The 144,179-nt window shown below is 37.0% G+C and overlaps 8 protein-coding genes and 1 non-coding gene across 11 annotated transcripts in view; 5 read left to right on the forward strand and 4 right to left on the reverse strand.

The window, feature by feature from the left end:
* Positions 1–5,461: 5,461 nt before the first annotated feature.
* On the reverse strand, positions 5,462–9,382 carry LOC131953126 (ATP synthase subunit g, mitochondrial-like). Its single transcript, XM_059316153.1, has 3 exons — positions 9,231–9,382; positions 6,217–6,377; positions 5,462–5,766 (listed from the first exon to the last, which is right to left on the reverse strand). Exons 1-3 carry the CDS (start codon positions 9,268–9,270, stop codon positions 5,638–5,640), a joined length of 330 nt encoding a protein of 109 aa, XP_059172136.1. The 5' UTR covers positions 9,271–9,382; the 3' UTR covers positions 5,462–5,637.
* A 1,163-nt stretch (positions 9,383–10,545) lies between these two features.
* Positions 10,546–21,006, forward strand: LOC131953124 (lathosterol oxidase). Its single transcript, XM_059316152.1, has 6 exons — positions 10,546–10,667; positions 13,078–13,448; positions 14,772–14,904; positions 16,238–16,368; positions 16,596–16,694; positions 17,726–21,006. Exons 2-6 carry the CDS (start codon positions 13,239–13,241, stop codon positions 18,041–18,043), a joined length of 891 nt encoding a protein of 296 aa, XP_059172135.1. The 5' UTR covers positions 10,546–10,667; positions 13,078–13,238; the 3' UTR covers positions 18,044–21,006.
* Positions 21,007–21,278: 272 nt separating this feature from the next.
* On the reverse strand, positions 21,279–43,898 carry LOC131953127 (sarcospan). The gene is made up of 6 exons (XM_059316154.1): positions 43,725–43,898; positions 40,116–40,274; positions 36,652–36,750; positions 31,178–31,264; positions 27,096–27,250; positions 21,279–21,578 (listed from the first exon to the last, which is right to left on the reverse strand). Exons 1-6 carry the CDS (start codon positions 43,848–43,850, stop codon positions 21,413–21,415), a joined length of 792 nt encoding a protein of 263 aa, XP_059172137.1. The 5' UTR covers positions 43,851–43,898; the 3' UTR covers positions 21,279–21,412.
* A 3,026-nt stretch (positions 43,899–46,924) lies between these two features.
* Positions 46,925–57,735, forward strand: LOC131953130 (uncharacterized). The gene is made up of 4 exons (XM_059316161.1): positions 46,925–47,090; positions 48,537–50,937; positions 52,719–52,862; positions 57,319–57,735. Exons 2-4 carry the CDS (start codon positions 48,658–48,660, stop codon positions 57,595–57,597), a joined length of 2,703 nt encoding a protein of 900 aa, XP_059172144.1. The 5' UTR covers positions 46,925–47,090; positions 48,537–48,657; the 3' UTR covers positions 57,598–57,735.
* A 2,357-nt stretch (positions 57,736–60,092) lies between these two features.
* Positions 60,093–60,164, forward strand: Trnae-cuc (transfer RNA glutamic acid (anticodon CUC)). The gene has a single exon. It is a non-coding gene; the product is annotated as a tRNA-Glu (tRNA).
* A 570-nt stretch (positions 60,165–60,734) lies between these two features.
* Positions 60,735–69,367, reverse strand: LOC131953131 (upstream stimulatory factor 2). Of its 3 annotated transcripts, none has more exons than XM_059316163.1 (9): positions 69,198–69,366; positions 67,440–67,510; positions 66,357–66,434; positions 65,357–65,464; positions 64,912–65,006; positions 64,383–64,500; positions 64,087–64,230; positions 63,069–63,166; positions 60,735–62,765 (listed from the first exon to the last, which is right to left on the reverse strand). In XM_059316163.1, the coding sequence occupies exons 1-9, from the start codon at positions 69,227–69,229 to the stop codon at positions 62,547–62,549; spliced, it is 963 nt and encodes a 320-aa protein (XP_059172146.1). In that variant the 5' UTR covers positions 69,230–69,366; the 3' UTR covers positions 60,735–62,546. The 3 variants fall into 3 exon arrangements, with proteins under 3 accessions (XP_059172146.1, XP_059172145.1, XP_059172147.1); XM_059316162.1 differs by having other exon boundaries at positions 69,177–69,366; XM_059316164.1 differs by lacking the exon at positions 66,357–66,434 and having other exon boundaries at positions 69,177–69,367.
* A 4,386-nt stretch (positions 69,368–73,753) lies between these two features.
* LOC131953132 (uncharacterized) lies at positions 73,754–83,717 on the forward strand. Its single transcript, XM_059316165.1, has 12 exons — positions 73,754–73,990; positions 74,786–74,883; positions 75,807–75,913; positions 76,549–76,719; positions 77,123–77,234; positions 77,902–77,985; positions 78,621–78,658; positions 79,094–79,135; positions 79,681–79,819; positions 80,316–80,436; positions 80,852–80,989; positions 83,353–83,717. The coding sequence occupies exons 2-12, from the start codon at positions 74,797–74,799 to the stop codon at positions 83,514–83,516; spliced, it is 1,203 nt and encodes a 400-aa protein (XP_059172148.1). The 5' UTR covers positions 73,754–73,990; positions 74,786–74,796; the 3' UTR covers positions 83,517–83,717.
* Positions 83,718–84,559: 842 nt separating this feature from the next.
* Positions 84,560–116,340, reverse strand: LOC131953120 (histone-lysine N-methyltransferase 2A). The gene is made up of 36 exons (XM_059316148.1): positions 116,158–116,340; positions 108,040–109,546; positions 107,151–107,417; positions 106,769–106,914; positions 106,614–106,652; positions 106,183–106,450; positions 105,755–106,072; positions 105,153–105,369; positions 104,961–105,065; positions 104,761–104,808; positions 104,400–104,638; positions 103,920–104,155; positions 103,692–103,802; positions 103,347–103,457; positions 102,918–103,124; positions 102,557–102,758; positions 102,268–102,381; positions 101,787–101,974; positions 100,260–101,157; positions 99,921–100,042; positions 99,532–99,642; positions 99,008–99,081; positions 98,719–98,852; positions 98,417–98,526; positions 98,189–98,326; positions 97,751–97,909; positions 97,278–97,395; positions 96,985–97,066; positions 88,553–96,849; positions 87,898–88,122; positions 87,593–87,804; positions 87,147–87,301; positions 86,564–86,777; positions 86,269–86,364; positions 85,889–85,956; positions 84,560–85,744 (listed from the first exon to the last, which is right to left on the reverse strand). Exons 1-36 carry the CDS (start codon positions 116,323–116,325, stop codon positions 85,639–85,641), a joined length of 15,810 nt encoding a protein of 5,269 aa, XP_059172131.1. The 5' UTR covers positions 116,326–116,340; the 3' UTR covers positions 84,560–85,638.
* Positions 116,341–131,632: 15,292 nt separating this feature from the next.
* LOC131953123 (dixin) overlaps positions 131,633–144,179 on the forward strand; it is a 22,427-nt gene continuing 9,880 nt past the window's right edge. The window contains exons 1-9 of the mRNA XM_059316151.1: positions 131,633–131,754; positions 132,533–132,782; positions 139,480–139,609; positions 140,468–140,593; positions 141,049–141,173; positions 141,323–141,393; positions 141,783–142,141; positions 143,863–143,975; positions 144,079–144,156. Of these exons, the coding sequence (XP_059172134.1) occupies positions 132,681–132,782; positions 139,480–139,609; positions 140,468–140,593; positions 141,049–141,173; positions 141,323–141,393; positions 141,783–142,141; positions 143,863–143,975; positions 144,079–144,156 (1,104 nt within the window). The 5' untranslated portion in view covers positions 131,633–131,754; positions 132,533–132,680. The remainder of the gene's footprint in view (positions 131,755–132,532; positions 132,783–139,479; positions 139,610–140,467; positions 140,594–141,048; positions 141,174–141,322; positions 141,394–141,782; positions 142,142–143,862; positions 143,976–144,078; positions 144,157–144,179) is intronic.

Genomic DNA, 144,179 nt, shown 5'->3' on the forward strand with positions numbered 1-144,179 from the left:
GTCGATGACAGCACGTCATCAATTGACGAGATGAGCCGAGAGAGAAGCCATTACCTTGATGGATTAGCCAATGACAGCCGTCATGCCTGACCAAGCATCCAATCAAAACGACCGACTCATGAATGTACATTAATTCACGTTTAATTTTAGTGATTTCGTCGCAACAGGAACTGTTCGCGAACGACCTTGTCCATTCAAAGGGAACTCTTTTATTCAAAGAAAGAAGGATGGGTTGGGCATGGAGGTGGAGGGGGATAGTGGGATTTCATTTTCGCTTGGGGTTATTTGAAAATGAATTTCAATCAATTTTTTTTTCACTTTTTTTTTCAATTTGAGAATTTTTTTATGGCAATTCAGTCTATATAATGATTTGCTGGAGTGGATTATGTTAAAAAATGTATTGCCTAGTTATTTCACCTTGTGTTTGGACTGTGTGCGAGTTAAGAATAAAAGCTAAATCAGCAGATTTTGATTCAAGGGTATACTTTCTGATTGGCGGTTGTTGTTTTTTTTTGAGCAAGTAGAGTTTTATCTGTTTCTTTGACAGGGTGTATAAAAAGATTGTCATGTCTGAACTGGGCTATACACAGAGGGCTTTACTCTTGCCTGCTCGTGCCAGGTACTCATTATCACTGAGTTGACTCAAGGAAGATGAAACTTACTTCCGAGATAATTTCAATGTATGGTTAACTAGATATTAGAGTAGAAATAGCCTGCGGAAGGGTAATAGGGTCGAGGTTAACTAATAGTAGATATGTTAACAGTTGGCATAGAAAGGGTTAACTGTTGATATAGTATGGGTTCACTGTTAAGGAATGAGGGGTTAACTGTCGTAATAGGCTGGGTTCGATATTAGGACAATAGGGGCTAACTATCGGATGAGAAAGTTAAATATTAGATATGGAAGGGTTAACTCAAGCTAAGGTTTAGCTGGCTTAGTATGTCTGATGTATTTCAAACAGTGGCGTCGCTAGGTCAGGTGTCACCCGGTCGGTAACTGATGATGCTGACCCCCCCATATCAATTTAGAATTTTTAGTAAGGTGTCACCCCCTCTCTCCCTAATATGTTATTGTTTTATGATTATTCGATTAAGTATCGCCTCGAAAATGATGTAATCCTGTATGGAACACAAGTCCCACCGCCACCACCATCACACATTTTTGTGACGCTACTGATTCTGGCCCAAAATGAATCGAATAGAATTAATCAACCAATCCACGCAAATAAAAATGTGTGGACTAGAAATCTATTCTGTATGTAATGAACGGCGTTCACTCCGTCTATGTCACGTTAATTTTTAGTACTAGCCCGTAAAATCAAATCACCATCATTTGGGAATATTTTCTCTCCCCTACGCGGAGCGATTCACTTTCAATGGCAAGTTAACTAGCTAGGGTCGTCTGTGAGATGTGGTTTTCCATGCGCGAAAAAAAAAAAATTCGTCACCACTAACGGTTTGTTACTTTCGGCTCAGCGGGTTTCGATCCCAGGCCGGGAACTGTGCGAGTCAAATTAGATAATATAATGAAGATTGATGTAGGTTAATCACTAGGCGAGAGTAAACTGTCTTGTGACTTTAACGTCAATCTTGTAAGGGGTGGTGGTGGTCAGTGGTGTAGGCAGGGGGGGGGGGGGGGGTTAGGGGGGTCATAAACCCCCCAGAGACCCCTCGGTATATATATAAAGTATGAGGGGGGTGCAAATCAAAAGTCTGAGGAGAAGGGGGGGGGGTGCAAATCGAAAGCTTGTCCCCGGGTAAAAATTGGAAACCCCCCCCCCCCTTGAGACGATCCTGGCTACGCCACTGGTGGTGGTTGATTATAGACAACATTCTCCTAGATGGGGAGGAGTTTTGAATCTTGTCTAGATACATTAGGTTTACGTATAGTAGTATCTATATGTTGTAACATTTTTTAATATGATAAATAAAGATGGATTTTAATCACGTTCGTCATCATTATCATTCACGTGGACTAGAGGCGTAGCAAGGGGGAGGGGGGGTGCGAACCGCACCGGGTGACACCATTTAGGGGGTGACACCAAGGCATAAAATAGCAAAATATATAGAGAAAAACTTGAGGGGGGGCTGCAAATCGAAAATTTGAAAGTTTGTCCCCGGGAAGGGTCGCTATGCCTCTTGGGGGGGGGGGGGGGGGGGTGACACCATTAAGTGCCGCACCGGGTGACACCCGACCTCGCTACGCCACTGACGTGGACCCCTTGTGGAGCAAAGGGAAGCAACCACACCTCTCCTTCTCGGGCAATTCTTCCAAGTTAGACCCATGTCATTCCGGCTGCTTCTGATTCACTGACAGCTGACTATGTTTGTTTTGGGCTACCTACTTTCCTTGAAGGGGACTGAACATGGGGACGGAGGTAAACACTGAAGTGAATTTTATGGTCTGACGTCTAAAGCAGACGATCCCTCGGGTAATCGTCAAAGCATCATTCGATACACATTTGGATGTCGTAGCTACATTTTGTCAGTTATTTGGTAGTGTTGTGTAGTTATTTGCTCTTTTTTATTTTCTCATTTTTCATTATTTTTTTATTTATTTTTTTGGGGGGGGGGGGGGGGTACTTTTATTACATTTATGTAGTCTGAAAAGGCGTGTAGCCAATATATCTGCTTATTTATTTCTATATTTGCCAATAAAAAGAAGTTTAACTTTGAACTTGCGTGATGTTTCGTAATTAACGAACGATAAAATTCGGGGTTCATAATTTTTTTTTAAAATAGCTAAAGACTGACAAGGATTTTATTTTCAGTAAATAATGCAAGGGAGAAAACTCTGTTTAAAAAAAGAAACCGTCTATTACATTATTACTTCCCTTGAAATGTAAAATTCTTTAAAGGTATCTGAATTCAGTTTGTTTCCATATCACTGATATTGCTTTTGTTATTATTTTTACAAATGCAACGCTAATATTACTAATAAGAAAATACACACGAAAAGTTTTTCCCTGTCAATAAAAAAAATCCCGGTCCCTCTCTGCAAGCTTATTATCATGGTATCCTCGAAATCTAGAAATATATATAGAAAAGCAACTAGTCTATATACATAGAAAACTGGGATATCCCCTCGCAAACAAATTGATGTTCAATTATTACTTCTATCAATTCTACTTAGGGTGAAAGATTTAATCTGTCTTTACAACTTCATTAAATCATGCTGTCAAGGAAATCCATCATCGCCCGTATAATGTAAGACAGTTGTACAAAGGGATGCAATTATGTTCAATTTATTTAAAAGTCAATAAAAATAAATGAATTAATTGTTAAAATATAACTTTCGATTTGTTTTTATTGTATATATTTTATGATAATATAAACAAGAATATTTAGTCAACTAAAAATATTTGTTAAAAGTATTGTTTTCAATTTATTAAAAGTGCTGTAGTAAGAAAAAAACTTTAGCACCTTAATTGTATTTGTGTGCCTGCAGTTATTAATTGTAGATCGGCCTTCAGAGAATTACTGCTTCATTAGTTTTGATTTTTATTTTAAGAATCTTCTTACATTGGGTTATTCCCCTAGTTCAGGGGTCGGCAACCTGCGGCTCGCGAGCCGCATGCGGCTCTTTTGATATCAAGATGCGGCTCTCCCGCTCCTTGAACAAATACTAATACTCTTAATAAAAAAATAAAATATTTGAAATAAAGAAAATGTTAGTGGCTCTTTAAAACCAGGGAAATTTTGAAAATTGTAACTTTTGGCTCTTCCGCTTCAAAAGGTTGCCGACCCCTGCCCTAGTTGTGTACACGCTTAGAGAGAATTTCCTCAATGGCCTTAGCTTTATAGTATGGTGCTCTTCATTTTGAAATTATTCCTGGACTAGCCATTTCACTGTCTTGGTATTTTTAAGTTCAGTTAAATCTGGTGTGCCTGTATTGGAATTATTTTCATCTCTATATTTCATTTGTAAGTGCACTTATGTTAGTTGACAGGTAATTGTGTGTACATATATGTGTTATATATATATATATATATATATATATATATATATATATATATATATATATAAATATATATGTTTATAAAGACTATAAACAAAATAAAGCAGGAGTGAACTCCCATAAAATTTCTCGAATATTCTTAGATAACACTACGGGGGATGGCAACTCAGGATATAGTCATGATTTTTAATTACTTAGTCTTTTAAAAATAGAATAGAATCTCGTAGAAAAAAATAATTGCACATCAGGTGAAAGGCAAACAATCTATATATATAATTCTCTTCTGGGAGCCGCTAGAAAACAAGCTGTAAACGTGCTCCCTACCTCCCCACCCCTACATGGTCTTAATGAGCTGTGTTCACTCTAAATGTTTACAAGCAGAGCCAACGATTTTAAACGTAGGGGGGGGGTCCTTAACGGGCTACTTATAGTGTTTTAAAGAAATATTTTCAGTGGCAGCGTTGGTACTGTCGAATTCACAAATTATGAATTACTGAAAAGTAGAAAATAAAACAACTAAATAGCGGCGTATGTTATACCGCGGGCCGGCTCGTATCTGTATAATAGTAATAGTGTAGAATATTAGCACTTTATAAATTCATATTCGTTTTTTTTTTTTTGAGAAATCGGAAATGGCATTTGTGAAAATCTCTATTTCAATTTTTTGCACAATTACAATACTTCCTCTATACTTCGTATACGAGAAAGTAAAATCTACATTTATTGGACATACAGAAGAAGTATTTGTATATACAACAGAAAGATGCGGAACGGAAGCACCAACAGCAATATAAGCATCCTAGGGTTACTTAGTAGGGTGACAACCCAACTCAATTTCAGGAAGAGATAACCATGACCTCATACTGGCTCACTCCCACCATACCCAAGTTGAGATGTGGACTGACCAAGGCAATCATACATCTTGTCTGCAGTAGTGAAGAAACCATGACTATGAAATTGAAGCTCTGATCTAGGGATGGCACGGATTATTACACAGGAACTAGTCGTGATAACATTTTATTCCTGGTCGCCAGTGTCAACTTTGAGCTTTAGTTATGGAAAAAGACAACAAAACTAAAGAACACAGAAATGCATTCACCCAATAAATTTGTTCAATCATAATTAAAAATTTATGTGATTTTTCTTTTCTTAATTAATTACTGTAAATACACTTTTGAAGTTTTCTCCCTGTGTAAGGAAAAAGCCATGCACTGTTGAATATTCATTACCTCTGTTTATTTTGTGTTAACTTCTAAATTTCATTCTAATGAGCAAGCATCTTTGTCAGTATGAAACCTCTCTTTTCTACACAGAGTATTTTTTTCTTTGACAAATATTATAGATACCAATAGTCAACAACTCACTGTGAAATTAATGGAGTTGCCTCAACTTGGGCTTATGGAAACTGACACATTGTATTTTTGTTATTATGTATCTCACACATTAACTTAACAGCAAACACACTTTTTTACAATACATTAGAACAAAATAACAGAGAAAGATTCCTTAAAACAAGATATTTATTAATCAGCACACCAAAGTTGTACTAGACTGTGCCTTTAATTTTTTTTTATATTACAAGTTCAAAACTATCACGCTAGTGTTACTCTCATATTGTTACCACATTCACAAGATAAACATCCACGTCACTATTTTAAACTAAATGAAAATTATAAACTTAGAAATGAATGTCAAAGTTTACAGCTCCGGGTATATTGTAACCAATCACACTTCCTTTTCCAATACATTCACCAGCGAAAAACCAAAAAGCAATTTCTGCTCCGATAAGTGTGTTCAACCAAGCTTCCTGCAAAAAAAATAAGAATACAATTTCTTTATAAGATGATACATTTAACCTGTTGCATTGTTACAAGAATAATGATTTAGACTTTCCACTTCAGGCTACAGCAGGATAAAGCCAATATATTGATTTTCAGTTAAAACAATAACAGCATTTGGTTAATAAGATGTTAATGTATGGAAAGAAAAAAAAATGGAAAAAATCAAGCTTAATTTGGTGCTCCACCCCATTAAAATATTATAACTGACTATTCTTTATTATAACAAATCTCTTTATTTGTTAAGATTATTTAATCAACAATTTATTAATTATAATATAATATGTCTCATTGTTCTCAGATTTCTGTTATACTATAACAGCCATAGCCCAGAAACTGATATTCTCTCACAATTCTGACAGTAGAAATCATGACACTTTATATGGCCAAATAAGTCATACAACAAAAAAATGACAAACCTTGACTGTCAGCTTTTTCCACTGTTGTGTTCTAGCAGCAACTATCAATTTATTGAAGCCTGCCTGAACCTCTGGGAGATCTTTGATTGAAGGTGGACCCATTTCAGCTTTGGCATACCTCCATGCTGTTGACAGTTTGGGCTGGGCAAAGGCAACAATACCTAAAAGCAAACAGGTCACAATTAAAGATTAGATACTAGTAAGTAAAAAAAAAATATTTTCTATTTTACTGCCCACTATCTTTATATTTAAATATCAATAAACCCACTGAATTGTATTTCAAAATTTTTTTTAATATATATATATATATATATATATATATATATATATATATATATATATATATATATATATATATATATATATATATATATATATATATATATATATATATATATATATATATATATATATATATATATATATATATATATATACATATATAATTCTCTTCTGGGAGACGCTAGAAAACAAGCTGTAAGCGTGCTCCCTACCACCCCACCCCTACATGATCTGGTGAGCTGTGGTTCACGCTAAAAATGTTTACATTCGTAGAGCAGGGTTTAGTGACGGCTATTAGGGGCAGATAATTTAGTTGGAAACGATTTTAAACTTAGGGGAGGTAACTAAGAGGGGGCTGCTTTCACCGGGGGGGGGGGGGGGAGGGTAGGGGTTGGGGAAAGGAGGGAGGGGGTAGTATCATTCTTAACAACCTACTGATAGTGTTTTAAAGCAAATATTTTTAGTGGCAGCATTGGTACTGTCGAATTCACAAATTATGAATTACTGAAAAGTAGAAAATAAAACAACTAAATAGCGGCATATGATATGCCGCGGGTCGGCTCATATATATATATATATTTCACAAAGGCAAGACCATTTTTGTGACCACTGAGGTCGATGTGCTATGTCAGGAATTATCAAAGGGACAGTACATGGGGATTTCTATATCTACACATGGTGTGGACGCCATATTGTTCTTAGCAACCAGCCCCGCCTCCAGGGTAGCAAGCAATACTATAAATTATGCCTACTAGCAGTGGTGACAATGTTACTCATTTTACTGTAGTATTACTCGCTAACCTGGAGGCGTGGCCGGTTGCTAACAACAATATGGCGTACACACCGGATACATGACTTCTGGCGATTTTTCTTCTTAACACCAGTGACCTTCTTAGAATTACTGTTTAAAATGTTTACCATGCGCAAAAGGGCGGGGTTTTCACATTATAAAAACAAACCATAGGTGGCAGGGCTATATATGCCAGATAAGCACTTTAAAAATTTGGTTTTGAGAATGGAGGCTAAATTCAAAAGTTGGTTTCAGTCGAACTGGATTCTTGGTTTGCCTTTGCTTCAAACATAAGAGTGATATAACAAAAGTTGTCATGGAGAGGTGTGTCGTGTATGGCAGTGAGTGACAATAATTATTTTAGGCCTATAATAACTATTGAATTAAGTAGCCTAATTTAGTTTAAAACGAACTAAAAATTTCAAAATTAGTGCCTAATGGATTAAAAATGTATGCCTGTGATCCAGTGGTCATGTTTACATTGAAAATTGAGTAAATTTTTGATTTAGTGAGAAAATCTGTATTTTACACTGTAGGCCTATTCAAAGTGGGGAATAAATTTGAGTTTTAAGAAGAGGAACTCTTACGCCCCATGGTAGTGAAAATTCCTACAATGAGTGGTTGTCAAAGGACAGAGGGTAAAACTCCATTCTAGCTTATTTTATTCGGCGCTTCATGTTCACCTCCAGTTGAGTGTATTTTATTAATAACAACCAAAACACAAAAACGTTAGGAAAACACTAGGCCTATTTCTTTATAAATTTTTGTTTTAGTTTTTAATAATTTAATTTTGTCAAAACTTAGGAAAATCCAATTTGGAATATTAATGAATATTTAATGTGCACATTTTAGATCTAGATTAACAATCTAGATTTAACTTTTTTTCTCTTGAAAATATGTTCGTGTCAGTTAAGATTTTCATGGCAATGGGTAAAGCAGTGTAAAGTAGAAACTCATAAATTGCAAGGCGGTTAAGTTTGTATTGTTAAAAAAGTATCTAGCATGCACGATACTACAAATAAACGTATATGAACTTACAATGACCCTAAAACTGAGGCCACCACAATTCCATAGACATTGCCCAAGCTATGACGTATGTGATTATTAAACTAAAGTCAATGTGAACTCACAGTGAATCCTCGAGATTTTTATCCCGCCGACGATCACACGCTATTAATTGGTACTGTAATGTTTATTTATAAGCATTTTTCAAAGTGACTACTCAGAAAAAGATTTTTCGCCCCAACGTCTCCACTTGGTCGGCAAAAGATATTTCTGCGCATGTGCAGTGACCTATGGCTAGGATTAGGGGTAGGAGTTTGCGGCTGTAAACACATGCATGTGCAGTAGCATCGAAAACATTGCATTGAAGGCAAGTTGTAGTTTCTCTCCATTGCGCATGCTTATCTTTTTCCGGCTAACATCGGCCCTTTTTTTTACCTTTTCTAATTAAAACACACATTCATAAAAAGATTAGTTGATCTTCAGCTTATCATCTAATCTTCTTAGTGCTTTTCTATCGTTTTTTTATGTGTTTCAGTTGTTAATAATAAAATACTAAATATGATCAACTGGAGGTGAACGCAAAGCGGCGAATAAAATACGCTAAAAGCCTAAAATGGAGTTTTACCAGACAGAGTGCCATAAACATTAATTACTGAATAATAATACTGTAACTTAAGTTTATGAATGAGAATGTCAATGAGTTCATTGTGCAGTCAGGTAGCACTAGCAGTCGAATGTCGAGTCAGGTCGTCTCCAGCACTCAAGGCATAACTAAAAAATAAATATCTTAAATATGTAGATTCTAGATCTAGATGTAGGCCCCCAAAAATACTCACGATTAGAAATCAATAAGATGCTTATAGAAAAAAAAAAGTCAAATATACGTTTAACAGCTTCAGACAATAAATTCAAAAACAGTAAAGCAAAATGTACTTACTTTTCCCTCTGGCTGTAAAATAAGTAACGACCTTCGCCATCTTGTCTGTTCAGAGGAAGTAGGTAACTTTGGAGCTCTTTTAGACGAAGATCAATTTTATTTTATTTGTCTAAAAATAGAAAATTGCTTCCACTCGGTCCACTTATTTTATCCAATGAATGAGGATTTCCTAGTGCCGGCGATTATGTAAGCGGTACAGTGAACAGGCATAGCAGGTTGGCAAAATAATAGCTAAACTAGAAAATACAATCGTCGGCAGTTGATTCCGTAAATGAGTGTCTAGTTCATCATCTCAGATGGTGAAAGTTAAGGCGGTTGGTCTTTTTGCTGACCACATTATTCTTACAAATGCCGAGTTTATAGAAACGAATAGATTCTACTCCAAGTAACCCTCCCCCGAACTAAATAGAAAATAACATATTTTATATTTAAAATATATTTAAAATTCGTACTGTAACCAGTGTCCGCCCTCTCCCCTCTGGAATATTAAGAAGTGCCTCCCCCCCCCCCGGTAAAAATGTCTGAAAGAAACACTGCCTGTATCACTAGTTGGGTGGGAAAAATGGAGTACAGAAATTGAGAAAGTGTGACATCAAGTTTTTACAATTTAAAAGATTTGTTTAAAAAAAGAAATGTAAAAGTTACTTTGCATTTAAATGCACTTTATAAATGTGTATGTACAGGAGACCTAATGCTGACCCAGCTCAACTAATGTTATAGAAATTAACACTGTTTCCAAAACTAAACTTGCAACCCCACTAGATCTATTTATTATTGTGATCGAAAGCAGTATAATCTATTAAAAGACGAGAATGCCGTTACATTTAAATATCTTATTGTTAATTCTCAAAAACGTGTTGTTACTTTTATTTTGCTAGGAATTGTTGGACAATAATAACAGCTTAGTTAGCCGATATTTAATTTCATTTTTATAATACAGACTTTAGTACTCTGATAGTGGCATGTGCCATTATTATCTATTCTGTTTAATCTTATGCCTAAATGGATGGTTTTTTAATACTAAGCCATTCACAATCTTTTTCTAAGGGAACATGCATATTATTTATAGACCTAAAGTTATTTTGAACCAATATCATAGGAATAATGGTGAGCTTTAATATCGGGATTACCAATTTCAAGTATTAGTCGCTCGTCTTCTCTCTCTCTTTTCAAATATTACAGTGTACGTTTCAAACTTTAATCAACATATGAAAATCACCACTTCTTGTTAATTACATAATGAAAATCAAAAGCGTTTTAACTTCGACATATTCTTTCATTCTTTTCTCTTATTGCTTTGGCTGACATCATTTCAAGATTTTATCTGGCAGCCTCGATAACAGCTGCGGAGTTTGATTTGATGCTAGTACAGTTGCTAGTGGTGTGAGGTGATGATTTGCATACACAGAGAAACTCAAAATAAATCGCTGTTAAAATGTATGTAAACCTGCATTTTTACTTTCTTATTTGTTAAAGTTCTAGATCTACATCTAGATAAAGTCTAATAGATATGAAATAATAAAAATTCAGTGTAGTTATGCTTTTTTATGCCTAATCTGTGGAATTGAATTGAAAGTGAAAGACGAGATCAGTGTTTTTACTTTTTTGCTTGCCAAAAAAAATATTAAAACAAGTTGTTTTTTTTAGGTAGATCTAGAGTCTAGATCTAAATTAAATTCGGTAAAACTCCATTTTAGTGTATTTTATTCTCCGCTTCTTGTTTACCTCCAGTTGAGCGTATTTTATTATAATAACCAAACAAAACACACCAAAACATTAGGAAAACACGATTTATTTATTTGTATTGTATTTTTGTTTTAACAAATGAAAAAAAAAAAACAAAGAGATTGACTTTGTTTTAGATTTTTATAATTTACTTTTGTCAAAACTTGAGAAAAGTCCAAATTTAGAAAATTGAATGTGCAATGTTCGTGTGTCAGTTTGAATTTTCATGGCAATGGGTGAAGTACATAAACGTAACTCACAATTGCAAGGCGGTTAAGTTTGTATTGTTACAAGTATTTCCCAGGCAAGAGACTATAAATAAACATTTATGAACTTACAATGACCCCAAAACTGAGGCCAACACAATTTCAAACAGCCATTGCCCGAGCTATGACGTATGCTGATAATTAAAGTCAATGTGAAACCGTGACAGTAAGGATTTTTCTCCCGCTGACGATCACACGATATTTAATTGGAACAGTTCTAATGCTTTTTTATTTTTTTTTTACCTTTTCTAATTAAAAATCACATTCATAAAATAAACCGGTAGCGATCTCCCCTAAACTTTCTCGAATATTCTTATATAAAACAACAGGGGATGGTAACTGGGGATATAGTTATGATTTTTAATCCATTTTAAATAGGCCTACTGAAACTTTTAAAAATAGAATAGAATCTCAGTAAAAAACGATTGCGCACCAAGCGAACGCCTAATAAAGGTGTGTATAATAGTGCGCAATAGTATTAGTACTTTAAAAATTTACATTAGTTTTTTGAGAAATCAGAAGTAGCGTAAATTACTACTTCCGGTCAACGGAAATTACTCAAAATTTAACAGAAGGTAGAGAATTAGATCTTTTACTTACATGTGAAATGTCATTTATCTATGTGAAATAGTACTCAAGTTATAGGCTTTTGAAAAATTCAAAGTAGAAAAAGTACCACTTCCGGTTGTCGGAAATCGCTCAAAAGTTGATACGGATCTACGATTTTGATATAATACTTATATATGAAATTTCATCAACCTAGCTGTAACGGTACTCAAGTTATCGTGTTTACACACGGACACACAGACACACACACAGACACACACACACAGACATACGGACAAGATTGCAAAATTATGTTTTTCCGTATCAGTGAGGTGTAAAACGTCGAGATTTGTAAAAATCTCTATTTTATTTTTTTTTGCACGATTACAATACTTTTTCTATACTACGTATATACGAGAAAGTAAAAAGTAGATCTAGTGTTTTCCTAACGTTTTTGTGTGTTTCTGTTGTGTTTATTATAAAATACTCTCAACTGGAGGTGAACGTGAAGCGGGGAATAAAAAATGCTAAAATGGAGGTTTACCGAAAATTCTTACCTAGCTTTTCTTTTCTACTGTTTGTCACTATCACTTGGTTGTCTTCCTTGTGATACCAGACACTACATCTAGAAATCTGGATCTGTTACTATAGAATCTAGATGATAGCTAGGCTGATAGAGAGACCCTACTCAATCTAGATAAGATTCTAGATCAAGAATAGATAGATTCAAGTAACCAAATAGAATCTTCTTAAAAAAGGGGTTTAAGGTTACTGGTTGTTAACTAAGTCTAAAATACACACATGGCTTCCTAATGTCACAATGCTATTCACAATACTATCCCCAACCGCTAACCCCAACCCTAATCATAGTCCTACCCATATGCTTACCTACTTTCTAACCATATTACCATAAAAATATTCAAGATTGCTATAGGCTGTAATACTAGATCTAACTACTATTACTAACAAACCAACACACTTATTTTATCTGAAATTATCAGGCCTATGAAATGTTATAGCCTACTGTTTAGAAACTTTAGAGTAAAACCCTTTTGCTTTTTAAATTTCTTTTATAGAGCATAAACAGACCTGAGTTATGTGCAGTGTTAGAGATAGCTGAACTATTTTTGGCCTACTGATTTCTATCAGTAGATAAAGCATGGGGAAAATTCACATCTCAGAGCTTATCACATGTTTATTGTTTTGTCACCTTCTGTGATTATACTTCCCATGAGTATTCAGAAATAGAATTGTTTTGTAAAATTTGTTGTTTTTTTTTTTTTTAAAGTTTTTTTTTATACTTCTAACAGGATCCTAAGAAGTTAAAACCTTTCAGACCTGGCAGTATTTCTTTGGTGTACTTGTATTTGATTTTGAATCATCATTTGTTGAAGGATTCAGCCAAGCACCAGCTTTTAACCTACATTAGCTACAAACTACCTGGCAACTGTGGGATCTCATAAACATCACAATGGATGTTGTTCTGGAATACACTGACTATTATTTCTTCACACCCTATGTTTACCCCAACACATGGAAAGAGAATGATCCTATTCGGCAAATTTTATCCTTGTTAGTGATTGCTAATATAGGAGGGTACCTCTTGTATTTTATTGTTGCCAGTTTGAGCTATTTTCTCATATTTGACCACAGGCTGTTAAAGCATCCACTTATTTTAGAGGTAGGTACTAAATTTTAAATATTTAAAAAAATTCGTTGTTGTTAAATGAAGGGGGCTTGTGTTCTAAAATGCTGTAGCAGATTTTTTTAAAATTTTATGAAAGATTTAAAACATGCTTTATTGAGTCTATTGGCTATGCACTGCTTTCTGTTAGATCTCCTGTCAAGGACCTGATGTACAATATTAATTCTATGGCACCCTATAGTGATTTGAATGAGAATTCTTACAGTGCTTGAATGTTTGGATCTGAGACATATTTTAATGCTTTTGCTTAGGGGTATATGTATATATTAAGAATCTATTGAAGTATTGCAAGCACATAAAATTTCATGTCAAACTATTATAGGATGCATTTCCTTACATCTAATTTAGCTGTAGGCCTGTTAAGCATCTGTATATATTTAAATAATAAGTGAAGAAATGTAAAAATATTGGTCATATAAATTAATATAATTTGTATGAAATATTTTTAACAGCAATCTAATATAGGAAAACAGAGTCTTTTATGATTATGATGACTAGCGGAAATTTCCTATGGGTTGTTTATTTAAAGCATGTCCAAACAAAGTTCTTAGGGTCTCAACAGATGCAAAGTAATTATTCTACAAAGTTACTTCCCAAACAAAAGTCATCTCTATTCATGCCTGAAACTTATCTCATAGATCATATAACAAAGTATTGATTTTATTAAAAAAGATACCCTGACATAAGGATATGTTGCATTGCTAATGTAACCAAAAGATAGGGGCTAAAATTTTATGCAGGCTCTGTTCTGCATGCTGCTTTATCTTAGCCTATTTATATGGGGAGTGTATGTATGTAGTTTTGACTCAAGTAAGTTTAACAAGATAGAACAACTAAAGTAGCAACCTCAATAGTGTAAGCAAGTTAACTCTGCCCTGCTTGTTGTCTTATCAATTGTAGTTAATAGAAATGTTTAAGTGTAATGAAAGTTTGGTGAGATATTTTAGTAATTTGGAAAAACATGGACTCTGGCTTTATTTTCCTTTTTAAGGTTTTACTTTATAAGTGATAAACATAAAACAACAAAGGTTAAACATTAGGAAACCCTCCCCATATTTTTTTCAACAATGTTTTTATTGTATGAAAGTCAGTGGTGTTCAGTTTTGTCTGATTCACGTTCACAATATATATGCATCTTCATAGTTGTAGGAAATATAACTTTGAAGAGACTCTTTAATATATATATAATTATATATTGAATCTGCAGTTATACATGATCTTTCATTCAAGTTGTTAACTCAAGAGTTTAATGTTGCCACTTGAATTGATTCTATCACTTACTTTAAAATTTCTTTTCAGAACCAAGTTATGAAAGAAATAGTTTGCACTGTTGTTTCAGTGCCATTTATGAGCATACCAACCGTGGCTATGTTTTTCTTAGAGGTCAGAGGTTACAGTAAACTCTACGATAGTGTTGGGGACACAAGGCTTGGTGAGTTACTTGTATACTTTAAGATTTGTAAATCTCTGTTCGGCTTTGTATAGCACTTACTTATGGGACTATAAACAAGAGTAAAACTTGTATTCTATTCTATTTGACTTGATGCATCAACCTGCCAGTTTGGCTTGTTTTATGTTAAATCTATCATTGCCTTCTTTAATTAGCCAGTAACTGAGTAGCATCTAGCTCTCCTCTTACTGCCCAGGCTTTCCACCCTGGATAGGATTTGCCAGCCTCACTATTCAATGTTGACAAAACATTAGAAGTGGCAATTACAAATTATGAACCAGCTGTTGAAATGATGTAGGGTTTGCATTAACCGGTTATTAGCCTTCTGCTTGACTGGTATAGGGGTTCAACAGGTGGAGCTAGCTACCACCTGTCTCAAACTGGCCAAGTGCCAGTTAATTATGTGCTAAAAAAATGAAAAAGACAATGAAAACATCCTACGCCTGACATCCTAAGTTGCAACCAACGTATAGCCTTTTGAAGCTGTAGAGCCAGTGATAGTTGATAGGACAGATAAAATGTTGAGCACTGTGCCTCTACTTTCACTTACATAAGTTAGTCAACCATCAAAGCTGGGTGGACTCGAGGGTGTTTGACAGTACTGAGGCCTTGAATCAAACTGATGACCTTCTGTTTGCAGGCTGTACTGTACTGCTTGACCACACAATCCTCTTGTGTTCAAAAAAGTATTTTATAAAATAATAAGATAAATAGTATGGTTTTCATCTGTTGTATTAAGCTGAAAATTGTTTAAAGCTGAAATTTAAATGTTGGATAGAAAAGAACTTGTTCAAAAAGTGACTGTCCAATAAACTATACATAACAGGTGTCTTTCGGTTGGAAATGGATAAAAAGTTGCTGTGTATATCTATAAATTTTGTCTATAGTAAGCACAGATGTTTTACTATGGGGATGAACATAAAGATCTATTTCAACTGTTGTCATGCAGTTAATGTTGGAAATCTTTATCAGCATGTTTACACCTATCATCTCATCTTTTTCCGTGGCATATGAAGGGATAGTATGGTCAACACTATTCTCAGCCATCTTTGTTTCCCTAATATGAGTTAGGTACCCATCAGAGCTTGGTGGACTCAGGGACATTATACAAACTTTAACCCAGATTCAAACTAGAGACTTTCGGATTAGCAGTCTAGCAACCTACCTTTAGGCCATGCCGTCCCATGTTTACACCTCTGCAGTGATCTTAAGGTTGACAGACATTACAGAATAGAATACATATCTTGCCTAGTTATCACTGTAAAATGTGTTTAATTATTGTACATAAACTAAGATTCCTATTGTTGTCACACAGGTTACGCTGGTGTCTTTATCAGCATGTTCACCTTCATAGCCTTCACTGACATGTGCATCTACTGGATCCACCGCTTCCTCCACCACAAGCATGTCTACAAGCACCTACACAAGCTCCACCACAAGTGGAAGGTAGGGATTCCATCTTATTTTTGTTTGCCACATTTTTTAACTATGTAACACACACTGTGTGGTTGTAAAATGTTGTAAGGTATCAATGATGAACTTTAGGTTGACTTACAAATTCAATTTCTCTGTACATCCACCTACGTCTATAATATATTATATTATGAACATGTTTATCATATGTTAATCTTTATATTAGCTGCTTATACAAAGTTGTTTTTTTATTCTTATAGGTGCCAACACCATTTGCTAGTCATGCTTTCCACCCATTGGATGGCTTCCTTCAGAGCCTTCCCTATCATATATACCCCTTCCTGTTCCCACTACACAAGGTGAGTATCTAGCCTGAGACCCAAATGTTGATAGTCTGTTGAAGATAATAAACACACAGCTCACAGTCTTCCTTGACAGTCTTCCAAAATGAATCTGTGTTTTTTCCTGGCAACTTTAGTTTTCTGACTTATTGGTGTACCTTAAAATCAGCTCCATTGTCTAGAGCTTTTTGTTGCATTGGTCTTTTAGCATGACCCCAACACACCTTAATTATGTCACAGCTGTCTGCAGGTTTTTGTGAAGTTGTGGCACCACTCTAACTTTGTGTATGCGCTGCGAGTGAATAAATTGCAGAGTGACTAATAAGCATGAAGGATGCAAGCAGTTATGCTACACAAAGTTCTTTTTATAGGCTGTACAGTTTAATTATGCAGGTGTGCTCATTTATGGGACAGTATATATGTTAAAAAGTCACATTTTGATAATGTATACTTTGTAACCACCAATTATCATTAAAAAAAGGCCGATTCTAGCCGGAATAAGATACGCATGCGCAATGGAGAGAAACTACGACTTGCATGCGTGTGTTTACAACCGCAGAACCCTAACAGCCTAACACCAACCCTAATCCTATCCCTAATCCTACCCCTAGCCCTAATCCTAGCCCTAATCCTAACCCTATCCCTAATCCTACCCCTAACCCTCATTCTAACCCTAGCCATAGGTCACTGCGCATGCGCAGAGCTATCTTTTGCCGACTAAGTGCAGACATTGGGGAGAAAAATCTTCTTCCAACTAGTCACTTCGTTAAAAAAAAGCCAGCATTTGAATTCGAAATGACTTTTGCTTCCATTTTTGTGTATGACAAATAATGAAACAATGCTTTGGTAACTAAAAAATATTTACCAAAGCTAGGTAGATCATGGTATTTCTTATGAACATAAGCCTGGGAATAAAACTCAGCCTTTGGGATTAGATAAGTTCTACCTCTCCACCACACTAGCCCAAGAATAAAATAATAAAGCTCATTATTAGGATATCAATGTGTTCTAAAAAAAATAATTTTTTTCCAAATCTTTCAATATTTTAGGTGACGTACCTAGGTCTGTTCGTTTTTGTCAACATCTGGACAGTGTCCATCCATGACGGGGACTACAGAGTTCCGGAGACCTTGAAGCCTGTAGTCAATGGCAGCGCTCACCATATGGACCACCATCTCTTCTACAACTATAACTATGGTCAGTTTTTCACTTTATGGGATAGAATAGGTGGCTCGTACAGGAATCCAAGCTCCTTTGAGGGCACTGGACCCATGGACCAGATCCTTGAGAAAGAGAAGGAAGCCTCGCAGAGAAACGGCAAACAACAAAATGGCTTTACAAACGGCAGCACAAAGAAAGTGGATTAACTTAACCCTCGTGGATAACATCAGAAATTTTGAGTATACTGGATCCAATAAGGAAATAGAAAAATGTTGTAGTTATTTAATGTTATTTATAAAATGTATACCTTCTACACTTTAAATAAGCAAAATTAAGCACTTGAAAACTTTCTAGATTAGAAAGTTTTTCACATTTTAAACAAGCAATGTAAAATCTGGTTAGTCAAGAGTAAAGAATGATAAATATTTTCTTTTATCCTTTTATCATACTAAACATTACAAAAAATAACTAATGTACTATATTTACTTGGTACCTTGTTTCCAGTTGAGATAGTTCAAATAGTTTAATTTGTCAGAAGTTTAAAAAATATGTTTACTTTTTTTAAAAATTCATATTAACATGAAATTCTAGTAGTGCAAGCAGTATAAAAGAAAGTAATTAAAAATTATCTTTTTAAGGGTTTAGTTTCACAAAAACCTTTTTTAATGTATTCATGTCTATCTCTAACTGCAGCAATATGATGTCTCTATTTGTAGTTGTATGTAATACAAAATGTAACATCATTGTAAGATTTATTAATCTAGTTGTGCAGGATATGAAATTTAATTTCATAATCAATTTTTTTCCAAAAGCTTACCTATTTTAAATAGCTTAATTGTTATTGATTTTTTAAATCAACTCTTTGATTTATTTCTTACCCATTAAAAACACCATTTGTGTTTACCCTAAGATTTCTCTAGATTTTGTGCCATAGAATTAATAATTTGCAATATAGATGCATAAATACTGTCTAAAATGAAAACTGGCTAAATGAGAAAGTGTAGCTGTGTTGGTATATAGATTTTGTAGAGCTAAATTCAGACTGATTCAGCAAATATTTCTAGCTGGTCTCATAACATTTTTTCTGCATGTTTATAATGACCATGTTCTCCGGTTTCGCTAAAACAAAATATTATTTTTGGCTTGTCTAACTGCCCTCACATGTATTAGTGGTGTTATTCTGACAATTTGATACTGTAGTATTTTAAAAGGAAACTACATTTAAAAAAAAAAAATTTACCTTGGTCTAATTTTCTTAAGTATATCCAGAAAAAAAAGGTTGATTATCTATCTTGGGAGTATTATTTAAAATAGTGTTCTGATGCTATTGAGTTGTACTTTTTATCCTTTTTTAAATATGTAAAAAATATTGAAAATTATCAGCATTGTGTATTTTTATGAACTGGCTCAGTGTTAAATAATTTTTATAAGACGTGGAACAAATATCATTCTTGGGTTCCCCCAATACACACCCAATAACTGTTGCTCACTCAGTATTTGTTGCTAAGTTTGAATTCCAATAGTAATGATTGTGTAAAATGTTTTTAAAAGCTAGTAGTAAGAAAGGAATCAGTTAATCTATCTTTATACAATGGGCATTTACTGTACTGAAATCTTTCAAGTGAGATTTTTAAGTTTAGTTGAAAATGTTTGAATTTTTTTTTAAAGACTTTATCCTTTTGTATATCAGTTGTTTTTAATTTAAAAACCTGTATTAACTGTTAATTTATGTAACTAGGTGACCTAAATCAGCTATCTTTTTTATATTTGCTTTGAACTATTTTTTTACACTTATTTTAAGACCATTTTTATTGTGACTATTTTATCTGCACAATTTCAAATTGTCCAAATGGCTGTGATACACATTTAGTGAATCAATTAAAGACTACTATTATCTTTTTTTGGGCCTATTTTTTAAAAGAACTTCAAAACCACTCTTGTCAAAAAAAAACTACTTCTGACAGGCACTACTAGATTTAACTAAAATCCCACCAAATTAGATTACTGAATTATTTTTACGAAGTGACTACTCTGAAGATTTTTCTCCCTAACGTCTCCACTTAGTCTGCAAAAGATAGCTCTGCGCATGCGCAATGACCTAGGGTTAGGGATAGGATTAGGGTTGGTGTTAGGGTTCTGCAGTTGTAAACCCACGCATGCGCAGTACCATCGAAAACATCGCCGCGATGGCAAGTCGTAGTTTCTCTCCATTGCACATGCGTACCTTACTCCGGCTAGCATCGGCCTTATTTTTAACCACATTCTTCTGAATTTTTAAGGAGCCAAATAATGTTTTTTTTTTCTTTCCTCTGGACTTTAAAGCCAACTGCAAGCTACTTAATCAATTAAATGTAATGTATGCCAGGACTGTTTACTTTTTCTCCAAGTTTCTCAGCTCTAGAAATTTTTTTCTTTTATTCAACTTGCATTGCATGTAATGCTGACATGCTATTTGAAATTTTGTCTGCAATTCTGTTTTTTGGTGACCAGATTTTTTTTTTGAAATGTGTTGCTTTAACTTTTAAAGTCTAGATTTTTAATTGAGCCAAGCCTGTGTTGATTAGTTTTCAGAGAATCAAACTATTCTTTTTACCTACATTTAGGTAGTAATAATGTCATCACATGCTGATTTTAGAGCTATTTTAATTTCTGGATGTCTAAAGGTAGATACAATAATTTTCTTAATTATTCTAGTATATTTTTTTACTGTCCATGTAAGTCAAATTGCTTTTTTTATAATTAAATTGTCAAATATGCTAAGTAATCATTGACAGTGTGCACATCAAAAGGATTAGTTTTTCTAACCTTATCTACTCCATTATTGTTTCCTCTATGGTCCAATTTTTCATCTCAGTAATGTTTACTTTGATGTGTGTGTCTGTATAAAGTGCTCACTTTGTTCTTGTGTAATCTTACAGCTAGTTTTGTACAATAATTTATTCTATCAAGCCAAATATTATACTATTGAAATCTGACTGTTCTCATGGCCTTTCATTTCATGTTTGTTTTAATCTGAATAGAGGTTAAACATTTTGTTTATTCCTGCTATTTGTGTATGTAAATGATCAATTTGACTACCAGTGTCCAGAACATTTTTGTTTTCTATATAGAGATAGTTTGTTTACATCAAGTCAAAATAAAGTGTTTTGAAATGTTTAGCTTTTTTTTTTTTATTTGAATATATTTATAATATGGGTAATCAAAGTGCTTTGAAAGTGTATGAACCAAATTTAACATATTATGAAAAAATTAATATTTAAAGGTTATATCCAATAAACCTGATTTAATCTTTTAGTCTCTTGATTTTTAAAAATGTCTGATATAATTATCAAAATATTGTGAATTTTTTTTTTTAGGTAAGTGTACCTAAAAAAAAAAAAAAAATGTCAAAACAGTAATTTGGCAATAAAAACAATGTAGTTTGCTATTATATTTTTTTTATTTTTATGGTAAAAATATTTGAGTTACATTTTCATTGACATAATGCGGTAGAACATACACAAATTAAATAATCTGTACAGTATTTAACAGTTTATCACATCTAATTTTACCCCCTTGCCTGATCCACCCAACAGTCACACACTTGTTGTGATTGCGCTGTACCGTGACTTCCATATAGAGATAACGAAACTAAAAGCTGCTAAACTTCCGGCTGCACATAGGCTTCCGGTTACCAGCAGGAATATTTTTAGGTGGCACAAAAAACTGGAGCAGTCTTCTACTGGTGTATACAAAAAGGTCCTGTAGATTTGTAAAGAAATTAGTACAGGATTAATTCATATGCATATTGTATTCATATACATTGTATACTTATATACATACATACACACCAGGTGTATATATATATATATACAAACATGTATATATATGCATATATACATATATATATATATACATATATATATATATACATATATATATATATATATATATACATTACATCAGCCGGATTAAGTGATTTGCAAGGTGCTACCCACTCCTCACCTAGGCCCAGCCTTAGTGAATAAAACAATCGTCTTCTGTGGTTAAGTCCCATACTTCTCGCCCAAATGGCACCCCCACTGCGACCTACACCATACCACATAGTATCCACGCAGAGTTCAAAGGTCATGTTTATTTCTTTATAATTTTTTCACCTTCTTTCTCATGGAGGTAAGATCGAGAAGGGTTAAATACTTTGACATTACTCATCTCAATCTCCACCTAACTTCTTAAATTTCGATTTTATGTTATATTTAACTCCAGCCCAGGAAAAGAAAAGTATGTTGCACTTTGTGTGTAATCGTCCGTATAAATGTCTTCAAGAGCTTAAATTCCACTAAATGTAATAATAGAAATACTGCTTCAAAATGCCAAATAGCTGTAAAAATAAAATATATCAACAGCATTTATAATCAGGGTTTTAGGGAAGCATTTAAAACCTCTAGATTTTTTTTATACCAATCCGTAATATCATCAATTTAATTAAAAGCACTAAATATAAGCACTATTTAAGCATATAATCATATATTGTGTAAGTTCATCAAGAATTGCATTTTTATTAAAGTAAACGTGAAATGTTTACTTCTGTTGGGTGGAGCGGTTTTGTATTTCTCTAAACGACAGTGGTTTGAAGATGATATTTTGTACTTGGCCTATTCCCATGTCAAGTACCTGAAGTCTTTATTTGCACGGTAGATTTGTCGAGAATTGTCCGAATCTAGTGTTGAATAGATCCATTTACAAGGGTTACAGGACATTACCCCCCTGGATATTTCCCCCCCCCCCGGACATTTCCCCCCCCCCGTATTTACCCCCCCCCCCCCCCCGGAGCAATTACCCCCCTGTCAATTACTCCCCCCCCCCGGGGGATTAACCCCCCCCCCTCAAGTTAAAATCCTAACTCTAACTAGAATTTTATACCTATATTCTACTTTAATCCAAACCTTAAGAAAAAGACCAAAACCTAAGCATCCACCTTAGCCTAAAACTTCACACAAAACCAAAACCAAAGCTAGACACAACCCTAACCCTAACACTAGCTCTAACCCTAACCCTAGCCCTAACCCTAACCCTAACCCTAGCCCTAACCCTAGCCCTAACCCTAGCCCTAAACCTAACCCTAGCCCTAACCCTAGCCCTAACCCTAGCCCTAAACCTAACCCTAACCCAAGCCCTAACCCTAGCCCTAGCCCTAAACCTAAACCTAGCCCTAACCCTGTCCGGGGGGGGTAATGTCCTACTGGGCGGGGGGTAATTGACAGGGGGGAAATGCCCTGTTCCCATTTACAAGCGACCCTTTCATGAGGACTGAGTAATTCTGAGTTTCTTCCATGCACCTCTTCAGGAGCCCCCACCCCCACCCCCGAACGAAATGGAATTTATATAGAAAATATATACTTTTAACAGTGTGTGTGTCGCCCCCCCCCCCCCAGAGAAAAATGTCTGGAAGAAACACTGATTTGTGTGTGTTTAAATAGATAATCGAATTGTTTGCATCTAGCTTCGCAGTGACTGCATTCGTAGATTGCGATGTCCGTGTGTAGTTTCGCAGGATGTCCGGCTAGGTGGCTGCTTTCGAACTTGGTTTCACACACTGAGCAGGTGGCTTCTGTTCCGTGTTCTGATTGTGTTTTCTTCGTTCTTTGACGTTGATGAAAGGGAGTAGGCAGTATCCGTCCTGTCAACTGACTGTATTTTTGCGGTTATGTTATAGATGGGCTCAGAGGCGTAGCGAGGGGGGCGGGGGGTGCGGACCGCATCGAGTGACACCATTTAGGGGGGGTAACACCAAGGCAAAAAATAGCAAAATATATACAGAAAAATGATAATTTCACTTAATTAAGTGATTAATTCGAGTGTTAAGAAGTCTTTTAAGAGCAAATTTGACAAATCCTGACAAGGGTGGATTGGGGGGATGCAAATTGAAAGTTTGAGGGGGGGGTGCAAATCGAAAATTGAAAGTTTGTCCCCGGGCGCCGGGAAGGGTCGCTACGCCTCTGGGGGGGGGGGGGGGGTGACACCATTAAGTGCCGCACCGGGTGACACCCGACCTCGCTACGCCACTGACCCCACTGTTGGTGTTTGTAATACTTGCTTCTTCAAAACTTCAGTGAATAGCACTAGATCAGGGGTCGGCAACCTGCGGCTCGCGAGCCGTATGCGGCTCTTTTGATGCCCAGATGCGGCTCTCCAGCTCCTTGCACAAATATTAATAGTTATATACAGGGGCGTAGCGAGGGGGGGGGGCGGGGGGTGCGGACCGCTAAGCTGCAAGGTGGAGTGATCACGCAGTAGTTTTGAACCTGCCACGCAGTCATTTTATAAGATACGTATTTCCAGAGGCGTAGCGAGCGGGGGGGGGGTGCGGACCGCACCGGGTGACACCATTTAGGGGGTGACACCAAGGCAAAAAATAGCAAAATATATAGAGAAAAACTCGAGGGGGGGTGCAAATCGAAAGTTTGAGGGGGGTGCAAATCGAAAACTTGAGGGGGGGGGGGTGCAAATCGAAAGTTTGAGGGGGGGGGGTGCAAATCGAAAATTTGAAAGTTTGTCCCTGGGAAGGGCCTCTATGCCTCTGGGGGGGGGGTGACACCATTAAGTGCCGCACCGGGTGACACCCGACCTCGCTACGCCACTGGTTATATAAATTCATTTGTACTGGACGGTGGGGTACGACTTTATTCTGCGTTCAGTGGGATGGAAGATAAGCCTGGTGAGAACCAAAGTATAGAAGCGAACGATGCAAGTTATTCAAACCGATATCAAAGCCAGTTAGAAGGCGTTTGCCGTGTTGAGGCCTGACTGGCTAATGGGAGACACCTCCTGAGCCGGTGATATCCGTAAAGATAAAATAAAAATTAACAGCTTCTAAAGTGAATTGAGATAGTCCTAGAATAATATTATTTGATTACTAACTTTACTATTCTGGCGAAACTTGTCTATGTTTTTATATGAATAAATATTATTTCATATTTAGGCCCTAAAGATATTTATTTTAAATAACAAATCAACTTTATTTACCTAATCCTAATCAAATACCGAATATTGAACTAAAAATGTTGTGGCTCTTTAAAAACTGCTAAAGTTTGTAAATAGTAATTTTTGGCTATTGCGTATCGAAAGGTTGCCGACCCCTGCACTAGATGTTTGCTAGTAGTGAGATGTTCTATGACATTTTGCTCAGCAAAACCAACTTTAGAAATGATCGTGAAAGTATGATATTGGGTTTACGTATTACATAACTTTTAGTCGATTAAATGTCTTTTTCTTTTTTTTCTGATTGATTGAACTTATTTAAGCTTTTTTTTTTCATTTTAATTAAATTAAAAATAAAAAGAACTTTTTTTTGCACATGTGAGCATTCATCTAACTGAAATTTTACGCTTAAAAAAATAATAATTTAATAACATTAATAGTTTCTTATTTAAAAATTGAGTCAAATAATATTTCTAATTTCTTAAAACTATAAAGATTAGACACCATTTTTACACAGCGTAGAATATATGTATATATAAAATAATAAAATAAATACTTCTTCTTTTATCACTGGTGATTTTGACTGTATTTTTAACGATTCAGTGAACAACTTTACAAATGCTTTCCCTTTAAAGAATGAAATAAATATAAGGGAAATAATTGACAATCTAAATACTTTTTAACTTTGCACTGATTCTAACCAAATTGAACAATTGTGACATAATTACAAGATCCATAATGTCTATATTGAGTATTTAATAGTAAAAATTATTAATGTAACTATACTTTTAAACTAGTGATTATTTTCGTGCCATAGTTCAAGCTAAGCTCTCATGGGACATTAACATTTTACAAAAATCGTTTTTTGTGTTAACAGCTCACCCTCTTTCTTCTTCTTCTTCTTCGTTCTTAATTATTAGTGTTGAAGGGGATCGAGATTTATCTGCCAGTGGGTTTGAACTCGAGACTTTATTCGAATTTATCAACCATGAGCTTTTTGCCGACTCGACCACGCCTCCAACACAATTAAGCGTTACGTGTCAACTGGTTATGCGCCATTGAGGCCATTGACTCCGATTTCAGCCTGCTTTTCTTTTTGGATTTGCTTCCATAGCCTTTGTCCAACCAAGAACAAACTACAAGGCAGCAGTTTTTTTAAATTTTGGAGTTGTCTCTCCTAGAAGAGTGGCTGTCCCCAGCTAACGAGCCTCATCTGCCCGAGGGTTCGAACTCGAGACTTTTCGGTTTAGCAACCATGAGCTTTACCGACTCGACCACGCCGACCCCTGCTCACCCTCTGATATGCACCGAAAACAAATAATAAAATCAATCATCTGAGTGAGGGAGTGGCATTTGATTGCTTGTTTCAAAACTCCCTCTGCTTAAAGCTGCTTACTGTTGCCTCAACATGTAGTAACGGCGTCAAGGAACTTATAAAAGATATACATAATAATATAATACATCTATAATTAATATACTATATAGATCTACAAGATTTGAAACTAAAGATTTTGCACTGCTAAGAACTAGATTAAAAATCGTCTTCTTTTCCTTTTATTTTGGCTTCCTATTTACAAATTTAAGGCAATTTTACTCAATTTGTGCCTTTTGTTTCCTAAAACTCAATCCATTACAATCCAGACTCCCCCATCTCTCTTTCGACCGATCTCCTCTGACAATTTTACCCTCCCTAAATCAGCCAAAGACAGCATGTTTGGGACACTAATCGTTCACTTTTGTATTCGAACCAAGAAGTCGATAGCAATGAATGAATAGGCCGAACTATCGTTTGTAAGAGAAATCTGGGAAATCGGAGTCCCTAGACTGCTGTACTAACAGACTCTCCCACCCCTTCCCCCGCTTGAATCCGCCACCGTTGATCGTAGGCAAAGAACAAGAAATTACCTGATTCGCCTTTCCTTTCCTCCCCCCCCCCCCCCCTCCTACTTACATCGGACGACGTCCCTTGTCACAGGGATTTTCATGGCCACAGGCACTGAAACAAGAACAAAAACCTACCTCCCATCTTCCTCCACCCCTCCTCGCCCCCCCCCCTCCCCAGATCATTCTCATGCAGTGTTTCTTCCAGACTTTTTTTTCTACGGGGGGGGGGGGCACCTTAAATTTTCGGGTTGGGGGGCGGACTCTGTTAAAATATAGATTTTCTATATAAATTCCTTTCGTTCGGGGGGGGGGGGGGGGGGGGCGTCCCCCGTCCCGTCCCCCCCCCCCCCTCGTCCCCGGAAGTGATGCCTGGAAGAAATTCTGTTCTCATGGTCATTTAAAACAACAACCTACCTGCTTGCCGCGTCCGGAGTGTAGAAACACAGACAGCCGTTATCCAGAAATTGGCAGCTGTCATATATGAAGAGCTGTCCAGCATTTATCCCACAGAAGACAGCTGCTGTCACACAAACAAAGATAGAGATGGCGGCGAAAATGCTGCAGGCTGTCTGAAATATAAACCAACAGTACGTTGACTACTAGAAAAACTGTCTGAAATATAAACCAACATTACGTTGACTACTAGAAAAACTGTCTGAAAGATAAACCAACAGTACGTTGACTATTAGACGTACTGTCTAAAACATAAAACATAAGTACTTTGACAGCTAGTAAAGGTCTGAAATATAAAACGGATCTCCTGAGGTACATTACTGATTTAGACAAAGTTAAGAACATAGATAGCTACTTGGCTTTGCAGATTGATTTAACTGTTTTCTACTTCACTTATGTGAAATAAAATAAAAATAAAACTTTAAAGGGATAACGAATGGTAAAAAAGTGCTCCCAGCCTTTTTTAATTGAGAAAATAGTATGTGTGTGTGGAGGGGGGGGGGGGGAGGGGGGCATTTTCGTAAAGTGAATAACAATCAGAGACGTAGGCAGGGGGGGGGGGGGGGTCATAACCCCCCATAGACCCCTCGGTATATATATATAAAGTATGGGGGGTGCTAATCGAAAGTTTGAGGGGGTGGGGGTACAAATCGAAAGTTTGAGGGGGTGGTGCAAATCGAAAGTTTGTCCCCGGGTAAAAATTGTAACCCCCCCCCCCCCTTTAGACGATCTTGGCTACGCCACTGATAACGATATATAAATGGGTGGCGGCGCAAAATTGATAGATTTGCCCTGGAATAGGTGGCTACGCTTCTGATCCCATCCGACGATGAAACAGCGTATTATACCGTGTATGCGTAGAATTGCCGCAATAAAAAATTTTAAAATGCATTTCGGCTTTTTTGTCAAATATTTAAAAAGACATTTTATTCATGTTTTTACTTACATTAAAATTGTCAACATGCATCTACACAAGTGAGACAAATAATATACAATCGAAGTTTTATAAACTCATTTTTTTGTGGGAATTTGTTTTTTCTAGTTATTTCCCTTCACGATAATGACAGGTTGGGTAAGTGGGCCTGACGAAGATCAAGATGGCTGCAACATGCAACATGATGTCTGAGACAATGTTTACATACAGCTGAAAACATTTTTAGTAGGTTATTTCCCCTGAAGATGACGGACGGGGGGAAGTGGGTCTGACAAACAAAGATAAAAGTGGCTGCCAAAAATGCTACAATCGGTCTTAAAAAAACAAAAGCAATACAAACACAGTCTAATATTTGCTACTTGCGTGTATTGCACAAAATCTGGTAAACAAATGGCGTCTGCAACATTGAGATGAAGATAAGCTGGTGCTTTAATAAAACATATTTTTAAACTTGTATAATATCGGAGTCTGATTTTTTTTTAATTTAATGGTTTTACACCCCAGCATTATTTGGCACACATTGTCAAAAAAGCCTCTTTTTAAACGGATTTTGTTTTCTCAACATTGGATAACCTGATCAAATATAATAGCTATAATTGTTTTTGAAAATGCGATATTTTTAGTTTTTTTGTGCTAAGATTCAGTTTTTAAAAATGCAATAGTTACATCTCCCACTTCACCCCCCTCCCTTCGGCTACACTTCCCCGAGGAGTGTATTGTCATTTAAGGATGACCCCTAACACGTTTTTAAATACAAAGTTGGAAAACATTATTTTTTAGCTATTATATTATTCTAAATAGTTAGCTGTCCAAAAGATGGATAAGTACACATCATTTGAACTCAAATTGTGCGCCAGCAGTCGTGAGCTCTAGATTTTCGAGTATATGAAGAGGAGGAGCTGTGATGGCAAATTAAAAAAAAATGAGTTGCACATTTTTCTATTTGCGCATTTTTCTGTGTGCGCAAATTTCTGTTTGCGCTTTTTCCCTTTGCGCATTTTTTGCGCTTTTTTTTCGTTGCGCTTTTTCCGTTGCGCATCTTTCTGCTCACCGAGGGAAGCCTACGGTTTTTGTAAAGACGTGTTATTGTACTGTGTCTGAGTGGGTTAAAAAAAACGACTGAAATTAAAATACCTATGATGGACTACACCCTCTCCCCTCTCCCCCCCCCCCCCCTTATGTTTCTGTTTCCATATTAATTATCTTCTTCTTAAAGTTTGATAAAACGTTCCCGTTCGGCAGAGAAAAAAAATGATAGAAAACTGATTCTGGTGGGCCTGTAAACGGGTTTAGTTCGCGGCGCATGCGTAGTTCAACTGGTTGTTCAAAACGGCACATAGCCTGTCGGCTGCTATCACAACTCACTATAAATTTAATGACGCCATATTTGAAAATACACCCAACGCGTTCTAAATTATTTTTTTCTTGCCGAAGAATATCAATTACCCAAACCCTCCCATATCGCAATTATTTTGTGATATTTTTTTTTACACAACTCTCGTTTTATTTTGTTATCTTATTTATTTATTTTATTTCAACTAGATCTAACAATATTCAGGGGATGCAAACGCTTATTTTGGGAAATCTTTTTTGTCAGGTAAATCTTCCGTCATAAAAACCAAAATCTCAAATTTCATTTTTCTCTCTCTCACTCACACAAACACACACACACACAAACACACACATGCTTTCTTTCTCTCGATTAAAAAAAAAAGTTTGTCTAAGTTTATAAAACAGCCACTGTTTTCAACAGACGTCCTCTTTGTGTTTGGGAAAAACTTAGATAAACAAAAACTTTTTTTTAAAAAGAAGATTCTAATTTTTAATTAGCCAGATTTTTAAAAACAACAGCAGCTGCATTTGAATCCCAGCTGTCATAATGTTAGAATCCTTCCTGTTATGGGTAGTTGACGAGTGTAGCCTAATTACCGTAAACCCTCTAATAAGCTGACTTGTTCGTATAAGATAACCCTTTGATTCTGGGGTATGAAAAACCGGAAGGTCTATATCATCATTCAGGGTTTAAAAATTGTCTAAAAAATTATTAACTGACCCAGGGGCGTAGCGAGGGGGGGGGCGGGGGTGCGTAGCACACCGGGTGACACCATTTAGGGGGTGACACCAAGGCAAAAAATAGCAATATATATAGAGAAAAACTTGAGGGGGGGTGCAAATCGAAAGTTTGAGGGGGGGGGGGTGCAAATCGAAAACTTGAGGGGGTGCAAATCGAAAGTTTGAGGGGGGGGGGGGTGTAAATCGAAAACTTGAAAGTTTGTCCCCGGGAAGGGTCGCAACGCCTCTGAGGGGGTGACACCATTAAGTGCCGCACCGGGTGACACCCGACCTCGCTACGCCACTTAACTGACCCCCCTCCATCCCCTCCCCCATTTACTACTATCCTAACAAAAAAGTTACAATAATTAGGCCGCAGCAATTCAACTCTCAACCAACAAGCTAATAGCCATATTTGCAACCTATATCCATAGTTTTTTTTGTTCTAGTTTGTTAAATCACCAAACTTGCGGGTTTTTTAGCAAACAAAGTTTCTTTCAGGCATCTCTTTATTTGCTTCCCAACCCCTAGCACGTCCACAGCCCTTCTACCTCCTCTACACCCCCCCCCCCCCCCACCCGGAAGAAATATGAAAATGTATTTTATAAACAACAGTGCATCAGCAAAATTCTAAATAGTAGGTATTATGATCTAAAGATTTTCAGCATTTGTTTTTTAACCTTCATAATGTCAGCTTTTTAAATTTAATATCCTGGTCATTATACTGATGTGGAATGGCGTGACTGAGCGGTAGAGCTCCCGATTACTAACCCCAAAGCTAAAAAGGGGTGGTAACTCGAATGTTTGTATAATTCAAATTTCAAACAATTTAATTTTTGCGCTGGGCTATTTTATGTGGCGTATTAATTTTATACCATATAATGACTAAAACAAATAAGAATGAATAAAAAATTATATAAAAACAAAAAAAACATGTTGCTGAGTACTTGATACACCTGAGTCAGCTCATTCGTCTTGTTGGTGTTACTTCTCTGATAAAAATTCTGATACAGGAAAAAAAAACATTATTTTCTCTCAATAGTGCCGGTTGTCTTACCTTGATAACAAATAGCGTCACGGAGACGTCTTCGCTTTTTCTCTCTCGAACACAGAAGAATATTCCACTCAGGCCGGCTAGGAGAAGCTGTGGGGGGGGGGGGGGGGGGGGTGGAAAAAAAGGTTGTTACAGTTGTTTACATACACTTTATAAGTACGCACTTTCACGCTCGCGTGCATACATGTATACACACTTAAAAGCTTAAACATATAAATTAACTATACACCATAACCGTGAATAAAAATGTTTAAAAAATGTTTTCTGAATTGGCAAGTTTTTTTCAGGCGTAAATGAATACAATGTTTACAAGTTTGTTTTTTAAATCTGACTTTCTTCCCCTGTTTGGCCTTTGTTTTATGAGTCGAAACGTGCTGTCGAAATTTCGGCTACCTCTAACAGTCCGATTTTTTTTCCTAGCTTGGCCCATAGTCATAGATCCAAATTCAATGACGATGCAATGTAACATCAAATTTGACTTAATTGGATGCTTAATTATTTCTTATAAAGTACTGTTTTAAATTTAATAAGCGATTGAATTCATCGGGTTGTTTTCTTTTTAATATGTTAAAAAAAAGAGATGTTTTAGCATAATTATACAATAGTTGAAAAATAGAAAGAAAAATACTATTTTAAAAAGACATAACAAGAACGATATTTGGGCACATTTTGACATACAGCAAGGCTCCGAACGAGGGAATATAACACATATTTTGGTATATAAATAACATACGCACTTTGGTCTAATTGTGTTTCAATATCTCTTGCAAAACCTAATTTTGAATGTAGTTTTGAGAGGGGCATTTTAAAATAAAACTATGAGAACCTGTGCAAACGGCATGAGTTTGCTGTCAGGGGAAGATAAGTATCAGACAACTGACATAAAATTTGGGATAGCGCTGTGGTTGTCTCCCCTGTGAGGTAAAGGGAAGCGATTTTTAACCGCAGCAGGAAACCTGAGATGGCGACCACCTCTCGGCTAGAGTCTGGATGTTTTCTGGTACATACGTGGGCAGGGGCGTCTGAGGCAAATGTCATTTTGGTGGGGTGGGGGGGGGCACATAAAAAAGAATGAAAGTACTATTTAGTTTTTTAAAGTACTCGATTTTAAACTTATTAATTTTTTATGACCAAATTTTGAATAAAATTTGACTCGTTAACATAGCTAAAAATATTGTTGTTGTTTTTTGTATTTTTTATTTTTTTTAAATTATAAAAAAACAATGTTAGTAGAAAACGAGTTTTAGCCATTATTTCGCGTTTTAGTAAACTGTTTTAACAAATTGTAATAGGAATGGATTAACATAATCTTTGTTGACAGAGTTCATACAAGATTTTGGGAAAATATCGATGTTTTAAGAAAAATTCAACTGCAATTTGGAGGGGGGGGGGTTGTAGGCTGAGGTTTGACGTCATTTTAGCGGGGGGGGGGGGGTCTTACTTTTTGTGACAATGTGTGACGGAGGAGAGAGGGGAGGTAAAAAAAATCGTGAAAAAAAAGCGTGACGTCATTTATGGATGACCACTAAATATAGCCATTGTTTAAACCTTCTGAACTGACATAAGACTCCCAGAAAGAAGAGCTCCAGGAATTCCAAGCAGTTTGAGAAGGACTAAGGTTGCGGGTGGGGTGGATGAAGATTCACAAGCGCTAAACTGATGCAGCCAGCTGAATATGGCCGCGGGCTGTGATAAAGTGGAAACATTGTGTGGGCCTAGCTACGTGCCTTAACGGGGTGAGCCAAGTGTTCACAGACTGATGAGTGGGGGGGGGGGAGGGAGGGGTGGGAGGTGAGGGGATTTTGGAAATTACGAAGGGAAAAAAAGTATAAGCTCTCAAAAGATTAAAATATTCTTTCGTGTTGACTTTTTGTGAAAAATATACATTGTCTAAGCTACTTTTCTGATGGTGTTCGCATTTTAACATTTTAATCAAAACATTGAGCAGTTAATGTATTTCGGAGCAAAGCTGAGTATAGCTCGTTCTACGTTTAAAATCGTATCCACGTGTCATCACTTACTAATTGAAACGGCGTACGAATCATCATCATCATCTTTTCCCGTTCGTGCCCAACACACATGGGGGCAGATGAAGTAGAGTTCATCTGTTTCAGATACCTCGGCATATGATAGTGTGGTCAGCACTATGCACAGTTGCTTTGCTTTCCCTAACGTGAGTTAGCTTCCCGTCAGAGCTGGGAGTTAGGGGGGGGGGGGGGGCGGGACTCAGGGACGTTCTTATGACTAGAAACGCGGATTAAAACTCGAGACTTTCGGGTTATCAGTCTAGCTCTCTACCGCTAAGCCACCAACCGTACGAATATTACAATTTATCTATTTTTAAATTTAAGAATATTAAAACTGTTCTGAAGTATTTCTTTATGCGTAAACTGATTGTCACCACACATTTATTTTTCGCTCACTGTCTATGTTAGACTGCACCTGACTGTAAATTGTGGCTGTGGTGGGATTTTTTACCGTGCGTTATATTTAGCAAAGTTTATAACCAATACTTCACGGTGCCTGAAAAAAAGTTGATGTGTGCTATTCGAAAAATGTGTTTTATGACGGTAACTAAGTGGAAATAAACAAAGGGCCATAAACAAAAGAACGCCTCTACCTTCTCACCCACTCATACCCTTGTAGATTTAGGGGAGGTAATAATAACAAACATGAGCGGCTTCAGAGTTATCTGCCCGTACACCGATCCAAACAGTAGTTAATTCCAAGTGTTAGATCAGGACAAGGGCATAAATTACAATCTCTTATATATATATATATATATATATATATATATATATATATATATATATATATATATATATATATATATATATATATATAGGTTGTTTCCCCTCATTATTTTGAAATGAGCACCAATACTATTCAATGTTATTTAATTATTATCAACATTGATATATATATATATATATATATATATATATATATATATATATATATATATATATATATATATATATATATATGTATATATATATATATATATATATATCAGGCAAAAGGTGGATAGGCAGGTTGGCCGAATGTACAATAAATCTGCATAGGAACACTTATCAAAGGTTATTGCAGACGAAACACTAAGTTACGTACTTTACTTTGTACGGGAAGCTTGTTATCTCGAGTTCAAAGAGAACAGGTTTGAGCGTGGTGTATAGTTACGGTGGTAATAAGGAGTTTAATTGATCATAGAGATAACACTGGCTTGGGTAATTAATGGCTGGCGCGTGCTAATTATTTTTCTTGTTTTTATTATTATTATTTTTTTTACAACTTTAATGTTTTATTATACATTTATTCCGATGCTTGGTTTTGAAAAACAAATTAAAGACTCCAGGAAAACGAATGTTGTTTTGTTGAGCTATTTTTTTTTTAGATAGACTAAGTTATGATTAATTAATGATGTGCCCGGAATTTGGGTTTAAAGTTACAATAGAATTTAATATTTTCTTTCAACAGCGGTTCAACCCCCAACCCCCCCCCCCCCTCCCGCAACCTTCACCCTTCCACCTGTCGTTTCTACCTGATACATTCGTAGAAAAGGAAAATAAAATACTAGCTGTTGAGCCAACATTGCGTCAAACACTTTAAAACACTTGTCATTACTACGTCAAGCTAAAATTAATACATCCACCCCTACCAATGAATGCCAGGTACGCTTAAGCGCTGAGTGACTGCATTACTTGTCTTTGATTTATCCTATACCTAACTATTTTTATCAATTAAATCTTAATCAACATAGTTAATAGAGAATTTATTTTTTTTAAATTGCATTTTTTATGCCAAAACTTGATAATATCAATAGGCTAGGTGAGTTAGTGATTGTTGTCATTCAGAAAGTCGCCTCACGTGTCTTACGCAAATGACCATGGGCTTTACACTTCTACAGAAACAAATAAAATTCGATCGGTTGATAACTAGGGCTTGAACTAAGGACAGAGGTGTAGCGACCTAATCCGGCGCCCGGGGCGGACTATCAATTTAAAGTTCCCCCTTATTTTCTGTGAAAAAGCGCCCCCCCCCCCCCCAGTTAGAGAGGTTTGTGGCGCTTCTTACCAGTTACTATCCTATTTCGGTTTCACAAAGTTGTTAAATCAGTGTAAAGCCTTGTAGTCGTTTATTTTTCGAAGCTTTGACAGTGTATAATTCAATACTTTAGCTTAAAATGAGCTTTCAAATTAATTTCTCTACCCCTTTTGGCGCCCACTTAAGGTCGGCGCCCGGGGCGGCCGCCCCACCCGCCTTCCCCTAGCTACGCCTCTGACTAAGGACCCAATAACTTAAACGTCTCACCGCTCTCCGCCCTAGAAATCTTCCAGCCAAAGTTTGCTGAATGTTGTAGTTATAGATCCTTAGTTTAACGGTGGGGTTTAGAACTGGGCTGGAGTTGTGGAGTTGAGGTTAGAATTAATGTCTGGGTTGACAAGATTAAATATTATTTGACCATTGTCTGACAAGTGTCTGCAACTATCAAGTTAATACCCAGTTGGGGATTAATATGGAGGCTGACCTGCTCGAACCAGCGGAGAGGGACATTTTTTTAGGGAACGGGGCATTACCCCCCCCCCCCCCCCCCCAACACACACGATCATAGCTTTAAGTACAGTATGGGTTAGGGTTAGAGTTTGGGTTTGAGTTTTGGTTATGGTTACCGTTAGGGTTAGGGTTAGTTTTAGGGTCAAGGCTAGGGTTAAACGAATGTCTAGGGTTGGGATTGGGTTTAGTTTTTGGCTGAAGTGAATGCTTAGATTTAGTCTTTTTCTCTTTTTCTTAAGGTTAGGATTAAGGTAATATTTTGATCTAGAGTTTGAGTTGGAGTCAGGATTCTTGAGCATGGGAGAAGGGGGTAATCTCCCAAGGGGGTAATTGACAAGGGGGTAATTACTCAGGTGGGTAAATCAGGGGGGGGGGATGTCCGGGGATGATTGACGGCAGGGGGTAATATCCTAGACCCAATTTTGTAAGGTCTTAATCTCTGGTTAAACCCTAATGGTTAAACCGTCCTTGTAAAATCGTTAATAGTCGCAGGGGTCCCTAGTAACTTTCAGCCATGGGCCACGTTCAAACTTAGACCGTCCCATCTAACACTTAATTTTGTTTTTGCAGAATAGTTAATGCCAGAGGCGTAGCGATGGTGGGCAGGGGGGGGGGGGACATATGTCCCCGGGCGCCGACATTAGGGGGCGCCAAAATGGGTTGTAAAAACAAATTAAAATGTCAATTTAGCTGCCATTTTTGCAGTTTGAGAGGGGGGGGGTGCAAATCGAAAATTTGAGGAGGGGGTGTGAAAATCGAAAAGTTGAGAGGGGGGGGGGGGGGTTGTAAATTGAAAATTTGCTCCCGAGGGGGCGCCAAATTGAAAGTTTGTCCCCAGGCACCGGGAAGGGTCGCTACGCCTCTGGTTAATGCACAAACAAACGCGGGTATGAAGTCTAAACACAGACAAATAAAATGCTTACCGGAACTCCGGCCCAAAATGGTTTCTCCCGCATCCTGACGGCGGGCACAAAGAGATGCAGGTACGTGACCAGTGCCGTGATGGAACATCCCAAACAGATCTGAGGGGGTAATGAATGAAAGGTGGTTAGCAGACGATAAATGAGGTCGCGATTAGGTTGTATATACAAGATACAAGATGAATCGCAAATGGTAATGATTAAGTCGATTGGGAGTAGATGGTCTCGAGAAGAATAGATCTTTAGTCTTGTGTATATATATATATATATATATATATATATATATATATATATATATATATATATATATATATATATATATATATATATATGTGTGTGTGTGTATATATTAAATTGTAGCCGACGTTAGCAAACACTACTCTCTGGTCGCACGTCCAAAAAAAAAAGTCAAAAATCTAAACCCTTTAAATGATGCCAAGACTTTGACCACCATCAACTAAAAAAAAAAAACGTAGTTCACGCAGCAATGTCTAAAAATGTGATTTTTTTTTTCATTTATTTACGCGAGTGAAATTTACCTAGATAGATGTACATGAAACCACCATTACGTTACAGAGGGATTGCTACACAAGCAGAGATTATAATAAGCGAAGTACACACACACACACACACATACAAGACATGTAATTGTAACATGCAATTTAAAGCGTCAGTTTGCTTTGCCGTGTTAGCTTTAGTATTTCATTTTTTATCAGTACAGGACCAGTGCAGATCTATAATTGTATTCGTCGTTCGTACATGTACTTTCATTCATTGAACATGGTTTACTTATACATCAGTGGCTTAGCCAGGATCGTCTCAAGGGGGGGGGGGGGGAGTTCCAATTTTTACCCGGGGACAAACTTTCTATTTGCACCCCCCCCCCCTCAGACTTTTGATTTTGCACCCCCCCCCCCCCCACCTTCAAACTTTCGATTGATTTGCACCCCGTCATACTTTATATATATATATATATATATATATATATATATATATATATATATATATATACCGAGGGGTCTATGGGGGAGGTTATGACCCCCCCTAACCCCCCCCCCCCTGCCTACGCCACTGTTATACACAGTACATGCTATCTAATTTTAATTAATTAATTTATTTTTTTTATTTTTTTTTTTGTAAATATATTTTGAAGCGAAAGTAGAGGCATATAGATTCTTTGAAAATCAGAAACGTGTTTTCCGGATAAGCAATAACATTAGAGTGAGCTATTACTCAAATACAAAGTAGATATTCGATTCATGTAACAGTTTTCTATTATAATTACGGTAAATATATTAACCTTCACACTGAAAAAACAAAATCAATTTGACTATAATTCAAAACGAAATATTTCTACTTATATCTTGATAAATAACAAACAACATAATCTAATTTTTATGATTTTATCATTGAATTAACTACTCTTTAAAATTTTGAGAACACACTTATAGATTGTTTCCCTTGATTTTTTTTTCAAAAATAAAATGAAGTTCAATGATATGATGCATTAACCTTCAGTGAATGAAGTTATCTAATGGGAAAATGTGAAATGCTAATATTGGAGAGGTTTAATCGCGAACTGATTAGTAAATGTCTTCAACCAATAGAACACCTTAAAAAGGCAGGATAATTTTTAATAAAAAAAAACATAAAAAGAATCAATATACAATGGTTTTTTTTTTTTTAACTATGTAATAAAGCATCACTATTTTACACAAAATGAACACAAACTATTTGTGTTCAAAGGCACAGAAAGTTGTACTTTATATAAAAAAGTTTAGTTGATTTTTTTTAAACTAATTAAAAGCCTATGTAATTATACTAAATTTTTATTTAACAACTTTAAAAAAATATGGCAAGCGATAAAATTATAGTTACCCTTTTTTAAAAACAAAATAAAAGCCGTTATACTCATTCTCATTTTTTGTTATATTGAATAAAAGCCGTTGAAAAGCCGTTTGAATTATTTTATCAATTCAATTATTTTTTAAAAACTGACATCAACCCCCTACTTGTAATAAACCAGAGTGGCCATGGAAAGTAAACAACGAAAGTTAGGCTACAACAAATGTTTTTCATTATAAATTACACAATAGCGGTCAATAGTACTTGATTATATTAAATAATATAAAATCCCCTATCACCACAACACCCTGACTCTACTAATCCAAATTAAAAATAAAACTGTTAGCTAAATCACTATTATATATTACTAGTAATTACTTGTTTGAATATGCCTTAGTAAAACGGGAAGTCATTACGTACTTCTTTCACAAATGTCATAAAATATTCAATTTTAGTTGAAAAATATGCTTTTTGGCAACAACGATTTGGAACCACTTGGAACCCGCTTTTTTCAAGCCTATGATGTTAAATTTTCATTGTCATCGAACCTTGACATCTGTGCAAAGTTTAAAACAAATAGGTCGGGTATAAATGATCGAAATTCCGCTCGCCAGTTTCCACACATGACGGATTGATGAAGCATTACAGAGGAAGAAAGTTAACTAAAAATAAACAATTGTAGCTTCAACCTAAAAACCAACTAATAAACACCAGGAAACAAAACTTATCCAATATGAAATAAATAATATGTATTTAAATGGTTTTAAAATACGTCTACTTTTAAGCTGTGAATTTCTGTTTGAAGTGTTACATTTTGCGTGACGTTCTCCGGCTATTTTTAGCCTTCCTTATTTACAAGTTACTGTTGTCGGACTATTTACACATCTGTCCGTGTAACATCGCTCCTACCTGTGACCCCTCCCGGCACCGATAGTTTATTTGTTTGCTCATTAAGCAGTGATAGATTAAATTAGCTATCGTGCCGTCTGCCGGGAGCTCGAGGTGAACTGGCCTTTTGCCAGATATTTTTTCACGTTTGTCGCCAGATGACTAGTGTTGATGGAGCTCTGAGGTCGACAATAAAGATAGAAGGGTGATACTTTACTATCTATATCTCAAATATAAATAATGACATTAAGTTTGCCAGAATATCGGTAACTGATATATATATATATATATATATATATATATATATATATATATATATATATATATATATATATATATATATATATATATATATATATATGTGTGTGTGTGTGCGCGTGTGTGTGTGTGTGTGTATATATATATATGTGTGTGTGTATACATATATAATATATAAATATATACTATATATATATATATATATATATATATATATATATATATATATATATATATATATATATATATATATATATATATATATATACTGGATCACCAATGTGTGTTACATGTGTTTATATACAAATTACATTTTTAAAAATGGCTTCTCTATGTTACCTGTAATTTTAAATTAAATTTTACCTGTATTTTTTGCAATATAACAATAATTACATCTACTTTACCTGCTTGTACCTGTAAAATAGCAAGCTTGGCATTTGTTATGTTACCTGTCAGGTGTGTAAAAAAAAGCTCACCTGTAAAATGACAAGAATGACACGAATCCCACAGCATGGCGACATGGCAGGGCAGCAGGTGTGGCAGACAGTCTGGCACCGGCTCCGTGTTCTGGGACGATGTGTCGAGGACAGCTGTGCTGGGCGTAGGTTCTGTGGTACTGTTGTGTTCAGGTTTACCTGAGGGTGAGTAGGGCTGGTCAGCAAGATGGCCAGGGTAGGTGAGCAAGATGGCCAGGGTAGGTGAGCGAGATGGCCAGGGTAGGAGAGCAGGATGGCCAGGGTAGGTGGTTAGGATGGCCAGGGTAGGTGAGCAGGATGGCCAGGGTAGGTGAGTGAGATGGCCAGAGTAGGTGAGTGAGATGGCCAGAGTAGGTGAGTGAGATGGCCAGGGTAGGTGAGTGAGATGGCCAGGGTAGGTGAGCGAGATGGCCAGGGTAGGTGAGTGAGATGGCCAGGGTAGGTGGGCAGGATGGCCAGGGTAGGTGAGTGAGATGGCCAGGGTAGGTGGGCAGGATGGCCAGGGTAGGTGAGCAGGATTGCCAGAGTAGGTGAGCAAGATGGCCAGAGTTTGTGAGCAAGATGGCCAGAGTTTGTGAGCAAGATGGCCAGAGTTTGTGAGCAAGATGGCCAGAGTTTGTGAGCAAGATGGCCAGAGTAGGTGAGCAAGATGGCCAGAGTAGGTGAGCAAGATGGCCAGAGTAGGTGAGCAAGATGGCCAGAGTAGGTGAGCAAGATGGCCAGAGTTTGTGAGCAAGATGGCCAGAGTTTGTGAGCAAGATGGCCAGAGTTTGTGAGCAAGATGGCCAGGGTAGGTGAGCAGGATGGCCAGGATAGGTGGGCGGGATGGCCAGGGTTTGTGAGCAAGATAGCCAGGGTTTGTGAGCAAGATGGCCAGGGTTTGTGAGCAGGATGGCCAGAGTTTGTGAGCAAGAGGGCCAGGGTAGGGAAGCAAAATGAACAATATAGAACTATTCTCAAGTTAAGAATTTTAAAATCTCTCCAGTAGTGTATTTAATTTTAGAGCTGGTTTTCGTAAAGCTGTCGACGGATTTGGGAATAGGCTTAAGTTTCCGGGGGAGGGGGACGGAGACTGGTTAAAGCACATATTTTTACAAGCTTTTATTTAACTTGCTTTCTCGTGCTTTTGTTTTATGAGTCGAAACGGGCGAGAGAAATTTCGTCTATATGACAAATTCTTTTCAAATGCCACGTCTGTCAAGATCCCATGACAATGCAATTTGACTTAATTGGGTGCTCAATTAATTTTTAAAGCATTATTTATATATATTATATTTAGTTAGGGGATGGGGGAGGAGACTTGCTGTCGGGGGGGGGGAGGCTCTGCCCGAAGAAATACCTGAAAAATACTCTGGATGTAAAATAGGGTGCTAAAATCGCTAATTGTCGCATATTTTGAAAAATAATATTTGTCTAATGTGCTGTAGTCCTATTGTATTCTTTAATCTGGAGTTTTACGTGTCTTCAATTTAAATATTCGATACTTTTAAAAGTTTTTAAATTAGAGTAGAGCCAAAAAATAAATTAAAAATCTATAATATATATATCGGACGTTATTTCAAATAGAATATTTAATATTTTAAAAGTATTATTAACGAATAATCAACCTAATTTTTAAAAAAATACCATTTAATAATTTTTTTATACTCTAACAATTTTTTTAGAACATAGCCATAGGTTGTTTCCCATTTTAAAAATTTGAAATTTTAAATGGAAATGACAATAGTATTAAAATATTTAATGTCATATAATTCTATTTTTCAACATTGCAATATATTGATCATATTATATACAGGGGTGGAATGGCTGTGTCCAAGAACCCTCGTGAAAATTTACAAGGGCCCCCAAACTCTGAGTGAAAGTTTCACTATGCATTTTTTCTCTATTAAATATTGAATTTTAGGGAAAAAATGTTTAACTCTAACAGGACTATTACAGCACTTTCCTGTGACCCACATAGATTTTCCTCTATATACCGGCGGGCCATTATATATATATATATATATATATATATATATATATATATATATATATATATATATATATATATAGGCCTATATATATATATGCCTATATATATATATATATATATATATATATATATATATATATATATATATATATATATATATATATATATATATAGTCTACTTAAGTAAAATGTTCTCAACAAGGTTTTTAAATTTAAAATTTGTTTTCTTTAATATATTAAGAACCAAGCACTTTAATAGCATTTTCTTGAGAATTTTTTTTAACAAGGCCTATATGAAAATAAACGTCATAAATAAATAAGCCTATCGAATCGGTAGAACGAAGATCAGTGCTGCTGGCTATAGAATTATGGTTTAAATGGTTTTATGGCCATGGCATTTATGGCGGTTGCATAGTGTTGCAGTAGTGAGTGTAGCGATTGACCTGCGTTTTACATATGAAAACAGAGACATCTTAATATTGTGAGAATGGATATTACACTTGTAGTTTGACATAAGCATACAAGACATATATTAGACCACAGCGCTTAGCAATGAGAACAGGTTTTACAACAGAATGATAAACGTCACTAGGCCAGTAGCGTTAAATGACTTGGAGTAACCTAAAATATCAATGTTAGCGTCGAGTAGCTGATTAGCCACGCAAAAATCGTGTTTGATTTTAAGTGGCATGAAATATTATACAGTCAAATTCCACGTCCCTTCAAAACATGCAGTTTCGTCACGCCCCATTTAAAAAACAAATTGAGTAATAGGACACGCCCCCCTCCAAAACATGCAGTTACGTCACGCCCCATTTAAAAAACACATTGAGTAACAGGCCACGCCCCCCTCCAAAACATGCAGTTACGTCACGCCCCATTTAAAAACAAAAACAATAAATACGACTGACACGCCGTGAGGATATAATCCCGAAAAAGACAATTCGAGGGAAAAACAAGTTTTTTATCAAATTGTTTTAGATCAGAGTACACATGCACTAAATCAATGGCATATATATATATATATATATATATATATATATATATATATATATATATATATATATATATATATATATATATATATATAAGATAGATAGATATAGATATAGATATAAAGACTATATATACATATATTGATACGTATGTATATATATGTAGACCTATATATATATATATATATATATATATATATATATATATATATATATATATATATATATATATATATATATATATATATATATATATATATATATATATATATATATATATATATAATATTCTATATTTATGTATATGGTTCCGTGACTTAACCGCTCGAGACAAATGGATTCAAGACAAATTAGAAAACAAATAAAACATAAGTAACACGACTTCTCTCTTCACCGTATTGCGTTGTGACAAAATCAGAAACCCATCTTATAGAACTGCTCCTCTTGAGCAGAACCACACCAAATCTACGTTTGTTTGCACAGTGTACCACAACATCTGCACCTTAACTAAGCTCATCCAATTAAACGTTTCACCTGGTCTAATTAAACACATTTCGGCCACACAACACGAAGGTAACAAGCAATCATTACGAGATAACTTCACTGTATTACGGGGACATAACACACACGTACAGTACTCACCAACATAGACCTCAGCTCAGGGCTGCTCACGGATAAACCACCGGCACCGCTCCCACCTGGCACGTGAGCAGACTTGACCTGGTTGACCTTTATTGTGCATTCTGAACGAGACCGAGGTAGAGGCATTATATCCCAGACAGGCGAGCCAACACACGGGCGCTCTGTGCAACAGTTGGGGAGAACACTGCGTAAAAAAGACGGCGTTGTTTTGTTGTTATAAATTCAAGAGTTATCCAGAGTGGCGTCCCCTTCATTCGAATACTGGGTATTCATCAGATACAGCCAGACGGGGAGGTAATCTCCTGGTTAGTGATAGCGCAAGAGTGGCTGGTGTTTCTTTTTCGGAACTCGCGCGAGAAATAAGGTTTTGAAGAAAAAAAAAGAACGCGTGCGAACCTCGGAGTAGGGTAGGGGTGGGGGAGTCACTAGACCATGCTTTGATTTGACTCCAGGAGATGAAAAGGCGTGTCTAGGTTGAAACTGTTGTTGGCTACATGTGGTTTTTATTTATGGGCCAGGGACTGAGTGACTTACAGATAAGACAATAACGTAGGCAGGGGTGGAGGTAGTGAGTGAATACATATGGGGGTCTTGTGGAGGAGATTTTTTTTTAGTTTTAGAAGTCATAATTCAAATGACGTTACGTCACGTGGGGAGGAGAGCTTTGTGATGATGAAAGACGTTGAGGAGGGCTGGGGGTGTTTTTAAAATGTGATATGGGAAATTTTTTATAGTCGTTAGAAACAAAAAATAAAGGTAAAAAAAAAACGATGCTCTCTTTCGTGAGTTAGGGGTCATCCATAAATGTTTTCAAGTTTTTTTTTTTAACGTTTTACCTCCCCCTCCCCTATGTCATACATCGTCACAGAAAACCATACCCCTCTAACATGACGTCACACCTACAACCCCCCCCCCCCCACCTCGAATTGCAGTTAAATTTTGTTTTTAACATCGATTTCTTTCTTAGAAAATTAGCTTAGCGCGATCAGCATAGGGTAGTTAACCAATTTCTATTATAATGTACTAAAACAACTATCTAAAACACGAAACAACGGCTAAAATTCAGTTTCTTACCTAGCTTTTTAAAAAGTCATAAGTGTGAAAGTCACACCATCTGACTCTTCCCCCCCCCCCCCCCCCACTCTTTTCACCTCGTCACAATGTTGTTAAAAAATTATTACACCCCCTCCCCAGTAGGAGCGTGACGTCATTTCTGTACGATCCCTTAGATTTACTCTGCAGGTCAGGCTTAATTTCTGTATTGAAGAGGGAGTCATATGACGGCTAAAGTCATGTTACATTATCGATGATCGAACTCTACTAATCCCATTAAACATTTTCATTGTGTACTCTGTTTTACCTATCAGCTGTGTCATCGTATGGTAAATCAGGATTCCCATAGCTGTTGTTTTTTTTTTTAAATTGTGTCACTACCCTGTCCATAACCATAGCATTCACCTTTAACCTTTTTCCTTGTTAGGGGTCATCCATAAATGACGTCACGCTTTTTTGACGATTTTTTCCTCCCCCCCCCCCCTCCCATCCGTCACACGTCGTCATAAAAAACCAGACCCCCTCCCTAAAATGACGTCACACCTCAACCTACAACCCCCCTCAAAATTGCAGTTGAATTTTTTTTAAAACATCGACATTTTTCTAAAATCTTGTCTAAACTATTCTAATTTATTAAAACAGTTATCTAAAACGCGAAATAGCGTCTAAAATTCGTTTTCTAACATTGCTTTTTTATAATGCTAAAATGTGACGTCGCAACATCTGAACCCCCCCCCCTCCCCCTCATCACACATTGTCACAAAATTACGGACCCTTCCCCCCTACGAATGTGACGTCATTTATGGATGACCTCTTATTACCATAATCTCCAACCCTTACTCTGATCATAACAACTAGATAACTATTACAGTAGCATATTGTGCTACGTCATTTTATTTTTTTAAACTGTAAATACATGTAATCTTTCCCCAAAGTTTGATTAAAATTATTAAAAGAAACAACAAATTATTTGATTAAAACAATCAATTTCCCATAACTCTAAGAGCAATTCGTCAAATGAACGCGCCCACGCACCACTTCACACTTAAATCAAAGGGAGGTAACCATCGTAAGAAAAAAAAATTAATGAGTCCGTCCCTTATCTTTTTCGAATTTGTATCCTTTGGATAGAAAATGTTGATAAGGTCAGGATGGGTGGAGTGGGGGGGGGAAGCGAAAGTAACAAGGGAGCGGATGTGTTTATTTTCTGTGGTTCAAGCTAATGTTTACTTTAACACTACGTACCTGTGGTCTCAGTGGGGTGGGGTATGTGTTGGGGTATGGGCTCCCCACCCACACTGAAGGTCATAGGTGAGGGTGTGGTGGGCGTGGTCCACACCCCTATGGAATAACTAAATTGAGGGCTATGAAAATTTTCATTGATAGCCGTTGTATACTGCAAATTGGAAGCTAATAACTTTAAATTGAAAACTATTATACGATAAATTGAAACCATTAAAATTTTGCATTGAACCAAATCAAAAAAGTAAATTGAAACGTATCAAAATTTTACATTACACCATATTAAACTGCAAATCGAAACCAAATTAAAATTGTGCATTGAAACAAATTGAAAATATAAATTGAAAGCAATTAAAAGTGTACGCTGAACCACATTAAAATGTAAATTCAAAACAATTAAAAGTGTTCATTGAACCAAATGAAACTGTAAATAGGAACAAATTATATTGTAAATTGCGGGCAAAAAACGGGAGAGTAATATTGACTGTGAAAGAACAGTAGAAAAGAAGGTTGGAGAATGCTGAAATGTTATGGCTTTAAGTGAAGAGGAAATCATCAAACCCAGTTGCTTAACGAAAAGTAGGGTGTCTTATGCGCTAAAGCCAAAGTTGCGGAAAGAAATAATAAAGTATTCATTCTTTGTGGGAGGGAGTTTTAGCTTTGTCGGTTTGTTTGTTTTAGTTCGCTTTGTTTTTTTGTTTTTTTATTATAATTTTTTAATTAACAATAAGTCTATAATAATTTACATTAGAAAATAACATTATGTGATCTGTTGTTGTTTTTTTTTTAATCAGCACTAAGTCCATAATAATCTACATTTAAAAATAATACTTTATGATCAACATTTTCTAATGACGTCATTTTGCACATTCTTTTCCCCGGAAGTTTTGCGCACCGGAAGTTTGCAATGCGAAATGTCGTGGCTTATCAACAAGGCCAACCAAAATACTTCATCTTGCCTGTTAAAGCCTGCAGACAGTTTAACAACCATTCGATGTGATAGACTGCAAGAAGGTTACTTAAACATCCGTTCATCGTTTGTGTGAGGCCGTAAATGTACAACGTTCAGGGGTAACTCGTGTTCAATTAAACAAATCTTGATTCGGGCTGGGATTTGGATGGGTCTTTTTAAAATAAGCCCCGCCACTTATGCAAAAAGGGCACTCTCGAAAAACTAAGCCCCGCCATTTTTTGCGAGCTCTAACTTAATTCACGCACGCAACCTTGAGGATTAGTGTTAGGATTAAAGGTACCGAAATACAGATGTTTCGTGCAAATTATTAATAACATATTCCAATAAAAAAAAGTAACATTACAAGTTGCATAACCTCTTTCTTATAATCTTTTTTGTGTGACGGCAGGGGGGGGTTAACTTTTTGGTGGGAGCTTATCTGGGGAAAAAAATATCCGTTTGGATTTTGGTTAATTGGTTATATTTTGGACCAGGACTAGACATTCAGAAAAGGGTGATAGAACCTATAGGGTTAGGTTTTAAGGTATTGGCTGAGGATTTGAGGCATGAGGTTGTGTGCTGTAGACGGCGCTATAAAAATCAGGCGGTGCCTTTCACTGATGAATTGAATGACATGTTAGATATACTAAGAAATTTATGGCAGGAATGTCTTTTCTTTTAATTTTTATTCTAAACATTTTTTTTTTCACATTTGTCTAGCTCTGACCTAACACGAACATTAAGCTTGACCCTTCCCCCCTCCACCACCCCCTACCCCACCATAACCCTGAAATATTCATTAAAACTCTTTTTACTAAACATAGATTTTGGTCAGAGTTTAGCTCTAGGGTTAAAGAATTGTTATTGATAAACTAGCCTTCCTATGGTACTAGTTAATAAAATGTTATGGTAATGCTATAAATATATTGTGTGGTCAGCACTACGACTAGCAGGTAATAAAGGTAAGTTTTCGACCCTAATGGTCCATGTTGCAAGTGAAGTAGAGTCCGCCTGTTATTGTGACTCGGGATATAAAGGTATTGTGTGGTCAGCACAATGCCCAACTGTCTTTAATTCCTCTAACGTGAGTTCAGAGTTTCTTCCAAGTTTCTCCCCCCCCCCCCCGAATACACTTTTACTAGTGTCCGCCCCCCCCCCCCCCGAAAAATGTTGACCGCCCCCCCCCCCCCGAATATTTCAAGTGCCCCCCCCCCCCCCCGGAGAAAAAAGTCTGGAAGAAACACTGCGTGAGTTAGAGACCCATCAGAGCTTAGTGGACTCAGGGACGTTCTACGGACTTGACCCCCAGATTCGAACTCGAGTAGCACTTGTATGCTCTAGTATTCGACCACGCCGTTCCATAGAGCCATGTAGACGTTTTACGAAATCGGGAACCAAACTCGACACCTATCGAGTTCTATATCTCTTGACCAATCCCCAATCCATTTTTCGTGTTATTGATTGTTTTATAAATGAAGCATACTTTTAAAAATGCCATTTTCTGTTGGGCCTTAAATTAAACTAAAGGAGCTAACCCAGATGATTTATTTTCGTGTGGTCTGTAGTTTTCAGATAATCGAGACGCTTCCTCATATTATGAACAAGAGCGCATAACTTCGAGAAAATATTTTTTTTAAATCAAAAGAAAACATTTGGAAGTTGGAAAAGTGTTACAAACTTCAAAAGATGAAAGCGCGCATATCTAAAACTTTACATAGGGTCAAGCAACCGAAGATCCGGAAATGCAAGTCTGCCGTTCCTTCCAAAATAAGGAATAAACACTTTAAAAACTCTCATCAGACTTTAAACGAAACAAAAGTTGAAGAAAACACGACCGTGACAAACGGAGCTGAGGTGGAAACAAAGATGAGAGTGAACTCCCCTTCAAAAAACTTGGACGAGAATTTTATACCGGAACGAAATGATCTAACTAAAAGAGAAACAGTAACATCTTTGGATCCAAATCCATCTATAGGAGATACGCTGATTCTCTTGTCCGAAACTCCAATTCCTCAGTCTGAAACGCACGCAGTAGCTGAATCGCGACCTGACAAAATTAAAAATATCAAAACCAGTCCAAGCCAGCCTAAAACTCGAGAAACCACGCCACATCAGAAAAAAATTACTTTATCGATTTCGCCCTTGAAGATTAAAACACCTGGCCATACTTCCCCAATGCGTGAAGCCCCGCGTTTTCCTTTAGCGTCACATACCACACCGACCACAGCCAGAGCTCGGTCCTCGTACTGCACGAAAAATGAAGACGCCGTAGCTAGAAAACACAGCGATGGGAAATCCGTCAGCAAAAAGAAATCTGCCCTCAAACAAACGGAAACCAGCGCCGACGGGAACCAAGTTCACGTTCGTGTGTTGAAGTCAAATCCGGATGCGCGCGTCATAACCTTTGCTCTTCCAGTTGACCCATCTCCGAAGCGCGCCAAGATCTCGACGTCTGCTGTTGCCGGGGGAAAAGACTTCGGCAAAACGAAAGCCACGCCCCAAAGCTCAGCCAATTCCATACCGGTATCCCACGTGAATCTGTCCAAAAACGCCAATGCCTCGAGAAACCATTGTTTTGGTAAACCTAACCCTGTGCTAAACAAAAACTTTGCGTCAACCCGTTTCAACTCACAGAAAATCGATCCCAGAAAAATTGATGTTTACATTCCAAGTGCCAAGTCTCACCCAAAATTATATTCACCGAAGAGTATTATAAAAAAGAAACGCAATCAAAAACACCAGCAAGCTGACCAAAAAATAAATGTAACCAAACCCCACAAACCGGCAGATCAAAACATTAATGTTGAAAAAAATCAGCCTAACGAAGATGAGGACCTAAATATCAATAAACAGCAATTAGCCGAACAAAATTTAAATGTTAACACATCTCAATCCATAGACCAAAAGCTAAGTGTTAACAAACAGCCATCCACTGAACAGAAGTTAAATGTTAACAAATCTCAATCCACATACCAAAAGCTAAATGTCAACAAATCACAATTTGCATATCAAAAGCTAAATGTTAACAAGCAGCCATCCACTGAACAGAAGCTAAATGTTAACAAATCTCAATCCACAGACCAAAAGCTAAATGCCAACAAATCACAATCTGCATATCAAAAGCTAAATGTTAACAAATCACAATCCACAGATCTAAAGCTAACTGCTAACAAAAAACAGACGACGTCTCAAAAGCCAACGAAATCACCCCTAACCCTGCCCGTGGAGCTGCAAGTCACCACACCCACCGCGTCTGCCAAACAGGAAGTGACCCAGCCGAAACTAACCCCTAGCGCCACAAACGACGAGAAGCTACTTCACCGCAACAAACCGCAGCACATCACGTCGAAAGTAAAAAGCTCTCCGGATCTTCTCTCCAGCGGCGAAAAACGCAAAACACGCTCGACCTCAAAAAATTACCCGCGTAAGACTACAACAGTCACCAACACGGCGCTCAAACTTGACTTAACGGAGACCCATCCTCAGTTAACAAGCAAAAATTCCGGGGGCGACGGTCAAGTCAAGCTCGAAAAGGTCAAGGCCAAATCCCCAAAACAACCAATCAAAAAGAAACACGGCTTAGAGATCTCAGAAACCGTCGGGAAAAAAGTGACCAAACCAAACATGAGCGGACGACGCTTGCAAAACATGAACTCCAACAACGGCAGCAGTGTGGATTCGGAATCGTTGCCTGGGATCAACATAGAAGAAGCATCCGAAAATGACGTCAAAGAAGATCCTTCGTCTGTCTTGAACGAGGAAACTGCGCAGGCAATCGTAGACCCAGAGCCTGATGAAGTCACGGTCAAGCCGAAGAAGAAGAAGAAATTGAAGCGTCGGATCAAACCGAAGGAGGTTAAACCGAAGAGGCCCATGTTCACGGGCTGGGACTTTGATAAAGAACTACAGAAGCATTCCATGAACCGTCTCCCACGGGAGATAGAGATCACGGCGATGTTGTTGCAGGTACTGTTTAAATCGTGTAAGGAGGTGGGCGATAGGTTTTGTACAAAGATAGTATCAGGCACCCGATTGGGTAGGGCTGTGTTGGATTACTTTAAAATATTAGTAAATAACATTAGTAGAGTTACTGCTGGTGTGTTTTAAAAATCCTACATTTGGTAAAGATGTATCTTTAGTCTGTCTCTCTAACATGCCTCTCTAACCTGCCTCTCTAACCTATTTATATAACCAGCCACTCTAACTTACCTCCCTAACTTACCTCAACTTACCTCTCTAACCTGCCTCTGTAACCTCTCTAACCTGCCTCTCTAACCTCTCTAACCTCTCTAACCTCTCTAACCTCTCTAACCTCTCTAACCTCTCTAACCTGCCTCTCTAACCTGCCTCTCTAACCTCTCTAACCTCTCTAACCTCTCTAACCTCTCTAACCTCTCTAACCTGCCTCTCTAACCTCTCTAACCTCTTTAACCTCTCTAACCTGCCTCTCTAACCTGCCTCTCTAACCTCTCTAACCTCTCTAACCTCTCTAACCTCTCTAACCTCTCTAACCTCTCTAACCTACCTCTCTAACCTGCCTCTCTAACCTCTCTAACCTCTCTAACCTGCCTCTCTAACCTGCCTCTCTAACCTGCCTCTCTAACCTCTCTAACCTCTCTAACCTCTCTAACCTGCCTCTCTAACCTGCCTCTCTAACCTCTCTAACCTCTCTAACCTCTCTAACCTACCTCTCTAACCTGCCTCTCTAACCTCTCTAACCTCTCTAACCTACCTCTCTAACCTGCCTCTCTAACCTCTCTAACCTCTCTAACCTGCCTCTCTAACCTGCCTCTCTAACCTCTCTAACCTCTCTAACCTCTCTAACCTGCCTCTCTAACCTGCCTCTCTAACCTGCCTCTCTAACCTTTCTAACCTCTCTAACCTGCCTCTCTAACCTCTCTAACCTCTCTAACCTCTCTAACCTGCCTCTCTAACCTGCCTCTCTAACCTCTCTAACCTCTCTAACCTCTCTAACCTGCCTCTCTAACCTGCCTCTCTAACCTCTCTAACCTCTCTAACCTCTCTAGCCTACCTCTCTAACCTGCCTCTCTAACCTCTCTAACCTCTCTAACCTGGCTCTCTAACCTACCTCTCTAACCTCTCTAACCTACCTCTCTAACCTCTCTAACCTGCCTCTCTAACCTCTCTAACCTCTCTAACCTGCCTCTCTAACCTCTCTAACCTGCCTCTCTAACCTGCCTCTCTAACCTCTCTAACCTCTCTAACCTGCCTCTCTAACCTGCCTCTCTAACCTCTCTAACCTCTCTAACCTCTCTAACCTACCTCTCTAACCTGCCTCTCTAACCTCTCTAACCTCTCTAACCTGCCTCTCTAACCTACCTCTCTAACCTCTCTAACCTACCTCTCTAACCTCTCTAACCTGCCTCTCTAACCTCTCTAACCTCTCTAACCTGCCTCTCTAACCTCTCTAACCTCTCTAACCTCTCTAACCTGCCTCTCTAACCTCTCTAACCTGCCTCTCTAACCTGCCTCTCTAACCTCTCTAACCTCTCTAACCTCTCTAACCTGCCTCTCTAACCTGCCTCTCTAACCTCTCTAACCTCTCTAACCTACCTCTTTAACCTGCCTCTCTAACCTCTCTAACCTCTCTAACCTGCCTCTCTAACCTACCTCTCTAACCTCTCTAACCTACCTCTCTAACCTCTCTAACCTACCTCTCTAACCTCTCTAACCTGCCTCTCTAACCTCTCTAACCTGCCTCTCTAACTCACCTCTCTATTACCCAGAGAGCCAAGAAACTCAAACAGCTGAAACCTCCACGAACAATTGAAGCCAACACGTCTGGTCTGACCTACCCCTCTCAGATGCACGCCGACCGGGATGACGTCAAAATTTATCTGGCCAAACATGGGATTGCGGGGCATTTCGAGGTAAGCCATTTAGCGGACCTACAAGGAATCGTTCGGACTTCGATGTAAGCTAAAATTTGTTGTAAAGACTCTCCGTAAATAACGTCTTTCAATTGGGTTCAAATTCTGACTTTTTTGTGACCTATTTTTATTCATTTTAAACTATTTTTTATTGAAAACTGCAAAACAAAATTAGTTTCGATATATCTAATTTTGACCCGAATTCGTCAAATGTTCGTTACAGTGGCGTCACGATGTGGGCGGGGGGAAGGGGGGGGGGGGAGAGAAGGGCATACCACAGTGTGCTATTTAGGGTGTGACAACAGCAAAAAATTTAATTTAACGTCAAAATAATGTTTTATCGAGTTAAAATAGTAACGGAGAAGGGTGACATCAAACCGAAAATGCTTGATAGTTGGACATTCTGATGCAACCTATTAGCAATTTCCCTCGGCAAAATCAACCTATATACAAGTTTAAGTACTCTGTTACATTTTTCCCTGTTAACTTGGAATCGTTTCCAAAGAAGATGCGACACTAACTGTTGTGTTTTCATAATATAAATCATAAATACCATTATTTCTGCTTTTTCAAAGTGTAGGGGGGATTCCCTTGAATTTTCTATTAAAATGGGGTATGGCAAGGTTCCCCTTTCTTTTAGACCTATATCTACAGGGCTGGTAAGTAGGTCACCAGCCAGTTCTATGGCTAATGCAGATTTTATTGAACCGTAGAACTAGGGATAAGTAGGCTCAATAAAACCTGCATGAGCCATAGAACTGTTTATTGACCTACTTACCAGCCCTATAGGTTAGGTGTAGCACAGTCTGTATTGACAGCTGTTTTCCTAACGTGAGTCAAGCGCGTATTAGATCTATAGCTGGAATAGAGATCCGAACTCGAGACCTTCGGGTTAGCATTCCAGAGTTCTACCACTCGGCCATGCGGTCCCAAATGAGAGATGGTAATTTAAGAAAATCGTGTACGTTCGGGTAACGTGTTCTATGTGTATGTTACATCCGTGAAAGGTACCACATAGCTTAATAGTATCTCCAGCGATGAACGAAGTTGCAGCATAGTCTGTATTGACAGACTTTTTCCTAACGTGAGTCAAGTACTCATAAGAGCTAAGGTAGAGATCCGAACTCGAGCCCTTCGGGTTAGCAGTCCCGAGTTCTACCACTCGGCCATACCGTACCAAATGAGAGATGGTAATCTAAGCAAATGTTGTACGGTCGGGTAACGTGATCTATGCGTATGTTAGATCTGTGCAGGGTACCTCATAGCTTAATATTATCTCCAGTACTCATAAGAGCTAAGATAGAGATCCGAACTCGAGACCTTTGGGTTAGCAGTCCAGAGCTCTCATTACCGGCGCCATGTTATTTAGCGCCTTAGACTAAACTTCTTAAAACGCCCCCTTTCACACAAATTAATTATTAAAACATATGTATAAGAAAACAATTAATTAAAACTTTATTATCAATTGCATACACGTTATAAGTAGACATCAAAATCAAATTTTACTTGCCTCCTTCGTCTCAAAAGTTTGTACTAATTCCTTCAATTCCAGTTGGCAAGCGTAATCACATTTTATTGAAATTGTTGCTAAGTCCACGAGTCTACTTTGCACTTTACGATATAGCCCCCCCCCCCCCCCCCCCAATCTCCCCTTCCGCCCTTAGAAAATTTAAAGTGCTCCCCCCAAACACCACCCACCCACCCCCCATCTCCCCCTCCCCCATAGAAAATTTAAATAAATGTTACAGATTCCAGCCTAAAATTGTTATATATGAATCCATTATGAGAGGGTGAAAAATATGAATAGACAAATAATTAGGTGCTTAATTTACCAACATTAAGTTTTGCAATCTACAACGGCTGCTGATGTATTTATTTTTCAACTTAATAATGCTAAAACAAAACTACCAAACTATTTTGTTTAGAACTTAAGCTCTATATAATTGTTACTATAGCAAATAATAACTTAAAGTTGTATTTATATGCAGTGTTTCTTCCAGACTTTTTTCTCCGGGGGGGGGGGGGGCACTTGAAATTTTCGGGGGGGGGGGGCGGTAAACTTTCTTCGGGGGGGGGGGGGGGCGGACACTGTTAAAAGTATATATTTTCTATATAAATTATATAAATTTCATTTCGTTCGGGGGGGGGGGGGGGGGGGCGGTAAAAAATTTTCGGGGGGGGGGGGCTTCGCCCCCCCCCCCCCCCCGAAAAGATGCCTGAAAGAAACTCTGTTTATATGTATGCGGTCAACCGAAGGTGCAGGAATTTGAAATGAATGTAAAGTTAAGCAACGAATTATCTCCCATTTGAAAATCCAAATATCAACATTTTATTCAAGGGAAATAACTTTCACAAGAATAGCCAAATTAACTAAGTGTAACTAACACATGCTCGAAAAATACAATGAAACGCTCTAAATTTCATTACGTATTTTAATAATAGTTATCAGTTATGTAACGTTGTAAAAACAATATATTTTACCTATTCAATACTTAACTGTGGGTTTTGTTTGAAAGTCTAAAAATGGTAGCTATATTATAACATACTTCTATTCAATTTTGATTACATACAAACGATTATATTGGAAAAATATAACTGACGTTAAATTTTGGATCCCCTAAATAAAGGGACTTCTTTCAATAAAATCAAACAAGGGTAACTGTTTTAGACATTGCTCTAATTATTAATTAAATATAAAAAAATTATAATTTGAAAAAAAAAGTTTACGGTTAGATATAAATTTCAACCCATTTAATATTATATATTAATAATTTTAGAGTGGTAACATTCCTAAAAAACTAAAGATTTTTCAACTAGAGAACGCCTACCTTTCTTTGTAGTGTGTTCTGAACTGAATTGAAATCATCTTACGTACGATAAACTCGACTACACGTACACGATATACTCTACTACATTCACAACACATATCAAGCTTCGATACTTAAACATAACTGGACTCGATGCTCCAGAGCTACGACACCAACTCGTTTAACTTCACCAAGCTCTACAAACGGTACTCCCAACAACGATTTCACTGGACCTACTACTACACTTTAACAGTTAATATAATTCGATACCTTAATACCACAAGAATCAATACTCCCGAACTCCAGAACTACGATACTTCATCATATTATATGCATTCTCATTTCTCTATTACCAATCAGATTTCACTAGACCTTCAACTACAAAACAGCCGAATAAAAATTATGACACTTTAACAATTCGATACTTTATACCCACGAAACCATATCAGCAACAGCCTTCCGCCGTTGCTCCCAAATCTAAACGATTCATCAAAACTCACCAAACAAGTACAATACTTTGAACACCCCCGTCATTACAAAACTCTATAGGCTACATCAGGTCAGATTTCTAATTCAAAGTCAGAGAAAACGAGACTTACAAACCCTATTAAAATTAGATAACCGTTTGAAATGTTCGAAATTTAAATTACGAACGTATTTAATCGTTTTCTACATCAATTTTGTGACACCAAATTAAAAAGGAAAAGTGACTGGTAAAAAGCGCCCCGACCTTTCCAAATTAGGGAGGTGGGGTTGCATTTTAACCATAGCGAATAATTATAGACCTAATTTTGGGATGGGGTGTAGAATTTATAGTTCGTCCTGGGTGCCGAAATAGATCGCTACTCCTTTGTAAAAGTTATTAATTATTAGGTTTAAAGCTATTATTAGATTAAACCTTTTGCGCCCCCTAGGGATGGCGCCCTAGGCGACCGCCTAGTTAGACCTATATGTAGCGCCGGCCCTGAGAGCTCTACCACTCGATCACGCCGTCCCATATGAGAGATGACGATCTAAACAATGTTGTATGGGGTAAGGTCGGCAGTAGCGTAGCGAGGGGGGGCGGGGGGGGGGACATATGTCCCCGGGCGCCGACCTTAGGGGGCGCCAAAATGGGTTGGAAAAATAAATTGAAAGTTTGTGGGGGGTGCAAATCGAAAGTTTGAGGGGGGCTGGGGTGCAAATCGAAATCTTGAGGGGGGGGGTGCAAATCGAAAGTTTGAGGGGGGAGTGGTGGTGCAAATCGAAAGATTGATTTGAGGGGGGGGGGGTGCAAAATCGAAATCTTGAGGGGGGGGGGGGGGAGTGCGCAAATCGAAGTTTGTCTCCGGGCGCCGGGAAGGGTCGCTACGCCTCTGAAGGTCGGGTATCGTGTTCTATGTGTGTGTTAGATCTGTGCACGGTACCTTAAGGCAGGGGTCGGCAACCTTTTGAAGCGGAAGAGCCAAAAGTTACAATTTTCAAAATTTCCCTGGTTTTAAAGAGCCACTAACATATTTTTTTTTATTTCAAATATTTTATTTTATTATTAAGATTATTAGTATTTGTTCAAGGAGCTGGAGAGCCGTATCTTGATATCAAAAGAGCCGCATGCGGCTCGCGAGCCGCAGGTTGCCGACCCCTGCCTTAAGGTTTAATCTTCTCTCCAGCGCTTGACGTCGACCCTTCTGCCACCGGGCTACGGGCCCATCAACTCTCTGATCCAACGGGAGAGAACTCTGGCCAACTTGAACCAACTTGAAGACGAGGGCAACGCCTTTCTGACGGCGGTCACGACAAAAGTGGCGGGAAAACCTGTCTCTTTTCCAACGGTCTCAAAATCCAGCAGCGTCACTGCCGTCCTTGCTTCGGGGAACATCGGCAAACGGCCATCAACGACAGCTACCGTGGTCTCGGAAAACGGAACATTCAAGTCTTTTGATATGTGAATTTTTTTTTCATATAATCAATTATTTATACGGAAATTAAAAGAAAACGAAATAAGCTACCTAACAGTTGTATACTTAGTTCATTATTAAACACCGTTTGCCAGTTTAAATAAAGTAGTTTTATAAAAACTAAATAAAGTTGGAAACATCGTAATGTGTGGCTTGTTTATAGTTGTTACTTTAATGCTTAAGTACAAAAAAAAAAAAAAAAAGAATAAAGGCGAGCATCTGTTAAGTCTGTCGTTCCAGAAAAAATGGGCGAGCGGAAAAATGCGAAACGGCAAAAGCGCGAACAGAAAACATATGCAAATGCGAACTATACTAATACACTTTAATTTATTTTGTTCATATTCGTGGAAATTTATTTATTTTATATGCTACAATGTACATGTAGGTATTCTTTGCTAACGTCTAAAAATTATCGATTTAAAGAAAACAAATTACTTAGCGGACATTATTGTTCGTAGTTTCCCATTGCGCATTTTTCCGTTTGCAGATCTTTCCGGTCGCCTTCAACACAGTGGGTGGGGGAGGGGGGTCAAAGGGAACCAAATGGGTAGTGATGTTGGAGTCAATGATAGGAGGGGCACTCATCTTTTCCCGTCCGTACCTAAGCCACAAGGGGCTAGTGAATAGAGTTCAGTGACCTCGCCACACAAGGGGATAGTGAGGTCACCTTTATGCCCAACTGCCTTAGTTTCCCTGACGTGTGTCAGCTAACCATCAAAGCTGGTTGGACTCTGGATCATCCTATATATTCGAGCTCGGGATTAGAACTGAACCCAAGGCTTTCGAGCTAGCAGTCGTAAACTTTACCATTCAACCACCTCGTCCCTAGTGTTGTGTTAGAGACAATTTTCCCCTCTAAGCTGCAAGGTGGAGCGACCACGCAGTAGTTTTGAACCTGCCACGCAGTCATTTTATAAGATACGTCTATCCAGAGGCGTAGCGAGGGGGGGGAAAGGGGGCGGGGGTGCGGACCGCACCGGGTGACACCATTTAGGGGGTGACACCAAGGCAAAAAATAGTAAAATATATAGAGAAAAATTTGAGGGGGGGGTGCAAATCGAAAGTTAGAGGGGGAGGGGTGCAAATTGAAAAATTGAAAGTTTGTCCCCGGGAAGGGTCGCTACGCCTCTGGGGGTTGACACCATTAAGTGCCGCACTGGGTGACACCCGACCTCGACGCCACTGCGTATATCCTTACATGACAATGAGAGCACCACCCACACAAAAGAAGATAATTACGTTGTCCTTGACAATGGGAGAGTCATGCAAGGGTGGACTGAGTTTCTTCCAGGCAATGTTTAACCCCCCCCCCCCCCCGAACGAAATATAATTTACATAGAAAATATATACTTTTAACAGTGTCCGCATCCCCTCCCCCGGATATTTTATTTAGTTCGCCGCCCCCTACCACCCACACGAATGTTTGAAGTGTCTACTACCACTCATAGAAAAAATTATGCAAGAAATACTGGTTGTAAACAATACGTCTACGTCTTATAGTGGAAGGGGTGTGGTTGAATAATTTCAAGAGAAACTAATTGAAGGTAACATTAATAATATGTCGGTTATGCTACTAATTGGACTGGCAACATGCAAAGAAACTGCAACGGGTTTACAAAATGGGGTCATACCCGATCGAATGTCTTGTGTTAAGGATGTGTTTTAAATTACGTTTTAATAGTTACCAACCAAAAGTGCTTTAATTAGCCTATTTCAACAGATTAATTTTATTTACATTGTTTCAGTGGAGGGTCGTTCTAGCCCCATAACCCTTTGAAATAAAAATTAAAAATAAGCTACATTTCCATCAGTAGCTAACAATAATTAAAGTAAAAATTCTTAGGCTCTTATTCAAATTCAGTACGCTTTTCTACCAGTCATTTAAATAGTGTTGTATTATTCATTTAAAGTAAAGTAAAAAATTTTATTTTCTTCTTTATAGATCTAGTGCAAATTTTAGGCCTTCAAAAGAATGACTATAATCGGCCATGGCGTTTGTTTTAATTATTTTATATTTGAAGCTGCCTATTCCTTCTTTTAAATAATGGAATTAGTCTAACGTTCAGTGAAAGAAATTGAAATATAGGCCTATTAATATTGATAAATAAGGTTAGACCTAGTGTAATTGGGACGATAGGTTAAATATAGATAATATAGGCCCTAGATTTCTAAAATTATAGCTCCAGTCCAGATCTAGGACTACCTGCGATCTATCGAGCGTCCAACCTTGACTCTTTTTGCGCTTAATTCTAAAAATAGAACGCTTTTTTCTATGCGTTAGTTGCTGGCTTCCTGTTCTATAGAATTTTTAAAAGTATCAGATAAGGACGTAATGTTAAGCAGGCGGGATAAAATTTACTTAAAGTTATTTAAAGTTAAAATTTATTCATTTATCGCAATGAATATTTTCATTCTTAAAATTAAAAAAAAAAAGGGTTTAATTTTGCATTTTTATTATATACTAATATTTTCTCTAACAACCATGATCCCAAGTGGTCTAGTGGTTAGGATTCCGCGCTCTCACCGCGGCGGCCGGGGTTCGATTCCCCGCTTGGGAAATTCTTTTTTCTTTTTCATTGGTTCTTCTTAGTGTTAAGCATACTATAGTTTTGTAGGGTGATTGAAAACATACCCGGGTTTAAACGACGGAACTTAAAATCTGGGCTTTTAATCCACAATACAAATATACTGATATGTTTTGGCTGAGTTCGGTTGAATTGCATTTTTTCTATTGTACCATGCATGCAGTTAAGTAGGTGTATGTCTTGGGGGTGGAATGGTGTGGATGAATGACAGAGCATTGGGCTGCTTAAATCCTAATTTGGACTTGTGACTATACATACCAGAGTCCACCGAGCTATTAACGTTACCTGATTACATTTAGTAAAGGCAGCTGTGCATAGTACTGACCACACCATCCTTTCATATGCAGATGTCAAAAAACACTACATCTGCACAAAGCATTGCTAGGTCTTAAGAAGATTTTTTTTATTGTGTCTTGGTGATTGTCTCAAATTTGGTTGAAAACATATTGGGACTTGATTAAATCCCAAAGCTAAAGTTAAACCTAGGTTTGAAATCCCCAACACACAAACTCCAATTAAGTAAAGCAAGGCGGAAGAAATGAATCATAAACAGGGCTGTATTTTAATTTCATGAAACAATGTCTATATACACAATAAATATTTACACAAAAAACCATGTCAGCTGTCAGTGAAACTATGTACAGCATGTTCATTCAAATACTTTCTACACATTCAATCTGACACATGTATTCTTAATGTGTTGGCACTGGTACAAAATGCTTTCCCCTGATAAAAAGCAACTGGCTTATTTGTCTTATAATATAACAACTTTAAGCAACATGTGTAGCTTATTCTGTGACTACTTTTTTCTTGGAGGCTTGACACATTTCATACTGCTAATACTATCATGTGGAGCATAGTTCAAGAGAATATATATATATATATAAAAATAAAGATGAGCTAGAAAGATACTTTTCCCTTAAACCAGAATATTATACTTAACAAAATTCCCCAAAAAATGTCAAACCTACAAAATTTATGAACATGTTATAACCATTAATGGGCATAACTTGTATTAAATTAATCCCAACATAAACATCTATTGAAATTAAATAAAATTTGTTATATAAATTAATCAAGCATACTTCTTTCCTCATCCCTAGCAAGTAGCTATTAGTGTATTTCAAACTCATCTAATCCTTGTGATCTCAAGAACTACCTAACTGCCTAGTAGTTAGTCTAGCCTACAACGCAAGGTACTGTAACAACAAGCATAAGAACAGCCATACTAGCATAGTATATTAATAATTATAGATAAACACGTTTGAGACTTGATCTACACTAAAATTGTATATGAAATAGATATTCTGTTCAGATTCTAGACAATCCTTATGAACTGCCATTGAAATATAACATTGAAATGATCAGATCCATTTTTTTGGAATCAATGACTTAATTGAATGCTGGTGATCAAACTTTTGACTGTAAAATAAATTACCACACATAAATAAAACATTCTGCATACACACCACACTGTAAGTGTTAAGAATCATAAAAATCACTCTTACAACCTAATTGGTTTAAATTTGCCACCTCAATCAAATTATCCAATCATAAACACACTAAAACGTGCTAATATAGGAATACATAGCTTACAAACTACCAGTAAAAAGTATTTATAAACATACCAATCATTCATCCAAACACAGGTTACATGAACCAGTCATTCAGCCAATTCATTCAGCAATACACAGCTAACGTAACCTAATCATACAGCCATGCTAGCAAACATGGGCATACAAATTGGTTTTTTTAAGCTGGACAAATGGAATTCTCAGTCTTAAAAAAAAATCTGTTTTTAGAAAGACATCTTGTTTACATTATATATATATATATATAACTATTTATTTATACAAGTGAATCTATCATAACTTCAACAACAGTGCAGGTGATACAAATATAAAAAAATCTTTCTTCCACATTGAATTTATCAAACAATCACCAAACTTACCCTTATTAAAACAATTTAATGACATTGTTGACAAATTATCCAATGAGAGATCTCTTTTTATGATATAAACATCCCGTCGCTATGTACAACTGTATATACAAATATTTGTTGACAGTTTTTATAAAACGCATTTTGTTTAGTCAGAACAAGAGATGGGAGTCACACGTGGAAATATTTTGTGAAGTGATCTCACACTACATCACATTTTTGCTTACATTAAAAAAAAAAAAACCACATCTGAGAATACAACAATTTTAAATGTAGTCCACCATCAGCTGTACACTGTCACTCAAGCAATCGATCACAATGTCAGAATTTAAACGGCTTTTTGTTGTGTTTTTTTTTAAAAACTCCTAGTTATTCACAGAATAAAAACAGTTGGAAAAATAAACCGCAGGTAAACATTATGAGGGCCCTGAGCCGAGGTCTAGGACAATGCCGTGTTGTTGAAGATGTGATCGGAGCAAGGCGTTCTCCTGCTTGAGTTCCTCACACTGCTGCCTCAGTAGCTCATTGTCTACATTGTACCGTTCAGTGTCTTTTAGGGTCTCGGCTAGACGGTTGTTGGTTGTTCGAAGTTCTTGAATGTATTCACAAGCTTTAGATAAAATACCACCTTTACTCTGAAAAAGGTTTACAACATGTTTAGAAATATAGTTCAAAAGAAACAGAAAATTGATCAACCTGCAGTGTACACTATTTAATTTGAATGAAAAAGGTATAGTACATGTTAAACCCTGGAAATAGATTAAATTAAATTCAGGACTCTTGTAAAGTAGGAAAACTTTTTTGATGGTATGTTTAGCCCAGATTAGCTTATTTTAAAAAGCCTTGTTACCATATAACTTGACAGCATTTTAAAGGAGTGTTTACTGTCTCTAATAGAGTGATTACTATCACTAATATTAACCTGATCATTGACTTACCGCTTGTGTCTGTTTTATTGGCTCCTGTGCACAGTCTGGAACTAGCTTTGACAGCTGGACTATCCAGTTATTGATTTTGTCTCTTCTTCTACGTTCAACTGGAGATTTTAAGGAATGTTGAAAATGTTAATATTGTTATCACATTAGAAAGAAATTAACATCTGAAATTGAAGAGCTATGAGTTGAAACTAACATGTGACCTCCCCCCACTCCCAGATCTTTTGAGCAAAAGCTAAAAAAAGAGGAGGGTGTCTGGGGAATGCATTTCAGGATTTTAACAATTTTTATAAATTAATTTACACAAGAACATTTTTGTGGTGCAAAAATTTAAAAATGCAACTTTAAAGAATTTAATTTCTTTTTAAAGTAACATTTTTTGTGGTATTATTAATCTTGGAGAAGCACAGAGTGGAGAATGACGCTTTGCCAATCAACACCTTTGAGACAGATTTTTTAACTCAAACCACCCTTATCTTTATTTCAAACAACATTTCGGAATACATATGTCAAAAGGTAACTGCGAAATTTTTCTGAATTAGATTTTGAATGAGTAAAACTAACATAACTCCGTGACTAGGTGCTAAAAAATTATGGAAAATCTTTGAAACTATCTATTCTAATTCCTAAAATATTATTTTTGGGAACAGAGTGGCACTTACAAGTTATATTTGAGTAAATTTTATCAATTAAAATGCTAATTAATACAGAAGGTTACATAATGCATATTTTAAATATAAAGATGGATGATACTAGTCAACTAAAATCATAAAACAATCAACGTCAGTAGAATATAGAAAATTACTTTTAAAAATTTCAAAAAATTCCTTAAAGAACATCATATGACTACCCTCTTGTAAACACATTACAATAAATTTAAGTTGGTGTAACATAAAAAAACTGAACTGTCACATTTAACACCACTTGAAACACTCAAGCATCTTGATAACATCTACTCATCTGTAGGGAAACTTATGAGAACTACTTCCGTTGAACATAAGCATAGCTATGTACACCCTACCTTCATTATGTGTAGCTCGCCTTCTGTCATCCCTAGCAGTCCTTATCCCGCCCCCTTCAAGTTTAGGTGAAAAAGAAGTCCGGGGAGCAATTTGTCTCTGACCTTGAAGAACATCTTGGGGTGACATCATAACATAAAACTGACCTGTTTTTTTTTAAATATAAAAAAAACACCATATTATTTTTTATACAGGACAGGTTTTATAACTTTAATGGCTGAGAGCGCCATTAAAGTTATAACATGTTTCCTTACTCCCCCTTTACCTAAAGACGCTCCCGAATCTATAGTTTCCCCACCTTGTGATGCAACAACAGTTCCATCTGTAGCGGCTGGAGCCGGGAAATAAGCAAATCTGGCATCAGCGCCCTCACCTGTAGGACTGCCTCCATTGCTGAAGGGGCTCTGGATCACCGCCTGCAGACACAACAAATTAGGCTGAATTCCCAGGCCAAAATGTTTGGGCAATTTAAAGTATTACCACAATTAAAGAGGTACAATGAAATTTACTTCTATGCTTTGAATACTCTTCACTGAAGAGAATATCTGTAAATACGGCAATGTGGTATCTTGTCCTATGCTTCATAGCAATTGAAAAGTAATAATAAGAACTTTACACTTGTAGAGTTTATCTTTACTTTCTTAAAATTACTCATTAACTTTACATAATTTAGCCATCTTTACTCCTGGTGGAGCATAGGGTTTTATCCATTATCTTCTACTTTGTCAGATGCCTTACAATTGACCCATACAGCAACTACCGCTTAATTAATTTTAATTAATGACAACTTTGTAAGACTAACCATGCCCAGATACGCAGTTTCCTACCTGTTGAGCAGCATAGCCTCCAGCACCTCCCACTAACTGTGATGCTGTTTCTGTCCCATCGTGAGCGACTTGAACCACTCTATAGGTCACCTGACCTGTAATTTCAAGTCAGATCTGATTTTTTAAAAATATTACTCTAATCTCTTTTAACTTATTAATTAAACTCAATGAAGGGCTAAACTCTTTAAATTTATTAATTAAACTCCATAAATGGAATAAACTTCATGAACTGCTAATCTTTTTAAATTTATTCATTAAACCCATTAAGTGATTAATACTATCACTTCCAAATTGATTTATTTTTTTTCCAGAATTCACTTTTCACTGTGTCAATACTATAATTATTAGACTGAATTAGCATTCAAGACAACAAATTTCCTGTTGTTTGTTTATTCTGGGAGATATTTTTAGAAAATGAAATGGTAAAGTAGGGGAGACAACTGACCTGCACTGTTATCAGCTCTGATCTGATACTGAAGAGTTGAATCAAGAGTGATGGTACCTTGCTGTTGCTGAACACTGGCTATAGCTGCTGCTTGTTCATCAGCGTGGTCTACAGAGGGAAAAGAACAAACAGTAATAAAATTCTGAATGAAGTTTAAACTGAGTAGCTCTGGTATTGCTGTTGAAATGTATACTAACACACAAAAACGTTGATGTGTTTTTAAAGCCAGTGGTTAAAGCCTGCCATGCTGTATTTTTCCTCAGTCAAAGTGGTGGTATTAATTGACAATCAGTTAAATTGCTTGATGTTATAAGTAAATAAGGAAGTATTGAAAAGGGAAGACAATTTTTGCCAACAAAATTGTTTCATATGAAAACCAAATTAAAATATTAATTCAGAAAATGCCAACTTGATTAAATTTTCCTGAAGGTAACTTATACTTAAGGTTAAACGATAACTCATTTGAATTTTAGTAACACAACTTAATTGTTAATATATATATTTTTTTAAGTTTTTAAAAGTAATCATAAACAAGCATTAAGCACAACATCAATAAATGTAAGCCCTGTTTAATCAGAACACCCAAATCTTCCAAGATCAGATAACCCAAGCTATAATCTATGATTTTATTTCCCTTCTAGAAGACATGTGGGATTAGTAAATGATCTGATTAAAATATCTGACCTAATATCTGAGAGAACTCATGTTTATCTTATCATGTTCTTAGCTGGCATTGTTACTGCTAATGTTAAATTAAAAAACAAGGATACCTCAAAACCAAATATACTTAGTGATCTAATTTCTGTTCCTGTAAGTCTTCAATAGTATTACCATAATACCCAACTAAAAAACCATCACACGGCTATTTGATTACATGAAAGTATATCTGTTATAAATGGTTAAGGGTGGAAGCAGAGAAAGAAAACAAAGAAATTTAAACGACAGGGGGGAAAAATAATAAAGCACATACACACAAATCCTGGGTAAGAAAAAGCATTACCTAAATCTGCCTCAACTGTCCCTGATAATTCCATACTAGAACTCTCCAACTGATTGAGCTCCTGTTTTACCTTGCAGACTGAAAGAGTAAATGGGTCTTCATCCAATGTAAAAAAATAAAATAAAAAAGACTCATGCTGCAACTGTCAGTGAGAGTGAATTCAAAAGGGGACCACTCTTATAATTGTCATCTTTGGCATGGGGTAGCAATATAAAAAAAAACCACTGGTATGTTTGTATCAGTGTAGTAACAAAAACAAACAAAAAAAAACATTCTAGCCTTGCTGAAGAAAGCGGGTATTTGCAATTATACTTAACATTTTTTTAATGATTGTAGATCAAAATACTATTTTTTAAAGTAAAATGAATATAGTTTTTTTTAGTAATTTAATATACTGAAGCGTACAGCATCTTTTATAACCAAGCAAGCATCAGTTAAGCTCTGTATACTTTAGTACTCAAAGTAACTGGTTACAGTGTTGTAGAGGTTATTCTAGTTATATTGTTCAATGTTCATAATATTTTTAACTATGTAGACAAGTTATGATTCATTCGATAGTGTTATTTACAGAGAATAAGCAACATTACCTAATCTTTGAATATATATGAATAAATGGCAATACTTTTTGTAAAAGTTTTAAAACTGGTGGTGGCAGTTAATTGTGTACTTCAGTTCAGCCCAATAAATAGATTGTGTAGTAAAATTGTAGGCACTCGTAAAAAAAAAAAAAAAATCTTAATTCATTCACATTAGGTATCTATTGCTAAAATCTCTCACAAATTCATAAAATAAACGTGATGTATAGATATAGCTATAACATTTGTTAATCTTGTTTAGCTAATAGTGGGTGGTACTTTTCATGGTACAGAAAGACAATAAAGATGTAACAATTTCTGGAGAGGGTAGGTTTTCTAGGATAAACTGGTGAAATTTAAGCAACATCTGATAGCTGATTGGAAAAATCTTCAACTCGGTTTAAAAACATTTTCCCTCAAATTTTTAATTACATGAAAAATAATTGGAGGAAATATAGGGAGTGTTGGATTTTGGATAATTATGTCACTGGAATAACATAAAACTTACCTAAATCTGTATCCACATTTGTAGAGAGGCGTATATCATCCGGATCAGCTGAGTCGTTGCTCTTGTCCTGGCTGTAAAAAGAAGGAAATGAATGTAACCACACAGTTAAAAAGCAGTTATTTAATACATTTTAATCGATAGCATTATAATGGAAAAACAACTGTCATAATCTTCGCATGTTACTGATTATTAAGACATTCAGAAAATCAGGATCACATTTTGAATGAAAAAATATATATTATTTTTTTTATTAAAAGTTTATTTAAAATTGTATGCTATGTAGGTAAAAACCATAAAGGCTTCTTATGAATAAATGTGTTACTTCAAAGATCTTATTTCCTTGAGAAGCAACATAGAAATAGCTTTGGCTAAAAAAAGTATAGTTTTCTAATTCCTTAAATGTCACTTATTGGTTCAAGAATAAAACGCATGGGTAGCCATTACTCCAGTCGTAGCCACTAGTTGGTCTATTTATTTGTTTCATTATTGTAAAAACCAATCCAAAATTCAAATAAGAAAAGTTAACTTCTCACCTAACCAGACTTTCCCTGCTTTAAAACAACAAGATCCCCTTGAAATTGATACCCCTCAAATCATTTAAGACTCAACTAGTGATTAGACTTGGGAAAAGTAAGACAAATTTTCAACACTAAAGCTAATTTAAAAAAAAACGGTAGGATACAATGGTAGGGCAAAAGTGCGGAGAGAAATCAGTTATGAAGTGGCTTTTACTTTCCCTAACAAGAGTTAGGTACTCATCAGAGCTGGGTGGACTCAGGGACGTTCTACTGACTTCAACCCGGATTTGAACTCAAGTCTTTTGAGTTAGCAGTCTAACTCTCAGGCATTAATGAAAAAATTTATATTTTCATGAGGGGGTTGGGGCAAACTAAAAAGCTCAGACCCAGTGTTAGATGTAGACATTCTAGACTATAGAACTATGCTATATTATTACTATTAACTTTTTAAAGTTAAACTTTGATGCATTATTACAGATTACAAGGTAGGTAAATGTAGACATCCATGAATTGTTCTAGAAGTAGACTATATAAAAAATCTCTAGAAGTCTAGGCCTAATGAAAATTTAACTATCTATTAGGCCCTAAGCCTTTAAATTTCAATTAAAAGCATTCATGATAATTTACTTAAATTACTAGGGGTATGCCTTTGACCTTAAAATTTGTTCCTGAAACTGTTGACCTACTTAAGAGCTTATGAACCTTTAGTGAAGAATACAACACAAACATAGCATATTAAAATTAATAACTTGCGTAAATGTGGATTGTTGTGACGATTAATTGAATTATCTAAGTCTTCTGTTGAATACATGGAGAAAATGTGCACAACAATAGCAGTAAATAAAGTTTTGTAGGCTAGTGTTCACTGTTTTTAAGCCCACCAGACTCTGATTCAGAGTTTGAACATTCGAATCAACAAGCCTGGCTATAGCGACGGTTTGTAGTCTAGTAGTGGCTGGTGGAGTGTAATGTATGTGTAAAGACAAACAACAACATTGACTGAATAGCAATCAGAAAAAAATAAGTTCTCAAATAACATAAAGGGTCAAAATGTATTTGGGTAGACTAAGTGTAATCAGGGATCTGGACATTCTAAATTTAGATTTTCGCCACGTGCGAAAAGAGAACGGATGCTCGATAGACCTTGGCGTCAGCAAAACTTCTGAGGACGAGGAATTTGATGCAAGCTTTACAGTAATGGCAAATGCAATCTAAATACCTTTCGAATGCGTTTTGATACCTGGAATCGAGAGCTTGCTCTAACATTTCCATGATATTTTATCCAGGAATGAGTTTGAATTTGCCTGGTGACAGTAGAGCTTGATCACGGGGCCAAACAAGAGGTCATGTGAGATGGAAAAGTGAACATGTGACAAAAATGGCGTCTTTCGCTGTCTAAATATGCGGAAGAACTCTTGAAGTAGAGAGACACTGAAGTAAAATGTGAAGTCTAAAAAAAAGAATGTGAAAACAAGTCAATATAAATTGTATTTAGCTATTTAAGTATGTAGTAAATACAATTAAAATTTACTTAAAGATGGGTTTTCGCCAAAAGTATTTAATTAGGGATTATTTTTTTGTACGTATGTACATGTTTGGGAAATCCGTTTATTCCATTCTCACGTGAAATGTCATAATATATTTACCCTATTTGCTGCAATAAATGTCCATTTTTTAAAATCAGCACGTGCATGAACATGTTCTTCATAAAGTCACGTTTCACGGGTTGTAGAAAAAATAGAAATAAGAATTGACAGCATTTCATTTATCTGACATTCGATTCTGTTATACTGTTGTTGAGAAACGAAAATACTACAACATAAAAGCGTATGTGTTATAGTCATATAATCATTACAACATTTGTGTAGTTCTTTTTTTTTAATTTAAAGCAAAAACTTCGGATTTTTTTTGTTTTTGTTTTTTTTTTAATATTACACAGAATAGGTCTAGATCTATAGAGGAAATATTGTAATCATGTAAAAATCGAAATGTGATTTTGTCAGCTCTCGTCTTTTTACGCTGCCATGTTTTCTCGTATGCGGTGTAAAGAGCGACATTGTAATCGTACAGGACATCCAAATCGACATTTTGATATATCTTGACGTTTTACACCTCCACGAGTCGGAAAAAACGTAGATTTACGCTTATGTCTGTGTTTTTATTTATATTTCTGTAAACATGATAACTTAAATGTGATTTTATTTAGGTTACGAAAAGCCTTTAAAATTATTAAAATATTTAATACATCAAATCAGTAGTTTTCTAACAACTTTTAAGCAATTTTCAGTAACCGGAAGTGGTACTTACTTAAAAGCCCATAGCTTGAGTACCGTTTCAGCTGGATGAACGACGAAATTTCTCAAAAAAAATATAACAGAGTGTATGCACAGGTATTTATCAATTTTATTACAATTTCCGGTATCCGGAAGTGGTACTTTACTCTATTTCTGTGGGAACACGATAATTTGAGTACTGTTCCAGATAGGTAGAAAAAAAATCATATTTAAGTAGAACAATATAAATAAGAATACAACGCACAAATTCTCTATCTTTTGAAATTCTACGATATGTCTCCCGTGAAAATAGAATATTTCTTCTTTTTTTCCTTGTGATTCATAATTTATGAAGTCGACACGACTAAAAATATTTGCTTTAAATTACCATCAGTAGTTCGCACGAAACAGATAACACCGTGAAAAGCAACCGCCCTTTGCCACAATTTAACAGACAACAGCAAGCTGATAAAGCTAAGAGAAGTTCTTAATCTTGCTACCTCCCTTTAGTTTCAAATCAATTAAAAACTATATTATCTGCCCCTAATAGCCTTCACTAGATCGACCGGCTCTACGATTGTAAATATTCTCGTCAACCAGAGCTCACCAGACTGTTAGGGTGATATCTCCCCTTCTGTTATTGAATATAGTAATCTTACTCTTGGTTTCGAAACCGTTTAATTATTTTTTATGGCTAATTAAAGATCTAATTTTAAAAAAAATTAAAGATAGACTTGTATTGTCATCGTAGTGGAACTACGTATCTTTAAAGTTTGAACAAAATCGCTGCATTAGAAGTAGGTCAAAATTGATTTGCTACAAGCCCTCTAACGCCAAAGATAATTACAAAGACCTGCGTATCCACATAGAAAAAGAGGCAGCCATTAAATCAAAAAAGTAAAGGAAATTTGCAGAAGTGGACAACGTACCAGCCGAATTAGTACTAGCAAGAGGAGAAACTATGTCAGTTGCACTGCTAAATATCTTCAACAAAATCTGGCAGGAAAATGACTCAATCTCTAATCATCAACAAGAAACACTACTTTGCAACTCTGCCAAAACTACCGTCTTATATGTTTCCAAGAAAAATCCTGCTAAAGACTAAAGCCACAAGATGAAGAACACGCAGGGATAGCGAGGTGGAACAACTAAGCAAATCTTTGAAATTGTGTTAATATGCGAAAAATACCTGCACCACCCCCACCATCTTTGCCACTTTTTAAATACACTTTAAGACAGAGTATGGCATCAGGCACTGTGGGTTACCATTAGCGCAAACCTCACGGAAATTATAAACAATTTGTACGAGCGAGTAACCAGCAACTATAGGCGCATGGTTTAGTTAGGAACAACGATAGCCTGGCGTTAGACAAGGCTGTCTGCTCTCTCCCATCCTTTTCGATAACTACATAGGAACTTGACTTTTCTTCTTCTTCTTCGTTCTTAATTATTAGGGTTGAAGGGGATCGAGATTTATCTGCCAGTGGGTTTGAACTCGAGAATTTGTTCGAATTTATCAACCACGAGCTTCCAACACAATTAAGCGTTACGTGTCAACTGGTTATGCGCCATTGAGGCCATTGACTCCGATTTGGATTTGCTTCCATAGCCTTTGTCCAACCAAGAACAAACTACAAGGCAGCAGTTGTTTAATTTTGGAGTTGTCTCTCCTAGAAGAGTGGCTGTCCTCAGTTAACGAGCCTCATCTGCCCGAGGGTTAGCAACCATGAGCTTTACCGACTCGACCACGCCGAACCCTGGACCTTGACGGACACCTTGGAATGTCATGTCGGCGGATGGATTATTACCTACCTAAGCAGAGGCGTAGCTATGGGCGGTGGGTGGGGTGGCCATCCCGGGCGCCGACCCTGGAGGGGGGGGCGCCAAACGGAATGACAAAAAAAACTACTAAAAAGCTAATTTTAGCTGCATTATTAAATTATACACAAAGCTAAGACAATAGACTACTGCTTTGATTGGAGGAAGTACCTTTGCGCCATTATGTCTGGCGAGGGAACGAAGCTAGAAATAGGTATAAGAAAGTGCCTATACAATCAGAGGCGTAGCGACCCTTCCCGGCGCCCGGGGACAAACTTTCGATTTGCACCCCCCCCCCCCCATCGAACTTTTCATTTGCACACCCCCCCTCAAACTTTCATTTTGGCGCCCCCCCATAAGGTCGGCGCTCGGGGACATATGCCCCCCCCCTCGCTACGCCTCTGCATGAAATAACAGTACTCAGTAACTTCAGAAAAATTTGGCGTGATAAAAAAAACTTCCATTAGACACTGGTCATGTCAGTATTTCTGTATGTTTGCGAGACATGGACCCTCAACGCAGACTTCCAAAATATAATCCAGAAACTGAGATAAAAAAAAATGAAGAGGATCACTAACGCGAGTTAGGTACTCATCAGAGCTGGGTGGACTCAAGGACGTTCCACTGCCTTAAACCCGGATTCAAACTCGAGTTACGGGTTAGCAGTCTAGTTCTCTATCGCTAGGTCACTCTAACACAGACTTTATCTTCTTTTATTTCCAGTTTTTTTTTCTGCTTTTAAAAATGTTCGGATGAATAAATTGACATTACGGGCCAACATATTTTCTCAAAGTTGATTTTCAAATTGTGAATGCGCTCAAAGTCGAGTGTGCTTCCTATAAATCTTATATGTATGTTGTAAAAGAAGGGTTAAAAATGTCCTATTCTTGTTTTATCGATGAAACGTTTACAAAGTAAAACACAAAAACTATTCATCCAGATTATATGTTAATTAAGAGTTAAAATTAAGCATCATAACGTGTTATATACTTTAATCTAAAAATGTGTACATTTGAGAAAAGCTATTTAACGAGTCTATCTTTTCTTGACATCAACACGGCCTGTAATAAAAAATGAATAACGATTAATGTTATTTAATAGCAATGCTTTTTTTCCAACATATGTCACAACATATTCTTTACACTTGTATTAATTTGTTTAAATTACTATAATACTAACGCTCCCGCATGGGTAGTAGGCATACATTTTAGAGCGAAGTGGTTTATTAGGACTGATACGGTGTTGTTGTTTTTTAAAACTTCCGTAATAAAAAAAAGTAGGGCGTTTGTTAAAAATAGAAACCTAGTAACTATGGTTGTGTATAGCTTTGCTATGTACACTGTGCAATAACATAACAAGTTATTGTAAAACTATATAATTAATTTAAAGAATAAAGATTAATGATCAAGACAAGAGTTCAAGACAAAATCCCACTTGCTAACTAAGATTGCAACGTCTAGTATATCATCATTCTAGAAGTGCCAAACAAATCTGATTTATTAATCTAATAAATTCTAATAGTAGTTTATACTGCGGGAGGGGGAGCTGTGGCAGGAATTAAATATCATAACTAGACCCCAACCAGGGTAGGGTTTCCTGTGTTATACTGTTATAATTAGACATTTTTTTTATTACCCTTTACTTTTCTTGTACTGAGTCTGAGTTAAAGGTATATTTTTAGAAACAGGAAATCACGAATGCTCTAACTCTAGCACCTAGATCTGTTCTGTTTCTTTTTTCCTGCGATATTCTGAATTATTCACTGTTCTTATTAGTTCTTACTTGCCTTAATATTAATACTTACTTAGTAGTGGTCTTTTAAGTTTAATTTAATGTAGCTAATAGTTACCCAACTTTCTATTAGTTCGATTCAAAATCTAGATCTAATCTATTTTCATTTATTTGTTGGATATGCAGTTGTTAAAACTACTACTAGACTAGAGTGAGTCTATTTATTATATATATAGGCCTATATTATTTTATTTATAATATAACAAGTCATTAATATCATTAATATTAATAGCCCAAATAGCCATAATCTCATAAAAGATCAAATTAAAACTAAAGGGCTAATCAACAATGTATGAATGAATTCGGATTTTGAGTTCGCAGTTAGGATTTTGCTGAGTCCACCCAGTTTTAAAGGTGCCTGGCTCATGTTAGGAAAAGTAAAGGTGGCTAGCTGGGTATAGTGCAGACAACACAGTGAATAATGAATAATGTATGAGCAGCTATTTAGTTCAGCCAGGTACCCATTAAAACTGTGTGGACTCATCAACGTCCTATTACTGTAACCCAAAATCCAAATTCATTCATATAAATACAGCTAGTCCATTCATTTCTTTTTCTAAAATTTTCAATTGTCAGAAATAATGAGAGAAGGTCTATAATTTATAACATTTTAACTTACTGAGTATTACATTGTTATATGTAAAGTATTACATAGACCACTCTCTCTTATGGTTTTAAATTTTTTTGACAAAAATTACAACCAAGCACACCACTAATGTTATTTCTGTATTGCCTTTTCTCTCTCAAGACTTTTTATTGTTTACATTTTTATAGTAGTCATACATAAAATCATAAATGAAAAAAATCACTAAATTATGTTTCTATATAATCTAACTTCTAAGTTGTGACAACATCTGGTTTATTAGTTTTACTCATTGACGCTGTTTTCATAATTAATTGCACACCCATCATAAACTTTTTTAAGGTGTATCGTATCTTCTAATAGAAACTGCGGGAATGAAATTCAAAACTGTGAGAGAAGGGGACCAAGCTGTTATTTTAAATCATCTCGGCCAAGGGAGATTAGTAGAAGGACCTGAACGAGTGAGTATGGGGGCTGTCTGTTTTAGATCAGGGATATTTTATATGCGGCATAAATGTACAAGTAGGGAAGTTCCCTTTGAACCTGGTGGTCCATCGGGCAAGTGAAGTAGAGTTCTCTTGTTTCTGTGACCTCTGCATATGAAAAGATGTTGTGGTGAGATGGCTTTACTATCCTTAACTTGAATCAGGTATCCATCAGAGCTGGGTGGACTCATAGACTTCGACCCAGATTTAAACTCAAGGCTTTCAGTTCAGGTTAGCAGTCATATGCTCTACTGCTCGACCACACCACCAAATATAAATGTGCTTATCATAGTCAAATTGGGACATGAATATAAGTAGGGGGTCAGCCATAACCATATCATAAATTGTATAACAATCAATTTTTACCTCCAGAATTCCCCACCATTCCCCATCACAAAAAGCCAGGCCCCCTCATAAAATCATGTCAAACCTCAGCATACCCCCCCCCCCCCCAGTTTGAAAACAGCAATTTCTTTCTAATAGTTTGTAGAGCCTAGTCGAAATTGAATAAACTGATCAATTTTTATTGCAGTTTACAAAAAATAAATCTTTGAAAAACATTAAAATAATGACTGTAACTTTGTTGCTAGCATTACTTTTTAAAATGCCAAAGTGTGGTCACACTTTCTGAACCCCTCCTCGTCTGCCACTCATCATCAGATTACTTCTTTGATATACTGTTATATCTAAACTACAACATGACATAATGACAATCATCTGTTGGCTTTTGCTCTTTTGGTTTCTACAAAATTTAAATCATACACGAAACAAACAAAAATACCAAAATAAGGGGAAGCTACTCTTTAAAAACATAACTCATAACTTTAATCAAACATGAACCATTATGATTGTTATTTAGTTCATCATTATTAACAATTTTCTCTTGTTTTTTTTTCCAGGTATTTCTTTTCAGAGAGAGATTTCAGCAACTAACATCATACACAGCAGACCGTTATAAGTACATTGTTACACAAGAAAACAATGGCTGCATTTTGCACAAACCTGGGTATGTCATACTACTAAAACCTATTTAAGTAACCTCAGTAAGTCCTCACAAACCTGGGGAAGTCCTACACAATCCTGTATTACTGATTTCCTTCATAAGCTACAGTTGTCCCGCAAATGCCTGAATTAGTCCTACATCCACATTCACTTGAATTAGTCCTAACATATTTGTTATAAATAAATGAATTACACAATACAGTTATCTCATGAATTCCATACAAAATCTACAAACTAAGCAATAGCCCTGTGCTTTAGTTTAGCTTTTTTCTTACACATTAATCTGGCAGCTGCATGTAACTGATAGCTTGCTCTCCTATACAGCCATGCATTTTGTCAAAATTACTTTTGACCTCCAAGCCCAAAGCCTAATTTTACAGTTGTTTGTATTATAGTCATCAGCATCAGCATTTCCCGTTTGTGCCCAACACATGGAACATATGAAGTAGAGATCATTTGCTTCAGGGACCTCGGCATATGAAGAAGTAGCGTGGTCAGCACTATGCCCAGCCACCTTTGTTTCCCTAACATGAGTTAAGGTACTCATCAGAGCTGGGTGGACTCAGGGATGTTCCACTGATATTATAGTCATAGATATGTAAAAACAAATTATTTATTTTTTCAAATAATTTTTTCCAGCCCTTGTCAGGTGTTTCACAACCCATTAGAGCACAGAGCCTGTACAAAACAAGATGCCCAGACCATTGATGCCAATCATCTGATGGTTGTCTACAAGAGGCTGAAAGGGGGAGAAGCGCAGAGACGGATAATACAAGGCCCAGCTGTATTTATCCCAGAGGCTGAAGAGTGGTAAGGAAACTTTTTTTCCAGTACTTCCAGTAAATTTTAGAATGCAATAAATGATTAAGGCTAATCTTGTATGTGATCAGTTCTTTTGGTGTTTATTTTTATAGTCAAAGCTTATTATTGGTTCAATAAACTTTACCAAGACTTTTTTATTATTTTAATTATTTTTTATCACAATATTTTTAAAAATGAGTCCTACTTTTTTGGTGAAATAAATAAATTAAAATTTTATTAGGGAATATTTTTGAGTTTGACCAATATTTTTTGTAAGAAAAAATTCATACCAATCTTTTGCAAATTTAAAAGACTTGTACCCATTATTTTGGTAAATGTTTACTTGACCAAGTCTGTTTGTGTTCAAGTGTTGACCACCCACACTGGTGTTTTTCTCACTGTCTCTTGACAGGGCCCATGAGTTCCAGTGGCATGGAACTGACCCAGAGAACAAAACCAGAATGGTGCCAGGCTTGAACAAGTTCACATGTTTGTCTATCATCCCAGACAACTTTTATTACAACGTGAGTTCAACTGTCATTAGTTTCTGTGGGGAGAAAAAAAAATTGAGTAAAGATTCTTCTTTAGACCTATCAATCCATTGGGCGGATGAAGTAGAGTTCATGTGTTTCTTGACCTCGTCATATGAAGTGATAATGTGGTCAGCACTATGCTCAGCCACTGTTACTAGGTGGACTCAGGGACATTCCAATTCCACTGACTTAAACCCGGATTCAAACTCGAGACTTTCAGGTTAGCCGTCTCATTTGTATTGGGAAGCTGGAGCTAAAAATGACATGTGACCTTCTAACTTTAACCCCCACCTTTCTCTACATTGTGTGCACAATATTGTTTTTAAATAACTAACTGTTATTTCACAATATACTTTTTAAACTAATCTCAGTAACAAATGATTTTACCAGGAACAGCAAGTATTAGTTGTTCAGGATGAGATTTGTTCATTTGTGTTTTCTTTTTGTAGAGATCAACCAATAAAATCTCTATTTATATTTTTTTGGCAAACCAATGATATTGACTTATCAATTTTTGTTAAAACTTTTCATTGATAACTAACCTTTATTTTTTATTAACACTGACCAATGAGACCGACACTTAAATATGTGTAGACACTGACCAATGAAACTGATTCTTACATTTGTGTTAGCTTTAATTAATGAATGACTTCACCAGGTGAATGAAGTGAGAACCAGTGATGACACCATGTTGACAGTCAAGGTCATGCTGTTCTATGAGATTGTTGACATTTTAAAAATGGTTTGTTGTTTTTTGTTTTGTTTACTTCCTCACATATGTTTTTTTTGTAAATACTTTTTTTTAAAAATGAGTGAGACAATAATATTAATAATAGAACTTTTTTTTTTACTGTGACAATACTAGAAATGGTGTCACTTTATCATAGAGGGACAATGTAATATTTAAATTCTTATATTTGAACTTTGAGAGCCAGACCTACATGTCCCCTCCCTCAGGTGTATTATAAATGAAATATAATTTTACCAGATTTTTATCAGTCTACCTGTGACACAATGTAAAATAGATTCCTTAAATAATTCTAACTTTTTTTTTTTTTTTTTTTTTTTTTTTTTTTTTTTTTAATACTTTTATTTGCAATTAAAACAATTTTTAGAATTGACTTAGAAAATAATTCTAACTTCAAAGATCTTAAAACTGTATCCCTTCATTTGTAGTAACTATCATTAATACTTACAGTTAATTAATATTTGACTCTAGTTTTTTCATCTCATTAAAAAACATATTTATAAATACAGCCAGCTTTATATGTCCTTATATTCTGTTATTTTCTAGTCAGCGTTACTACTTGTTCAAAGCTACTACTTGTTCAAAGTTACTTTGTTAAGGGTTTTGAAAAAAGAAATTTTGCTTTACAGCTTGACACTACTCATGATCCAATAGCAGATTTAATCAAGTAAGAGTTTTCTCCCTTAACAGTAATATTTCAATGTGAAATAGTTAAGAGCAAAACCATAAGTTAAAAACATTACTTATTTTAGTTTAGTTTAGTACCTGTAGTGTTGTTCTTAGCTTATAATGGGTAATTCCATTTTAAAAAATTGATGATGGGTGAAGCTCAAGTGTCTATCTTATAAATATATCTATAGATATATTATAATCTTTTCCTGTTTGTAAGATACAGGTGGACTCCAGTGTTTCTTCCAGACTTTTTTCTCTGGGGGGGGGGGGGGGGGTAGACTTTCTTTCTACAGACTCTAGACTGGCAGCTGAACTTGAGACTTTTGGGTTAGCAGGTGTAAGTTCCACAATACGACCACACCATCTCCGTAGAAATATTGAATATTCTAATTCTTGCGAAGTGTTTAATACAGTAATTTTTCTTCTGCAGTGCACTATGTGCCGATGTTATCTCTTTTGTGGGTCCTCTGACGTAAGTCATTGTGATGTGTTCTAGTGTTTGTTTTTTTAACGGAAGTTATTGTGATGTGTTCTAGTGTGTTTTTTTTAATGGAAGTTATTGTGATGTGTTGTTGTGGGTTTTTTTTAATGTAAGTTATTGTATTTTGATCTTGCATTTTTTAAATGTAAGTCACTGTGATGTGTTCTTGTAGGTTTCTTTAATGTAAGTTATTGTGATGTGTTCTTGTGTTTTTTAATGTAAGTATTTGTGATGTGATCTAGTGTTTTTTAATGTAAGTCACTGTGAAATATTTTTTGCTTATTCAATGGCACTCACTACAATCTCTAACTTTCTTTAACTTTAGCCGTTGTTGGATGATACTTGTTTTCCACCTTCCCCATAATAAAACTAAAATTATTATGATCATACAAAATTATTTAAAGTTGAAAACTGTTTTTCGAAATGTATAAATGAAAAATATCAAAGCCTAAAACTATTTCTTGACTTGGTTTTTTTTTTTTTGTGGTTTCCCAATTTTAAAAGTCTCATTACAATAGTGATACCTTTTTCTCTAGATATGAACAGTTCATAGACAAGACAAGTCTGATCAGCTGTCTTGACACATATCCTCAACTGCAACAGAGGGCTGAGAGAGTTGGGTTTAAAGTTCAAAAGGTTGTGTTCAGAGGTTACCATGCTTCAGATCAGCTACAGGTTTGTTTTGGGGTGGGGGGAGGGGGTATGGGGGGTTGATAGTTTTTAAACTGCTATTTTTTAAATAGTAAATGCAGTTTTTGTTGTGATTGCAAATACCTTTTTTAAATCCAGATGAGTCTAAGTTTATATTGCAAAGCTTAAATTAATAGGAAATAGTAATAGCCAGATGTATGCATTGGCCATTATGCAATCTTTTCTAGGCATATAGCCTGTTGATAATAATAAAATTGAATAAAATGGATGCTTTTATTTTGTCTGGTAATACTATTGAATTACTTACGGTGTTGAAAAATTATCAGAACTTTTAACAATGAATTCTATTCTACCACAACAACTGGCATTAATAGTATAAAAGTGCAAGCTTATAATTGTTACTTTCTCTAAAGATGCTAAAATATTGAGATAAATATGAGTTACATTTATAAGCTATGTTTAATAAAATCCAGACATATTGATATGTAATATCTCTATTAGAATAAAATTTTATTTTCAGCAAATGCAGAACAGTGCCATTGAGTCACGCACACAGCTAAGGCTGCAGAGAGAGATAGAGGAACAGGAGCAGAAGTTGGCAAATTTTAAACTGAACAAATTGCAGGAGAGAAGTTCAATTCGTAAGTCGCATTACATCTAAGTGGGTTTTTTTTTACGTTATGTGTTAAACTCATTTTATTCAGTGTTTAGTGCCAATCTGATTTCACAACAGGCAGTGGAAATAAAGTCACTGTAATGGGGGGGGGGGGGGGGGGGGGTTCTCTAATGAAGATCTCTATTATACTGTCTGAACTCTATAAACTATAATCATAATGGCTTCTGTAAGAGGACTGTGGCATTATTTCCACACATAATTTAAATTACATATTCTTTTATAAATTTCCAGATACACACCCTAGCTTCTACACTATGCCCCAACTGTCTCTTCAGTCTTGTCTCCTACATCATCGCTATTTTTATCCCATCACTCTCACACTACACATTCTATTAAACAAATCAAACAAATGAATATTGTTTGTACCAATCTGATTTCAGAACAGTCAATGGAAATTAAGAGGGCAGAACACAAGCAGAGATTGGCAGCTTTGGTGCAAAAACATAACCTGGAAATGGAAGAACTGAAACTCCGTCAGCAACTTGAGCTGTCGTCCTTGGAAACCAAAGTTCAAATGGGTATGTTTAACCAAACATTCAAAGGGATGTGTATAAACAATGATCAAATGGGTATGTTTAACCAAATTTGCAAATGGTTTTGTGTATAAGCAAAGATCAGATAAGTGTTTAATCAAATTTTAAAATGGATGTGTATAACCTAAGTTCAAATTAGTACGTTCAACCAAATTTTCCAATGTGTGTATAAATAAAGATCAAATTGGTATGTTTAACCAAATTTTCAAAGAGATTTGTGCAGAAGCAAAGCTAAAATGGGTGTTTAATCAAATTTTCAAATGGATATGTATAAAGATCAAATGGGTATTCATCATGTCATGTCATGTTTGCCTGTCGTCCCTACTGGGACATAGGCCGCTGACAAGAGCTTTCCAGACGTCTCTGTCCAGGGCTAGTTTCTCCAACTGTCCCCAGGTGTATCCAATCTTCTTGGTGTCTTCTTCCAGGTCACGTCTCCAGGTCTTTCTTGGTCTGCCTCTCTTCCTCCTGCCTTGTGGATTCCAGGTGAGGGCCTGTTTTGTTATGCTGGATACAGGCTTCCTGAGTGTGTGGCCAATCCATTTCCATTTTCTCTGGAGGATCTCTACTTCCACTGGCAGTTGATTTGTCCGTTGCCATAGAACATCATTTCTGATGGTTTTAGGCCAGCGAATTCGCAGGATCTTTCTGAGACATGCGTTTATAAATGATTGTATTTTCTTCTTATTTATAGCAGTTATTCTCCATGTCTCGGCTCCATAGAGTAAAACAGGTTTTACTAGTGTGTTGAAGATCCGGATTTTTATTCTAAGGGTTAAATCTCCCGAACCCCAAACATTTTTTAGTTGGTTGAAGACTGCTCTTGCCTTACCCGTCCTTATTTTTATGTCTGCTTCTGTCCCACCCTGCTTATCAACAATACTTCCAAGGTAGGTGAATCTATCCACTTCTTCTAGGGCTTCTTCTGCCAGTGTTATAGGGTTGTTGTTTGATACATTGACTTTGAGAACTTTACTTTTCCCTCTGTGGATGTTCAGACCCAGGCTTGTTTGTAGAAAAATTTGCAACCCTGTTGGTTTTATCCTACATTTGCTGTTGTGTGTGAGAAAGGAGGGCCAGGTCGTCAGCAAAGTCCAGGTCATCCAGTTGGCTCCACAATGTCCACTGTATACCGTTTCGCGTTTTCTCTGTTGACATCTTCATAACCCAGTCTATGGCCAGCAGGAACAGGAATGGTGAAAGTAGGCAACCCTGCCTTACTCCGGTCCGTACTGGGAAGGCCTCTGTAGTCTGTTGGCCATGCACTACTCTACATTTGAGACCTTCATATGAAGACATAATAATGTTGACTATTTTCTGTGGCACCCCGTAATGTCTCAACAATTTCCACATTGACTGCCTATCCAGGCTATCAAAGGCCTTCTCATAGTCTATGAAATTAATATAGAGAGATGAGTTCCACTCTTGGGTCTGTTCAATGATGATGCGCAGGGTAGCAATTTGGTCTATGCATGACCTTTCTTTCCTAAAGCCCGCCTGTTGATCTCGAAGCTGGGGATCTATGGCTTCCTTCATTCTGTTTAATAATATTCTGTTGAAGACTTTGCCTGGGATGGACAAAAGTGTTATCCCTCTATAGTTAGAGCATGCACTAAGATCGCCTTTCTTTGGAAGCTTTATGAGTAGTCCCTCCTTCCACTCCTCTGGTATTTGTTCATCTTCCCAGATTTTCTTGAAGAGTGTGTATAGTAGTGTGGTGCTAGTTTCTATATCTGCTGTCAGTGCTTCTGCCGGTATACCATCTATTCCTGGAGCCTTCCAATTTTTCAGCTGCTTTATAGCTCTATGTATCTCTTCTTTTGAAGGTGGGTTGCAGTCTATAGGGAGGTCACTTTCAGCTGGTGGTATGTCTTGCGTGCACTCTGGTGTTGGTCTATTCAGTAGTTCTTCAAAATGTTCTACCCATCTCTTCATCTGTCCTTCCGCATCAGGTATTGTCTTTCCATCTTTGGTTTTCACTGGCCTCTCTGGCTTACTGTACTTACCAGATATCTTCTTAATTGTATTGTACACGTCCCTAATATTACCATGGTACAGTGCTTCTTCCGCTTCTCTTGCCAGCAGTTCCAAATAGCTCCGTTTGTCTTTCCTTATGTGTTTCTTGACAAATGGGTATTCAACCAACATTCAAATAGTTTATAAGTGAACCAAAGTTTAAAAATAATATAGGTTTGCTTAACCAAAGTTTAAATGTGTAATTTTAAATAAAGCTGATTAAGTGGATAGCGTTACTTAAAACCTTACAAGCTTATTTACTACTCTTCATTTTCTCAAATAATTATATCCACGTAAGTTAAATACAAAAATTGTTTCTTATTATAAAACAGATTATAAAGAAGCAGAAGATGCACAAAAAGTCAAACACTTGGCCAGCCTTGCATCTATTAATGTGGATGTGACCAAATACCTTACACTACAGTGTGACACACCTGCTCATGAAGAGATTAGAGTTGTCAACTCTAGACAGGAAGTGACCTCTGGCAGTAAATAACTGCCACCTTAACAAATGGGTTTCACAATAGGTTTTATTTTATGTGTATAAATATATATGCATTTATATATTATGATATTAGTAAACAAAAATATATGTTCACTAAAAGACCAAGATTTGATGAGACTTTTTAGTCTAGCTGTGTGGGTTGAACCAATACACATTTTGCAATGGCTCCTGGACTAAGGGTGAACAACAGTTGGCACATTCGCTGATCTTTGGAAGTCTAAAATGTAATATGCACAAAAATTTATTGTATAAACATTGTGTTCATTTTCAGATATTAACTAATTTTTTGTGTTTACAAAATCTCTACTTTATCTTATAATATTGTATTTATTCTTTGGCTGGTCCAAATAATTGATGTGTGATATATATTTGTTAATGCTTTTTTTACACTTTTTCTACATGACATATATGGCTGTGACTTAAAGAGTATTTATAAATTTGTTCTCGCTTTGTGTGGGTGCCTGTTTTCCATTGTGATTGTGTGGTCAAGGGTAGAGAACTGCAAGCATGAAGGTCTAGAGTTGGGATCTTGGTCAGCTTTGATACATGACTCACATTAGTGAAAGGCAACTGGGCATAGTGCTGACCACACCATCCCTTTATATGCCAAGGTCTACTTCATCTACCAATACTACCATATGGATATTTAGGTCTAAAAAAGGAACTTGACTTTACACCTTTTTTTCTGACCTTGTTCAGTAAGCAGATACAATTGAGTTAATATTTTTATCACACAAGACTTATTAGTCAGAACAAGGTGGTTCATGGGGTGTACTAGACTTGTGCCTAGGAACCAAACTAGTACAGCATCTTGACCACACAATATCAGTTATTTGTATGGAGCATATTTTCATCCAATATTTGTTGGATTACATAAGAGGTAATTTTATCAAACTTATTAAATGTTTTGTAAAAACTATTAAACTTCTTTTAAAAAAAAACAGTCATACAGTTTATGTTCCTGTTTTTTTTCCCCTTTAGTGAGCTTTAAACTTGTCAGTTATAGTGATACAACTGATACACATACAAACACATCAAAAATCAATCATGTTTTATTTTCCTCCATTTAATATAGAATATTTTACAGCAACAAAAAAATGTTCCATTAAAAATAAACAATAGCAGCTACTGTGGAAGTCCTTGCTTGGACATCTTGAAGAAAACATTATTTACACACTGCATTCTGTAACATCTCTTTATATATATAAATTACAAAACTATGTACATCATTTATATGTAAATATTTATAGTGTTATAACCTGTACAAACACACTGGTAGAAGTTTGTTTAGCATTTACAAACAAAAACATTTATTTTTACACAATCGGGTTAATGCCAAATTTCATTATTTTTTTTTAAAAATATTTAAAAGCATTAAGCCCCAAAAATCGGGGCTATATAAACAATTTGCCAGTTGGCAATACTTGTATAATGAAAACCAAATGTTATGTTCACGAGAATAAAAGGAACAAATGGTTTAAAATAGACAAATGCATACAAACGCTTTAAAAAAAACATGAGAAATAAAAAAATAACAGAACACATGAGGGCAACAAATAGCAGAAATAACCATGTTAACTGCTGTATTTTGAAGTGCAGTCTGTCATAAGTATGCTAACATTATATTTGCATTGTTTAGTTTTAGTGTAAAGCAGGAAAATTAAGTTGGATAAACATCTCTTACCTATTAATTAACTTAATATAACTTATTTCTCAGTCTTTGAATGATTTAATTTCTTAAAACAAGTTTTTGATTATAGAAAATTCTTTTGACATATTTAACCTATTTATAAAAGTCTTTGGCTTGAACTACTTGAAAGCTAAAGAAAAAGGAATACATTTTACACTATTTTGTTCGACATTTATAGTTACCATTTAATTGTCAAGTAAGACTCGTATTTTCTACGCCTGGTATACCTTTGACTATCTTTGATAGCATCCTGGTATTGAGGCTATTTTCAATTTTTTGTCACATTTTGATAACCGGTTCGACTTCTATAAAAGGCCTTTGTTCTGGAAACATGAAAAACACGGCCACACATGGCCAAGTATGTAGCATGAAGGGCCTCTCGGCTGTTTATATCCTCTGTTTGATGCTTTGTCCAACAAAGTGTTAATTAAGGTATTTGCGACATCGTTTGGATCCACATGAACAGGGTATTTTGACTTCCTCAATGGGGAACTTGTAGTCGTAAGTTAACTCTTCACCTCGTTTTATCCTGCAAGAGAAAATACAATTATTTAAAACATTAAAAAATATTACTAACTCAAAACTGAAAAAGTACTGTCGGTCGATCATGAGAATTTACAAAATTTCTACAAATGTATAGTTAAAATCACTAAAGGAATCGAATTATACTTACGGTCTCATGGCAAATATGACAATATGTTTCTTGCCATCAACTAAAATCACTTTTGAGAAACAATTAGGCTGTAAAGAAAGAAATAGAAATAGTTAAGCCACAAAATACACTAGCATACAATATAATCTACTAAAATAAAATCCAGTTTAAAACAAATCCAAATAAATGAGTTCACTATTTATTCCATTCCAAATGCAAATCAATTATAGATAATTTCAAGTAAAATGACAAACATTTTGATGTCAGCTTTGTAAGAGTTAACATTTTATCGCAGTTGAGATCTCACTCATTTTCAAAAGTTCAATAATTAGGTTCAATATTTTCAATGAGAATAAAAATATTTTTAAAAATATAAATGAATGAGATGTCAAAAAACTTACTTCACAAGAATGGTTGATGAATCTGGCTGCACTCCCATGCATTGTAGCATCCACTACCTCATCGTCGTCAATACGGAACATGTAGCAGCCAATACCCTGAAAACAAAAAATGAAATCAGAATAAATAAAAACCAATTATTATTAACTTCTATTTATCACTACCACAACAGTAATTATTCTCATAATTTCTTGTATTCTTCATTACTACATTAGTAATTGTAACAAGTTTCAAACAGTAATTATTTTATATCATATAAACCTACTTGTACCCAGCAAAACTGTCAAGAGCTCTCACCTTGCTTTCATAATATTTCTCCCTCTTGTCAGTGAGGGATGCCCTTATGACCTCTCCAGCGTATTCAATCACCATCTCACCAGCATCAATGTTCCTCTTACAGAACAGGCCTCGCCCATGGATCTTGGAGCGATACACATCCACGGCTTCTTTGGCGAAGGTCTTCAGCTTTCTGAACCTCATGGCCATTGGCAGACTTAAACTTGTGGCTCGTCTAAGAAAATGTAAGAAAATATAAGAAAAATTGAAAGTGGAATTGAACATGAAACAAACTTTAGGACAAGTTATTTACCAAATGATTTTAACAATGAATTATATGCACATATGCAGCATACATATAAATGTTTGCACATTTACAGAAAACGATGACCTTGCACATTCCCAATTAAAAATTTTTTTTTTACAATTTATCAACCCATACTTTTTATAAATTATATAAATGGTTGTGCATTAGATAAATAGTGATGAATTATATTTCAAGAAAGTCCTTTTATTTTTGTGCAATAATGAAAGCTTAACATAAACATTTTTAAAAATAACACTTTTTAGTTAAACCACCTGCAAGTTGAAAATTAATTCTCACCTGGATGACTTTAAAGTCATCTCTTCCTCCTTCTCCCTCTCCTCATCTCCCGGTTTAGTTCTGTACACAGACTTGAGGAAGTTGAACATGTCAAAAGGTTTACGACTTGTGAATGCTTCAGATCTGGCTGCTCCTGTGGGGTTCAAGGCCACCTCCTGAAACAAATTGGGCCACATGTCAAATTGCATGGAAAAATGACCTAAGATTAAAGCATGCAGGATAAGTTCTACTCTATTTCTAACAGTGAAACAATTTATGAACTATACTTCATAACACTAAATTAAAGTTTGTTTATTTTAAATTATATTTTCACACAAATTTTCACAGAAGATTGAAATCAATTACAAAATTTAAAAACTAGTACCTACAACATAGTTTATGGTGTAAGAAAAATAGCACACAACTATGACGAAACAAAATTCTATGATGTTAATATCAGTGCTCACCGCATCAGCCTGGTCCAAGTCGTACTTATGGAACTTGAACTTGTAGTTACGATGGCAGTGGACAGCTCCGTACAGCTGTTCTATCAGGTACACAACAGCGTCATGGTCAATGCCCAGCATGCTACGCCCACAGATTCCAGCATAGGATAGCTGTTTCATTCGGGACGCTGCTCTAACATCTTGCACTTTCTCCAAGACCTGGTTCCAGGCATCTAATGTTGGAAAACAAAATTTTGCTTTAAAAAACTGACAGTGAAAGTTTTAAGTTTTTTAAGAGCAAGTTCTAGTCATTGACATAGCATTACCTTCCACTGTATCACCCTGACAAGAGAAACCATCATCACTGCTGATCTCAAACCTCAACCTGCTCTCATACTTCTCCTTGTCTCCCTTGCCACCAGGTCCGTGTGGGTGGTCTTTCCCTTGGTCTAATGGTGTAGCCACCACTTCTTCCTCTAACGTTGGCTGGGGCAGTGTTATGAGGCCTTTTTTGTGGTGGATCAGTGGGTGGTGGCTTCCTTGGGAGCTTGCTGGAACAAAAATTTACTACTGAACTGTCTGACACCAGAAAAGAAGTGTAACTAAAAGCATTATAGCCTAAGTAAATCTAATGGACAAAAATTTCCGCCACTTCAATCAAAGTTTTATAGGAGTAAATGGCATGGCAGAGTGCTAGAGCATATAACTGGTCACTGGGCCGACAGTTCAAGGGCACAAGTCTGCAAGACTTCCATGAGCCTACCAGCCCATTAGGGAAAGTGCCGGCTAGTCATAGAGCAGGGCATAGGTCACAGAAACAGGTGAACAATAAGGTCTGATAATAAGATACACATTACCAGTTATATAAAGTTTCCCTTTAATTGCAAAAACACACAAGAACAAAATAGAAAACTGGTTTCTTACAGGATTTCTAATCTGGAAAGTAACTGTTCATTCCTAACTACAGTAATGATAACATACCTGTTTTTAACCTTCGGGGACCAGCTGCCTTCTTTCTCATCTCCACCTGAGGAGGTTTAAAGCCAAATCCCTGGGGTTCACTCATCAGTGAAGATTTCTTCATTATCTGCTTCCTAGCCCTGCCCTTGATGGCCTGTGATGAACTCTGACCCTTCTGGGATGTGGCAGGGAAGCTAGCCCTCTTGTGTGGTGAGCTCAAGGGATGCTGTTCCTGCTGGGCTATGTGGTGAGTCGGGCGTTCACTGTTGGAGCCTTCACATGGTACAACAGTTTCACTCCTCACATCCACTGGCTTGTTGGACAGAAGTGCTTTTATTTCACTGACTGTAGTGACAGAGTCACTCTGTGGGACAATGCTTCGGCCAACAACTTGCTGCAGGGTGCAGGAATACGTCCCATCACTCTTCATTGTCTTGTCGTATATCGGACATTTGGCTGGAGGGGCATCGTCTAGTGAGTTGGAACTGAGTTTCCTTTTAAAATTCTGTAGAGGTAGGGATGGTTTAAGTGCACGTCGAAAAGGTGACTTTGTCTGTGGTTTGTTGCCTGTGGAGATGGGTATTGAGATGTAGCCCGTGTTCGTGCCCGACCACAAATTGGCTTCCTGAGGTTTTATTTGATCCTCTTGTTTTTGTGGGCCGCTTTGCGTGGGCAAAATTTTGGTCCACTGTGGCTCCAGGTTAGCCTGTGAAGTTGAGGGGCATTGTGACGTTGGAGGGTACTCAGTGCTCGAGGATGTGCTGTCTTGGGTAACACTAGCAACAGAGGTAGGAGGTTTAAACTGATTGTTATTAGGAAGTATCTCCTCGTTAATAAAAACCCGTAAAACTTTCTTAGGGCCCTGGGGTGTGTTGGTAATTGCGGACTTGACTTCCACCCCGGGTATCTGTTCTTGGCCTTTGTTCTTCAAAGCCCTCTGTACTAAACCAAGAATCGTTTGAGACGCGTCGTGACTGAATGGCTGGTCTTTAACAGCAGACTGGAAGCTGGAGGAGCTCAGGTCAAGCGTGCCCATGTAGTTGACCTGTGCGGCGGAACATTCAACACGAGGAGCCAGGACTGCACTGGGTTTGTTCTGAGTGGCCAGGGAGAGCTGCGTTGAGGAAAATGTTTCATTTGTGGCCAAGGCAGATGGCGCTGCAAGGATAGACGCCACCGACTTGGCTGTGGCTACGCTGCTGGGCTGGGTTATACAGACCTCTGGGTTGGGGGCTGGCGTGGAGGTGGGTAAGCTGAACCTGTTGACTGAATGGTTCGGCTGTAAGGTGGTCTTGAGAAGAGATTGGTTCAAGTTGGAGGAGAGCATATGAGCATGGGGATCAATGATGATGGATGAGGGTCTGGTGGGAGGCGGCTGTCTGACCAAGTCCATGTGTCCAGTTTGCTGAGCCACCATGGTTTGAGTGGCCAGCTGGGGTAGAAACATGCCACTCTGGGTGAGGAAGGATTGTCCGAGCACTAAGGGCTGGGTGGCTGAGAGGGTGACAGCCTGCATGATGGGAGCCAGTCCCATGTTGGTCTGAAGGAGAGACGGGGGACTGATGTGGGACTGAAGTGGCTGGAGAGGGGATATGATCGTTGATGCCATTGGGTTGTTAGGATTTAGTGAAATAAAAGAAAGACCAGCCTGGGCCCCTCCCTGCAACAGTGGTGCCTGTCCTTGTAGAATGGTTGGGTTACCCTGCTGTAGCATCAGTCCGGATGTACCGCTGCCACCAAACAAGACAGACTGATTGGTGCCTTGCATGGGCTGGCCAGGATTTTGAAAAATAATTCCTGGTTGGCCAGGATTTTGTAAAATCATACCAGGTTGGTTGGCTGGGTTTTGAAGCATTAGCCCTTGTTGCCCCATGTCTTGTGGATGAAGCAAGTCTGTCCTGGGGTTTGATGTTCTCTGAATAATGTAATGACCAGGGGAGACTTCAGACAAGACAAGATTATTCCTAGGAGGAGACAGCTGGCTGTGTGGGATGTTCATTATCTGATTCACAGTCTGCCCTGTGGGGCTCAGGGTCATTGTCTGGGATGTAAAATGACTAGTTTGTCTATGCTCAGGTGCAAAAGTTGCTGGCAGAATGTTCTGCTGTGTGGTTGGGTTCATGTACTTGAACAGTGTGGACATGGAATGGGTACTGTTGGAGTCTGATATCCTCGGCAAAGCAAATTTCAGATTTGATGGAGAAGACACGGGCACTTCCCGAGCTTTAGCGGCTGAGGTTGTCTCTGGCGCACTCAGGGACATGTTTTTATCTGGCGTCTGAAGCCCCACTGCTTTTACAATAACCACATCATCATCGTCGTCTTCTTCCTGTTGGGATTTTTTAGCAGGCTGATCTGTTGCGGGGACCTGATTCTTGCTCACAGATGAGCTGTCTGTCTCCTGGGCACTGGCTGGGTAGTCATCAACATCATTGGATGTCTCGGAACTGAAATCATCGCTCTGGATATCATACGCTGCTGAGATAGAGTCTGGGGTCACTGACCTTGAAACTAATGGCGTTTCGTCCCTACTTTTTAAACCATCTGAACCATCCTGCGGATCAGCTGATGTATTCTCTGGTGGTACCACTTCACTTTTTTCATCATCTTTACTTGAAGAATCATCTTTGGCTGGGTCGGCTGTGGTGACAATGATTTCAGATGCTTGAGAGTTGATGGACATGGCAGTTTTCTTGATCAGCTCGCCAATCTTCTGCGCAGCAACAACATTCGGTGACCTGATTATGATTCGGAGTTTCTGACCACCGGTTTTCAACGCATCCGCCAAAGTTTTAACCAGTGGTGGGGCTTCCCCAGCGTCATCATCTTTGACAGATAAATCACCACGGCCAGCAGACGATGAAGTGGAGGACACATCTGAGCTTGTTGTTACACTTGTTGAACCTTGTCCGTTCTCTTGTGAATTGCTGCTGTCTCCTTTAGAGTCAGATGAGCTGGTTTGTGCATTGTCGCCATTGTCTAAAGTCAGATCAATGCAATGTAAAGCGTCACTGCCAAGATTATTTCCATCCACCGTTTTACTTTCTGCTGTTTTTTGTTCATTTTTAACTTCCTCTGTCAGATCTATAAAGTTACTTCCATATTCATCACATGGTTCCACCTCTTCAACTTGTATTGGATCATCCTTGTGACCAACGTTAGTCTGAAAATTCATTGGCCTGTTCAACGGCTTTCTTCCTCTTTTTCGACCAACCTGACTACATGAAAAAGGCTTTTGTACGGGTTCAGCAGGGGGTATGAGTGGCCTGGTTCTAGGTCTACCTCTTCCTCTTCGGGTACCAGACACCTGAGGCATCAAACTCCCCCTCCCTCGCCCTCGACGTCTGACCTGTTGCACCTCTTCTCTCTTCTGCACCTCCTCCTTTTTCAGCTCCGCCAAATACTCGCTCAGCTTGGCAGTTTTGCTGGGGGGTCTCCTACTCCTCCTGAGGGGTGAGGTGAACTTCTCGTCAGCATTCTCCTCGTGAGACAGGTCTAGAGATTCACAGCTCCGATCTAGTACATCGTCAGCTTCTACTCCCTCCGCAACAGTGGTCTGTAAGTGGGAGGCTTCAGCACTTTCTTCATTGAAAGTCTCTAAGTGACTGACTTCATTGCTGTCTTCACTGTCACCCTGGACATTGTTAGCAGCTTCTTTAATATCTTGCTTGGTAGTGGTAGTACCACAATCTTCTTCAACAGCTGGTTCATTGGTGGAGTTATCAAGGTCATCTTTGTTAGTAGTCGGTACATGAGAAACTTCATTTATTTTACTGTGAATGTCTGTTTGGGATATTTCTCTACTTTCTTCATTGTGAGCCTGTGTTTGAGAGATTTCATTGCTTTCTTCAATGTGATTTTGTAGATCTATATGGGATAGTTCAGTACTTTCTTCATTACAAGCTTGTTTTTGGGATAATTCGCTACTTTCTTCTTGAGAAGGTTGTAAATCAGCTGATTCACAAATTTCTCCTTCAAGAACCTGCCTTTGTGTTGATTCACTTTTTTCTTCTTTGTTGACATCAACTGTGATTGTATCATCAACTGTTTCAATGTGTGTACTAGTCCCTTGTGTTAGTTCCACCTCCTGGCTGTTGACTGACTTGTGGGTGACATCCCCTTGTCCTCTAACTTCTCCCTGGGGTGACAAGAGGTTCTCATCTTCCCCAGCCTGGCCTACATGCTGAGACTGCTCACTCTGATCATTGTCTGCAGGTTTATCATCATTTACTCTACCACACACAACAACACGAGAGTTTCTAAGCCTTCTTACATTAAAATTTTCCAGCTGCTCTTCAGGGGAATTCATTTGTTCTGGTTTACTGTCAGGAGTTTTGGCCAAAGACTTGGACCTTCTACCTACTGAAGGGGAAACTTGCAGAGGTTCTTCAGTATCTTCCTTTGTGAGGGAATTTTCACTGCATGATCTGGAAGGTTTCCTGTGGTCTGAGGTCTTGTGGTCTGGGGTCTTGTTCTCTAGCGACACTCTCTGCCTGGTCCTGCATGCAACACCGGTGTCATCACCACTGTCATCGTCCTCTTTATCCAACATTTCATCCTTCTCTTCATCAGTGGCTTCTTCGGCCTCCACCCACCAGATCCTCTTCAGCCTCGGCCGTTTAGGTTTGTTAGACCTCATCCTGACCTCCTGTAGGACTACTGGGTTGTAGGTGATGGCTATGCTCTTCTGTGTAGCTGAGCCTGGCTTGGGTAGACCCCCAGCCATGATGCTTGGCCTACTTCCTGCTTGAGCTGGGCTTTTTTTCTCTCGCTTGGGGGCTTCGTCCATAGATGATGGAGAAATCCTGGGCTGAAGTTTAACTGGACTCACTGTTTCGGGGTCTGATTGAGGGGACAGTTCTAAAGAGCGCCTGCTGACTAAACCAACTGCTTCCAGCATTGTTTCCTTAGGCGAAGGCTTATCTTGTCTGGGGTATGATTTAGGTGAAAGCAATGAAGAGCAAGTTGAGCTGTCTGGGGACAATGTAGATTTGGAGTCTCTTCTTCTCACTTTAGCTAAATGGGCAGGAGCAGCATTTCTTTGAGTCACCGTGCTTTTTCTGAGCGACGAGCGCCTGGAGTCCTGACTCTGGACACTGCTGCAGTCATCAGAGAGGTCCCTGCTTGAGGGGGAAAGCTTGTCATCTTTGTACTCATCACTGATGATAATGCTCAGCGGGACATTCAAGGGGGGAGTGGAAGGAGGCAAGGATTTATCACCACCACTGTGACCCTGCCTGTCCAGTCTCCTGGACTGCCTGGGCTCTGTGGGCTTCTCGTCTTCATCGCTGGTGCTGACCTCAAAGTCACAGTCACGGACGTGCGAGTCGTAGCTCACTTTAGTCCTGTACAGCCTCTTGCACGTGGGACACTTGAATGGCCCCTCCTCACCTGGGGTGCTTCTTGCTAAACTCTCAGCCTTTATTTTCTTGACTATTTTCTCATGTATATTACTTTGGTCTGAGTGTGGAGAACTATCCACAAGTCTTTGTATTGGTTTATCCACCTCCTCACCCAGTGAGTCTACATCATCCTCGACAACTGTCACTTCCTCTTTAGTTGCAATCATTTCAGCCTGTTCCAGAGGTTTTTCTTCTTTAACTTCATCCACCATCTTTTTTTCTTTTGGCTCCTCTACAATCGTGACATCTTTATCATCTTCCAGTTTCAATTCAGGCTTCACTTCAATGTTTTGTGTTTCTTTCTTATCATGCCTTCTCAGTTTAGATTTATAGTTACTGACATCTCTCACCTCACTGGATGCTGTATCAAGCCTGTTGTCACTGCTGTCTACAGCTAGGTCTGTCCTATCATGAACATCACCCCCACAGGGCACCTCCTCAGCCCCAGGTTTCTCCAACCCTCCAGGAGACAGCAGGATTTTGATCTCCTCTTCACTCATTCTTTTCACATTGACCAGCAGTTTCTTCTGGCAGGGTGGGCCAGCAGGCTGACAGCTTTCCTTGAGCTGTGGGGTACCAGAGCTTGAGCCGATCTCTGTTTCTGTTATGTTACTCAAGTTACCAACCCTTTCCTCAACACCTTCAGTTAGCTGATTAAGTTCAGTGACTACTGGTTTACTATTAGGGCTGAGAGGCTCTACTGTGTTCCTTGGACTCCCTTCCTCATTAGTTTCACTTACGCTCAAGTCATCCAGCAGTAGAAAATCACTCTCTTCATCTGTCGTGTCCTGCGTGCCTGATTTTTTCACTGTTTCTGCCTGGCCACAAAGTAAGTTTTCATGCGAGGCAGGTGAATCTGCATGTTCGCCATGGGGCAGGGTGACCGCTGTCTTGGCGCTGCCCCTTGTTTTAACACCATCCGGCTGACAGGCAACAGAGTTACGGTCAGACTCTGACCTTTGAACTTTCTCAGAGTCTGATAAATCAATGATTTGGACATCAGAATCTTCATCTACATCTCTGTCCAGTGTCTCTACACTCTGTGACTGTGTCTCACCTGATATATCACCTCTAGGTGTTTCAGTCAGATCTACAACATTTTCATCATTCACTTTCTTTACTGGAACAAAACCTGACTCACTGTTCTTGGTAATTGTGGTGATAGAATCTTCCGCCTCATTCAACAACGGATCTTCTAATGACACCTCCCCATCAGTTTCATCTTCATTTTTCTTCTCCTGTTGCGCCGCTTCATCTTCAGATTTCTTCTCCTCACCACTGAAGTCTGCCAAGACTTTTTTCTCTCTGTTCTTGCAAGGATTCTTCTCATCCTCATCCCCGCTACCGTCCTCAGTCCCACCCCTGTTACAGGAACTCCCAGGGCTGCTAGAGGTCGTTGACCTTCTGTCCGGAACAGTTCTCACCTCATTACTCTCACCACCTGTGTTGTTCTGGCATTCATCGTCTCCGCTGATGCCTTCATCCTCCTGACTAGGGCAGCTTTCATTTGCCTCGTCTTCATCCTTACAATCAACAGATTCAACACCTTCCATGTTTGAGGTTACCTCCCCTGATTCTTCCCCCTCAATGTTGCTAGTAGCCTCCCCTGATTCTCCAATAACAGAGAGGGTAATTTTCATGATTTCTTCCTCTGAGAGATTTGCCTCATCCGTTGCCAGGACAACGACCTTGACATCACTACCCTGAAGGACCTCTGATGGAACAGTTTCAAGAATAGACTGAATTTTTTCTTCGCTCAGTTCCTCATCACCATCACTAAATATTTCCAAGTTTCCTTTCTCCCCACTGTTCACAATAGGATCTTCTTCCAAGTTTCCTTTCTCCACACCGTCCCCGATAGGATCCTCTTCATCAATCACCTCAGTGATGGTCTGGGTTCCAACACTAGTCAAGTCCCCTGATGCGTCTGACTGTACATCTGGCATACCACACAATGACGGTGACAATGACGCAGATCTGCCGAAAGCGTCCTGGCTTTTAATTACAGTGAACGGAGACTCAGATCTAGTGCATCGCTGTCGCGGGGGCAACAAGGGCGGGGACGCCGCCATGTTTACTTTGACACAAGCGTAGGGAGAAGCCAGTGGGGACAAAGGGCTTGTGTACCTCTCCTCACTATTAGACCTTTGTCTGCTCTGGCTTTTGAAACCAACAGGTGAAGACGAGAGAGATTTACTCCCAGCCAAATGTGGTTGAGTGTACTTAAAGTGTTCAAATGAAGTTCGGATGAGCGGGGGTGATCTGAGCACAGGCCTTTCAGCGCAAGTCTGACGTTGCTTGCTTGATGCAGCGCTGTTTAATCGCTCAGCTATCTTGACCAGGCCTAGTTCTTCATCCACAGGGGGAATGGAAGGTTTGTCTGTTCTTGAATATTTGGCTGGTGGGATATAATGACATGGGTCTTTGATACTTAGCAGGGCCAGGGTGCTGGGTGATAGGCCAGATAAATCCAAAGGTTTTGGGCCAAGTTTTTTTGCTTGCTCCTTTATGAATGAACCTCTGTTTAATCCAGAGAGTTGTGAATGTTCAAAAGTGGATATGGTATCCTGTGAAGCTTGAAAAGAGGAGTAATGTCCAAGACATAAGAGGTCGGATGAATTATAACTTGGTAGAGCAGGTTCATCAGTGCCTGTGTAAATGATGTCATCTGTCAGCTCTGACAGGGCCACTACCTGCGCAGTGTTCCTGTTGAGTGGTTTCATGAAGTTTGGGATACCCAGACTTTCAAGGTTTAAACTTTCCAGGGGAAGGTACTCTGGGTGATTTTGGTCATGGATTATCCTCATGTCTTGAATGTGTAGCTCTGGCAGCTCAACTGGCTTAACTTCCACAATGCGGCAAGTGTACACACAGCGTCTTCTGGTATCTTGTGTGCTCCAATATATTCTGGCACAGCTGCAAGAATAGTTGTTTAAAAACAATTTATTATTGATAAAATATTGATTTTTTTTTGTAAAAAAAAAAACTGCAATAAAACAATTTCTTATAACGATCTTATGTACCTAGCAAGATACAAAACAAAGTAGTCACCTAAAGTCTACAGGATAAAGACAGTCTTCCTTGTCAGATAAAAAAGACTTGAGGATGCCCAAACTTTCTATTGTACATGAGCCTGAAATGGAATAGGAATATAATACATATTTTACTCTTTGGTGACACAATGGCAACACCTTATTGAAACACTGTATGCCTTGATGCCTTAGCAATCAAGTGTTGACTTTCTTTTATACTAACAAAATCTAATACATAAATATATTAAAAAATGGTTGATAAAAATGATCACCTAAAGGTCTTTCTTAGAAAAAACCCCCACAATAACCTACCAATGATAACATTTAGTGTAGCAGGGTTCACTGGCTTCCCCCAGGCTGACTTGGCCCTAATTTTGTCCACATCCACACACACTCTCCTCAAGATTTCAAAGTTGCCATCTGTCACCAGCTGAAAGCACACCAAAATTTGCTTGTTTTTTAAATCACTTTTATAAAGTTGGATAAACATTTTTTTGACAGCAAGTCAGGTAAAAAGGGATGGCGCATGGTTGGGTAGTAGAGCGTTGGATCACAAACACAAAGATCTCAAATTTACGTCAGGGGCTGACCTGAGTACACCCAGCACTGATGGGTACCTGGCTCAAGAAAGGATAAGTAAAGGTGGCTGAACATACTGCTGACCACACTATCCCTTCATATGCTGAGATCACAGAAACTGGTGAAATCTACTCCAACTGCTACATGAAACCATCACTTTTAAAAATGGCATTTTTTTTTAAAATATGTTAAAAGCTTCAACTTACCCCCATGTTGACACTGGATGTATGGAGCTTGCAGTAAATGGTCTGATCTTCCTGGAACACACAGCTGTCGACCCTAGCACACATGAAGTGGTAGTTGGACTTGCAGTTGATGGCACAGCAGCCAACAGTGGCTCCCGCTTGCTGGCACAGGTCACAACGCTGTAGGGGGTTTGGTAAAATTATTCCAATTTTAAATAAGGCATATAAGAGGATTAATTAGACAACTATGTTGAAAGTAGTTTTATTAAATTAAACATTATTGGTTTAAGAATATAATTAAGTTGAGCCTTTAAAAGAAATGAAAACAAATAAAACTTGCGAGTTATTAAAGCCAATTTACTATAAATTTTAGATAAAAGATTATGGATGGACTTAAACATTTATTAAAGTTTAATAGCCTGGATCAGAATGATTAAGGTATTTAAAAAAATGACATACTAATTTTTTGCCTCTGCTTATAGCCTCATTCACGTTCTGTAGAGACCCATCTGCTGCTTCAAAAACTTCAGCAGACCACAAAGCACAATTTATGTGTATCCAATCATCTTGTCCACAATACAAAAGTCGTCCAGCATGCTAAAAAAATTTGTCATAATAAATATAATTGTAATTTAAGGGAAAGAAAAAGAAAAAAGGAGACTGTTTATACCAGCATGCATGACTTACATCAGGCAGGTCATCCCCTAGAGTAGAACACAGCACACACATTCTTGTGTCTTCACTATGCTGCAAATGTTCCATTGCTCCAACAGCTCTCCTTATTTGAGAGTTAGTATCTGACAAGAGAAAACACACTTGTAAGGTTGTGTATTCACAGTTTAATATATAATGCCTGATTTGGTGAATATACAATTCTAAAACAACAGTTTCATATGGGAATATTTTTTATGTATTTAAAAAATATTTCTTTAAATTAAAGCTAATCCATTTTTTCACATGCAATTATTAGGTGAAAGATTTATAATTACCACTTTGTCTTTGTGGGCTACAGATTTTCTTAAATGGTGATGGCTGGGGTGACATAGGAATGGTTTTCCTTTCAAGCCACTGGGCATAGGTGTGGTCTATTGTAGGAGGCAGCACAGCATCTTTTAACATTCCTCTATAAGAAAACATAAGCCACATTCAACAGTGAACATCGTCGTTCCCATAAAAATATTCAGTCAATAATCTAACAATTAATATGGGTTAATATGTATTCCATGATTAGAATGTAAGTAACAGTACATAAATTAAACAGAATATAAGCTGACATACATTGGCAAGCGCCTATTGTGTTCCCATAGTTTACATGTGTTGACATTGAACCAAGGGAAGCATCTGTCCATGAACTGTAAAGAAATTAGGATAATTAATATAACCTTTTCCTGCCTGAAGAAAATAAATGCATCCTCAGAGGTTCTGAGAGATTCAATCTTTTAATCCATGAGACTTAAGTAATTAAAAATAAAATATTTTCTTAAATTTCACTTATTTCCAATTTTCAAGCATGCTATGTCAAAATTTAAAGAAAACATTTCAGTCTTTTTGTCAATTTGAAATAAACAATTAAGAGTAATTGCAAAAATGCTGTTTTCCCCCCTAAATAACATTAAATAATTCTGACAGCTTGTCCACTTCTTCGTGCAGTGGTTTCTTTAAAATGATAATTGGTGTTTAGACACTTAAACCAATTTATACTTATATATATACATATATGTTCTGGAAATAGCAGATCTCATTGATGTGTTTAGGAAAGGTTTTAAAAACGGGAAAGTAAGGGCATAAATTAAGCAGATTACCTTTATAAATATAGATCGGACTGATGTTGCTTGTTTCTTTCTAGTGGGGTACTGTTCATTTTCAAAAAGTAGAGCTTGAATGATTCGCACCATATCTTCACTGAACTCTTCCTGTCATAACAACAACAAGGGCTATAGTAAACCAAGTCAAGAATGACTATCTGATAGGTGTTTTTGAGTGATGTGTATTAGCAAACTATTTTAAGTTATGGCGAAAACTTAATTGCTGACTATAATTTTCCTGAAATGAATGAGAACTTTTTTTTATTGAAAATATACATGGGAATAGAAGACCTTCACAAATTTTAAATATTCAACTGAAAGAAAACTTAAAATAAATAAAGAAATTTAACGGGTACATCAATGAGAGAGAGAGAAAGCTAACTTACTACAGATTTGTATATCCCAGAGTCAATTTTCTCTTTGATGGCATAAAAGTCTCTGGGGTGTTCACCATTTCTGTCCAGAGTTTCCCAGATACTCACTTGTCTGTCTAATGGGTACTGATTGCCTAATCAAGTAGCATTTTTATCAGAATATATTACAGTAATTGCTTTTTTGTTTAATATAAAAAATTTATTTATATTTCTGCATTTTAACTACTATCTTGGTATTTTTGTTTGCTTAGTAAAATATATTTTCTTGTTTATTTGCTAGTGTTGGAATGTCAAACATAAAACAACTTTTGGTGTTGTATTTTATGTTACGCATATAAAAAAAAAACTTACCCAAAACTCCAGTATATGGTATTAACTCTGTTGACGTCAAAACAGGTGATATCATTGAACTGTTGGCATCTAAATTAGTTTCCACTAAAAAAGGCTTTGAGTTTTTATCCAGCGTACATTTATCCGGGGAGTCTACACTGGGCGCTTGTTTGTCTAGCACATCACAGTCCTTTCTTAACGATGTGGAAGTGAGTAGCATGCTGTTGGTCATGTTCATCCTACTACAACTTTTGTTATTGCACAAATTGTTCGCCAACACTGCCAGTAGGCCCTGCGTGTCGTCTTTCACGTGTGTCTGGGTGGTGTCGTGTCCGCTATCACAGTGGTTGAGCTGCGGTGTGGCGCTGGTTTTGTTATTCGCCATGACTTGAGTGTTGTTAATGTGACCATAGGCACCAGCCACAGGACTGGCTTCACTACCATGTTTTTCACACACAGGCTGTGTTCCTGACTGTATCACAGAAATATCAGAATATATTTGGTTGTTGTTTAGGTGGCTCACCACCGAGCCCCGGCCGCAGAAAGACTGTTCACAAATGCTGGAACTCTGATTGTTTTTGTTGCCAATGGTCAGCCCAGCGGCACAGTCACATTTTTCTACGATCTTCTCATCAATTCCTCTAACAGAGGACGATGAGACCACTGATCCATCTGTGACTTGCCCATCTGATTCTTCTACTCCACTGTCTCCACTTCTAGAACAACAAATACTTTTAGGAGTCATTTCATTGGCTGAACTATCACAAGCACTCTTAGAAGGAGTCATTTCATTGGCTGAACTATCACAAACATGTTTAGAAGGAGTCATTTCATTGGCTGAAATGTCATCTTCACTGCAAGAAATCTGGGAATCATCTGAATTCTTTTCCTTGAGTTGTTTACATTTCTTGGTCTCCCTCTGCAACAAAGGAAATAAAAACTCAGTCCAGTGTCAATGAATCAAGGCATGCCTATTAATTTCTAAATAATTAGTGCTCACACACAAAAAAAAAAAAAACAATTTAAATGGATTTTTTCTAATTTGCTCATTGAGAAACTGTGCAGGATTTGCTGTTTAGGTTCTAAGTTGTCTCAAAGCGGTTACCAAAAGTAACCAACAACTTCAGTAAAGAGTTTTTAAAAAATAGCAAACTATTGTTCCCTCTAAGCTCATCTAATGGGCCAATGTTTATTCAGGTGGCAAAATATTCTAATACAAGAAGATGAAGGGGTTCTAAGTTTACCTGTGGAAAGGGAAGATAAACCAAGCATCCAGATCAGCACACAGTACACGATCAAGCTAGGGACCTGGAAGTCATGAAACAAATTATCTACTGTTGAGCTAGCGTGTTATAGTTTGCTACAAGACTGCTACAGGAACAGTCTTTGAGCTAACACTTAGAGGGAACAAACAGTGCCACAAAGATATGTATCTGATCACTTTCCCCTAAAAGTTACTTTATCTAAAACGTAAACATACCATTCAATAATTCCTGAAATTTAAAAAAATATTAGCGTACGTTAGCCTTTACAGAAATGAATACTTACTGGAGGCCCAGCTTCTAGCAGCATTTGAGCACACTTAGAACTCATCAAAGCATTCAAGACATTGTACAAGCCATTGAAAAACTCCACTTTCAGCACCTTTTCCCAGTATGCTGGCTTCTCTGTCGAGCAGACTCGGCATGTAAACTGGACTTCGTCTGGTAGACAGGAAACTAACTGGTACATTTCATCTGGGGACAAAAAACAACTCCGTCTATATATCTCTGATATGAACAAGTTAACACATAAATTTTTACAATACAAGCTTAGCAGAACATTTTTAGGTCTATTACATGTTCAGCACTAAATCATAGATATTCAACAGTTTAAATTAGCATAGTTTTTTCTGTTAAAATCATTTCCATTGTAAAAGACAACTGCTTTTAACAAAAACAGAGAGTCCTATTGAAAAACTACTACAACACCATAAAGTAAAAACAAGTTTTTCAATGGTTTAACACAGAAGTATTAGAAAAATAATCACCAGTTAACTCCTCACACTTGGCATGCACCCAGCTCTCACAAATAGCACACTGGACCATCTTGGACTCCCAGTCATCATCAGAATAACACTTGTGGCACACCGGGCAGAAGTTGCCTGAAAGAATTCAAAAACTAGAATTTTATATGGTAAACTTTACAAGAAAAAACAATGAATATAAGATTTTCTATCTTTAAATGTAGGATTAAACACAAGCAATTATTTCTTAGTTTTCTATAAAATTGATAATTTTACAAAAAATATTTTTTAATTTAAAGAAATTAAGTAGTACCTTTGTCCATGAGCTTTCCACATTCATAACAAAGAGAAAAGTCGTATGTCCAGGTGGCATTAGTACCAACCCCTGGTGTTGTTGCTCCACAGCTTTTGCAGCGTACACATTTGGTACAGACCCAAATGTTTTTCTTTGAGGGGCGTGTTGGGTAATTTGGACCCAAACACTCTGGGTGGTAAGTATCTTTGCACCGGTGGCACTAAAGGAATAAAATATACATTTGGTTCAACATATTGCCATGCAAATAGCATTTCTTACACATTCTTTAACTAATTTAAATGAGAAAAAAAAAATTTTATTTAACATTTTTTGTGAATTATGTTAAATAAAACCTTTTTGTTTTTTATTGTCAATTTACCTTAAGTAACCCATTTTGCTGCCCACAAACGTGGCAAAACTGGCATTTACGACAACACCAGGACATGATGCTGCTGCGAACACCAATGTTGTGGTTGTCATCAGAGAGGTTGTCCTCTCCATCTTCACTGTCTGACTCCTCTGGTCTCTCCTCTTCTTCAAGACAGAAGCTGTGGTAGGACTGGCAACACACTATACAGAAGATCAACTGGAAAATAAAGATTCAACCATTAAGAGAACAGCTCTAACAGAATTCTATGCACAACTTTACAGAAGATCAACTGGAAAATAAAAATTCAACTATTAAGAGAACAGCTCTAGCAGAATTCACTGCACACTTTTACAGAAGATCAACTGGTCAGTAAGTTTTTGAAAATATGCAGCCATCACTAAAATGACACATATTGTGTAATGACAGTTAAATGTTCACCTCTTGTTTTCCAGATGAGCCACACAAATAACACAATGTTCTGATGCAGCTTGGTCCAGTCATGGTCAGTGCAAATCCATGAGACCAGGCTGTGTCGATATCATAGTTTTCCTGGATAAATTATTGGAACAATGTTAGTTATTTCACACAATATAAAAACTGATGGCTTCCCTTCCTATTGCTTGGTACCCTTAACCTCTTACGACCCTCTATGTTTCAATCCCCACTGCATTTCTTTAGACTTAAAAAAACATTTATGCATTCCTTGATGAAATATTGTTTTGATGTAAATTAATAACATTTGGCAAAATTAGAGATGGCTTAAAAGAAAATAGTAATATGTACCTTGTAGTCAGCCTTTATCAAATGTGTTTTGAGAGGAACATCAAAACAATAAGCTGTTTCATTCTCAATAGGTTTCAGGTCTGACCATGTTTGCTTCTGTGACAGAGCCATCTATAAAAAAACAAAAAACAAGTTGTAGAAAAACAGCTGTAATACTGACAACAGAGACAGCCCACCAAACTCTGTGGAAACAAAATATTTTTTTCAAGACAAAAATCCAGCTCTTACTTTTTCTTTTCTCTTAAATCCAATTTTGCTGTGATAAGGTTCCCCAAGTCTGTTCATGAATGGGTTCCTGACTTCTGTCAGTGCCATCTGGATGGTTGCCTCTACTGCTGGGCCATTTTTAGATTTTGTGTACTTTCTCTTTGTTATTGCTGAACCATCCATATCTAGACCACGGTAATTCTGTTCTTTCATTTCTTTGTTTGTCATGCCAGAAACATCTTCATTACCTGAATTCTCTAAGGGAAACAAAATACATACATTATTGTACAGAAAAGGTTTAAGTGAAAAAACTACAGATAAAACAATTTTTTTCAGTTCAAACTGAAACAGCAGATATATCTACAGAATAATTTGTTTTCTCAGAGAGAAAAATATTACTTTAAAAAAAATACGCTAAGGAGTACATTACAGATACAATTAAATCAAGCTGCAACAAAACATGTAGGCACACATGAAGAAAACATGTCAAATTTGGTATACCTATTGCATCTTTGGCACCTTCTCCACCTCCATCTACTTTCCTGTGGCTGTTTGACTTCTTCTCCTGAAACCTGGTGGTGGGCCCACCTGAACCAATGACTGATGAGCTTTGACCAGTAGGACGATAATCACCACTGTTGTCATCATCATCCCTGCGATATGTTTTCACTGGACTTTTGGGCTCTATGAATGCATCTATGGCTCTTCTTGGTATTTTGGGGTACAGACAAACTGAATGACTGGGTAACAACAACAAAAAAATGTACACATGTAATCATTTCTGAAGTCAAAGATTTTAAAAACTAGATATAATACAGCTATTTAAAAAAGACATGCTTAACATAGGAGAAACAACACATACATGCAGCCTTTCCTCATCTTGCCACGCCCTCCAAATTTTGGCTTGTCTCTGTTTAAGTGATTAAAAAAATGCATTCTTTAAAATATACACGTCTTAAAAACTTGGAAAAAAATTTAAACAAAACAAAAAAGTACACAACACTCACGGTATAATTAATCTAATCCAAAAAGTTTTGAACAAATCATTGGAAAAAAAAATACCTGCAAAAGTAGCAAACGCCACATTCTGGTGTTTTGCAGCCCTTACATTCACGGCATCGAATTCTCCTAATTTTTTTTATTTTACTTTTGAAATCCAAATGATGGCTGAAAAAGAAGTTTAACATAAGTAACTTATCACTTGCAAATATTTCGCAACCCAGATTAATAAATCCATTCTTAATTGTTTATTACCTTCGTTTCCTCACTTTTCGTGCTAAAGATAACAACTTAGATGACTTGCAAGGCCCTTGAACTTGTGTGTCCGTTTCCTTAAAGTTGCCAGATGATTTTGTCTCTTTTTTTATATCTGTCTTTTCATCTCTAGGAGACGCAAGTTTTTTTTCTGGTGATTTGACAACGGGTGGTCTAATCACAGGCTTGCCATCATTACTCTCTTCACTTGAGGAATCTAAGTTTAAAAATTAAGAACAATTTATATCATCTATATTCATTGGTAACAACTGAATACCAAATCAGTTATTTGGAATCAAAACAAATTAATATTACAACTTGAGAAAAAATACCTCAATATTTCAGCTCTGACCATGTTAACATATTTAACTTAAACCAACAGTAAATAAAAATTTAATCAACTGCAATCATAAAAAATGTAGTCAACTGCATTTAAAACCAGACCCATTTGACAATTGTGTTGTAATTATTTTTTGTAGTTTGATGTAGTTTGATAGATTGTGTCAGTGCTTTAAAAAATTTCAGGATTTAAACCCTTCCCCATATCTACAGTACTTTCTAATATCCTAGATTGTAAACCCTATCTTCATCCTCATTCTTACCCTCAACTACTTCTTGTTTACTTTTAGCCCATAACTGCTGCTTCTCCTCATTAGGAAGTGCACTAAGGGTCAAAGTTTTTCTTGCTGGAGGCTCCTCAGGGAATGTAGCTCTCTGTTGTGGGAACACCATTGCTGCCCTTCTACATACATGCTTGATACGTGGACCTCTGGAAACGCCCCTCGGCCGGTTGCCTTCTTTGTCGTCGTCATCATCATCGTCAGAGGCTCTATCACTGTCATTGTGACCTGCACCAGTTTTCTTTGAGCCTTTACCGGGGGATGATTTTGTGGAGGAAATGGTTTGTGGGGGTGAAAGACCTACAAAAGAAATTTTAAAACATTTTTAACTTAAAATTAGATTTTAGACATTAAAATGCATTATTTTAAAAAACCAGCCTGATTTTTAAATGTAAAAATAAAAACCTTACTTAGTGGTTCAGCATCTTGGCCAACATCTACAGATAGGGGCTGATCAAGGTTGTTGGCATTTATAAACTCTTTACTCTGGCTGAATGTTTTGGAAGGTCTCCTGAGACTCGAGTCAGGCATTTTGTCTCCACTTTTGTGCTTCTGTCTCACGGGGGTAGAGGCACTGGTGGAGGAGACTTCTGAACTTTTATGTCTCCTGCGTTTCTCTGATGGCACAATTTCTTCACTTTTGTGTCTTTGTTTCTTTGAAGGTGTCACTGGCTCCAGCTGTTTTGTTTTGAATAGGTATATTAGTTTATTCTAGTATTTATACTCAGCTTGTAAATCATTATCAGAAGAAATGTATCACACATTCAGAACAAAATAAAATGCATCACACTGTACAAAAATTTATATTGTAAAATTTTAGTAATAATAAATAAGTACAAACCTTAATTTCATCCTTCTGATCCACAGCATGAGTTTCTTTCTGTAAAAATAAGTAAGAGGTTATTTCGATTGTTTCAGAAAGCAAACTATAGCACTAGAATGCTTTGTTTCTGATGGACAACAGTAAAGCTAGTTTGTAAAGAATAACAGACTTACTTGACTGGGTTGAGAAGGCTTATCCCCATAGTAAAGAAATTTCTCTTTGACTAAGCCTAGCTGTTTGCACTTAAAGACAACAGCCCTGAACTTCATAAACCTACAGTCTGGGCAATTCCTTTCCATGTAGTGTATTACACAGCGACCTGTAAAATGTATTTGTGTGGTATGCTATTTATTAGAAAATACCAGAGATGTGAAATACAACAAATTACTTAATAGAACCAAAATACATGGACTCAGACAACATTAAAATTATGGACAACAGAAATCAGCAGTTACAGCATCGCAGTTTTGGAAACATTACATTACCGAAAGTTCAAAACATGAGCAAGCCAATATCTACAACACCAAATACTGAGTATAAAAGCTATACAATTACCTCCTTTTCGACATATGGTCATCTTACTTTGAGTGATCAAATTCTTTAAGAAATAGTTACTCCGACAACGTTTACAAAATGGTACAACTGGTAGTTTGCGATTCTTCTTCACAAAACACACATCAGAGCAGACTACACATCTGGACTTTGTCCCACCAATATAGGGTTTAAGCAGGTCTTTGTCATTGATGGTGGATGCATGATAATCTTCAAACTTTTCTTCACAGTTTGGTTTCTGTAAGGTGCTTGGAGTTGCAGGTGGACTAGCTATCAGAATAAATTAAAAATTTACTGATATGATTGTCTCAAATGTTTCATAAAGATAAACAAGTAAACATGAAATTAGAAAAATTGGTTCTATTAGAAATGATAGAAAATGCAGAATTTCATCCATTATTTAACCCCCAGTATTACTTTTAAGGTAGGTAATGATAATAGGAAAAAAAAATATGGCAACATTTCACAAAATGTATTTTTTAGTCTGTACACATTTTAAACTGAGGTAGGGATTTAAAATCTTTGCTGTTAAACAAAAGAAAAGTTATATCAAGCACCATGGAACTGCATGGTCGGAAGGAAGAATGTTCAACTGCAAACATGAAAGTCTCAAGTTCGGATCTTGGACTCAAGCCTTTCTAATTAGCTAACTCATGTTAGGAAAAGTGGGGAGTTAACTCATGGTAGGGAAAGTAAATGCAGCGGAGAGTTAACTCATGTTAGGAAAAGTACATGCAGCATAGTAGACCACGCCATCCCTTCATATGCTGTGGTCAAGAAACAGATGTAGTATAGATCGTCAGAAATAGGGAACTTTTTAATTTTTACATTACATAACCAAGATAAATGTAAAACACGACAAGTAAAATTTAGTGTAAATACAAATACTTACTAAAGCTTCCAGGAGAAAATGACCCTCCTTCTATACCCTCAAATAATCCAGATTTTTGTTTTTCTATGGCAGAGTCACCAACCAATTTAGAGAACGGCGAGAGCTGATTTAATGTTGAGCTAGGGGAATGGGCTGAAGATAACACTCCTAATTTGGTCTCAGAGTTTCTTTTCTTTCTCTCTAATTTAGCCTCCCTTTTCAACTGAGCTTTAAGGGACCTTGCTAAGGCAGCCTTGGAACGGTTCAGGGCAGTCCTGTTAAGCTGAAGTTTTGGTTGGCGAATCACAACAGTGTTTTTGGATGGCTGTGGTACCCCCAGTTTGTGCCTGAAAGACTTAGTCAGCGATGTGGGGTCTGTGAACAACTTGGCAGGGGCAATTAAGCTCTTAGTTACCCGACTGCTGTAACTTGTAGTCGGGTCCAAAGGAGGTACTGGTTCAGGTTTTATTTTGTCTACAATTGATTTGGCTGGTGTGATAGCATCTGAGAGTTGTTGCTGAAGTCTGATTTCATCCTCGGGATCGTCTTCAACTAGTTTCATCCTCATGATTAAGCTTGGCTTACGAGGACGCTTGCCCTCTACAATCAGGGGCTGGTCAAGCGACCCTAAAGGTTTTTGGTTTGCCAGCCCATCTGTAAAGCTGGAGGTTCCGCTAGGCTGGGGAGCAGCAGAAAATGCTGGGAAGCCTTTCTCCCGGTTCATGTTGAAAGGAGAAAGGGTAAGCCCATGTGACTGGAATGGAGAAAAAGTATTTGTCTCGCTGATACCCATTCCAAAAAGGGATGTGGACGGTGGGGTTGGCATGGTAGGGCTTAGCTTGGGTTGTTTGGTAACTAGTTCATTAATACTGTCATCCTCTAGGAATCTTTTGTTGGGTTTAATGACTCTAGAGGACCTCGAGCTTACTGTGGGAAGTACAAACTTCCCAACTTTGTGAGTAGGCACTTGTAAGAGTTTTTTGGTAGCACGAGCCAGGATCTGTTTAGCCGCCGATGCATATTTTGACACTGGCTTAGTCCCGAATACATAGGGGGCCCCATGAATGTTTTCAAATCCATTTGTGAACTCATTTGATGGTTTGTTGAATTTCCTTGGTCTGCCTACTGGGCTACGGAATACAGTAGGCTCATCTGGTTTCTTTAACTTGACATGTGTTTCGCTTGGCTTATTAGGATGGGTTGTTTCACCGTTTTGTTTATGGAATAACTGTTTCACTGCTGTCACTTCTTGTAGTAAAGTTGGTTTTAACTTAGCACTCGAGTCCACAACAAGTCCAGTATCAACAATTGCTTTGTATGTTTTCTTGAATTTAGAAAAAGCTGGTTTAGGCAGCTCAACCCCTGATGCAGCTAGGCTGACCAGTGTTGCCCTAGAACGCTCAAACCGAACTTTCTGCTCTTCTGCCTGTTGTTCTAAATATTCCTTCTCCTTTTTAATTGCATGCTGGAGACTTTGTTCTGCTACTCTTATTTCATTGGAGGTAAAACCTTCAAATTCAATATCATCCTAAAATAGAAGAAAAGTGGAAAAACATTATCATCTACTTGATATTGCCAGAAACATTACTCTTACAAATTCTAATATAACAAGATATTCAAATTCATCATTAAATTCCAGATAACGTGTTCAGTTCTAGAACTGCAAATAATAGCTCACTAAGAAGAGTGTCTTAATTGAACTGGTTTATGTTGTTACATTACATCCAAGATCAATAGATTTTAGAGTAAATGTTTGGGAAAAAAAAAACAGGGATCAATTTGATGGCTTGGGTCTAAATGAACTATAATATTGAAAGAACCTCAATGGCTGTGTATGCATGTCTCATGGAAAAATGTAAACCACAAAAACTTTGTATCAATAAAACATTAAAGCCTGAAATAACATTGAGAGAGATTGGAATAAGTTAAGTGATTAATACTAACTTTGATGCTAGTTACAAAATTATTTGCACACGGCCAAGTTATTAAGTTAACAGTACCTGTCTAGAGCAAGACAAGAACAAAACTAGCTTTAGTAAATACTCCATTTTAATTAACCTTAAACCTTGAGATTCAAACTGTACCATAATTTTTTTTTAAAGCTACTTTATTCAGGTACCTGAACTAATACTTAACTACCAAAAATAAAATAGGCCTACTTATCTGGCACATGCATGTGATTTAGCTCCATTTAGTCCAACTAAATTATGCTAGTAATGCCTACATCCATATGGCAGTTAATGATATACAATATACAGTGATAACAATGATTTGAATTATTGTTCTAGTATCAAGGGTTAGGTTTGAGTTTGTAATCATTAATATCAGCCTAAATTGTGATTTTTTTTAGCCTAGATGCCTATAGAATATAAAGTGCCCTTTTTTTTTCACAGACAATGACACTTTTACTTTCATAAACTCAAATTGCAAATTAAATGACAATACAATTAACACTTGTCTCTAGACTACTTAGGCTTAACATTAACCTACTGGATTTTTATAATAACAGCCTACTAGACTTGCTTCATTACCTGCTTAGTGTATTTTATTGACATCGTCCAAAATAATAGCCAATAAATAGGCCTAAACCTATATTAAAAAAGGGAGAATTTTCATAACAGTGTCCGATAATAGAATCTTCTTTTAAAAAGGGCTGTTAGGTTACTGGTAGTCAACTAAATACACACATTGCTGGCTAATGTCAATGCTAACCCTAACCCCGACCCTAGTTCTACCATACGCCTAACCCTAATTTCTAACCATAAAATTTGTCTAGATTACAATACTACAAACAACCCAACACATAGATTTTATGGAAGAGTCTATATCGGACATCTGTATCTAAAATCCTTCTTTAAGTATATAGGTATAAACTATAAAGCCTACTAACAATCTAAATCTTAGATTTTTTACTAAGTAAGGGGATTTGTGTAGGTATGTTATTGCCTTATTTTTATAATTTATAAGGACCAGAGTCGAAGTTTAGGCCCATTACTTCAATTTAGACTAGATCTAGTTATTTAGCCTACTATTTTGGACCATATGCCTACTGCAACTAGAGTCTAGATCTAGAGAATCTAGCTAGATTCTAGATCTAGAGAATCTAGAAATCTAGATTCTAGTGAGTATTAGTCCAGATCTAGTACAGTGGTAGACTAGACTCTAGAATAGATCTAATGAATGATAGCTACTAGATCTAGATTCTAGATCTAGGATCTAAATCTAAGTCTAGATCTCGATCTAGATCTAGTGAGCTAGTCTAGACTCCAGCTCTAGATCTAGGTCTAGTGGATGCTTACGACCGGAGGTCGTCTTACGACTCACACAGTCACACTGTTAAGTTTAAGTACAACTAGAATACCCGTCATCCGTTGGATAACTGTGGGTTTCGGGGGTCATCCATAAAAAAACATCACGTCTGTCACTCAGAGGCATAGCGACCCTTCCCGGCGCCCGGGGACAAACTTTTCGATTTTAACCCCCCCCCCCCAAGATTTCGATTTTCAACCCCCCCCCCTCAAACTTTCGATTTGCACCCCCCTCAACCTTTCAATTTATTTTTCCAAACCATTTTGGCGCCCCAACATATGTCCCCCCCGCCCCCCCTCCACCTCCCCCCTCCCGCCCCCCCTCCTCGCTACGCTACTGCAGTGTCACTTATGGTCACAAAAAACAGACCCCACATTCAAAAATATGTTTTTTATCTTTTAAAAACACCGATTTCGGACTATCCCTTCATATACTGACGTCACATGTGACCTACTCAACTCTACTTCACCTGCCCAGTGTCCCGCCAAGTCTCAGACAACTTGTTTTTATCGTTTAAAAAACGATTCCAGCCGAGCATGTCTCTGACCACACTATCCTTTCATATGCTTAGGACAAAGAAACAGATGAACTCTACTTCACCTGCCCTGTATCCTGCCAAGTTCAGATAGGCAACTTTATCATTCACATCTAAAAAAAAAAATATTGAAAAAAAAATATCATTGACATATTGGTCTAGAACCTGTGCCACCCACATGAGAGCGGGCTACGCTACCAACTTAGCTATTTACTCGTGACGTCACAAATGAATTTTTATACTATACTTTTGAGTCTCCGCGCATAGATCTAGTAGTAGTAACTTTCAAATTAAATTTAATCTTAAATTAGCCAAACAAAGATTTATATAAAATAATTAAGGCCTGAAATAGATTCTAGATGTATTAAGGCCTGAAATAGATTCTAGATATAGAATTTACATTAAGTCTAGATCTAGAATTTACACTGAGTCTAGTAGTGACCTAGAATCTAGATCTAGGCTAGATCTAGATATCTAGATTCTAGGCTAGATTCATAACTTCCCTTCGACAGCTGATCTTTAGATCTAGAGAAATTTATCGTAAAACTAAATGAAAAAGACAGTTGAAAATTGATATAAGTGTTGGAACGTAATAAATACAGCAAACGGACGTATTGTTTAAGTTATAGCCGGCAGAAAATTAGCTTTGTAACGCGTTAAACTTTTGAATGGGCCACAAAGTCTATGATGAGTCCGCCATTTTTATTGAACCAAAAAGTAAACACATCAAGGGACGTCACTATCCCCACAAAGTTTATTCAAAGTATTAACATTTTTAAAAAAATACGGTTAATTTAACTATGAATAAATCAATAAATTAATTAACGTCTTTAAATAAATTTGTGATCAACAGTCTGTCTGCATTAAAAAATTATTCTCTACCTGCATACTATTTTACAGCTTTCCAGATAGAGTCGAACATATCACAATAGTCGATCAGGCAAACAAATAAATATTCAAACATGTAAACAAAGTTGAGTTTTAGTAGTATACTAGAATACCCGTCATCCGTTGGATAACTGTGGGTTTCGGGGGTCATCCATCAAAAAACATCACGTCTGTCACTCAGAGGCATAGCGACCCTTCCCGGCGCCCGGGGACAAAGTTTTCGATTTGAACCCCCCCCCCTCAAACTTTTGATGTGCACCCCCCCCCCACTCAAACTTTTGATTTGAACCCCCCTCAACCTATCAATTTATTTTTCCAAACCATTTTGGCGCCCCAACATATGTCCCCCCCCCTCCCCCCCTCGACCTCCCCACCCCCCCTTCCCCCCCCGCCTCCCCTCCCCACCCCCCGCCTCCCCTCCCCTACCGTCCCCCCCCTCCTCGGGACGCTACTGCAGTGTCACTTATCGTCACAAAAAACAGACCCCACATTCAAATATATGTTTTTTATCTTTTAAAAACACCGAAAACACCGATTTCGGACTATCCCTTCATAAACTGACGTCACAGGTGACCTACTCAACTCTACTTCACCTGCCCAGTGTCCTGCCAAGTCTCAGACAACATGTTTTTATCGTTTAAAAAACAATTCCAGCCGAGCATGTATCTGACCACACTATCCTTTCATATGCTTAGGACAAAGAAACAGATGAACTCTACTTCACCTGCCCTGTATCTTGCCAAGTTCAGATAGGCAACGTTATCATTCACATCTAAAAAAAAAAATTAAAAAAAAAATTTCATTGACATATTGGTCTAGAACCCGTGCCTCCTGCATGAGAGCTGACTACGCTACCATTTTAGCTATTTACTCGTGACGTCACAAGTGAATTTTTATACTATACTATGTGTCTCCTTATGCAACTTGATTTACGCGTATAGATTCTAGATCTAGATCTAAAAATAAGTCTAGTAGTACTAACTTTCAAATTAAATTTTATCTTAAATAAGCCAAACAAAGATTTATATAAAATAATTAAGGCCTGAAATAGATTCTAGATGTAGAATTTACATTGAATCTAGTGACCTACATCTAGGCTAGATCTAGATCTAGGCTAGATTCATAAATTTCCTTCGATAGCTGATCTTTAGATCTAGAGAAATTTATCGTAAAACTAAATGAAAAAGACAGTTGAAAATTGATATAAGTGTTGGAACGTAATAAATACAGCAAACGGACGTATTGTTAAAGTTATGACCGACAGAAAATTAGATTTAGAACGCGTTAAACTTTTGAATGGGAACACAATTTTCTTCAATAGACGCCGCCATTTTATTGTACTAAAGAGTAAACAAAAACCTGTGACGTCACTATTCCCACAAAGTTTAGTCAAGGTTTTAACATTTTAAAAAAAAATGGGTTATTCTGCGTAGGAATAAATCAATAAATTAATTAACGTCTTTAAATAAATTTGTGATCAACAGTCTGTCTGCATTAAAAAATTATTCTCTACCTGCATACCATTTTACAGCTTTCCAGATAGAGTCGAACATATCACAATTTTCGATCAGGCAAACAAATAAATATTCAAACATGTAAACAAAGTTGACTTTTAGTAGTATACTAGAATACCCGTCATCCGTTGGATAACTGTGGGTTTCGGGGGTCATCCATCAAAAAACATCACGTCTGTCACTCAGAGGCATAGCGACCCTTTCCGGCGCCCGGGGACAAAGTTTTCGATTTGAACCCCCCCCCCTCAAACTTTTGATGTGCACCCCCCCCCCCCCCACTCAAACTTTCGATTTGAACCCCCCTCAACCTATCAATTTATTTTTCCAAACCATTTTGGCGCCCCAACATATGTCCCCCCCCCTTCCCCCCTCCACCTCCCCACCCCCCGCCTCCCCTTCCCCCCCCCCCGCCTCCACTCCCCACCTCCCCTCCCCTACCGTCCCCCCCCCCCTCCTCGGTACGCTACTGCAGTGTCACTTATCGTCACAAAAAACAGACCCCACATTCAAATATATGTTTTTTATCTTTTAAAAACACCGAAAACACCGATTTCGGACTATCCCTTTATAAACTGACGTCACAGGTGACCTACTCAACTCTACTTCACCTGCCCAGTGTCCTGCCAAGTCTCAGACAACATGTTTTTATCGTTTAAAAAACAATTCCAGCCGAGCATGTATCTGACCACACTATCCTTTCATATGCTTAGGACAAAGAAACAGATGAACTCTACTTCACCTGCCCTGTATCTTGCCAAGTTCAGATAGGCAACGTTATCATTCACATCTAAAAAAAAAAATTGAAAAAAAAAATTTCATTGACATATTGGTCTAGAACCCGTGCCTCCTGCATGAGAGCTGACTACGCTACCATTTTAGCTATTTACTCGTGACGTCACAAGTGAATTTTTATACTATACTATGTGTCTCCTTATGCAACTTGATTTACGCGTATAGATTCTAGATCTAGATCTAAAAATAAGTCTAGTAGTACTAACTTTCAAATTAAATTTTATCTTAAATAAGCCAAACAAAGATTTATATAAAATAATTAAGGCCTGAAATAGATTCTAGATGTAGAATTTACATTGAATCTAGTGACCTACATCTAGGCTAGATCTAGATCTAGATCTAGGCTAGATTCATAAATTTCCTTCGATAGCTGATCTTTAGATCTAGAGAAATTTATCGTAAAACTAAATGAAAAAGACAGTTGAAAATTGATATAAGTGTTGGAACGTAATAAATACAGCAAACGGACGTATTGTTTAAGTTATAGCCGGCAGAAAATTAGCTTTGTAACGCGTGAAACTTTTGAATGGGCCACAAAGTCTATGATGGGGTCCGCCATTTTTATTGTACCAAAAATGTAAACACATCAAGGGACGTCACTATCCCCACAAAGTTTATTCAAAGTATTAACATTTTTAAAAAAATACGGTTAATTTAACAATGAATAAATCAATAAATTAATTAACGTCTTTAAATAAATTTGTGATTAACAGTCTGTCTGCATTAAAAAATTATTCTCTACCTACATACTATTTTACAGCTCTCCAGATAGAGCCGAACATATCAGGATACTTGATCAGGCAAACAAACAAACAAACAAAAAAACAAAAAAATAAATATTCAAACATGTAAACAAACTTGACTTTTAGTAGTATATAGATAGATGAACAAAATTAAGCTCATAAGCATAAATCAGAACGCGTTCGTGTTTATAAATGGTAAAGGTACTTAGAAAAACTGTTCAGTTAAACGCAGATGCTTAACAATAGCAAAATTTATGGCAATTTGAGCATCGATCGCAAAATTTCTGATTATGACAAATCGGAAGGAGCCATTTTTGATCGGACATGGCGTACTCGTAAAAATGTGTATATTGTTTACCTCGTCTGAATCACCAAACAGATCCCTGAACCTCTGTAATCCTTTATGAATGCTGGCAACAATAGCTAATGTTGGATCTGTAGTTTGTCTTGCTTCATCAGCACCATATCTAACTCCAATTCTATCAAATCGATAGCCAGGCCGTCCAGGGAAACGCAGACGCGCCATGTTGATTTTCTAAACTCCAAGATGTCGCGAGTCCAATATGGCGGAAAGCGGGTGTAAGATTTAAGAAAATTTAAGGTTTTTGTAAACCCAGACAATATATATCTAATTCTATTAGCATCTGTAGATGGTTGAAAACCTAACGGTTTAATGTATACTAATTATGATTAGCCAAGCTATCTAAAATAGTTGATAAAAATGTTTTTAAAAATCAACTGATCAAAATGCATGTTCAGGTATGTGTAAACAGCCAATAAGCACCAGACAATTCCCCGCCAATTTTTTAGTACACATGATACAGAAGACTTAGTTCATTCTAATTCTTGTTTTATTGTTTAAGTGTTTCTTGTATTTATTTTACTTCTAACGAGTAACGGGTAGACCTGTCCGGGATAAATGTTTAAACGTTATACAGGATGAGAACTCAATGAGCACGCTGCTTTCGTTTCTTTTATTTATCTTCCCATAATCCTGTTTAAGCCGTGACTATGAATATTCATAAAAATAACCCGCCAATGATAGTACGCCCGTGTTTCTTATTAAACTTTAATTTCAAAATTTCTTACAATTTCATATAGATCTATGTATGTTTTATTAAACAGAATTTCTCCAACTGTTACTTCTGTTTGTCAAATCTCAATGTGAAATACAGATTGTAAACGTTTTTGAACAAAACAAAGAATATCACCCTCTCACCTCCCCCCCCCCTCTTTATAACGTGATATATAGTTTAACTTCATAAAACTCAATAAAATCTGACAAATCATTTAATTTCTACAATAAGGCGAACATAAATAACATTAACACTATTGATACAAATAATAAAAAACATAGACTATAAGCTTAGTATTTTGATTTTGTCTAACTGATCGGTATGTATTTATTTATGTCTACATATAGAAATTCGTGGAATGCCAACATCCATATTAATTATTATTCAACTAACACAAAAACCGCCCCCCCCTTCTTTTACAAACATTCAAACATAATATATGAACAATGTACCGCTAAATTTTTGGAGCATGTTATTATTTTTAAAGCTTATAGAAAATAGTTTTTATAATTATAAGACTTGGGTCGGATACAGTTCCCGCTGTGCTTTTTACAACAGAGACGATAAAGTGAAATTCTTTTAAAAATCGGCATTTGAACACCACCCCATATCATGTAACATAATATAACAAAAGAATATATGCCACCAAGCAGGGAAAAAAAAAGACTTATACGTTAACAGCTATACGCAAATACTAAACAGCTGATTAAAAGCTGGCATCAAAAGATAAGACAACGGGTACCGTTGTCTGTAAGTGTAAGCAACGGCGACTGTGCGCAATTTATTATCTGTTTAGCTGAGACCTAGACTAGTCTAGATCTAGACCAGTAGCGTACGCAGGGGGGAGCAGGGGGAGCGGCCGCTCCCCCTCTGGCCATTTTCAGCAAAGTGGCGCCTTTTTGGAAACTTTTTTAACTCAAAGGTTTAAACAATGATATTTGTTAAAAAATTATTTTTTTCGGCACATCTATGTAAATCACAAGATTTCTTTTCATGCAGCAATTAATCATTATTGTACCTGTCTAGTAGTTTCTACGTTTACGTATTAACAGCTGCATCAGTTTGCCATTCTTAAAATAACCATTACGATGCATTGCAAAGTTTAAAAAAACTCTACGGGTAGTACTACTTGGTAAGAGGGGTGTTAAGTTTAAGGCAACTGTATAATGTATTTGCCTACGAATAATTGAATTAGAAAATGTTATACATGAAACTTTACACATAATTACTCTATATATACAGTTCGAATCGTGTGATTAATTTTTAAAAATTACAATACAGAAACAAATACAACTGAGGTGGCACCTCTATTTAAATTTACATATGAGCAAACTGCGTAGTGGTGGGGAAATTTTGACACGGTCAACAACGTCATCACGATGAATTAGTAGTATTCTTACAGTTTGGGCGATAGTGATTACGATTACAAATTGTATGAAACAGTTACAACCCCCTTCCCCCATGGACCCCTCTGTAAAAAAAAATATTGTCATAATACCACTGCTACTTATTTAAATCTATTTCTATAATATATATTTGTGTAATATATATTTGTGTAATATATATGTATGTTTAGAATAGTCATCTAAAAACTGACGCTATGTTCACTCTGAGTTGGTTATCTCCCCCCCCCCCCCCACCACAATTATGTAGAGCGACATTAATGTCACACCTTGTAATACACTGGGTTGGATAATCGACCTAAAGTGACCGGACAGTGGTAAATGAAGTTGAACCCACCACCCCACCCCCCCCCCAACCCACCCTGAACTGATATGTAAATGCGTAATGATGTAGCAAAGTACCATGCCGCCAGAAAAATTAGCTTTTTAAACGTAAAACTTTGTGAATATTGTTTTTGCAATTACCAGTAAAAAGGTGTGTGCGCAATACAGTGATCTAACCCATACCTATCACTATGTTAAAAAATGATCTTTAAAGAACACAAAGAAGCAGTAGTTAATTAAAAATATTTGATGAACTAAAAGACCAATGTTTAGTTAAATGTAGGCTGCTATTACGAATGTTTAGCTATTATGTGGGAAAGCGTGGTTTTATACCAACTCTGATTTTAAAAACTTTCATTATGCTGTGACACTTTAGCATTTATGCTGACGATATATTAAATTTTGATTATAGACAAAAACATTTTGTAAACACGAATAGTGTTAAGCAATTTCATTATATTCTAAAGTAATTATTTATTTGTTTTGACATTTATAATTAAATGTGTAGATATATACATATTTATATTTAGAGAGTGATTATTTCCCCTATTTCACTTGTCTTAAATAGTTTCCCAGGAATTATGTAAGAAATTTTTAGCGCAATTTCCATTCTGGAGAATTGCGTTTATTAACTCGTCTTTTCTGGGAATGTATGAATGGATGGATGGATGGATGGATGGATGGATGTGTGTCCGCAGCTTTAAGTCGTATCTCCTCCTCAACGGAGCAATATCGATGACTAGTTCCAAAAGTAATTATGTTAAGCAAGTTACGAGGATGAACATAGGCCATAAAAATTCCGGGTTTCTTTCATGGATTTCCCGGAAAAGCCAAAAAACCTCAAAAAAAAGCAGTTTTTGGCCCATATCTCGGCAACCAGACCACTTAGCGACTTGAAACATTTACCAATCGATTCCTGCCATAACTTAGAACAATATTGCCGAAGAAAGTTTTTAAAAATATCCTTTCGTTCGGTCACAAAATTTTTTTTTAATTAATTAAAATTTGGACCGAATTAGTAGGCATTTTTTCCAACCACACCACACGCGTCATCACGTTCATTAGCTGCGCCATCACGCTCAATGGTGCGTCATCACGTTCAGTAGCTAGGCGCGCAATGGTTTTTAGTCATGTAACTCTATTGTAAATAAAACATGTATTTTAACCAATGGTTTTACTAACCCTGCTCTTGATTTACGCTACGACAGAGCTATTTTTAGATAACATAAGGAAATTGCGCTAAAATTGTCACTAGACTTTTTAATTACCTTGTTTTACAAGAATTACAAATCAGATTGTGTTACGTTCATTGTTTTTGGTTGTGGTGTGTGTATATTTGTTTTGTTTTTGTTTAGATTGATACTATTTTTGTTTTGTCGGCCTACATTGTGTGTTTTTTTTTATTTCTTCAGAGTGCTACTTTCAATTATTTTACATCATAGCGAAGTAATGACATATAGCTAGTAATTATATATATATATATATATATATATATATATATATATATATATATATATATATATATAATATCCGTGTTAAAAATTCGGCGCCTTTTTTTGCTCTTTTCGCTCCCCCTACAACGAAAACCTGGATACGCCTCTGATCTAGACTTAAATAAATTGAAACGTACAAGTTTAATTATGAACCAAAAGCAGACTATTCCTCATTGCCTATACCCATTGTAGACCTACAAGATATGAGAACAATAGAAAGATGGGTTTGCAAGTTTGACTTATTGAAAACACAGGGCTATTTAAGTTAGCAGTGTATATTCACTATATTGTGATGGCAGTTGCATCTTGCCACGCCCCTTTGTTAAATACGCCCTTATATTATAATATAAAAAATTAAGTGCGACTAGCGATATTTTCACTGTCTTAAATCACAATAGTATAGTATTATAATGGCCCTTAAATAAGTGAACTTATATAATAATACGTAGGGTGCTGTTGTTCTTAACTATCGAAGATTAATCTAGATTCTAGTTAAGAAACTTTTTTTTTTGTTAATTCGGAAAGATAATTTTTCCCCATTTTGTTGTTGTTAGCTGTAAATTGTGTCTGTTTTGATAGGGCAATATTTTAAAATATAAACAATAATAATTAATAAGTAAAGCAGTAGTAGCCTGCCGTTAGTTAAATATTAAGTTGAAATTACTGTAAGATAATTTTATGTTTTATTGTAGATCTACAATTTTACAATTAACAAATATGATAATAAAATCCAATGTCAGTAGCGTCCTTTGTTGATGTGTTTATTTACGTTTTAACACTTTATATGTTAACTTTTTTTTCTAGTTGTTTTTATTTATTATTACATTTTATTTTTCAAGCTACACAGCCCAGAAATTCAAAGTTTAGACACCAGTATTTAAAAATGGGCGTGAACAATGCAAATATTTAAGATTTTGAACAACTTTTTAGTTAAAGGCCCGGAACATGGATTTCTTATCATTCTGAATGATAAACTTCATCTTGATTTCCTGCTTGCGAAAAAATAAAAATAAAGGGAGAGTAATCTAAAAATGAAATAAGTTGCTTCCCATGGGTGATAACTGACCTTACTACAGCCAGGTTTCCAGCACTTATCCGAAAATTAGTTTTACTCTAAATTAACCTAGCACAACTTCATTATTTATCGTGAAAAGTGACAATAGCGGGTGTTATTAGAGCGGTGTTATAAACCCAACATGGAACCAAAAAAAAAAATAAAACTTGTTTAACGTTAAACTACAGGTGTAACCGCGGCGCTTAATGTTCAAATTTCAACATCACTAAATCAACTAAATGACAACTATAAATATAACTCATAACTGTAACAGTAATGCTGCTCAAAATGAGATGACATTTTTTATAAGTCTCAGTGACGTTTCACTGACTTGAACACGGGATTCGAACTCGATACTTTCGTGGTTAGCAGTCTAGCGCTCTACCACTAGGCCACGCCGTCCGATATACTTGCTAAGGGTGAGCTATTAACCCTAATTAGCGCGGGCTATTCTCTCCAGCCGATTTCAAAACTAAAATGGCGTGTTTAGGTTATTGTTAGGGGAATGGGGGGGGGGGAAGATTCTCTAACGAGCCCTGGGGTTTCACGTTCAGTGCCATTCAGTAACCGTCACTGTCGAGTCGTACACAGAGTTTCTTCCAGGCATCCTTTCGGAGGGGCTCCGCCCCCTCCCCCCAAAATGTAAGTCTACCCCCCCCCCAGAACGAAATGGAATTTATATAGAAAATATATACTTTTAACAGTGTCGCCCCCCCCTCCCCGCCCCCCCCCCCCGGAAATTTTAGTCCGCCCCCCACCCTTCCCCGAAAATTAAATTTTAAGTAAGTGCTTTCCCATCTCCCCCCCCCCCACCTCGGAGAAAAACTGGAAGAAACACTGGTCGTACACATATGCACACAAGTATTCTAAGTTGGCTGTGTTAAAATATGCTATGGAAATTTAAGATCACAGTGGCCTTAACTGGCAAAACCTAAAGGAAAATAATATCCAAACACTTAGAGCTTAATATGTCAAAACAATGGAAAAGCTTAGCGCATCTGTATGTGATAACCACTTTCCCGTACTCATCCTTGTATTTGCCCCCCCCCACCCCCCCCCCCCCCTGCCGTTTCCTCTTAAGTAAAAGTGTTGTTACTTATTATTTATAATAAATTTAAAAGATAATAATTTGACTATTTTGATCAGTGGTTCTTAACCTAGGTTCGATCAAACTCCAGGGGTTTGGTGAGTCAATCTCAGAGGTTCGGCGGAAGTCAAGACTCACACCCGACTCAACTGATTTACGTTGGGATTTTGTCAGTACGGACGATAGAACTATAAAGAAGGTCTCAGTGAATGCGTGTAATGAAACTAGTGGGGTTCGGTACCTCTAAAAAGGTTAAGAACCACTGGACTAGATATGTGAAGTTTTGATTCGAATAACAAAATTAAAACCTATCCCTGACTGCTATAAACACTGTCTGTCATACAGATCTTGACATTATGTTTAAGGTTAGCGCTGTTTGTTTCGAATTCCTCATTTCCGCGAACTTTTTATTAGACCCAAGGGCTTATTCTGTGTGTAATCATTCTTCGTGTAGATCTGACGTAAATATATATATATATATATATATATATATATATATATATATATATATATATATATAAAGCCTAGTTTAGGCTAAACTAATGGAATTCACAATCTGGCAGTGGGTTTTTTTTTATCCATTAGCCCAGCTACAAGTAAAGTTCCCTTTCAAACCGGACGGTCTATAGGGCAAGTGAAGTAGAGTTCACTTGTTTCTGTGACCTCGGCATATGAAGAGATAGTGTGGTCAGCACTATGCCCAGCCGCCTTTACTTTCCCTAACATGAGTTAGGTACCCATCAGAGTTGGGTGGACTGAGGGACGGTCTACTGACTAGAACCCGGATTCGAACTCGAGACTTACGGGTTAGCAGTCCAGCTCTCTACCTCGCCCAGCTATACAATCAACTTATTCGAGTGCAGAAAGAGCTCACTTTTTAAAAAAAATCTACGTCTGACACGAAGCGAAATAGCTGAAGTTTAACAGTAGTAGCACTGTATGGTTTCTAATTTAGTAATCCAAGGGTTGTTACTAGTAAAAGTATATTTTTACTATATAAATTCCATCTCGTACGGGGGGGGGGGGGGGGTGGCGGTAGACTTCCTTCCGAAGAGATGCCTGGAAGAAACTCCGTTTATTACTAACTTTTAACATTTCTTTCTCGTATACAAAGTGTAGAGGAAGTATTGTAATCTGGATAATTAACTTATATTTTGGCAATTTTGCCGTTTTACACCTCCCTACTTTATCGCATACGGAATATGAAGAATGCATAGTGATCGTTAAAAATTCTAAATCGTGCTTTAGACAAATTTTGACATTTTATTATCTCCCTGGATGCCAGAAAAACTTAGTTTTTCAATCCATATTGTGTGTGATTGTGTGTGTGTGTGTGTGTGTGTGTGCGCGCGCGTGTATGTGAGTGGATTAAACTCGATAACCTGAGTACGATTTCAGTTAGGTTGACACTTTTCATATATAAGTATTAGATTTTCCATATCAAATTTGTATTTTTCTTTCAACTTTTGGGCTATTCGACACTTTCGGGGGGGGGGGGGGGGGGGGGGGGGGCAGACACTGGTGGTAAAAGTATATATTTTCTGTATAACTTATATTTCGAGGGGGGGCTGGTGACGGTGCCACCCCCACCCCGAAGAAGAGATGCCTGAAAGAAAATCTGGATACAAGTCTCGCAATAAACAATGTTACTTTAGTAACATGTAAAGTGGCTATTATTTGAAGCCGTGATTATTTATTGAATTATTACTTTCTTTACAAATATATTGAAAGCAGTGCTTCTTACAAAGTAAGTACCACATAACTCAAATACTTAACAGTTGTGCAAATATTATGGTCATACATTTGTACCTTGTATTTCATAGATATTTTTAAGAGTTTAGACTGATAATGAATGTATCGAATCCTATGTATTTGTGGGGGTGAGGGGGATCATCAAGGGAGACGACTTAACATTTTAATTTATTTTAATTTACGGAGTTTCATAATACACACAAAGCATGGAAAATATAAAGGTAAAACGACTAACGTGATTTTTTTTTTTATACAGTAAACATATACTCACATTTTTTTAAAATAAAAATGATAATACTATCCTTTTAAAATTATTACTGTAAAATTTAGCTTACCCCAAAACGAATTCGTTTTAACTTAGGTATTTTGTTATTATTTCTTTAAATTCTATTTACAGCAGTGCAGACGTGTTGGATCTCATGTGATTTTATTTGATTAAAGTGAGATCAAGAATTAAGAAACTGAATTAAGAAACTGTTTTTAAAGACTTTCAATATTAATTTTTTAGCTTGTGTGTATTTCCATTTGGAACCTTATGTGTGTTTTTTTCCACATTTTATACATTGTAAGTACTTTTTTCTTTTTGTATTTCTTGTGTGTGTTGCCTGGCACCGGGTGGGCCTCACGCACAACTATGTCGGAAAAATACACCAAACGGCTATTCCTGCCCAAGTTTGGCATGGCAGGACATGCGCCAAAAACTCTAGAGATCTTCATAGAAGAGGGGTTTTTTCTTTAGCTACCCTCACAGCTGACGAACTAAAAAGAGAGCTATGTATGCTATGTAGCCTATCACCAGCTGAATTTGAGGGTCTGTATAACTACGGGACACTGCGTAAATGGTATGTCACCATTAGACCAAAGGAACTATATGAGAAAATGCACCTAAAAGAATTTCACAGAGATTTGCCACCTGGGGTAACATCCAGATACAGAGTGCAGAGAATATCAATAACCCACGCCAATAAATCTGGGCAAAGTGGCGTGCTGAAATGGCTGCCTTCCAAGACAAGTGACGATGATATAATGGCAATTCTGAAATTCATAAGCAGTCAGGACTCAACACCAACATTTAAGAGAATAGACCAATCAAATGTGGTCCAATTCACCATCTCTCTGGAGAAAGAAGATGTGGAGAGTGTGCCACACTATATTATACTTACAAATGAGGCCAACAAGGAGAGCAGAGTCCTCATAATCCTCAATGGGCGGAGGGTGCAATGTTACCACTGCAACACAGACAGGCACCTGCCTAAAATGTGTGAGCATTTGAGGACTCGCGCTCTTGACGGCGTCCAGCTAGTGGATGGACAGTACAGGGCAATTGAGCCTTGGGATGCAAATGATAAATAAGAAGTTAGGGAGCATCTAAGTAACAATAGACATTTCTTAAAGCATTATGACAGTTATGATGTTGACGGAGAAAGACAAAATGAAATGCTTAGAGAAGCAAGGCGTAGAGAGGTAGAAGATGCCTTTGGAGTAGATGGCCAAGATAACACTAGTTCAGAAAACATAACGAAACCGCTAAAGGAAATTAAAAGCTCACAAAGTATATCAGCAACAAAGGTATCAGGTCAACTGTCATATAGTCAAGCAATCAGTTCATATAAAAAAACAATTACCTACAGTAACGCCATCTCAAAGGATCGTGACCAGGGCCCAACGGGATAGCAAACCAGCGGCTGGAAAGTTTGGCGTTAAAAGACCACCACCATCCAGCCCTCCAGAAACAGATGTTCGAAAGAAAACCCCAAACAATTGATGCTAACTATGGCAACATTGAACATCAGAGGGGCTAGGGACAAAACACATTATATAAACAACATAATAAATAAACACAATATTGACATCTTACTTTTACGGGAAACTAACATTGGAACTACCAAAGAAGCAAATAAACTAGTTACTAGATGCATATATCGGTATTAAAAACTCACTGCACAGTACTGGTTTCAACTGCAGAGGATCCAGAATACTTTGTACATCAGACAAACACAAAATTAAAAGTACATACACGGATAAACAGGGCAGGATAGCTTACATCACATAGAATATTGACAAAACAGCAATAACAGTCATCAATATATACGCCCCAACACATAGACAAGAACAAAAACATTTCTACCACACGCTTAATGAACTTATAAATACCGAATACAAAAACAAGACGATACATTTAGCAGGTGACTTTAATATGGTCATTGACGATACAGACATAATAGGGCAAGATAACAGGAAAACGCAAAGGCTAAAACACGATAAAGAACAAATTAATACATTAAACAATATAATAAAAATGACAAGCTTAAAAGACACCTACAAGAATACACATCTAAATTTCACTGAAACAACACACTACAGCAGAACACATCATAGCGCAGCTAGGCTAGACAGAATATATGCTCATGAAAGTATAACGGTAACAAAAGTAAAACACCTCGCTCAGACACTTACATTTACAGACCACAAAATAGTTATTGCTCAACTACAAATTAACCCCACTCACAGAACAAAGAATACATATTGGAAACTCAACAACACACTTCTAGAAAATAACGAATACATCACAGAAATAAGGAAGCTAGGATCAGAATTCACACAGAGAGCATCAAACACACATGCACTAGAGCACTGGAAAGATTTTAAATATATGGTACGGGAATACTCTATCAAAATAGCAAGGCAAATAAACATAGATAGGAAAATTATGGAAGAACTACCAGACAGACGACTAGATACGTTAATCAGTCATAATGCATCACAGGACAAAATTGAAAAAGTAGAATCATAATCAAACAAACTACAAACACATAGACACAAGGGAGCGCTAATACGTAGTAGAATAGACATGATAGGCAACGAAGACCCCTCCCATTACAACACTATTTTGGAAAAAATACACTGCATCAGTAAACAGATATGTAGCATAACAGATGACAATGGGACTATAACAAATGATCTGGAAAGTATAAAACGTCAGTTTACTTTATACTATCAAAACCTCATCAATAAGGAAGATACAGACTATGAAATACAAGAACATTATCTTAATTACACAACAAGGCTAGACAACGATGACTGTACCAAAATCAACGCTCCAATTACTAAACAAGTTAATAAAAAGTCTAGTAACAATTTAAGCGCAATTTCCTTATGTTATCCATAACATTTTTTTATTTTTTGTGACCGAACGAAAGGATATTTTTTTGTGCTAAAAACCTACACGATGCTCAGTTTAAATTAAAAATATCATCCGAGGCCTACACGATGCTCAGTTTAAAAATTCTTAATTAATTTTTTGTGACCGAACGAAAGGATATTTTTGAAAACTTTCTTCGTCAATATTGTTCTAAATTATGGCAGGAATCGATTAGTAAATGTTTCAAGTCACTAAGTGGTCTCGTTGCCGAGATATGGGCCAAAAACTGCATTTTTTTGAGGTTTTTTGTCTTTTCCGGGAAATTCAGGAAGGAATTCCGGGAATTTTTTTAGCCCACAATCATCCTCGGAACTTGCTTAACATATTTGCTTTGGAACTAGTCCTCGATATTGCTTCGTTGAGGAGGAGTTACGACTTAAAGCTGCGGACACACATCCATTCATTCATTCATCCATCCAGAAATGACGAGTTAATAATCGCAATTGTCCGTATGGAAATTGCGCTAAAAAGAAATATCCAAGACGATAGTCGGACTAAAACTAAATAAATCTCCAGGACCAGACGGACTAACCAATGAATTTTATAAAACCTTCAAAAATGACTTAATAAATACTCCTTTTACACGCTACATTTCAAGACATACTTGAAAGAGAGGATTGTGCTACAGATTTTAACAGGGCATATATAACACTCATTCCCAAAAATGATACGGACAGGACCCCTACTAGAAAACATTAGACAGGACAACTCGATTAAACGACTGTACATTCCAAACACGGTAGGCAAGAAAATACTTGCATACGCAGACGACACTACTTTCTAAGTACAAACAGAAAAAGCAATACAGACTGTAATAGAAAAATTCAACAACTTTGGGACAGGAGCGGGGGAAAAATAAACGCAGAAAAATCAAAAGTAATGGGTATAGGCTAATGGAAAGGTAAAGATAACTATCACATAGACATAACAATAACTGACAAACTCAGAATTTATGGAATAACCTATACCAGCGATCTCACAAAAAACGACCAAAAAACTTGGACCACACTGAAAAATAAAATAAATCACAATCTGGAAAAATACCAATACTGCAATACAACCATTTTTGCCAGAGCTGCATTAGTAAACAGATATATCATTCCAAAAATAATTTTCGTAGCGACGAACTCTACAATACCCAACTCATTTATTAAAAAACAAACAAGCACATTAGAGAGTTCATTTACAAAAACACGATTAGAAACATTAGCCACAAAACCTTAATACAAAACAAATTAAATGGAGGTATAGGGCTACACGACATTCATACTAAAATAAACACCTTCCGATTAAAACATCTGGATAGAATAAGGATAGAACCACATTATCATCCATTAGCACAATACTACATAGGGTTAAACATAAAGAGCATTTTAAAATTAAACATCATAACACCACACTATGGTGGAAATGACATAGGCAGCTTTTATAAAGAAACGCTAGCAATATTCCAAGGAAACAAAAGCATTACTGGGAAAGACACAAAAAAAAATATACGACATCCTAATCAAACAACAAGCGACACCCTTATACACGAGAATTAGTTGGGACAGGGAACACAATATAATGGACATTAAAGATACATTTAGAAACCTACATAATAAACGCATTACACCAAAAGAAAGGGAAGTAGCATACAGACTGATTTTTAATACAACTCCAGTTTCACGAAATAGGCTACAAAGTCAAATCGAAATGTTAAAATAACATGTCAAACGTGTAAACAAAATATATAAGAAACTGAGAAACACATTTATTTAGATTGTATATTAGTACAGAAAGCAAAGCAAACACTTGCGAAAATATTAAACACCACCAATCAAACAGCCACAACAAATAAAGCAATCACACTTAATTTAATTAACACGACTAGACAAAGAACAGAAGACGAAAACAGACTAGTAGCAACGGCTATTTATAGATCGACTGTATCGCAAATTAGGAGTAAATTCAGATATTTTTTCACAAAATACACGGACATCGAGTTAAAAGAAATATTTCAAGCAAAGCTAAGACATAGACTGGGAACTCTCACTTAACTGGAAAAAAAATGTACAGGAAAGCAATAAATAAAGTATTAATTTTGTGACGTTGTGTGACAAGGAGGAAGAGGGGGGGGGGGTCAGATGGTGCGACGTCACACCATTTAATCAAGGGTACTTAAGTAGGATTAGTTCGTTTTGGTCATTCCATGCTGTTTCCGTGAAATGTATACTTTGGAACTTAACTAGACAGGTTTGTATTTGTTAGTCGATGCTCAGATTTTTATATATAACATACACAAATAACACACTGACGCACTTTCGCATTTGAGCGTTATATAATAAAACCACCCCTTTATATTAAAAAGTGAAAATATGTAGGCGTATAATAATTCTAGCAACATATCCTCCTCCCTCTATATAACCAGTGTTTCTTCCAGACTTTTTTCTCCGGGGGGGGGGGGGGGGCACTTGAAATTTTCGGGGGGGGGGGGCGGTAGACTTCTTCGGGGGGGGGGGGGGCGGACACTGTTAAAAAGTATATATTTTTTATATAAATGATATAAATTTCATTTCGTTCGGGGGGGGGGGGGGGTAGAATTTTTTTTTTTTGGGGGGGGGGGAGGGTCTATAACTCCTAAAACAATTTTGTACTATACTTTTTAAAGTTTATTTTTTGCTTATTTATTAGAAACAATTGAAAAACCTTATAAGACAGAATATATCACACAGCTGTGTCAACTTCCAATACTAAATTTAGTAAACATAAGAATCAATAAAACCCACACTTTCAAATATTTTATTTAATGAAATCGCAATAAATGAAGGGAGGTAACAAAAATTGACCGAAACAACACTGATTATCGCCCTTTCGCACTCAGGCCATACCTGTTACAATGGGAGGGATGTGAGGTTGACCATCTGATCTTTAAGAGTGCTTGACTAGTATTTTGAATGACGCCACCGGCCACCTTGCTTGTCTCTAGTAGGCTACATTGAGAGTGTGACGAGACATTTGACTGGACATTGCTGTCTAGTCAGCTACGCTACAGGCATCGCGTCTTTGAGAGACACGTATGACACTGACGCGAATCGTCGAGTTCATTAAAGGTTTTATTGTATCATCTTCTTATACTATCATCTCACGTGACTCGAGTCAATGTTGGTTTGGTCGACCTCCACACAAGCCGTCTTTAGCTATGATTTGTGTTTGTCTTCGTAAGACGTATTTTATCATTGCATGCGTGTGTTGGAACGACAACTAGCGTTGGGGATCTTGGATCAGCCTATCTTCGCTCAGTTCTCAAACATTATTCAAACTGTGGATCACAGTGAGGAAATTCATCAGTAAGATTTTACGGTTCGATTTTACTTAAGAAAAAAAATAACAACCAGAACTATTAAGATCTGGCATTTTAAATTTTAATACAACGCTGCATTGAATTGAAACAGATTTATGTTACCTTAGCTTAGCATGGGTTTAGCTTCGATTGTGTCCGGTCGCTTAGTTTGTCTTAATAATGGCCCATGAAGGGAGCGTTATTTGGTTCATGAATCGAAAGTTAATGCCATAGATATTGGAAGAAAAATGTTAAGTAATTTTAATTAAAGCAGTTTTTAATTAACTAACACATAACTTTTGTGAGGAGGAGAATGGGCTGTGTGATGTAGCTCTGACCTTGGCCTATAATCATAGCCTGGGCACATTTTTACTTCCTTTTAGTCGCACGCTTAGCGACATCTGCAACACATTCCTTTGTTGAAATGATAGTGTGCGAAGGCTTATTGTTTACTATTATTGGCAAGTCATGAGGGGGGGGGGGGGAGAAAAAAAAGAAGGGTAGCTTTCAAGGTTACTAACATTATTTTAATGGCTCATATAAAGCATGTCATTTTAAAAATTCGCTTTGAGATTTATGTAACAGTGGGCTATATTTTGCCATTATGTATTCTTTATGATGTAATATCTGTTAACTAATCACTAAACCTAGATCATAGAGATGCCTAATTTAGTCCTTTTGTTGCTGGGATACAAAAAAATCTATTTTCCAAAGTTTGCTTGCTGATAGTGATAGCTGCACATGTTTTATACCAAATTAATATAGATTACGCTTGGTGTGTAAAATAATCAACCAGTTTTATTATTTATTAAATAATTATATAATAATTATATATATAATATAATAATTATATACATGAAAATGTCGAAACTTTTGAAGGAACTTTAAAATAAAAAATTACTCCTGGCTTAATCCAAGACAAACATTGCTTCAACATTAACGCTTACCCACAAATAAATTATTATAAATTATTTTTGTTGATTATCATGTACAAAATGTATGTGTATAATTTTTTTTTGAAGTTATATTAACAAAAACATAGCTTTATTGAATGTCAAAATTATTTGGTTTCTTTTCAGTTCCATATTTTGAAGCCAAATATAATTTATTTACAATATGGCTGACGGGCAGTAATAATAATACATAATTCTAACTCCATACTTAATACTTAGTCAATAGTAAAGCAAAAGTAATATTGTTTTTAAGTTTCCCGGATAGCACCTTTGTGTATTTTAATAAAAGGTAACTACTTAAAATAAAAATGGGTTGTTATATTTAGGATATAACGTGTATTAAAGCTTCAATTCGAATTAATTTACTAAAAATTTGGATTGTCCAGGACTGCATTTTTGGTTTTATCGTTTTAGGAATTTAGGTGCGTAAAATCGGCCGAGGCTAGTAAAAAGTTGCCCCATTGTTAAGTTTTAGTAGAAGTATATTGTGATATAAACCAAAATCAATGGCTAAATATATCAATATAGGCCAGAAATTAACTTTAGACATAAGTGTTTGCATATAAACAGCGGCCATCTGTTTCCCATCATGAATCTAACTATAATTTTAGTAGGCCTAATGAATTTTTTTTTACATTTTACTACCTTAAGTGATAGATTACCGAATTTTTTAATCATTCCTTATTCTTCAAGTAAAAAATGTTAAGATTTTAAAAAATTCCATTATCCAACACTTAGTGGTAGGAACTAAACTCCCATCAAACATATTGACATTATTGACAATTGAAAACTTGTCTACAGACTTACTTTGTAAAAATTAGATAAAAGTGCCTTTACCATCAGTGCCCTCATAGCAGCAATAGGCTACAAGCCGCTACATTTATTTTATACTGATCTGATGAATCCAGAATTGTTAATAACATTGCTAATTCTAAGAACGTCACTAACTTGTACTAGGTCTAAATCTAAGTGTTAAATGACAGGTTATGGGTTTGATTTTATTTGTTATAGGCTTAGGCCTATTCTTAATTATTAAAATAAAATCTTTATTTCCCTCTTTTTAACAGCAGCTTCAGACTACTGGAACCAGTAAAGTAATTAACAACAAAAGACGAATGGTTTGGATATTTACAACATGAACACTCTGTTATGAGAAAGAACCAAAAATAGCTGATGGACTTTACATTTCGGCACATAAACATTCCCTGAACCATCATGTTGCCTAACAGTGCTAGTCAAGTCTCCAGTAGGAGTAGCCATCGTGTTGGATCTCAGGCTAAAAGTTCAGAAGATGCGCAGGTCTGGGTGGAATGGAGAGTAAGTATACTTAATTTTTAAAATACTATAAACGAAATATTCATCTTCAATGAAAATTTAATGGTTTAAAATTCATGTTGTTGTCAAATATGCTTGTTCAGGAACAGTGTGTTTAAGCTGGTGTATTTGTAAAGTCTGCTATCTTAAAAATATGGTTGCTTGGTTGCTCAGTGTGTCAAACTATCATGTTATTAAAAAGTCCACTTTAAATTTTCTTGAATTTTGTTTTTTTAATGCGCATTAGAATCTTGAAATCTTCCCTACCCTATTGACCTATAGTTAAGAGAGATAGTTATATACTTTATAGAGAAGAAAATACAGAGTTTATGTAGCAATACTAAACAGATAGAGATGCTTAAGAGACATTGGCAGACCTATACACCCAGTGGAATGCCATCATTATTAAATGTAGTAAAATGATCCTAGTTTTAGCAGGGTTATCTGTGAACTGTCACTTCTGTTGTGTTACCAGGCAGCCATAATGTAGCATCTGTTGCTCATCATCAAACAGTGTATACGTCTATACATAATCAATTGATTGTTTGTGTTGGGTTGGGAGTGAAATCCTTTATCCTAAACTTAAAGCAGCCATGTTGTAGTTACCAACTGCGGGCAGGAGCTAAATATTGTGTATTTAAAAACATGGTATCTATACAAATAAGTGAGAACCGATATTGATTCACAGCATTATAAGCTACTTTTTGTTGTTGGAATATCAAACACTTGTAACCCTACTTCTAGCCTAACAGTAACACAGAGAATAGAAGAAAAACCATTGAAATGATAAGCCAGTCAGTTTTATTGTGTAGTTATTGGTTATGGTTTTGTTGGCCTGATTTACGTATATTTAAGGAGTCATATTCCTGCTATGTAACATTGCCATCCTATTTATACATCTGTCCAAAATAATTTGATGGACTGACTGGACACAAAGGTCTTGAGTTCAGATCTCGTTTCGGACTTGTGACTGTAGAACGTCCCCGAGTTCACCCAGCTTTGATGGGTACCTGACTTAAGCTGGTGAAATTAAAATCAGGCTGGGCATAGTGCTGACCTTACTTAACTATCCCATGATTTTCAGAGATCAAGAAACATGATCTCTACTTCATCTGCCCAATGGATCACTAGGTCTAAAGAGGATTTTTGTTTCAAAAAGTTCATTAGTTCATGCTAGATGTCCCAAGCTCTGTTCTAGTGTATCTCACAATTCACAAGAGCACTTGCTGTGATTAGCTTGCATTAAGCTTTATGGTTGTCCATCCAATATTTAGTCACATTAGACCAGTAGACCACACCCTTCCCACAGCGTCTCACTATTTCGAAAATAGTGAGACCTTCTCAATGTCATAACCAGACTATCAATTCTTCAAAATAGGCAGCAAGTATTGTTATCAGCGGGGGGGGGGGGGGTGTATTGTCCGTAAATGACGTTACAAACCCTAAAGAGGGTTCTGACTTGATTCGTAATACCCCCCCCCCACACACACCAGTTTTTTTTTATATAATGTTGTTAAGAGTTGAGAACCACTGGACACTAAATAAGAAATCCTGGTAATTGCATACGTTATCCCAGTACTTCTCTTTCCCAGTTATTTTAATTGCTGGCATTAATTCCCTAACTCATGCACTAAACCTAGTCTTAATACAGGCCTTCTATCCTTAGCCCTAACCCTAATAGCAATACCATTAGAAAAAAAACACAATTTAATATTTAGCTTTGAAATAAGAGCTAACACTAACACCCCCTACTCCCTATAAAGTTAGCTTATCCACTATCTGGCTAAAATGACGTGTAGATCTGACGGAAATCTCTATAAAAAAAAATTAAAAAGTTGTATAACTTTTTCAGATTTCTTGAAAGGTATTTTCCCCATCGTAAATTGTCTCCCCTTCTACAATGTGACACGCTTTAATTTCTCTTTATCCACCCACCGCTCTCCTCCTTTCCCCGTACAGGTCACGCGCGCAGCATTTGTTTTGATTTATTGAGGCGGATCATATGACGTTTACATTACATCGAGATTTTAATACCTATTTTATGTGGGTTTTTTTTTTCCCTGTGAATTGCAGGGTTGAGCTGGATTAGCTCATTTATATTATTTCCTTATGTTGATAAACATTTAAGTGTTTATTTTTGCAGGTGTAATTATATATAACACCTGCCGCAATAGTCGCTTTACTTGAAGCGTAACTCATAATCGGAAATATATATAAAAAAATTACAATCGATTTTGAAAAGTGCTTCCCTCCCCGTCATCACACTTACATATAGATCTATAGATCTATTAAAATATTTTAAACTTTAAAAACCACACACCCGATTCCCCCCTCCCCCCCTCTTCCGCCCACCAAATTAATCCAAGACGCCCTAAGCAAAACTACCTCAACAAAAATGTGTTATCTCCTTTGAAATGGTTAGTTAACCCAAAGAACACAAAAAGGAGATTCTATATTTGAAAACCTAATTAACTACAAAATGTGCACTGTTATCAACACACCAGTTCACTGCAGTCGCGTTATCGGTGCTTTTGATTCTACACAGTCTACAATAATATACTATAGCGGTTGTGATGTTCGTAAAGTTTGTAAGAATTTAACTAAAGCAGGTTATACGTTTGTTAATCGTCGTTGTATACGTTACATCCTCCCAACATCAACGAACAATACAAAACCATCGGCGACTCGGCGTCCCAGCATGTGGTGTGACCGTTACCTTTATTGTGTGCTAAGGTGAAGTCGTGTCGTCAGGTGTCATAGATAACACGGCTGGCGACACACCTTGCCCGTTTGACGGAGCGGGTCGCCTTCGGATCGATTCGTTACGTTTCACGGCATTTGAAATTAAGTCGCCATCGATCAACGGTGAGCAGGTATTTTTTGTGTGTACCTGGTTCATTTAAATAACACCGTGCTGGCTCATAGGAGATGGGACTTACCTGTGTGTATGTGTGTGTGATTCTTCTTCGTCGGTCGTGTTGGTTGGTTACAACACACGGATAGTTTTTCTTAAGGGATACAAGTGTGTTGTTTTTTCTTACTTTCTTGGAACCATTGTCATTATGGTTGAGTGGTTGTTTTAGTGGAGTCTCTATCGAGCATCGCTTGAGTGAAGTAGTGGTTATTAGTGTACATGAAGTTAATGGAACCGTGGCTTATATCATTGAAGTGTGGCGTCGGTGAAAGTTGTTGTGTAGTAGGCATACTTATAGAAGTGGAACTGTGGCTTGTAGTTATACCAGTATAGCATCGGTGAAAGTTGTTGTGTAGTAGGTCTACTTATATAAGTGGGACTGTGGCTTGTAGTTATACCAGTATAACATCGGTGAAAGTTGTTGTGTAGTAGGCCTACTTATATAAGTGGAACTGTGGCTTGTAGTAATACCGGTGTAGTGTTGGTAAAAGTCGTGTAGTATACCTACTTATAGAAGTGCTACTTTGGCTTGTAGTAATATCATTGTCGGTAAAAGTTGTTGTATAGTACATGGTGTAGTGGATCTATGGCTTCTAGATATACAGTTTAGCGTGGGTAAAAGTTGTATCGTACTTTGAGTCTATAGAACCGTACCGTAAAATGTATAGCATGGGTGCATGATTATAAAAATCGGAGCTGTTGTCTTGTACCTTGAGTACCACACTGGTAGCTGTTGTATACTAGTTCCTAGCATTTTGTTTAGTATAGCGGGAGTAGATCTGCGTGGTTTATGGTGCTAGAATAGAGCCGGGCTATACGTTAAAACAGGAATGCCGCAATGTCACGTGTGGCTGGAACCGTGTCGCAGAGCAGTGACATCGGCGTCCATGATGCGTGTCGGTATGAACGTGCGTGTGTTCACGGAAAACATTAGCGCTGTTGTTTATTTTATTTTCACATTGACCATTATAAAAAATAGTTTAAAAATGAATACATAACTGGTGAAGTTTTGGCTGTTTGACTTTCGATTATTTTATAAGTTAAAATAAAAGTATTCAGTTGAGGCTTTGTAAGGCTGTAACTTTAGGGGTTAGTATAGTGTGTGGAATTCGTCACGACATGCGATTCCGATCTAGTACTCGTAGTGTCCATCACCATCTTTTGATTGAAGACCAGTAACAACTCGTACATAGACAAGCTGAATCATAGCACCTCACCACACCCCAACTACGTTTTCTTTGTTGTAAAAACGTTTTCTTTAATCTTTCAATGAACGGATTAAATTTTTTTTTTATCTCTTGTAGTCATTAGACGTCCAGAGCTTAACTTTGCGAACATAGCGTGCACTTGAATACTGTGTACTATACATATTCCCTGAACATTTCCACTTTTGCACACCTGGCGCATCTTTTGTTTGGCCTTGCACATGTTGCTCGTTGCTTAATTTCACACCTGTGCAACGTAATTCAGTCCTTGTGTAAAGTGTGAGCCATTCTGGTGTATGTTTGTTTTGCTGGTCAGTTTAACACGCGCCTTTGTCGATTGTTGACTAGTAGGTAGTGAGCTCATGTTCTTGAGGTGAGCAGTCGACTCGCGTTTGTGCTGGTCAACTTGAATGTAAGAGGACTTAACGATCTGGATATCTTGTGCATTCACATGACTCACTTTTGTGCTAGGGAAATTCAATACAAGATGACTTAACGGTCTGGAAATCTTGTACTGTACAGCATTCGCATTCAGATGACTTACGTTTGTGCTAGGGAAATTTCAAAACAGGATGATTTAATGGTCTAGATATCTTGTACTATATGGTATTTAGATCAGTCGCTATTGTGCGTAGAAACTTCAAAACAGAATAATTTAATGGTCTAAATATGTTGAATTGTACGGTATTTAGACCACTGACTGTAGTTCCAGAGAAATTCAAAACAGGATGACTTAACGGTCTAAATATCTTGTACCGTACGGCATTCAGAAGACTCACTTTTGTTATAGGAAAATTCAAAGCAGGATAACTTTAACGGTGCTACAATGAACTGATGTGAAGGCTTTCAGACAACTCACATGTATGCTGATATATTCAGGATGACTTAACGGCCATAAAGTGCCTTTATAACTCACCGTGAAGCAAATTAAGGGCAGGGCTGGTGTAGATTCTCAGGCTCGTTAGTTACACACCCATTGGACAACTGGACGCTCATTAATTCGGTTTATTGAACTTAACCCCACCATGTACCAGAATGGCCGCTGGCGACTGGTCAAGATTACAAACAAGATGCAACATTGTCTTCAGGGTAATACTCGCCATTCTTTCTTTTTTATTCACTGTGGAGTCCCCTCCCCCTCACCACTTCCTGTTTATATATATTTATATATGTATGTATATATATATGTATATATATATATATATATATATATATATATATATATATATATATATATATATATATATATATATATATATATATATATATATATATATATATATAGGCAAATATATTTGCTCTTGTCATCTGCCTCTGTATAATTTTACTGATTACCCACGCCCACATATTTTAATTAGCATGTCACGAAATTTGAGAACAAAACCGAACACGGCATATGGCTAATTACATTAGTTAGCCTTTTTTGTTGAAAAAAAAAATCAATAATGAATGTTTTAATTCGCTTCACACAGCCTTTTATTCGCCACCCCTCACGTTTTCCGTATCCATAGATACATTTGTCACAGTTCCGTCATGTTGAAAAAGGTAGCCTAGCTATGTTTAAGTGATGAAGGGGACGTAACTCTTATTTTTAGACAACCTTCTGCAGTCTGCTATGTTGAAGATTACCCGTAACGATTTTTTTCCACAGGTTTCTTAAGTCCGTTCTGATCTAAATTTAGATTGGTGTGTTTGCTAATAAGGCTATATTATTCTTTAGTCTAGTTATTAATTAAGATCATAGTGCATTACCTAAATCCACTACGACTGATTATGTTATATGGTTGTTGTGTTTCTGTCTAGTACTAGTAAGGGTCATTCATAATAAATGACGTCATGTAGGGAAAAGGGGTGGGGGTTGTAATTTTGCGACGTGTGATAAGGGGGTGGGAGGGGCGGTACAGAACTTGTGATGTCACATCTCCGCATTGGAACTGAATTTTAGCCGTTATTTCGCGTTTTAGAAAACCTTTTTGTAAAACTGTATTATAGTATAGTTTAGGAAGGAATCTATGTTTTTAAAAAATAAACTGCAGTGCAATCTTTTTTTTTTGGGGTGGGAGGTAGGCTCAAGTATGACTTCGATTTGGCGGGGGGGGGGTGTTTTGTGTCGATGAAGGACGGTGGGGAAAGGGAAGGGGAGGTAACAATCGTAAAAAAACAACAAGCTTGACATAATTCACGTATGACCTCCAACCAAACATTAAGATTAATGGGATACAGATTTAGATCTCTATATGATTCGTTTAGAAATCAGATCACAGTAAATATCCTGCCTACTACCAGTTTCATTCAACTTTTCCCATGATATTTTTGCAGTTTTCATTGTTATGACAATATTTCTTAGTAAAAATTCATTACTTGCAATCAATATGTTTTACAAGCACCATTACTAATTGATTAACTTACATCAGTATCTTTTTAAACTGTTATATTTATGTCAACCAAACCCTAACCATGTTCCTAAGACCATAGCTAAATTTTTAACCTCAGTAATACAATATCTATCACTATTGGTGGATTTATGGTATAGGAAATTATGTGTAACAAAATTTAATAAAATACCTTGTGTTTATTTTAGAAACAACTGACAGCTTATGTAGCCTGGGTCAACTCGCAGCTGAAGAAGAAACCTGGTGCTCACTTGGTTGAAGATTTGAGACATGATGTTAGAGATGGCGTGATCCTGATAGATCTTATTGAAGTCATAGGTAATATGATAGATCTTATTGAAGTATAGGTAATATGATAGACCTTATTGAAGTATAGGTAATATGATAGATCTTATTGAAGTCATAGGTAATATGATAGATCTTATTGAAGTCATAGGTAATATGATAGATCTTATTGAAGTCATAGGTAATATGATAGATCTTATTGAAGTCATAGGTAATATGATAGATCTTATTGAAGTCATAGGTAATATGATAGACCTTATTGAAGTCATAGGTAATATGATAGACCTTATTGAAGTCATAGGTAATATGATAGACCTTATTGAAGTCATATGTAATATGATAGACCTTATTGAAGTCATAGGTAATATGATAGACCTTATTGAAGTCATATGTAATATGATAGACCTTATTGAAGTCATAGGTAATATGATAGACCTTATTGAAGTCATAGGTAATATGATAGATCTTATTGAAGTCATAGGTAATATTTTACTTATCACTGGTCAGTAGGTTTTATTGACATTACCGACAATGTTGCCACAATATTTGAGATGTAGTGATTTAATAGATCTTATTGAAGTCATAGGTATCAAAAGCTTATGTTTTTCCAATTTTTTACTATTTCCTAAGTTGATTAAGATAACAAATTGGTTATTGGTTTAAGTAGAGTTTATCACAGTTTAAACTTACAATTGTGAACATAGTCGATTTAGTAAACAGAACTACTGTTATTATATTGTAAGAGCTTCTATCCAAACTAAATGATTACTAACATTTAAAGTATGTGTGGTGTAATAGAAATCTTATGCCTATTGTGTTTTAAAGTGTGTGTGATGTTACTGACTTCTTATGTGTGATGTTACAGAATTCTTATGCATGTTGTATTTTCAGCCAATGAAAAGATAAGTGACATTCACCCCTCCCCCTCAACCTACGCCCAGATGAAAGAAAATGTCGATCGTGTCTTACAGTTCATGTTTGCCAATAAAATCAAAATGCACCACATCACCACCAGAGGTAACTTAAAAACTCAAAACATTAGTGGAGCAGTGTTTTTTGAAAATGCTCATGTGTTAGGCTAGGGATGCAGAATACATTTGATTTTTTTTTTTTTTTTTTTTTTTTTTTTGCTGGCTGTCTAAATCTTCTACATATTGTTACCACTTTTAAACTTGTATAATCTGTTTAGGGTTTTCTATAAGTGATGTAAAACTAGGACGATTTTGGCCCCCCTCCCCTCTATTCTCGTGTCACTAAAAATGATGTCACAAAGTTCTATCTACTGCTATTCCCTAAAACTAGCATAAATCTAACATAAATTACCAGAATTTTTATACCTTTTGTTCTTAAAATATACAAAATAAATACTGTCCCCCCATCACCCACTCTCCTTTTGGGTGAAGTAATTTATGGACAGCCCCATAACTAATTTACTATGATGTGATCCACCTTTTGTTTTCTCACATCTGTAGACATCGTAGAGGGGAACCTTAAAGCCATAATGAGATTAGTCTTGGCCCTGGCTGCACACTATAAACCCAACTCTGTGAGGCACTCGACACAGACCAACAAACAAAACATTGCAGGGATAGCCCAGGTAAACGCATCTCCTCATTCCTGACTACATCCACTTTACCTTAAGTAGTTATAAATAATTAACATCTACGTTAAGTAGATAATAAAATGTCACTGTTTTCACAGAATTTAATTGTAATTAATTAATTAATTGCTAATTAATTATTTCAGGGTGCAGCTGCAGCACTGACAGAGGCGAGAAGAAATGCCACACGAGCTGGTCACAGGTACAGGAGGAGAAGGTGAGATAGTTTTTAGACTCATGTTGTTACTTGCGCCGCTGTTTAATCAACTATTCTGTAGGTAACTGCTTTTTAAACAGTTGTTAAGTGGGACGTTGAAAATTATTTATGTGCCTGTTGCTGTGTATTTTTGCTTAGATTTAAAAAAAAAATTATTATGACCATTGATCATTTATTGATAATGATCAGTAAAGGATATTTATAAACAATTATTGTGTGGATTTCTTTAAATTGGTTAAAACAAATTTTTAATTAAAACAAATTTTTTCTCAACATCTAATACTGATTTTTCAAGTTTTGAATAATGTTGTCTTGTTTAAGAATATTATTTTAAAATCCAGTTATTTTTGATTACTTACACGATTACAATTTGTTGTTGCCATTCGCAGACAAAGGGAAGAAAGTGTGGACATGCATTGTAGCGACTCTGACCACTCCCAGAGCCACCCCTCCCACACCAGCTCCCACAGGAAGTCAGCCTCAGCCTCACACGTGTACCCAGTCTCCCACCAGCCCAGCCACCACCACCCCAACACCCGGCACCACAACCACTCGCTGGACCAGAGGATGATGGGGGAGGGGGAGAGCAGCTCTAAGCCAGACGTGGGGGGCAGGGCTGAGCTGGAGGGTGCCAGCGCCAGCAGCAGCCCCGTCTCTAGTCACAACACCAGCCCTAGGGCTAGTCTGTACCTCAGTGATCCCCCGTCATCTATGGAAGGGTTGTTGTCAGTTGGCGGGCCTAACAGAGGTTAGTAATGGTGAGGGGTGGGCTAGCAGTGATTAAATTATGGGCCTAACAGAGGTTAGTAATGGTGAGATGGTGGGCCTAACAGAGGTTAGTAATGGTGAGATAGTGGGCCTAACAGAGGTTAGTAATGGTGAGATGGTGGGCCTAACAGAGGTTAGTAATGGTGGGCCTAACAGAGGTTAGTAATGGTGAGATGGTGGGCTAGCAGTGATTAGATGATGGGCCTAACAGAGGTTAGTAATGGTGGGCCTAACAGAGGTTAGTAATGGTGAGATGGTGGGCCTAACAGAGGTTAGTAATGGTGGGCCTAACAGAGGTTAGTAATGGTGAGATGGTGGGCCTAACAGAGGTAAGTAATGGTGGGCCTAACAGAGGTTAGTAATGGTGAGATGGTGGGCCTAACAGAGGTTAGTAATTGTGGGCCTAACAGAGGTTAGTAATGGTGAGATGGTGGGCTAGCAGTGATTAGATGATGGGCCTAACAGAGGTTAGTAATGGTGAGATGGTGGGCTAGCAGTAATTAGATGGTGGGCCTAACAGAGGTTAGTAATGGTGAGATGGTGGGCCTAACAGAGGTTAGGAGGAGTGAGATGGTGGGCCTAACAGAGGTTAGTAATGGTGAGATGGTGGGCTAGCAGTGATTAGATGATGGGCCTAACAGAGGTTAGTAATGGTGAGATGGTGGGCCTAACAGAGGTTAGTAATGGTGAGATGGTGGGCCTAACAGAGGTTAGTAATGGTGAGATGGTGGGCCTAACAGAGGTTAGTAATGGTGAGATGGTGGGCCTAACAGAGGTTAGTAATGGTGAGATGGTGGGCCTAACAGAGGTTAGTAATGGTGAGATGGTGGGCCTAACAGAGGTTAGTAATGGTGAGATGGTGGGCCTAACAGAGGTTAGTAATGGAGAGAGGGTGGGCCTAACAGAGGTTAGTAGTGGTGAAATGGTGGGCCTAACAGGATAGTAATGGTGAGATGGTGGGCCTAACAGAGGTTAGTGATAGTTGTAAGGTGGGGCTAACTGACATTCAGGCAGTATTATGATATCTTTTATCTCATTTAGGCAGTATTATGATAGTATCATTTATCTCATTCAGGCAGTATTATGATAGTATCATATATCTCATTTAGGCAGTATTATGATAGTATTATATATCTCATTTAGGCAGTATTTTGATAGTATTGTATATCTCATTTAGGCAGTATTATGATAGTATCAATTATCTCATTCAGGCAGTATTATGATAGTATCATTTATCTCATTCAGGCAGTATTATGATAGTATCATATATCCCATTCAGGCAGTATTATGATAGTATCATATATCTCATTCAGGCAGTATTAAAATAGTATGATTGATCTCATTCAGGCAGTATTATGATTGTATCATTTATCTAATTCAGGCAGTATTATGATAGTATCATTGATCTCATTCAGGCAGTATTATGATAGTATCATATATCTCATTCAGGCAGTATTATGATAGTATCATATATCTCATTCAGGCAGTATTATGATAGTATCATATATCTCATTCAGGCAGTATTATGATAGTATCATGTATCATATATATCATTCAGCCAGTATTATGATAGTATCATATATCTCATTCATGCAGTATTATGATAGTATCATGTATCATATATATCATTCAGGCAGTATTATGATAGTATCATATATCTCATTCATGCAGTATTATGATAGTATCATATATCTCATTCAGGCAGTATTATGATAACATCTTGCGAGAGTGATGCAATGACAGACTCTGGCTACACAGAGATTGCTGATTCATTGAAGGACACACACCAGATGTTGTTTCAGCTGCATGAGTTGGTTGGTGTCAACATTTTCCACATGTTTTTTTATGAATAACTATTACATTTTTTCATTCGTCTCTTTACTAAGGTTTTTTAAAAATTTTAATATAATTTTTCAGTTGCTTAATGGTGAGAACAACCATGACATAGATGCCTCAGGGACTATAGCTGAATGTGCAAATCCTAAAGAAACTATTGTAAGTATACCATCTGTAAAATA

Source organism: Physella acuta, unplaced genomic scaffold (genome assembly GCF_028476545.2).
Source record: "Physella acuta isolate Inbredline_101_S28 unplaced genomic scaffold, ASM2847654v3 ptg000910l, whole genome shotgun sequence".
Lineage (NCBI taxonomy): Eukaryota > Metazoa > Mollusca > Gastropoda > Physidae > Physella > Physella acuta.

What these genes read in the sequence shown, in the direction of transcription:
- LOC131953127 (XM_059316154.1), bottom strand. Translation starts at nt 43,850, where the DNA reads ATGCCTCTACCTCGGTCTCGTTCAGAATGCACAATAAAGGTCAACCAG. An exon ending in CTGAGCTGAGGTCTATGTTG is followed by an intron (nt 40,275 to 43,724) that starts GTGAGTACTGTA and finishes ACTCACCCTCAG; the next exon opens with GTAAACCTGAACACAACAGT. An exon ending in ACTCCGGACGCGGCAAGCAG is followed by an intron (nt 21,579 to 27,095) that starts GTAGGTTGTTGT and finishes ACAAATCTACAG; the next exon opens with GACCTTTTTGTATACACCAG.
- LOC131953126 (XM_059316153.1), bottom strand. Translation starts at nt 9,270, where the DNA reads ATGGCGAAGGTCGTTACTTATTTTACAGCCAGAGGGAAAA. An exon ending in TTTTACAGCCAGAGGGAAAA is followed by an intron (nt 6,378 to 9,230) that starts GTAAGTACATTT and finishes GTTTGCTTTTAG; the next exon opens with GTATTGTTGCCTTTGCCCAG. An exon ending in GGAAAAAGCTGACAGTCAAG is followed by an intron (nt 5,767 to 6,216) that starts GTTTGTCATTTT and finishes TTTTTTTTGCAG; the next exon opens with GAAGCTTGGTTGAACACACT.
- LOC131953130 (XM_059316161.1), top strand. Translation starts at nt 48,658, where the DNA reads ATGAAAGCGCGCATATCTAAAACTTTACATAGGGTCAAGCAACCGAAG. An exon ending in TCACGGCGATGTTGTTGCAG is followed by an intron (nt 50,938 to 52,718) that starts GTACTGTTTAAA and finishes TCTATTACCCAG; the next exon opens with AGAGCCAAGAAACTCAAACA. An exon ending in GGATTGCGGGGCATTTCGAG is followed by an intron (nt 52,863 to 57,318) that starts GTAAGCCATTTA and finishes TCTTCTCTCCAG; the next exon opens with CGCTTGACGTCGACCCTTCT.
- LOC131953132 (XM_059316165.1), top strand. Translation starts at nt 74,797, where the DNA reads ATGAAATTCAAAACTGTGAGAGAAGGGGACCAAGCTGTTATTTTAAAT. An exon ending in ATCCCAGAGGCTGAAGAGTG is followed by an intron (nt 76,720 to 77,122) that starts GTAAGGAAACTT and finishes GTCTCTTGACAG; the next exon opens with GGCCCATGAGTTCCAGTGGC. An exon ending in CAGACAACTTTTATTACAAC is followed by an intron (nt 77,235 to 77,901) that starts GTGAGTTCAACT and finishes TGACTTCACCAG; the next exon opens with GTGAATGAAGTGAGAACCAG.
- LOC131953120 (XM_059316148.1), bottom strand. Translation starts at nt 116,325, where the DNA reads ATGGCGCGTCTGCGTTTCCCTGGACGGCCTGGCTATCGATTTGATAGA. An exon ending in AGCCTTCTCAACCCAGTCAA is followed by an intron (nt 106,653 to 106,768) that starts GTAAGTCTGTTA and finishes TTATTTTTACAG; the next exon opens with AAAGAAACTCATGCTGTGGA. An exon ending in CTGGGATATACAAATCTGTA is followed by an intron (nt 99,643 to 99,920) that starts GTAAGTTAGCTT and finishes TTGTTATGACAG; the next exon opens with GAAGAGTTCAGTGAAGATAT.
- LOC131953131 (XM_059316162.1), bottom strand. Translation starts at nt 69,229, where the DNA reads ATGGAAATGTTAGAGCAAGCTCTCGATTCCAGGTATCAAAACGCATTC. An exon ending in AACTGTTGTTGCATCACAAG is followed by an intron (nt 64,231 to 64,382) that starts GTGGGGAAACTA and finishes AAAAAAAAACAG; the next exon opens with GTCAGTTTTATGTTATGATG. An exon ending in GCGAGCTACACATAATGAAG is followed by an intron (nt 63,167 to 64,086) that starts GTAGGGTGTACA and finishes TAAAATCTCCAG; the next exon opens with TTGAACGTAGAAGAAGAGAC.
- LOC131953124 (XM_059316152.1), top strand. Translation starts at nt 13,239, where the DNA reads ATGGATGTTGTTCTGGAATACACTGACTATTATTTCTTCACACCCTAT. An exon ending in AGCATCCACTTATTTTAGAG is followed by an intron (nt 13,449 to 14,771) that starts GTAGGTACTAAA and finishes ATTTCTTTTCAG; the next exon opens with AACCAAGTTATGAAAGAAAT. An exon ending in TCCTGTTCCCACTACACAAG is followed by an intron (nt 16,695 to 17,725) that starts GTGAGTATCTAG and finishes TCAATATTTTAG; the next exon opens with GTGACGTACCTAGGTCTGTT.